Raw genomic sequence first — 112,448 nt, 5'->3', positions numbered from 1 at the left:
AATCTTCCGACTCACAATGAAAAAACACATGTTCCAAACTTTCAATTTCACTTTCACAAAATACAGTTATTCACATCAAAGTGAAACCTCAGTCTTAAGAATTCGATCGTTGGGTAAATCTCATTTAGGATTTTGAAGTTCACCTCTTTCACCTTAGGAGGGAGAGGGAATGAAATATATCTCCTCCGTATTATTTTAACCTCTTCAGCTTCAAATTCAATGAAAACATAATTTTTCTTAACTGGGTTATAGGGAAGTATTCTTTTGACAGAATATTCCTAACAACTTTGTTGGTAATCTTGCTGTCACACAAATCAATTCCTACTATACAGAGCTGTCTTAGAGGAGATATTTCAATACAAGAAGTCTTCTTTCACCATTGATCTAAGGGCTCGCCTGGAAAGCAGCAGCAGCAGGCGGTGACTAACAGCTGCAGTCAAGTCTGACAGTTTCCAGCATGGTTTCCAGCCAAGCCCCCAGGAAGAGCACTGGTCATTGATCCCAACTTTCGTAGTGGCCAAACGGCGGTACTGCAACGTCCGTGTCAGTCACGTGATGCATTGGGCCCAAAAATACTTTTTCCCAATAGACTTACATATGGAAAGAGATGTCTGTAACTCAGCGGATAATTTTTTTTTAGGTCAACTTCCCAATATGAACCCTCTAATAGCCCTTATTTAAAAAAATATGTTTTTAAAGTTGTAAAATGCACTAATAGTCGAACCCAGAGTTATTTCCCTTCCTCCGTCTATGTGAATGAGACCCAGACCGAGGCTGGAGCACCAAGCCGTGATGACGGCGTGACGTTGGGACCCCGTGACCGAATCACGTGACCGAGCGGACGCTACTCCGCATGTTCCACGTGCCCAAGATCCGGGTCCTTTTCCAGACGGAAGTCGAGCCATTTAGGCTACATGCTCCACTGAGCAACTCTCATAGGAATGAACGGAGCCCCGCCTCCAACGCTGTATCCAGTTCTCTTAATACATCCATGTTTCCCGCAGCCTTCAAAGAATTTACAGTAAGTCACAGGAAAAGTTACATCCTGTTAGATCCGATTTGTAGGCTACTTGTAGTTTACAGACCACGTTCAGATTTATTTATATTTGTTTGTAAATATATGTGGAAATGTGTGTGTATCTGGCATTGTACTGTATTCCATCCTTTATTAATTTTATGTCCGCTTTGTAAAGCACATCAATAAATAGTTCAAATTAAAAAGGGATTTACAAAAAAAAGCTAAAGCTAAATGGGGAAGCTGAATGATTTAGCTAATCAAATAGCTAAATCATTTAGTAAAAGCAGAAGGGGAAATGCTAATGCAAATGGGAAAAGAAGTTGCCCTTTTAAATGCCTGATTAAAGCCTGCATTTTTAATTCAATTTGTGAGTGCAGTCATTCATTTCTCATTTTAAACTGCATTTTCAAATAGAATTTTAAATTCCATTATCTATTTATGAATTCATTAATGTATTTTTAAATGATGTACATATTGACTGTTTCATGGTGTTTTTGTAAATACCTTTTTTAATTTAAACTATTTATTTTCGGATTAATATTTAATTTATAAATTATTTTTTATAATTCTTCTTTTTATTGCCCATTAAAATGTCAAACAATGAATTACGTTGTAATTTAGCACATTTATTCATAGATTCATAAATCAATTCGTAAACAAATTCATTAATGGGTATTTTTTTGTACAATTAGTTATTAATCAATTAAATTCTTTATTACCATTTACGTGACTCTTGTGGTCCTCCCTATTTGAGAGGGCAAAGATGAAAAGACCTCTCACTCCGTCCTCATTTTCAGCAAACAGCAAACATCACACAAGAGCACTTTTTTTTCTGACAGCAAAACCTGTTTATCCACTGAAGTTGCATCAGTTATGTTACATCAGCTGTAAATCGACTTGCAAATGATCTCAAGCAGTGATCCAGTAGCTATTCAACACACTATGGAGTATGGGTATTTGAGTGTCACTGCAAACACAAAAAAAAAACAAGTAGGCTATTATAATACTACAGACGTTGGATAACAAAACTACAAGACTGGATGTCAGAAGCTCTCCTCAAAATCATAGTGGCTTGGTTTGGCAATTAACACTGATAGAGAATGTGTGAATCAGAATATCATATACAGCACTTTAATTGCAAAATGTCAAAAACATATAGAGATTATACATTGTGGTATGGCATACGGATGACAGTGTTCTAGTGGAATAGCAATTCTTTTCTTTTTTTTTAATGCCGTTATCTTAAGATCACAAGTTAATTATGTGGTTATCTCGAGGAAACAAACGTTGTTATCCCATTATCAGGAGAAAACAAAAAGTTGTTTTCTTTTATTACTTATAATGTTTGTGTCAAATCAGCCGAGGGTAAAGCTATGCAAACGGCCCAGATCAAGCTGACAGCCCTATCAAGCCTGTCAGTGATGGACTTGGTGAAGTTAGCGGAAGGATACATATCTGACTACATACGTTTTTTTAAATAAGGTGTTAACAATATGGAGATAAGATTAAATAGATTATATTCACAAGTAGTATAAAACATGTTAAACAACTTAAAAGAAAATACCACGAAATTGTGAGGCAAATGTCTTTTATTCTTTGATTTTTGGTTGCTGGAAAAAAAAACCATACAGAAATACAGACATCAGAAAATCCTCCTGCTAACTTCACCAAGTCCATCAGTATCAGCATGTATACACCCATGCTGTCAGCTACATCCGGGCCGTTTGAATGCATTTTGGCTGATTTGACATTATAAGAAATAAAAGAAAATCTGTTTTCTCGCGATAACAACTTAGTTATCTTGTTATCTCGAGATAACATAGCTAATTTTCTCGAATTAACGACATAATTAACTCATGAACTCGAGATAACCGTATTAAGAAAATGGTTGAATCGTGTCTGTTGAGGTCTTCCGTACATACTATCATTACAAACGATGTCAAATGTCAATCATTACAAATCATTTTGATAAACAATTGTCTTTACAATCAATAATGGCTTCAGTTTTAAATATGTTCCCTTCAGTGATTTGTAGGATTTCTAAAATGTGTACACTATTAAGACGTTGACTTATAGGCCCAGAACATGGTAATTACATGAATCATACATTAATTACAGGATTAGATAATCATCACTAGTCATCAAGGCATTGACATGTCTAATTCAAGATTAAAAAATGTCAGGATATTAGTGAGTTATAAGTTGTAGTTCAGCATCTGTATATTGGACTGTATATAGGAGACATGTCATTGGCAGTAGAAGGTGAGGACGTTTTCCTGGTTCCCTCTAACCAACAGGACTGGAGGTCTGAGATCATGTGACAAGAAGTCCAGCCACGCCAGGTAGAGAGTATTGGGACACGCTCCTCTCCTCCCCACCGGCATGGTGCTGCCAGGAGACACACAGAGTCACAGCAAAGAAGGCTTGTTAATAAGGTCAACAGTTTGTGTTTGACTGCTAATAAGGAGGTCAAAGCATCCACAAGTGATAATGTTTAAAGGCAAAGTGACTGGACTTGTGTCTGTGTTGTGCAAGCCAAGAATCAAGAGCAGTCGGCATACCACGTAATTACACAGCCGCTCCTTTTACTCTAATAAAGAAGCACTCCCATGACCTAGAAAGAGTTACTGTACTCACATAACAATCAGGGCAGCGTCTCTGGAGTAATCCTGCACAACCTCGTTGAGACGAATCTGACGGAGAGACTGAATCACACAGACAAAGTTTCAATGGATTATTTCTTCCTCCTAAATTCTATATGTGCTGTATCCAAATGTGTGTGATTCAGGTTGCGTCAGTATGTGTGTTTCTGTATGTGTGTGTCAGACCTTGGCCTTGTTCCTCTCTAAGTCCTGGTCAGTGATCATCCACGGCTCTTCTTGCTGTCTCGGTGGCCCAGAATCAGAGTCCTGTTTGGGATTTGTATCCAGCCTGAAGTGACTCATCATGTTCTCAAACTGATGAACACTGAAGCATACAGAGACAAACAGGGATCATGGGGAATTAAAGGGACTGTTTGTAAGAGTCAGAAATGTCTTGTTAACAGCGACACCTGTGGCCGTTAAGTCAACGAAAGTCAGCGTCCTGTTGCTCGCGCTTGTGCTCGCTCTACATAGACATGAACGAGCATCGCTCAAAACAGTGAGGCGACACACGTCAGCTAAAAGCACAATATCACTCTATATTTCAGCTGCTTGGCAGTAATGTTAGCTGACCAGACGAAGGTCTCTCCATGAATCAATGCTGATCCTAGTGTTGGCTTAAAATACAGCACAGCAACATGTTTAAGTGATGGCAATGACTTCCATGGATGTCACGGTCACTACAAGAGGATTATTCGACATCATGGGACGCTCAGTCCGTTTTTTTTATCCTCAAAACAAAGCACTCTAAATGCATTAAGTGCAAATCAAGTGTAAACATGCGTGGCCCAACTGGGCCCTGGGACACAAATGAGCTACTGGGCCCCTATTAACCCCTTCTTTCCTCTTTGCATATCCCCCATTCATTTAGGAATATGCATTATATAGATATATAAATACATAGATAATAGAGACAGATTAAAGTGCGAAAGTGCTTGTGTATTTTTTGCATTTTCAGCACAAAACTGACATAATTAGGGTTTAAACAAGACCTGACGAACCAACCTTTTCATGACAGGGCCTCAAGATCAGCTAATAAAGCAGAACACTTACAGTATAATGTCAGTTGATATTGTGCTTTAGTGGTGCTTATTCCCAGACATATTTTCAATTAAAGTAGCACAGAACAGTCAACACACAGTGAACCTGGATCCGTGCCGGTCCCTGGCATTCTGGTGCTTTTGCCCAGTTGGTAAACCCAGCTCAACTTGGATCACATGTGGAATTGCACGATCATGTTCCCCGTTGTTTGCCCGTTGTTTCATTCTCATAGGCAAGTTTTGGCAGCCTTACTTTCCAGGCTGGGGGTTCTGGTAGATGTCAGGAAGCACTTCAACATCATGGAAACCAAGACGGAACTTCTTGATCAGTGCCAACACCCTGGAAAAAGAATATAAATCTGTAATTTAAAAAAAATTCACATAATCTCATACCACAACAATAGTCTTTTAACCAAGAGGCAAAACTCTGGTGCTTTTTTGACAACATTCTCTTATACATCCATGGTCTGTGGTCTATTGGACATCGATTTTGGATCCTTCACATGAAAAAGTTTGCTCTCAGAATCTGTGTGCTGCATTTTTCTAACTTCTATTTATGTCCATCGCTCACTTTATGCTTCTCTGTGAAGCAGCCGGGTAAAAAAGTTTGATAAATGAATAAGTAAGTAAGTAAATAGTTATAATAGTATGCATATTTATAATCTTTTTATTGTTCAACACCGGCCATTTCGGTAGAGACATTATATATGACAATAGAATAGAAATAATTTAGTTTTACTTTTGTACGGCACTTTGTAGGCGGACGTTTTACTGATGTCCGGTAGTCGCTTTCAGTCCAAAATGGCTGAGGAGTAGCTCTGCTGCTGGACGCTGACGTTGCAACGGAACGACCAATTGACTTTCACTTCTTAGCGATATACGTTCTTTGTTTTAATCATGAGTGACATTTTGACTTGTCTTAGCAGGAAAAGCCTACAGTATGTTAGCCTATCAACTGTTTCAGTGTTGTTTTTACAGCTTGTTTCTGTCACCCCCACAGTGGCCACAAAATCAGTTATTACAGGTTTAAAGAACCTGCAGCCATTGTTAATGTCTTTAGTTCCACCTCTTGTTTTCTCTTTATGTCCTGCTACGCTAGTCAAAGTGATTGCTGAATTGTTGATAATTCCGTAGTTCATTGATCTCCATAAGAAATTCTACATTTCCTTTTATTACCTCCGCCAAGGTCGAAGGCCTAGGAAGGAGGTTATGTTTTCACCGGCGTTGGTTTGTTGGTTTGTTGGTTTGTTGGTTTGTTGGTTTGTTTGTTGGTTTGTTTGTCTGTTAGCAGGATTACTCCAAAAGTTTGTGATGGATTTGATTGAAATTTTGGAGGGGTGGGGTGTGGCACAATGAACAATCCATTAGATTTTGGTGGCGATCAAGGATCCCGATCAGCTTGAGCGTTGAAACCACATGGTATAACACATGCGCAGTGTAGCTGATGACGTGTTGATGACGTGTTGATGACGTGTTGATGAGACGTGACTCTCCTTCCTTCTAAGAGCAGAGAGATACGTGTGTGGATGTGTGTGCGGAAGCTGCTGGCCGTCCGCGGTGAGAAAGAAAAAAGCGGCAGATGACGGGATGAGAGACAACGTAGTGTAACGTTATACAGATTAACAAGGCTGCTGAATGAGAGAGGCATCCGCCGATACGTTACACGGAAACACACCGTGTTAGTAATCGGAATGATATGGAACTAATCCAAGTGCTTACTCCTCTCTCTGCTCTTCCTTCTTGTCTGTTTCTCCCCCCACAAACACTCGGACCTTACATCTGGCCCAGCGCTTCCTCCGAGTCAGCAGGTAGGGCAGCAGCAGGGTCAGGCCTGGTAGCACACAACACACACACACACAATGATTAGGAAACCTCTGCTAATATTCTTGACAGAAGAAACGAAAGTGATAGATGGATGGAGAGATGATCAGACCTCCGTCATCAGACAGCCAGTACACATCGATGGTCTTTTTTCCTTGTTTTTTCTGGAACACCGTACCAGGCTGAGGCTCTGGTTCAATGGAGACAGAAGCTGCAAACAATTTTGTACACACAACAAATAGTTATTGTTTTACACATTTTAATGACGTCAATTTATCAGATTTCTGGGTATTTAAGGTGAAAATTGTTAAACATTTATCATGCAGTGCCATTTACAGCTTATTTTTTTCCAGATTCAAGGTGTGACGGAGCAGCACACACGCGCACGCACGCACGCACGCACGCACGCACGCACGCACGCACGCACGCACGCACGCACGCACACACACACACACACACACACACACATTCCCCGCTCCCTTCCAGTAGTAGTTATGATAGTTTGGGTGTTTTGAAGTGGGGTTGTATCAGCTAGTTATCCATAGTCAGTGTGTTACCTACAGCAGATGACAGTCGGCATGCCCCCAGTTTGGAGAAACAGACAGGAGTACCAAAACTACTGCTGTGGACGGGACCGTCAGCATAACATATTTTAAAAATCAATATCAGTATAAGTGTACGCTATATTTAGAATATTTTCACCTCTTTACCTTGCTGTCAGACAGCCCTTTCTGATGAAAGTTATCTATGCTCTCTTCAGACCATGCCAGACTCCATTGACAAAAACAGTATTTATTAAGTTATAGATAGGTACCTCATACAACAACCCAAACTATCGCTTTAATAAACCTCACTATTATCCTTCACCGTTTCAGGGATGCACCCTCGGTAGTTCTATTTTCATTTATGTACACATTCACGCAAGCATTATACTCTTTTACATGTGTTTAAGTGTGTTGCATATTCCCCCGCTGTCTCCCCATCAATGACTTTGGGTGGCATTTTCCCATGTTTAAAGGTACTGTTTGTAACTTCTTACACTTACACTTTTATAAATCATTGCGGGTTGGTGTCCCATGCGCGCTCGCGTGTGGCTACGCTGTTCCAACACAAACTATACAGAAGCACCAAAACCACCAAAAAGTTCTATCTAGTGAAGCCCGTCTGTTAAACAGTGTCAACTCTTCCCGCTCCAGCCCCCCCGACCGCGGTCAGAAGACACAGGGGAGACCGTAGCTTTGGTCTCCAGGGCCGGAGTCTCCGCTGTACTCTGCTCCTCTGCCTGCTTGCCTTCACTCACACACCGCGCTCGCTCTCACTCGCTCCACCTTCTCACACGCATGCGCGCACACTACACACACTGCAGAAGACGGGAGTCTGAAGCAGGACAACACAGTATCAGCATTGATTCATGGAGAGACCTTCGTCTGGTCAGCTAACATTACTGCCAAGCAGCTGAAATATAGAGTGATATTGTGGTTTTAGCTGACGTGTGTCGCCTCACTGTTTTGAGCGATGCTCGTTCATGTCTATGTAGAGCAAGCACAACAGGACGCTGACTTTCGTTGACTTAACGGCCACATGTGTCGCTGTTAACAAGCAATTTCTGATTCTTACATAGAGTCCCTTTCTCACACGCTTTCATGATCACATTAATTTATTTATTTGGGAATTTAATTATTGTTGTTTGTAATAATTTCTGTTGCAAATAACGTCTTTTGGTTGAAAGAAAATGGCAACTCAGGCCGTGTTTACTCAAGATTTTTTACGATTACCATGATACATATAAGAAATTAATTCAAATGATATGTTCATGGTTATACGTACATGCAGTTGTTTGAATGCAGGAAGGGGCAGAGATGGTGTTTATACTCTCAGGTCCTCCATCAAAGCCTGGATTAACTGAAATAAAAACAGAGGAATTTGCTATGTATATAAATTAATTTATAGTCAAATGATGATGGATGAATGTGGACACCATGCCCCCTTGTTAACACTAGTGAAGCTGCAGCAGCAGTCAGAGTTCTTTGATGGTGCGAAATGAATTTACTCTGTGTGCTCCGCTCTAATTTGAAAAAAAAGGCCCTCACCGTGTGATTGAGATGGATGAGAGACATCCAGTCCCTCCTTCATTCTCAGAATGCACACGCCGTACTGCAGGTCAAATGCATCACTGAAACACACAAACAGCTTTATTGCAAAAAATATGATCATCAGTGCTTATAAAATGGTTCAAAAGTGTATACACACACACACAGGATGAAGTTTATTAATCCCCATCTGTACTCACTGTAGTATTCCTATATAGTTGTGTGCAGCCTGAGGCGTGTCGTTGCAGCAATCTTTCTTGAAACCCATCAGCAGAACATTTGGCTTAATACGACCCAAACCTGCTCCCTGGTGGACGGTCGACAACATGAGAAGAAGAAGAAGAAGAAGAGATGAATCAGGCCTGTCTCACAAACGCAAGTTCAACTTCCTCAGGCTCACTTTGAGGCATCTGGCTTCACTGAACCTAACACTGACAATCCTAGATCTCGCATAGCTGGTTACCAACTGGCATTATTAAAGGTGCAGTGTGTAGGATAGGATATGGGGCTATCTATCGGTGAGGTTGCAGATTGCAACCAACTGAAGCCTCTCCCGTGTGCCAAGTGTGTATGGTGATCTGCGGTGGCCGACGCAAAAACGTGAATAGCCCTGTCTAGAGCCAGTTGTTGGTCATTTGGAGTAGAGCCAGTGAGTGTCTGCGTGGGAAGGGAGTGGTGAAGCAAGAGAGAGAGAGCGGCGGCGACAGCAGCGTTATCGACTCAAGCAGGAAAAGTAACCAGAGTTTGGTTTGTCCGTTCTGAGCTACTGTAGAAACATGGCGGACTCTGGACAGTACCGGCTCCTTGTGTAGACATAAACGGCTCATTCTAAGGTAACGAAAACACAACCATTGTTATTTTCAGGAGATTATACACAAAAAAACAAACATTTCTGCCAATAGATTCCCCTAAATGTTACACATTGGTCCTTTAACTCTCACTTTGATCCAGCTGTGAATGTGTGCACACGAGAGAGGCCACTGCCACATGTTAAAGGTAGGGTCGACGATGTTGGAAAGCTAGCATAATTTGAAAGTAGCATGGCCTTAGGAGCTCCGTCTAATTTTCTTTTTTTCTAATTTCCCATTTTCTTTTCACAAAGTCAACTCATAACATTCACTACTTCAAACTATCCACCTGCAGTAGAGGTCATGTGTTGATCATAGCAGGACACTGATTAGACTGTACACCTACATTGTGTTTCCAGTGTGCCCGAGACACACCAGGAACGTCAGGAGCGCGTGGCGGCTGCGTTACCTGTACAGAGTTTTAACTGTCGTTTATTACAATTATTTACAAATTACCACACCTTTCTTTACATTTCTCTGTCTAAAATAAATATAAATGATATTTATAATGAAATGAAATGGCCATTAAAAGGCAAACTATATGTAGAAAGAAAGGGCTGACAGTAACAGCTGCAGCAGAAACGCAACTGAAACGTAGCTGGTGTGAACACCCGACGCGTGAATCACGCCGCCACCACGCCACCCAGCCGCCATGCGCTCCTGACGTTCCCTGTGTGTAACACATTGCCATGCAAAGCAAAGTCTCTCTACTGGTTTGTAACGATGCTGCTCTTCTCTGTTGTAGTTGCCACTTTAGTGTCGTGCAGCATTTTGTCCATTCCAACATCCTTTGGGAACGGTGACCTTTCTCACGTCTGCTGATTGGTCAGGAGATGGTTCTTTCATATGTTTTGGTCTGTCAGGAGTTTGGTCTAGTTACCATGGCAACTGAAGTCAGCGTGAGCAATCTTTCTGAGAGTGAACATCCAGTGTAACCCCAAAGTTAGCTGGCTTTGTGAGACAGTTGATGAGGTGTAATTCTGACCTGTAGCAGCATGTTAACTCCTGATCGTAGCTCTGCAGCCACCACACCTCTGTAGAATGACTTGACCTTCCGTTGGTTCAACCAGGTAACGTGACTGTCGCCGCTCGCCTTTTCCACTGCTGATGGGGAGGGACCATCCTGACAGATACAGGGACAAATGGACAATGATTTCAGTCTTCAACTCAACGCCGTGACCGCTGAAACACGGCAGTTCCAAATATTTAAAAAATATGTTTGTTCTTGTGTTTTTTACTGAATCAAAAGTGTAATCTTTAATCACCGGGTGGTGTGTATGTCTGTGCACATCGGGGTTGGACTCACAGTGACTATATTGCCACACATCATGAGACTGAGATCCTTTGTGAAACAGTTGACGAGATCCACCAGAGCTGGCCGACTGCTGGGAGGACCTGTCAGCACCAAACACTGGGGTCTGAAAGGTGGAGATGTTGAGCAGTTTAGTGCAGAGCTCCTGCAGACACCTGCACCTTTAAGGAATGATATTGTTTCTGAGACCCATTCATTGTTTTTACTGTTGACATGAATGAGTGACAGAACTTGGGACATGATCTTGACTTCATGTGAACATGAAAGGAATAGTTTTACCATGTGGGAAACATTCTTATTTGCTTCCTTGCCAAAAGCTATAGGAAGATCGTTACCACTCATGTCTGTACAACAAATATGAAGCTTCCGCTAGCAGACGGTTATCATAGCTTAGCATAAAGAGTGGAAACAGCAGAATAAAACAGCTAGCCTGGCTCTGTCCAAAAATAACAACATCCACCTGCAAGCACCTCTAAAACTCACTAACACCATAGTCTGGCACATGACCCCCCTGTAATACAGTAATGTGTTTTCACACTTTTTGTTTTTGTGTTTTTGTAGGGGTTAAACAAGTAGGTTTATTTAAATAGCAGACAGATGAGGAAGTAACAGGGTGATGATATTTCTGAGCAGAACAAAAGGACAGCTTAAAGATGACCTCTCACAGCCCCCTGCAAACCCGGGCTTTCAATGTTTTATTGCAGCTGCAAAATATAGGTGAAACCATGAGTGGTCAGATACCAGACCGAGAGGGGTCAATGCAGAGGAACGAGGATCATAGCCCTAACGGAGATGGGAAGGGATCGACCAAGAACTGCTAATGGCCCGAATGACATGTTTGAAGGAAGCTCGGATCCCTCGTAGCGGGGGGGTTATAGCCTGGTGAGAACGATGTCTCACCCCCAAGACTGTCTTCTACTCTGCAATATAGAAACATGTGACATTCTTTAAGGTAAGATTAAAAGGAAGAAGAGTGTCCAACTTCACTATTAGATGAACAGAACCAAGGATGGAGATGCCAGGTTGAAATGGGTGTCTGAACACATGACTGCAAATCCACTCACTCCATCCTGAATGCTGCCACCGGACAATCAATATATAAAACACTTATTTGATACTTGTTCGACATCAATAAATGGTTTTCACTGCCCACCCATATTTGTGAACATGAATCCCAATTAGTATATGACTATGAAAATATTATCCAGGATGGGCATATTGTTTGTTTTCATGAACAGCAGAATGGTGCGTCGCTTTAAAAGTCGCGGCCGCAAGGAATTGTGGGACGGCATTATCTCCTTTCCTTTGGTAAAGGATGCTCCGGTGTATCCTATGCTAAAGGAGATGATAAAGGAAGCATTGAAGCTCCTTTCCTTAACATTTTGAGATTTTGAACAGCTCTTATCACGGCTGCTACTGAGATACTTCCGGGTCATTTCCCTCCGTTAGGAACCTTCCTAAGAGAAAAAGACTTTTCGACCTCAGACCAAGACTGAGCAAGAGAGTCTGAGGGGCTTCTGGTGGATATAGTTAGAGGATGGCCTGGAGGAAGTGAGCATCAACTGGAGACGGGCACAGAGACTAGAAAGTCCTCGTGACTCTCGCTATAGCTGTTTCCCCCTGTTTACGGTCTTTATGCTAAGCTAAGCTAACCGTCTGCTGTATGTAGCTTCATATTTAACTGATATGGGTAAGTGATCGCAGATATGAATATTGATCTTCTCATTGTGAACTCTCGACAACATTGCAGATAAGCAACTATTCCTTTTAGAAGTGAGAACACCACCTGCACCAACTACAGGAAGTGATCCTTAAAATGCAAGTCTGCATGAGGACAATGCTGGATGTTCTCGGTCTGGGTCTCACTCACATGAACGGAGGAAGGGAAATAACTTTGGATTTGGCTATTCGTGCGTTTTACAACTTTAAAAACTAAATTTTTTAAGTAAGGACTATTAGAGTATTCGTACTGGGAAGTTGATTCACCTCAAAAAAAATTATCCGCTGAGTTACAGACGTCTCTTTCCCAATGTAAGTCTATGGGAAAAAGTATTTTTGGGCCCAATGCATCACGTGACGGACACGGAAGTTGCAGTGCCGCCGTTTGGCCACTACGAAAGTCACGATCGCCGACCGGCGCACTTCGGGGCTTGGCTCAAGCGGGCCGGAGAGATCAGAGCCAACTTCCTGTATCCTGCAATGCAAACTCCGCCTCTTAAGGTGGGCTATTAAGGTAAACCAGCTTTTCTCCTTAAAGAGACGAGCCGCTCAGCTTTTTAATTAATCATAAATATTTCTTTTAACTGTTTTAACCGATAGCGTTAATCGGTTAAAATGCTTAATGTCGGTTAACGGCTAAACGGTTAATTATGAACATCCCTAGTTTCTACCCTACCTCACTTCCAAATGCAAAATAAACATTCTCCTTTTACATTCAGATCACAGAAGACAAACTACAGGTTGTGTGATTCTGTCTCTGACCTGTAGTTCTTGACGTGGTCCGCCACATGGTTGAGGCCTACACACTGGTTCAGAGCCATGTTGTAGGAGCTCGCCTGCACCGAGGAGCCCCAGTTCACAGCTGAGCACAGAGAAGAGCAGCAGAGTTGGAGAATGGAGTAGAAGATGACAGCTGTTTGGTGTGCAGGCTAACTGCAGGCTGTGAGTGTGTGTGTGTGTGTGTGTGTGTGTGTGTGTGTGTGTGTGTGTGTGTGTGGTGTTTACCAGGCTTCTTGTAGAGTGTGTATCCCAAAAGGAAGAAGACGACGCCAAAGGCAATGAGGGCTGCCCACCAAGTCAGCAGGAACATGATAACCAAACAACACACAGAGCCCAGCAACGACAGCCACTTATTGTAGAACCTGAAGGACGGACGCCAACCTGTAGACACACACACACACACAAGCAATTCGGCTATGTTTCATTGCTAAATGCTAAATACACTAGCTAAATGCTTTTCTGTGTTAAAGCTTCAGTAGGCAGTATATTTTTGGCATCATTGGGCAAAAATCCCATAATAACATTTCAGCATATTGTAATTCAAGTGTTCTGAGAGAAAACTAGACTTCTGCTCCTCCTCATGGCTCTGTTTTCAGGCTTTAGAACATCTAGCCTATGACGGGAGACTTTGACCAATCACAGGTCATTTCATTGAGAGAGCGTTCCTATTGGTTGTGCTCCAGTCATGTGACTGGAACTTGGCATTCCTTCACCAGATTTCACAATGGCTGCTGCGCACAAACTTTCTAATTTTACAGCTAAACCGTGCACTACAAGATGATTCTGAAAACATTTGAGGAGAGAAATAGGCATTACAGTAACAGAATATTGATTCATATTTGATCAGCGCTGCCTAGTTTGACCGTTTGGTCGGAGTTCGTGAGTGATTGACAGCCAGCTCTCATAGACAGCAGATGGACACCAGACCTCCGATCAGCTCTTACTGCTTGTTTTTCTCCGGTCTGTGAAATCTTGCAGATGCCGTTAGGAGCACCGGAGGACACAGAGGAACATGATTTTTTTCAGGTTACCTGTTTCATGTACTATATAGCGACTGTTTTATAAAAAAAAATGTTTATTCATATTTACTCCAATCTCGCCTCCTTCAGTTTTAAAGCACAATGTGCAGCTTCTGAGTTTCCAACCTGGTGAGTTGGTGATGGAGGCATGGAAGCAGCTGAAGTTGATCAAACAGTAGGAGCAAAGGAAGAAGTTGGAGATGATGGGAGCGATGGTGTTTAACTCAGCTGGTGGAGAGAAAAGACAGAAGGGACAAGACAGAATTTATGAGAAGCATGTTTAAAAGATTTTCATGAAATCAAACCCATTGTCTGCGTTTTTTATCCAATAGCAGTTCAATGTATCTACATGCTGTAATTACATCTTTATACTGCAGTTTTCATTCTTAACGGTGGAGTCCACCATTTCCATGCTGGATACAAATTTGCCTACCTACACTTGAGGGATTGACAGGAGACAATGCAGCATGTAATCCAGGATTACTGTAATTTTATCTGATAGATATGAGCCTCACTTTTTACTGTGTCGGAGCCGGATTGAGTTAATGTTAATGCAAACCCAACATTATAACGCAAATAAAGCACAATGTATGTCACCGAGGTAAGCGCTAACAGTGATCGTTCTTCACAAAAGAGACTACAAAACGAGACGTGGCGACTTTGGACATTTTTGTCAGCTGATCATTTTTCATTTCTGCAAGGGGGAAGAAGCAGCAACAGTAAGCTGTTGGATGAAGAGCTGCACACCTCCACCTCCGCCTCCTCAGCATACTGCTGTTATTGCTGTCTTGTAGACATTTTTCCCATTTCAAGTTCTAGTTTACAAAACTCATTTTCCAGCCATCATTCTCAAAGCCTCACCAATGAGAATGAAGCAGGCAGCGATGATGTACGTCAGTAGGTAGGCTCTGAGCGGTTCGTCGTTCTTGCCGTAACCTTTGCCAAAGAAGCCGATGAGAGGGTAGAGTTTGTCCATACACAGACACTGCCAGAAAAAAAAAATATATATAATATAATATATATAATAAAGAGAAAATAAGAAATGAAAGCATGTGTTTAAACAGGCACGGGGAGATGGAAAAGGTTGCCCTGAAATATGAAAAGAAATAACATTCACAAAATAAAGTGTATCTGGTGTGTGTGTGTGTGTGTGTGTGTGTGTGTGTGTGTGTGTGTGTGTGTACCTGGAAGACTTTGGGAGCAGACACCAGACAGGCCAAAGCAGAAGACAGTGTAGCTCCAAATATACCAGCAGTGATGAGAGGGGCGAAGGCTGACACCAAGCTCATCGACTACAGACAGAAAGGTACGGCTTACTTATCAGTCTCATCTCTCTCACCAGAGGTTCTTTACTACTGTTAATGTAACTGATTATTACAGAGGGAGACTGAGTCATTTTATGCAGAATAACATTTTTTGTTTGGCTTGTTGCTGTCGTTGTTGCCATTATGTATTTTCTTGCTTCTTCTCGCATGGAAAGAAAAGTCACATAAATGTCTTTAAATGGACAGCAGACACGGCCGCTTTATGTTTTGGTGACTCCAGAGGTCGGTGCTACGAAGCGAGTTCAACATACCCAGGGTATCTTCTCGTTACCTGGCTTAACTAACCAACTAACAAACGAGATCCCGCTAAGCGGTCCTACGACGCTGGTTATCAACTCGGTAAATCAACTCAGGGTTTCTCAATCTGGATATGAGCGCGTTCACATGAACGGGGCGGGGTTTGCAGCATCTGACCAATCACAGACATGGACAAGTCTACTGACTTGCAGACAGACAGGCAGAGCGGCACATTTTACAAAGGAAGAGCAAACTATAATATTAGACAAATACGAAGAAGTTAAACACATAATCAGACTTAAAGTAACACAGTTGAAGCTGCCAAATGCAGGAAGGACAGCTGTCAAAAGAAAAAACTCCCGATGCGTGAATGTGTAAATTAACAGAATTATTAATTTAACGGAACACTCAAAAGTCCGGAATAGTCGTCTAGATGGGGCAGTGATGTATAGCCTAAATACATTTCAGAAGTATAATGGATGAATGGATTACACATCATTATGCCCTTTAACACTGATGTGGCGTGCGTGACTATTTCAACCTTCTTTCAGCTGCGTCCCCGTCTCAGGCGGTGTGAAACGGACTCGAGAGCAAGTAAAACAATAAATATAAAAACATAATTCAAAGCAGTAATCACCCACGGCATCCAGCCAGCTGTCCTTCCTGCATTTGTCAGTTTAAACTGTGTTGTTTTTATTCTGGATTATGACTTAAACTTCTTCGTATTTGTTTAATATTATCATACGATCCGCGCACTGACCTCTGATTGGTCAGTAGGCGGTGCTTTTATCCGAGTTATCTGGAACATAACCTACTCTGGAGCAGGTTAGGTGTTCAGCATCAGTTACCATGGCGATCTACACCGGTAAGAAGTGACCAACTGTCGTAGGACGGAAAACCTTCAAGGGAGTTACCTCGCTAACCGCAAATCCTGCTTCGTAGTACAGGCCTCAGGTAGCAACAGGAGGTAAATGTTTTTGGTGTTTGAAATTCTAAAGGACTTCATTACCCAGAAACCATGTAAAGAGTTGGCTTGTGCTTTGCAGACTTGTGATTTAGACTGAAAAAAAATGTGGGTAATTTTACATGAACACAACGTGTAACAAGGCTTCACGCTGAGAAACAGAGAGCAGAATCATGTGTGTGTCTCGTGAGTGAGCTCGTGCTGACCTGATAGTAGTTACTGATGCCATAGGTGCATGTGTTATTGTTGATACACTCTGTGAAGTCCCATCCATACTGACAAGCTAAACCAACACAATCCTCGCCAGATGAGGACGCTGACAGGGTGTCGTTTAACAGGCCGGACGCGTCCCGCACCGCACAGGATCCTGGGAGGAAACAAACACACAAGCTTGTATGAAAAATATGCATATGCATACACATTATTCAAACTCAAAATCCCAAAAAACTAATAAAGAAATATAAAATAATGATAAATAAAATTGTAAATCCTGAACATAAATTCATGTATATTGTATTATTGGCACTTGTTTATGGTAGAAATAAAATCTAAAATGTCCAAACAAACTTTTGGGGGTTGAGTTTCTAGAATGCCTACTATACTCTATGTCTGCATGCTATTGCACTGCTATTGTGGCAGCATATCTATATCCAAGTTCTATTTAAATGTGTCAGTTAAACTTTTGTCATTATACTTGCATACGATGAAACATTGTCTTGTCAAGGTAGTGCAACCTGCTAATAATATTTAAAAATATACAATAAGTAACTGTAAAAGTTCTGAGCAAAAGTCTGCAAGGTAATTTATAATACTAATAATGTATGCTGTTTTATACACTGTAAACAAGCAAAAATATGTCACTGTACAGTACTTCAGGACTGTGCACAAGGTGTGGCTATAGTGGCTAGCACAGTTAAACTGGCGGGCAGAGTTCCGATGGGTTACATTGGTTTTGGAACATCAGGTCTTTGATGGATCTTGAGTACCTTTACTCTTGGATTTGTTGAACTTATTACTACTGTAAATCAATATATATTTTTTTACATATTTAATCTGAATTTACCTGAATTAATCATGAATCATTTTATGCCACATGATTACATTAAATGCATTTGGTAAGAAGCCATGAATAAAGTTGAGAAAAGTTCATAGTGGTAGACATTATTGCAAAAGAAAATCAACAGTGTGATTCAAAGACCAACTGACTATATGGGTAAACGGTAAATGGACTTGCATTTATACAGCACTTTTCTAGTCTTCCGACCACTCAACGCTCTTTACACTACATGTCAGCATTCACCCATACACACACACATTCATACACTGACGGCAGAGGCTGCCATGCAAGGCGCCAACTTTACCCATCAGGATCTTAATACTCATTCACACACCGATGGCTCAGCCTTCGGGAACAATTTGGGGTTAAGTGTCTTGCTCAAGGACACATCGATATGTTACTGGAGGAGCCGGGGATCAAACTACCGACCTTCTGATTGGTGGATGACCTGCTCTACCCTCTGAGCCACAATCAAAGGTAGTCTAAACACAGATTTAGTAGGCAATTGGGCCACACAGTACCGATGGTTGCAGAGATGATGAGGTAGGAGATGGTGGTCCAGAATATTGCCGTCAGTGTTCCTCTGGGGATGGCCACTGTTGGATCCTGGGAAGGAGAGAACAAAAGACACGGACGTACAGCTTTTTAAAGTACAACTGAGTTACCAGTCAACAGGATGATGTGTGAGGGAAGCTTTATATACCACTGAGAACAATGCGTGATGTTTTCTGAATCAGGATTTTACAAGAAAAGAAATAGGCAGAGAGAAAGAAACAATACTAATGTACCTTCAGATCTCCAGAGATGTTAGCGCCTGCCAGGATGCCTGTGGCTGAGGGGAAGAAAATGGAGAACATGCCAAAGAAGCTGCCCTCTGGTCCCCACCAATTGGGCACAAAATTGGTGGTAAAGATATCCGCTGTTGAAGGTGGAATAGTGAGTTTACTGAAGAGCTCTGGCAGCCACCACACCCATTAAATCGCTCTATATTTGAAAAAGGAAACTTTGCATTGGCACTCAAGAATATGATACTCTGAGCAAGTGACTGAACAGTCACCTTTGTAGCTAAAGAAACCCTTGGCTTGTTTCTGTGGCGAAGCGGGGATGATCGTTCCAACAATGTAACTGGCAAATGACACCATGATGACCAGGAAGAACAGAACCTGGGCCTGTGGAAGGCAGAATATCTGGTAAACATATTGATGCAGACAGATATTTACATGCAAGAACAGGCTAATGCAGCGGTCAGCAACCTTTACTATCAAAAGAGCCATTTTAGGCAAAAAATAAATGAATACAAATCTGTCTGGAGCCGCAAAACATTTGAGCACTGGGATGAAAGTAACACAGTTTATAGTCTAAGTATATAGTATATAAGTCTAATGCAGAGAGGGCCAAAGTGCAAATGTACTACGGAGTATTAGGGCCACATTGAGGGAAAAACATCTGAGATTTCCAGAATAAAGTCATAATATTACGAAAATAAAGTCATAACTTTACGAGAAAAAAAGTCCTAACATTACGAGAATAAAGTCATAACTTTACCAGAAAAAAAGTTGTAATATTAAGATAAGAAAGTTATAACTTGATGAGAAAAGAAGTTGTAATATTACGAGAATAAAGTCATAATTTTACGAGAAAAAAAAAATAACATGTAAAATTATTACTTTATAATATTATGACTTTATTCTCATAATATTACGACTTTTGTCTCGTAAACATATGACTTTATTCTCATAATATTAAGACTTTATTCTTGAAATCTCAGATTTATTATTTTTCCCTCAATGTGGCCCTAATACTCCGTACTGATGTCGGACTCTGGCGGACCATTTTTGTGTCAAATTATTGATTTCTTCAGTAAGTAGCCGTGTAATAAGCGGGATAATGTACAGCTAGCGGGTCATTGTTATGAAATAAACCCCTTCTGCGCGTTGGGGTCCACCCCTCCGCTCTGAGTCGGGTTGCGGCATCGCCCTGTCGGGGTTTATTTCACAACAATGACCAGCTCGCTGTACATTATCCCTTACATATATAGCCTAGGTATAGAAATGAGAGTGGTATCATTCTTCTCATCTAACTTTTGGCAAGAAATAGAAGAATAGAAGTATTTCTCAAAATGAATTAACATTTTAAAATCCCAACCATTTGTTGTTAATCACGATGGCAGTTCACCATGGTCTCATATATTTGGTCGAGCTAACCTTTGACTCCCATGCCATGCCAGCCATAGAGATACCTAGTAGACACGTGACTGTAATGACGCCAATGATGCGGATGTCATTGGTTCGGTCCACCATGACAGCTCCATTTTCCTGAGGATAGAAAGTTCTGAGAAATTTCAGGTGTATTTAAACAGAATGAAAAACTGTGTTTACTTTCTAGCATTTAAGTTGCTCCACGCACACACAGCACATCCTACTTACACGCATGAGGTCCGCCACAGTCTCGGCAAAGCCCACAGTGTGCATGGCCACAGCTACAGCATTGGCAAAGGCAAATATCAGACCTATGGACCCACCCAGCTCTGGACCGAGGCTGCGACTGATCAGGAAGTAGGTACCGCCTTGAAGACAAGAGGGGGAGGGGGAGCAGCGGGAATCATGTATTGTGGGAAATGTGGTCATGATGTTAGGAATCACTGGCAATAAAATGTAACAATGTCAGATACAGCCCTTATTAGTTTTTTCTGATATTATTCCTTTCGTTTACATAACACATTTATTAAAGGGACTGTTTGTAACTTCTTACATGTATAAATCATTGCAGGTCAATGTTCCATGCGCGATCGCGTGTGGCTACGCTGTTCAGACTCAGACTCCAATACAAACTACACGGAAGCACCAAAACCTCTTGGTTGTATCTAGTGAAGCCCGTCTGTTAAACAGTGTTGGCCGCGGTCGGAGGACGCGGGGGAGACCGTAGCTTTGGTCTCCAGGACCGGAGTCTCTGCTCCTCTGCTTGCCTTCACTCACACACCGCGCTCGTTCTCACTCTTTCGCTCCACCCCTCACGTGCATGCGCGCACACTACACACTACAGAAGAGTTAGTTTAGCTCTGAGAATATCTAGTGAATGTACAGTGGACGTTTGTGCAGAAATAACTGCTGCAGCTCCTCCAGACCAACAGAGGTTTCCCGTGTCTTGTGAAGTGACGGGGCTCCGCAGAGAGAAACGTTATCGTCTCCGACTAAAACTCCGGCGTCTCCCCTGTTCCCTCCGACTGCGGTCGGGAGGCTGAGGCAGGAAAAGCCAACACTAGGATCAGCATTGATTCATGGAGAGACCTTCGTCTGGTCAGCTAACATTACTGCCAAGCAGGTGAAATATAGAGTGATATTGTGCTTTTAGCTAACGTGTGTCGCCTCACTGATTTGAGCGATGCTCGTTCATGTCTATGTAGAGCGAGCACAAGCGCGACCCTGAGCAACAGGACGTTGACTTCCGTTGACTTAACGGCCACAGGTGTCGCTGTTAACAAGCAATTTCTGATTCTTACAAACAGTCCCTTTAAGTAGGTTGTTGCAGGTGTCACTGAGCAAACGGACCTCCTTTGACCTTGCCGTTGGTAGCGATGGCCGAGGTCGAGAGTCCAGTGATCCCAGTTATACAAGAGGACAGCAGGATAATCACCCAGGTAAGACCTGTCATAAAGACACACAGAGAAAGAGCCAGACAGAATGACGGTGAGCTTTCATAGACTGACGTATTCAAGACATATTTTAAACTGGGTGCACTGCATCTACAATTGACCAAGCATATAAACAGGTTTTGTTGATGTACCTATGCCAGCTTGAGCAGTGATCCAAGGCAACCTCAAGAACAAGATCACCCCCCAGATGTTTAACATGCAACGGATCTGCAAAAAAGACAGAGGAGTTACTGACAGAATTACCTAATATTGTGTAGTGTAGTGTATACCAAATACAAAAAAAACAGCAAGCATTCGAAGTTCAACACCAACACTAGTAAAGTAAGTGTTTTCAACAGGAAAATAATCTTTCCTGCCTCTATAAGGCTGAGTGTCCATATAGTGTTTTTTTTTCTCTGGCAGGAAAGCACTGGCAGAGCGTCAGGGATACCCGGCCTTTCTGAAAGTTCAGAGATTTGAAACTAGAAGCACTTGGAGTGACTGCACAAAAAAGTAGGTGCGCGTCGAAAAAAGACCCAGCGCTTTTTTTCTAAGCGGCCGTATACATTAGCGCTATATAGACACTCAGCCAGCCTAACTGAACTACATGGTTCTACAGCCTGAGCTCTACACACTATGAGTGCTGTAGAGTAGCCTAGTGGCTGGTATTGTGTTTTTATTCAAAATTGTCCAGTTGTCCACGATTGAGCTTCCTCAATCTAACTGAAACAAAGTTTAACTTAATTCTCTCCAGCTTGCAATTGTTCTTTCAAGGTTTTTTTAGGGCTGTTTAGGGCAAAAAAATGCAATAAGTCTGACTAATGCAAACTAATGTAAAGCATACTGACGTTGTATTGAAATTACTTATAATTACTGACCAAAATCAAAGCACAATTAAGAGGTTTCTTTCATAATTGTATCGTAATGAATAGTTCTTTCTTAATAAAGCCCAAACAGGCAGATAAGGGATAAGACAGGCAGGCAGCTTATTCAGTAGAAGCTAGAGCAAGGTAGAGACTTCTCTGGTCGGTAGCGTGCTCCAGTCCTTCTGGTTTGTGGGTAATCAGCGGGCTACAAATTCTCTTTGAATAATATTCTTTAACCAACGACAATACGGCAAGACAGTGTTCACCCGACTTTTCTCTCTCACAGCACATTACCCCGAGTCTGTTACCCTCACACCTGTCCCCCGCAAAACAAGATAGGAATCAAATTACTCATAGGCTAAAGGTGCATGAAATAGCAACTTAAATGTTACACATGTGAATATATACATAAAATAATAGGGTTTATTGAAATAGCTAGTCGGTGTATAGGCTTGTGTGATATGTCAGAGTGAAGTGTGATGCATAGATGTGAGCATAGATTTTAATACACAGTATGTTGGTAATGTCTGATAGGAATTTAAATTCAAAGTTTCTTTTGTGAGAAAGCAGTAATAAAAAAGCAAAGGCAAATTTTCACTACACAGATAATACTGTGTGTAATTAATACATTTTATATTATATATAGCATTTTCAACTTAACGTTTGAAGACTGGTATTGAGCAGCTACAACTACAGATATCCAACAAAACCCATCACTGGTCTAACCCTAACCTACCATGACTCCCTGCACCCAGCCAAAGCGAGTAGGTTCAGGTGGCGGCTCCTTCTGCTCCTCCTCCTCATCTTCCTCTGAGCTGTCTTCTCCTTCCATCTGTCCACCTGTTGTCTCCTCATACATGGGAGGACTGGAGTCAACCTAGTCAGGTAAAGTCAAGTAAATTTCGTTTATAAAACCCCAAATCACCAAACACAAATTTACCCTTCAACAGGGAGGAAAAGGAAGAAAGGAATTCCTTGTGAAATGAGCTCAATTCTGCCGTGAGATTTTGCTGATATGCTGACATAATAAACAGAGAGAGTAGACTTTGTAACAGAAATGATGAGTGATATAAATCAGTTTAACATCTAGAGTTATTACAAATTTTTAGTTAACATTTCATTTAGTATTCCATGGTGATTGAAGAAAACTGTCTGGTGTTATCGTCAGACAATAATCAAAGTTCATAAAACTGGTTCAACACAAAAATGTCCATGCAAAGTTAAAATTATTATATAGACAAACAAAAAAGTACTCACTCTAAGAAAAGTCCCTAAAATTACGGGCTAATGTACAGTGTTAATACGAAGGAAGGAAGGAATTGATTTTTCACAGGAGTTTTACCCGTATCTTTAAATACGCATTGCATTGTGGGAACAAGAACCTCCGCTAGCGCGGAAGTTGGAAAAGGCAGAGACCATCACACACGGCAAAGTTTTTGTTCAAATTTCGGATTTGGAGATTTGGAGAAACCTTTCTTTCACTTCTGTTGTAAAAAAAATCAACAATTAATGTCTAACCAGAGTGTTTCATGTTAAAGACTTTGCGTTAGCTAAGTGTCGTTTTAGCTGGAAAGCTGTTTTGTTGTTTAGTTCAGCTGTTGTCGACCGTTACCGTTACCAGATATGCCAGGAATATTTTGCTGACTCATTTTGAGCTCGGTTGGTATTGTAATTTACGTTTTACCAAAGCTTATATTTTAAACTTCAGTGGACGTCAGGTAGAGTTAGCCCCAGTTTTAGCCTCAGGTGGTCCGCAAAGACCGATAGGTAGCGTACAAATGCTAGCGTTAGCGTCTGTTTTCCCTCCAGAATGTAAAGGTTAGGCCTGCTATTTGGCTACAGGTACGGAGGATATACTGTAAATTTACAGAAGTTTCCATTTTAGGATTAACAGAAGTGTCCGTGACATCCTGTATATCAACAGAAATTTAAGTTTTAGGGTTGACGAAAATGTCCGTAAACATAACGGAAAATGTCCTGGTTATTTTGCTGCCAGGACATTATCTGTTTTTCTACGGATTTCTATCTTAGGACTACAGTGACACCTTTCCTACGTTTATCTCACACAAGATAGATTTCTGAATAAAAAAAACGTGATCTTCTAGATCATTTCTTGTAGCCAGTTGTAGCAGGTTTTACAACATAATCTTGGGGCTAAAAAATATACTTGAACAAGGACATATAGATGACCTGAATCCTAACTGATGTATCATGATCAGGATTTGTTTCAGACCATTTGAAGCATATTCAGAGGAAAACAGACGCTACAATTATGAACTATTCGACCTGCGCTCTGTTATTCTTTTTCTTAATTTCGGTCACTTGAGAAGTAGAAAAAAGCAGATTCCTCACCTCAGTGTTTGCATGCAGCTGGTATAGAGATGGTCTGAAGCGTCTCCGTCGGCCCCACACCCCTGTGTTGGCGTAGAAGTCATAGTTTGGCGGGGCGTCCAGAGTCTCGTAGCCAGTTAGAGCATCAGATCCAAGGGATGCTACACTGCTCCCATCACCGTAACACTGATAGAAACCAGACTCATGAAACCCTCCAGGTGTCGTCTTCACATTGACTACTGACGGAGGAAGTCTGGGTTTGTATGCAGCCAGTTGAACACCGCCGCTGGCCGCTGGTAACTCCATTCAGAATGGAGGATTGTCTTTTCTGTATTTAACTGGGTTGTAACTGCAAAAACAGCAAAGACAGTCAGTTTTTGTGCAAAATCTTTTTTCTTCAACAGCTGTCAAGGTGATAGAGCCATTCTGTAATTTAAGTGTGTGTGTGAAGGAGGCTTTCTTTCTGGCTGGTTTTATACCGTATTTGACCTTAACCAAGCAGGAAGAGCCTGAGGCTATATGTAAAGAAGGCTGGTTCAGTGAACAGTCAAACAAGACTCATTATATGAGCTATTAAGCATGGCATGGAAAATTACACATTACAGGATCAAACAAATGATCATTCTGGACTGAGCCCAGGAAACACACCGTTCCACTTAATGAAGAAGTATTTATAAAATGTCTCTGTACAGATTCAACATTTCCTTTCCCAAAAGCTAAAACAGTACATAATTAACAGAACTGAGGTATCATAGCCGAAGTATTAATTTCTTATCTCCACTTTTTTTTATTATGTTTGGCTTGTGTCTTTGTTGTTGTGTGTATTTCTGTTGAGTTCATATCAGCTTGCATGAAGCTGCATTTTGTTTCTGGTTATATAATCAGAATTATTAATCATTAAATCTCCAGAGGAGATCATTACACGCACAGACCGACCTGTGAAATGACCTTGACTGAGACAATACAATGACAACAATGTTGGAAAGAGGTTTAAAGGATACTCTACGCTTTCAACTGAATTTAAATTTCATTTCATTGTCATTATAATCATCATATAGTCAATTATATTTAGGAGCTTTCCCACGACAGTGTATTGAATGTGGAGTAAAATGTCAGTTTCACCTATATATATATATATATATATATATATATATATATATATATATAAATCTCCCTCTCACCCTCATGGGGTGGTATCTGTGTCTACCTCAAGCTCGGGTCCTCTACCAGAGGCCTGGGAATTTGAGGGTTCTGCGCAGTATCTCAGCTGTTCCCTAGGTCTGCGCTCTTCTGGACTGAAGCTTCAGATGTCGTTCCTGGAACCTGCTGGAGCCACTCTCCCAGTTTGGGGGTCACAGCCCCGAGTGCTCCTACTACCACGTGGACCACGTCGGCTTTGCCCTTCCACATCTGTTCCAGCTGTTCTTTCAACCCTTGATACTTCTCAACCTTTTCATGTTCCTTCTTCCTGATGTTGCTGTCAGCTGGTATCGCCACATCTATCACCACTGCCGTCTTCTGCTGTTTGTCAACCACCACGATGTCCGGTTGGTTAGCCAGCAGCTGCTTGTCAGTCTGGAATCTGAAGTCCCAGAGGCCTTTAGCCCTGTTGTCCTCAACCACCTTTGGTGGTATGCCCCTTTGGGATTTGGGTACTTCTAGTCCGTACTGGGTACAGATGTTCCTGTACACTATCGCAGCCACTTGGTTGTGCCTCTCCATGTACGCTGATCCAGCTTGCATCTTACTCCCTACTACTATGTGCTGGACCGTCTCAGGGGCATCTTTGCACAGCCTGCCCCTTGGGTCTGATCTACTATGGTAGATCCTGGTCTGATCTACTGTGGTAGATCCTGGCCTCTATGGCCCTTGTGCTTAGGGCCTGTTCTCGTGCTACCATGATTAGTTCTTCTGTGCTGTCTGTCAGTCCAGCGTTTTCCAGCCATTGGTAGGTCTTCTTGATATCATATATATATATATATATATATATATATATATATACAGTATATATATATATATATATATACTGTATATATAGTTTATAACCGCCACCAGCCGCTCGCTCATCATCAGAAAAGAGCTGAGGCGAGGCGTGACAACGCGACAGTGAGGAAAAAGAGAGCGTTGACAGCACGGAGCGTAGCCCGGGCAGCCTCCCTTTCCAGGCTTCCTCGACAGAGGTAGGGAGGTACCAGATGTGCTCGGCCTGGCGGATCGGCTCGGGGTCCTTCAATTCTAATTGGCTGAATGTGTGAGATACTAAACTGATTCGCTCGGCGCACGTACAATTAGCTTTACCATTCTAGGCGTTGCTAAACGCTAACAGTGTTAGCCTAGCTCTGATGCTAACCAGCCCAGGAGGAGTGATTTTGTTCCCGTAGCCCCAACGTAGGCTACCCGGTACGAACAACAGTACCTTTTTTTTTGCAATTTTCGTTTCGAGCGTGTTGGAGAATCAGAGGGAGTGTGGGAGGTCTGCAGGGTCCGTGCCCATGGTGTGACGCTTTGAATAACATATTGACTGGCTAGCTGGTGGTGTGCGTTCACAGACCTCACAGCCGACTCGGCTTTTTCCATTACTCCCGTGGCCGCCGTTATTGTGTTACAGTATCACAAACTGGTGCGCACAAATTGCCTCCCGGCTAGGGATGTTATCGTTAGGATTTTATCGATACTACTACTCATAGCAATAGTCCTTATCGGTTCGGTTCTTTATTGATACTCTTTTTCATAACTAAATATTGCTTTTGGACATACTATTTAAAAAAAAGAATAAATGCAGAACAGGATGAGAACTTATTCATATTTTAAATATAACTAAGTGTTTTAGAGCAGCAACAGTAATGTTTACAAAAGCAAAGGGACTATATGAACTCAATAATCTCACTGGAAACTAATCTAGAATGTCATTAAAATCAATCATATTCCTGAGTGAAGTTTATAAAGAATGAAGAACACAGACATTAGTCAGTATCAGTCCTTCCTCCTGTCCTCTGTCCTCTGTCCTCCTGTCCTCTATCCTCTCTCTGCTGATGTGATTCACTGCCTGCAGGTACCGCTGGTAGAGAGGACGAGCTGCTTTGTCTTAACCAGCTGATAAGTTCACAAAAATTTCAAGATACATGGCAAACTAAGCTAAACAATTAGACTACATACAGACTGCTTTTGTTTTAGCTTGTTTGCAACAATTCGCTACTAGCCAAGCTAGCGCGCTGTGCTTGTGTAAACATAGCGGCGGTGGATGAGAGGCTGCGTACAGAGCAGATTGAAATATCTCTTTACTACATTTTTACACGTTTATGCTTGTTGAACAGGTGTATTGATAAAGTATTATCTTTTTATTCACTAAGGTTTTATAGGCAGGAAGAGACCCTCCCACTGTGGTCTGCATACAATCTACACACAGTGTGGCAGTGTCGGCGGCCTTGTTTGGTTGGGTGAATGTCAAGGACATATGTAAGTCAGCGTCATCTGTCTCTTGTCCCAGCAGTGTTTCCTGCAACAGGTGTTGCGGGGACCCCCAGTATTGCATGTCGTCCGCAACAAAATACGTTTCCCTCCGAGCATAATTGAGAATGCAGTTTAGTTGTATGGGAACGTATTTTCAGGAGACAGCACACACACACACACACACACACACACACACACACACACACACGGTGCTACAATGTGCATTTATCTCAATATTATATGGTGGTGAAGAAAATGTAGAAATGCATTGGCATTCATTTTGATTTGGCATGTTATGGGGACTGGAATGGGGTCCAAAGGCGCTGCTCCACCACTGCAAATGTGTGATCAGTCCTGTATCCTTCTCATGTTCAGCTAAATTGTAATGAGGGCTCAAACTTTGCTTAAAGCAATACAAGCTGCTTAATTGTCCAAGACCTTAGTGAACACAGTCATTTAAAACAATGTTTAACTAACACACGCGCATTTTGCATTTCATTACAGCACAGAGGACAAAGCCACCGCTTCCAGGTAAGGGTGTGCACATACCCAAGCACCCATGTAGACACACACACTCACACACTAATATGAACGCAAGAGTGTGTACAGGGAGAGGCCAAGGTCACTATTCATCTAGTTACTGCAGCAGCACGCACTTAAACAGATCCTTGAGCCTTTCTTTTAGGTGGCTAAAATTTGGTTTTGCTGACGTCCCCGTCCTCAGCAATACATTGCTCTGCTCCCGTGCCGTTACTCTTGTCTGCTTCTCCAAACTGGGGGCACCCCAACTGTCGTCTACTGTAAGTAATACACCGACAATAGATAAGTACATCATACAACCCCACTTCAAAACACCCAAACTATCCCTTTAACCCTCTGAGACCCACTATAGACCTGTTTTTGTCTTTCTTAGGGGGGGACAGGGGGTTTTAGGGGGAGATAGCAGGTCAACAGTAGATGTCATATAGAAGTGGTGTACATCATCTGAAAGCTGGGAACCTGAAGATTAATTTGAGATGCATAAACATTAATTAATTAATTAATTAATTAAAATGAATTGTAAAAGTGTATAAGGGTTTAGAACATTATGATAGAAGTATATCATGGTCATCCCCATGCTTTATTATGTCTCATACTGTAAGTTGTTGCAGCAATTTTTGGGTTGATACCATTTGTTGCTCAGATTTGGTGCTAAACATTTAACCATTTTGTACCACTCGAGAATTGATCAAAATGATCAATAATTCCTCAAGAATACCACATGAAGACACCAAGACCTTGAGGAACACCATAGAAAAAGCCATGCTGTGATTTGGTATCAAAAACTTTTGACATTTGGAGATTTCTGCTAGAATTGCATTTTTCCGGCGATAGGATGGCGAGCACTTCTGTTGTGTAAACTGCTCAGAAACCCCCTTATTGTCAATCTAGCTTGGAAAGCCATCCATCCACTGAATGCTCTAGGTCTCTAGTTTGTGGCTGTAAAGTTTCATGAGGCTGTGATTATCCTAGAGGTCACTACAGGTCATTTTATACAGTGAGGTCAAATTTCAAAAAATGATCTCACTACAATGAAATGTCTCCTATGGGGACTAACATCATCACACATGAATACAGTTGGGCTCATTGGATCCACAAGAGTCTCAGCTTTACAGTGATACCCAATTTATGTAATTGAAGACTGTTTCTGGACCCTAGTATGCAGCAATATTCAAACACATCATAAAACCCATTTTCATTCACATATCGTAAGGTCAGAGGTCAAAACACCTTCTTTGAAAATGGCCATGGCAGTTTTCCTCGCAAAAATTTAGCCAAAGTTTGGACCATTATTTAGCTTCTTTCCCGACAAGCTAGTATGACATGGTTGGTACCAATGGATTCATCAGGTTTTTTAGTTTCATATCATATCTATACAATTCTAGAACTGAACCTGCTACAGCCTCTGAAAGTCAGTAAAGTTGGTCGGGATTCCCGGGTCTCAGAGGGTTGAAGCACATATTTAAGGTGTGGGGATAGACAAGACCAAGCAGGCCCATCTGCGAGCAAGAGTGGAGAGCTGTAGGACAGCAGTGTTCTTATGAACCTTTCCTCAAGAGCTCCTTGAGAGCCCTGAGCCTCCTCTGCTGCTCCCTCTCCCTCCTCCAACTAGTTCAGCACGAGCCAAGTTGAGCTCCAGGCCGGCAAGTCCTTCACATTGTTGAAAATAAGAAAAAATCGTAGATATGAACAAAAATAAGATACCATTTTTTTTCATGTATCGCTTCCTGCATGAGACCCAGTGAGTCATGATTTTGCCATGCAATTTGCAACTTTACCGTGATTTACCATGAGTATTTTTATTTTATCATGTCTAAATTTGTATGTATTTGTTTTTTCTTTTCTTGGCGGAAATAGGCTTCCATATAAAGATATAAGATATGTATGGGTGTAACATAGATTTAGAAATGGAGAGATGACACCATGATCACATCCAGCTGTCAGAGACCAAGTGAAGGTTTCAAGAAGTCTCCACTTTAAAGCTGCAGCATTGTGTGAGTGAACCCAATGCGGCCGAGTCTAAAGCCCATTTGTTTATCTCACCATCAGCATTACTGATGCTCAACGGTCATTTGTTTGGCCTTCACTCTACCTATACTGTATGTATTCCCCTCTCCTCCTCCTGATTGATTCCTCTGTGCTTTGTGCCATCCTGATGTGGATGAATGATGTTTGCCTCTTTGACGACAAGTCAATACCTCATTTTGTTTCATTTTCAGGTGCGTCATGCCGTGTGGGATTGTGGGTTTTTACATATTTCTGAGAAAACACTCATTGACTTCCTCATTGCTAATTGCTCCATTGATTAGGACCTTATCCTCACACTCTCTGTGTGTACTCTGTGCTTACGTGCGCTCCAGTATAGTCGTGCCTTTATGTCTGTGCAGAGTCGTCACAAGCTGCAGCACAGCACAGTGAGCAGGACTGAGTGGGTGTTACGCTGGAATAATGATGACAAAGAACCACCTGTCAGAGCTCAGGCTCTTTCAGAAGGCCATTTCACACTGAATGGTTAATCAGGTCGGCGGGGTGGAAGGCTGCAGAATTAAGGGCTTTTCAAGTTTTTTTTTTTTTAATGTCAAATATCCTTTCGTAAAAGCAGGGGAAATAATATGGTATGGGACACCTCCCTGAGAGAGGGAGACTTTAGAATTATTAGATTTCAAAGAGGTGTGTGTTGTAGAATAATGAGAAAGGAAACAACAGGGGGACCAGAGAGACAGTTTCTGCATGTAATCTGTGTCGGATGCTGTAATGGCACCAGTACGGTGACCAGACGTCCTGGTTTTGTCCGGGACTGTCCCGTTTTCAAGCTGACGTGTCCCAAGTCCCGACAAATATCTGTAAAACACTCAAATGTCCCGGTATTCAACAGTCACTAACAAATTGGCCCGGTTTTCACTACAATTAAAATAATATCATTCTTACTACATAGACGTTTATCATGTTCCACTCATTAATGAAATTGAGCGCATGAGATAAGTATACAGAGAGCCAGCACAACGCACCACTGCAGTCTCTATAGAGAGTGATGTTGCGCGCAGTCAAGCCACAATTACGCATGGATACAACAGATATTCGCTGGTTACATTTAGTGCAGTTTTGAACCACGGAACCCTCTGTGCTTATGTGCACATCAAACGTGTCGTTTTGATTAATTATTCTACACCAGGGGTGCCCAATACGTCGATCGCGATCTACCGGTCGATCGCGAAGGTAGTGTGGGTAGATCGCATGGCATTTAAAAAAAAAAAAAAAAAAAAACATTTTTTTTTTTTTTTTTTTTTAAATAGACGTCAGCCAACAAATTGCAACACTGTTTCACCTGAACTCATCTGGAATGGAGGATGAGATTTTGACACTACAAGCTGACATTCAGTCCAGGGCTCATGGACAGTTCTGGAACTTACTCACAGAGGAAAAGTACCTCAACATGAGGAAATGTGCTACCTCCTTGACTGCATTATTCGGCTCCACTTATTTATGCGAGTCAGCCTTTTCCCACATGAAGATTATTAAGTCCAAATACCATTCCACCTTGACTGATGATCATTTGGAAGTGTGCTTGAGGCTGGCTATCAGCAGCTACTGTCCGGACTATGCATCCCTGGCTGATTCCATTCAGTGCAAGTCATCAGAGTAAGGTAATGACAAAAAATGTACAGTTATATTGTACAATATGGGTTCATGCAGTTATGCAAGGTACACCAACATATATTGTACATATAAAGAATACTCAATATATTTATAAATAAATATATGTTTTGCATTTTTATAGTAGGTAGATCATTTTGACTTGGTCATTTTATAAGTAGCTCGCATGCTGAAAAAGTGTGTGCACCCCTGTTCTACACAGTTCCTTCTGCGCATCAACAGGCATTTCGCTCCTCTTATAACTCCCTTAGGACCGTCAGTTCCTGTCAGTCACGATTTTAATTTTAATAGCCTGAGACAAAACAAGTTGAAAAAAAATCTACGTAGTCCCAGAAAACAATACGTTTCCTCTGAGGGAAACTCTCTACAGGACTCCCAAACTGTCAGTGCATCATGGCGGGGATAGTCCTGTGATTAAAGGGGGTTGAAGTAGTGAATGTGATAAGTCATAACTGTCACTCACAGCCTCTAAAGTCTCAGACACACCAGGAACGTCAGGAGCGCGGGGCGGCTGTGTGGCGTGGTGGCTGTGTGATTCACGCGTCGAGCGTTCACACCATCTGCATTTCAGCTGCGTATCTGCTGCGTTTTTGCTGCTGCAGCTGCTGCTGTCAGACATTTCTTTCTAAATATAGTTTGCCTTTAAATGGCCATTTCATTTTGTTATAAATATCATTTATATTATTTTAGACCGAAAAAAGTTAAGAAACGTGTGGTTATTTGTAAATAATAGTAATAATCCACAATTAAAACTCCGTAGTATATTCATTCATGGAGCTCTCCAAGTCACTGCATGTTCTAGAACACTGTCCATCACATGTTTCAGAATAAAAGCCTTGTGTTAACAAATTAAGGAATTCTGTCCACAGAAAAAAACCGCTTGAGGGCTTTTATTTTGAAATGAAAGCAGGAAGTGTTGATTTAAACCTCATACTTTATCAATTGCATTTTCCACAGCACTGACTGCTCATATTTCAGAATAAAAGCCTTGTGTTAACAAATGAAGGAATTCTGTCCACAGAAAAAACGCTTGAGGGCTTTTATTTTCAAATGAAAGCAGGAAGTGTTGATTTAAAAATAAGTCTATACTTTGTTTTCATCTCCATAACATATTCTACAGATAGACATCGAAATTGTAGTAATCTTATGTTACGATGTCAATATACAGTCAATAGATCACCTTCACTGTCCGTGACATATTCTACAGATGTCTAGACATCGAACTGTTTTGAGCGATGCTCGTTCATGTCCATTTAGAGCGAGCAACCGCGAGCCCGACGCTGACTTTCGTTGACTTAACGGCTTACAGGTGTCGCTGTTAACAAGCATTTCTGAAAGTTACAAACAGTCCCTTTAAGTGTCCCGGTTTGGGGGTTTGAAAATATGATCACCCTTGGCACCAGGTCAGAAAAGACGATGGTTAGTTGCATGCACAACCTTGTGTGTGTGAAATATACCGTAACTAACACACTGACATAGCCCAGTAACCTGACTACAAAGAGATCAAAACTATAAAGCTCAGTGAATAGCATTGAACCAAATCATGTCGTCCTGCGCTCACTTAGCTTAGCTGGTGAGACCATCGGTTTTGGATGAGCCAAGCGGTGAAGAGTTGCACTGTAATGTTGAGTGTCTTTGCTATGCTTAGCTCTGTGACTTGAGTTTAAAGGTAAGACATGAGGCAAAAACTGTAGCTACTGGAACTGTAACGTATACTAGAATATACTCCTGCACTTATAGCAACATGTGAACATGCAGTTTTCTCTCCCTGCTGAGGAACACTGTCAACTTGTATTTCAGTCAGGACCACTTTAGTCAAAGACACTATTACATTGCAGTAATATATACATTATATTTGGCGGTATGGCTCTGCTCTGGGACCTCCCTGCCCATCCACGCGCATACGTGGATCCACGAGCCTACGTGGTAGCATGAGGCAAGGAGAGCACTCCTCCTTGCCCTTCCATGTGCACACATGGAAAGCCAAAGGCAGGGAGAGCAGCAGCAAAGACCCCCCTGGGTGCAGAACAGAGCCGGAATCAATGACAACAGAATTGACATTGATTAAGTCATAAACAGTTAGGGGTGGGCGACACATCGAATATAGTCGATGTATCGCGGCTTGTCCCCCGCGCAGTACAGAAAACGACTACATCGCGAACATCGAACACAAATTGTCATGTAATGTTTCCAAGCCAACCCTTTTTGTATGAAAGATTAAAATTGTTCCAAAGAACCACTAATGAATATCAACAGAGATTTTAATGCAGACATATACTGCAGGGACTACAAGATCATAATATTGGTGTGATTGTATGCATCAAAGGGTTAAATTGAGCATTTATGAAGTGCTTAGAGGATATTTGAAAATATTGCGATATAGCCTAAAATATCGCGATATTATCCTAGGCCATACCGCCCAGCCCTAGAAACAGTATTAAAAGGAGGTGGTGGGGTGGAGGTGGGTTGCGAGCGGCTTGTAGAGGAAGCAGCAACGGTAGGCCGGCTGAAGCAGCTTAAATAAGGTGCCCTGTATGAAATTGACCAATGAATGCATAGAGAGGAATCAGCTGATCTGTCAGCTGATGCATCAGCTGATTGGGCTGGCTTAAGATCAGCTGTTATCAGCTGATGCCATTTTATGAGCAGAGCTTGACATCATGGCCTGCATGAACTAACGCTACGCTCGATTTATTGTATGAGATGTTAAAGAAGTTCTGTCATAGACAGTTGTTTAATACTAATATGACAACATACCTGCAGTCTCATCTTTACTACAATGATGAGTTCACTGTCCAGTGCCGTAACAGATATGTGTTCATCTTAAAATGTGGACAGAAAACCACAGAAACATTTTTAAGTTTAAAAAAAATGCTTTATATAAAATTATTTACTTATTTTAAAATTAGTTAACTCAAAATACTTAAACATTGATGAAATAAATAAGCTTGTTTTCTATTCGAAAAGAAAAAAACAAGAATTACCGCCTCACGGTTTACTGCCTCCACCAACCAGTCAAGTTACAGTTTACATCCATGTCTGTCGAAGATGTCATCACTTCATAATTTTATCATAATAAACATCTGTGTGAAATTGTCATAATTAGCATATGAATTCTTGAGTTATGGCCAAAAATGGGTTTTGTGAGGTCACAGTGACCTTTGACCACCAAACTCTAATCAGTTCATACTTGAGTCCAAGTGGGCGTTTGTGCAACTTGTGTGCTGAGTTTAATTTCAAATCCAGTTTCCATCATTTTAAATCAAGTTTAACTACATCATGATGACACTTAATTTTTACAAAACAAAGTCACTCAGAAAGAAAGCATTCACATCATCAGTTCAGTGTTCACTGCATCCATTCAGATAAACCTCCTTTGTGGTAAAACAGAGGGAAAGGGACATCTGCTGGCAGAAAGCAGCTCCAGCAGGAACAACAGAACATGAACGGTGGTGAGAACGACTGCTTCAACACTGATTTCTAAGGGGAAAGAGCTCCACGGGGGACTTTACACATAAAACACAAGTCACACATAAAACTGGAATTTTCCTATATGTACATGATTAGTGAATATAAAATCTAGAGTATGCATGTTAATCAATTCTCAAACATTATATAAAAATGAAAGTGCTGATTTTACACCAAAATCCAGACATAATCAGTTTGTAGTCAGTTGAGAAATGCAAGTGAAGCCTCGAATGAATTCAGATTTTATCTAACTCTTTCTGTTTGTTACAAGCAAATATTTATCTTCTATAATATGAGAAATGGCTGGTATTGGTTTTAATCATGGATATGTAAAGAGAACTGGATACAGCGTCGGAGACTCCCGTTCATTCCTATGAGTGTCTCAGTGGAGCATGAAGTCGAAATGGATCGACCGCCGAGCGATAAAGTACGCGGATCATCTGGTGATCTTCCTCATCCATTGGGCCCATAGAGCAGGAGCAGTAGTGTTTCCTTTAACATATTTTCTTTTGTATTAACAGTAAAGCACTGTTTTTAGCAATAACAGGTTAATACTGTTGAAATTCTGCTGTAAATTAACAGCAATTGTTTACAGTGTGGAGTGCCCAGAAGTACAAGGTGTTCAGTGCTCAGAGATGTGGCCAAGGTAAGGAAGGCTGAAACCCGACCACCACTGAACAAGACACATAAGTTGAAACGTCAAGACTGGGCCAAGAAATATCTGAAGACAGATTTTTCAAAGGTTGTATGGACTGATGAGATGAGAGTGACTCTTGACGGACCAGATCGATGGGCCCGTGGCTTGATCAGTAACGGGCACAGAGCTCCACTTCGAATCAGAAGCCAGCAAGGTGGAGGTGGGGTACTGGTATGGGCTGGTATTATTAAAGATGAGCTAGTTGGACCTTTTCGGGTTGAAGATTGACTCAAAATCAACTCCCAAACCTACTGCCAGTTTTTAGAAGACACTTTCTTCAAGCAGTGGTACAGGAAAAAGTCTGCATCTTTCAAGAAGACCATGATTTTTAGGCAGGACAATCTCCATCGCATGCATCGAAGTACTCCACTGCATGGCTAGCCAGTAAAGGCCTTAAAGATGAAAGAATAATGACATGGCCCCCTTCCTCACCTGACCTAAACCCTATTGAGAACCCCCAGAAGGTGGTACCCTAGGCACCCGCCTATAAGGCCTATATGCCTTAAATCAGCCGTGCCCCGAGGTGCACGGACCGTGGTGGAGGCCTTGCTGTTGCCTACAGCAACCATTTAACTGTAAACAAATCACTATTGACAACTTTCAGAGTTTTGAGATCAAAACGTTGTCCGCTGTATCTCAATTTACAGCCCCCCCGAAACCAAACACCTTTTTATCTGAATTTTCTGAATTTCTTTCTTCCATTGTCCTCAATCATGATATCGTTTTTATTATAGGGGATTCTAATATCCATGTTGATGACCCGTCAAACCATTATGCCACTGAATTACTAAACATTACTGATTCTTTCAACCTGGTGCAGCACGTCTCTGGTTCAACTCATAACCGAGGCCACGCCCTTTACCTCGTATTTACTCTGGGCCTGAATATAAACTCCCTCTCATTGATAGACCTTGTCTCTGACCATAAATGTAATCTATTGGACTCCTGTATCCAGGCATAACCAGTCTGTCCATGACCTTTTATGGCGTACTATACTATGACTTTTCCATGACATTTGTTATGACATACTATGCTACTACATATTATGACTATGAGTTTTTCATGACATACTACACTTTGACTTTTTTGACATATATTTATTTAACTCAAAATGCATTTAGAAAAAAACAGATTCTCTGTGGGCTAAAGAAAAGAGGAATTAATTGGGTTTAAATTGAATTCAAGTTTATTTTCATGGCTCAGTATTAAATATCACATTAAATAACGGCTAATTGGAATATGAGCAGAACCTGCCCAGCCCAAGCTCTCTAAGAAGGCAAGGAAAAACTCCTCCAATATCCTGAGGCCAGATGGAAAATGGGAAGAAACCTCGGGAAAGGCAATTCAAAGAGAGATCCCCTCTCCTTGAACGGCTGGGGTTGCTACAGGATCTGCAAAAAAAAGGGCAAACAATGAATATTATACATCCATCATCTGTAACCGCTTATCCTATCACAGGGGGGGGGCTGGAGCCAATCCCTGCTGACATAGGGCAAATGCGGGGCACACACGCTGGTGACCTGTTCAGGGTCGCCAGGCCATCACAGGGTGGTGACCGGGTCGCCAGGCCATCACAGGCTGGCAACCGGGTCGCCAGGCCATCACAGAGTAGTGCCCGGGTCGCCAGGCCATCACAGGCTGGCAACCGGGTCGCCAGGCCATCACAGGGTAGCGACCTGGTCGCCAGGCCATCACAGGGTGGCGACCGGGTCGCCAGGCCATCACAGGGTAGCGACCGGGTCGCCAGGCCATCACAGGCTGACGACCGGGTCGCCAGGCCATCACAGGGTAGCGACCGGGTCGCCAAGCCATCACAGGCTGACGACCGGGTCGCCAGGTCATCACAGGGTAGTGACCGGGTCGCCAGGCCATCACAGGCTGGCAACCGGGTCGCCAGGCCATCACAGGGTAGCGACCGGGTCGCCAGGCCATCACAGGGTGGTGACCGGGTCGCCAGGCCATCACAGGCTGGCGACTGGGTCGCCAGGCCATCACAGGGTAGCGACCGGGTCGCCAGGCCATCACAGGGTAGCGACCGGGTCGCCAGGCCATCACAGGGTGGTGACCGGGTCGCCAGGCCATCACAGGCTGGCGACCGGGTCGCCAGGCCATCACAGGCTGGCGACCTCGCCAGCCTATCACAGGTTGGTCGCCTCGGTTCATCACATTCTTCTTCCGCCAGCCTATCACAAGCTGGCCACCCCGGTTCCTCAAGTTTTTCCTGTCAAAGAGAGAAAGAAAGAGCGTAAAGAGAGAGCAGCATTAGTACTTGGATGACTTCAGTATATAGTGTCTGTTGACATGTTTGTGTATGTTTTTGTTACTTTTGGACAGCCTCTTGTTGAACGTGGCCCCGTTTTCGAGGAACGCGATGGTCTCAAAACATGCGTCCCTGTGGAGCGTTTGAAACAGGACCACTCCCATCTGGCGGGGCACACACGCTGGTGACCTGTCCAGGGTCGCCAGGCCATCAAAGGCTGGTGACCGGGTCGCCAGGTCATCGTCGTGCAAACAGGACCACTCCCATCTACCATGCTGTGATGAGGCCGGCCCTGTAGCGCCAGCCTATCACAGGCCAGTGACCTCGCCAGCCTATCACAGACCGGTGACCTCACCAGCCTATCACAGGCCGGTGACCTCGCCAGCCTATCACGGGCCGGTGACCTCGCCAGCCTATCACGGGCTGGCCGCCCCGGTTCCACACGTTCTTCCTGTCAAATATAGAGCAACATTAATACTTGGAAGACTTGAGTATAGTTTGGCGAGGACATGTGTGTTTCCGGGTTGATTTATCTGAGCCATGGGTGATGCTTGAGCTGCTCCAGGGTCAGGCGCTGTTTGGGGTCTTCAGTCAGACACTTTTGCAAGAAATCCTTGCAATCTGGAGCGAAAGAAGGAGAAGAAAGATGAAGGTGATGACTACAGAGATCCATCAGAACGTGAACTGAAATGAACAGATTAGTGTCTGTTGACATGTTTGTGTATGTTTTTGTTACCTTTGGACAGCGTCTTCCTGATTCTCAGACTGTTTTGGAGGAACGCGAGGGTCTCAAAAGATGTGTTCTTGTGGAGCGCTTCAAACAGGACCACTCCCATCTGCCACGCTGTGGTGGGGCCGGCCCTGTAGCGTTGATTAATGTACAACTCCGGAGGGATGTGATTAGCGGTACCTAGAATATACAGACATAATGATAAGACGGTGAGGAGGAGGAGGAGCTTTCTTTAAACGTAAAAGTCACAGATGAGTAAGTTAGTGAAGAGCAGGAGTAGAAGCTAGACATCTTACCGTAGAAGTGTTGGTAAGTGGAGCAGCTCTTGACGAAGCAGCTCAGACCAAAGTCAATGAGGCGAACTCGCGGGACGTCCGAGCCAGTCTCGATCAAGATATTTTGCACCTTGATGTCCCGGTGAAAGATGCTCTTATCCTGAAGCTCAATTGCTGCATCAAGCAGCTGTTTCAGGATGATCTGACAAACAATAAGAGAGAGATGAGGGATCGGAGAGGAGGGTGCTTTGACATTTCTTCATGGCTGTTACTCAGTGGGCTACCTCCGGGTCTGAGAAGTGACGCCAACGTGGAAGTGTAATTACTTTGGTGAGTACAATGTAAAATAATGAATAGAAATGATGGTCAAAATAAGCCCTAAATTGCAAAAAATAATAGCCTCCAGTAGCTCACCTTGGCCTCTTCATCTTTTAAGGAGCCTCCCTTTGAGCAGATGTACGTGGCCAAGTCCACGCAGGGGACTGGTCTCTCCAGCACCAGGATCAGCTCCTGTTCCAGATCATACCAGTCCAGTAGGGACACAGGTGCCGAGGAGGCCGCTGAGCCACTTGTATTGGCGGCGAGTTTCAACATGGCGGCGACCTCCACGGAGACCGTATTCCCGTTCTTGTACTGAAACATCACAACAAAGTGGAGGATGAGTGAGAGAAGCTCCAAAGAAGAGAAGCAGGATTCATCCATAATACATCCAATAAGAGAGTGCCGTGTTGAATACAGCAGATCTTAACTCACCACGTGTTTGATGAACTGAGTCTCGCTTGGAACGTGTTTGATGGCAACCTACGAGACACAAACTTTGTTAGCACTTCCTGTCCGTACTGTGTGTGTATATGCGTGTGTGTGTGTATGCATGTGTGTGTGCAAAAATGTGTGTGTAATACTTACAGGCAAATTATCTGCTTTGCGATAGCCAGCAAACACAGATCCACACCCTCCTTCGCCGAGCTTCTTCTGTTGTTTGTATTTGGCCTCGAATGCAGCTAAAAAGACAAACAACATTTAGATTTAATACAGTTGTGAGGAGCACTAATTACATTTTACTTAAGCTCTGGGGTGGATTAATGCACAGACTGGCCTATAGGCTGCGGCCTATTTTCAGGGGCCCCATATTGGCCAGATTATCTTTAATTACTTAAATGTACTTCAGAGGGAAAAAAAAAAACGTTACCCCTGTTGGCCCACAAGAAACATAAAAAAAAATGAAGAGGGACACATCTACCCAATCAGCTGACCTTATGAGCCTGGCCCGATGATGTGACCAGGTTCATGAGGTCAATTTTTTTTTCAAGTAACACGTCACTACTGGACAGAATAGTGGCAAAATGTCAAAAAGAAAATATGATCACGGAGCCACAAAAACGAACAGCACAACGTCTGAAAGAACACCGTGACCCGGATCTACTAAAGAAAACCCCTGAATTGACTAGATATCTCAAGGTTTAGATTAAAGGCTGTCTCAATGTGTTTGTAAACGTAAGTGTTCCCCGACTGTGTACGTGTAATATTCCTAGAACGCTTTTATGCATGACACTAAATGACTTTTTTTTGGTAAGTTTAAAGCATGATGAGTAAGGTTGCGGGGGCCCATACAAAGAGTAGCCAAAGGGCCCCTGACCACTTTAATCCGCCAATGCTTAAGCTCTGATATGAATTTTACACTTAACATAAAGCCAAACCCGACATGTATCACTATCTACTGACCTCTTCGCATGTGGACGGGCAACTTTTGTGCAGAGTAGAGTTTGATCCTGTCCTTGGTCTCCGTCAGGTTTTCTACAGATGAGAAGAAAAAAAAAGAGGAACATCAGCTTTTTGACAGTCACAGGCACTAACGTGGACGATAAGTCCTCCAAACTAAATGACAACACAGACCGTCACTCTGTGACTTCCAAAATGACACATATGAGTCTTTTCTGCTGCTCCAATTTCGCCTATGCTGCCTCTCAGTTAAAGGAATAACTCATCATTTATTTTCACACTTTGCTATTGTATATAGTAAAATATTGTTTTTCTATGTTCATATTTAATATTTTCTAAGCTAGTTGTAGTAGTGTAGCATATTTGTAGTGTATTCCAACATATTCTTTATATCTATCTATCCATCCATCCATTTATCTATCTTTCCATCTGTCTGTATATCTATCTGTATATCTGTATCAATCACTAAAGGGAAGTGAGGATTTGTTTTTCTTTGTAACTGAAGTCTATTTAGATCAATATACCAAAAACACAATTGATGGGTATTTCTGTGAAAGATCTGAGTACAACTTCCACCTCTGTCTGAACCTGGTGTTCAGTAAATGATGATGGTAAACACTCCCAACAGCAGTTTCACATGATCAGCTTACCTCTGTGAACGTCCAATGAAGAGGACGGTCCTTCTTCGTCTTCTCTGGTTTTCCTCTTCAACAGTCTCACACGGAGCTCCTCTTCAGAGGTGTCTGGGTGTTCACCTTCGGAGACCATTGTCCTGTGCTGCAAGACGGTCTTTGTGCAAGGACAGGTCCTCCTTTGAAGCCTCCTAGTCGACCTAGTCCTATCCATTGTAGGCGCTGAACTTAGTTCTGACGTGCTAGGGAGCTCTAAGAATTAGAAAAACACAGTGGAACAAATTTGAATTGTAATTTTGTTTTATTTATTTCAAGGTATTAACTCTGAATTAGTGCTTACACTTAACATAAAGCCAAACCCGACATGTATCACTATCTACTGACCTCTTTGAACGTGTGCGGGCAAATTTTGTGGGGTGCACAGTTTGTCGTCCTTGGTCTCGGTCAGGTCCAGGTCTGGCCTCCTCTTCTTCTCTCTCTTACCGCCTCTCTTGCTCTCATCCTCCGCAGATAAGATGAGGTTTTCTACAGATGAGAAAAAAAACAGAGATACATCAGCTTGTTGACAGTCACAGGACCTAATGTGGAAAATAAGTCCTCCAAACTAAATGACAACACAGACCGTCATTCGGAGTCTTCCAAAATGACACAAGTCTTTTCTGCTCTGCTGCCTCTTAGTTAAAGGTCCCATATTGTAAAAAGTGTGATTTTCATTTCTTTTATATTATAAAGTAGGTTTAAGTATTATATAAAATACTGTTAAACTATCAAAACGCTCAATATACGGAAAAATACACACAGCCCGTATTCAGAAATTGTGTGTTTGAAACAAGCCGTTAGGATTTCTGTCCATTTGTGATGTCACAAATATACAATATTTAGACCATTTCACGGTTTTAAAAGTAACCATTCTAAATGTGTCCCAGTTAATTTACTGTTACAGTGTATGTGAATGACATCAGCTGGCAGGAAGTACACATGGACCCAAGCTGTTGACTAGCAACGCAATTCTGTTGCAATTCTGTTGAAAAGCACTAAAACGGAGCGTTTCAGACAGAGGGTAAATACAGGCATATTCAGGCCGACAGTATGAGGAAAATAAAGGGTGTTTTGAACATTACAGCATGTAAACATGTTCTAGTAGAAACACAAAAGTATGAACGTGAAAATGAGCACGATATGGGACCTTTAAAGGAATAGCTCGTCATTTATTTTCACACTTTGCTATTGTATATAGTATGATATTGTTATTCTATGTTTGTATTTAATTTTTTCTAAGCTAGTTGTAGTAGTCTGGCATATTTATAGTGTATTCTAACATATTCTATCTATCTATCTATCTATCTATCTATCTATCAACTTCCACCTCTGTCTGAACCTGGTGTTCAGTAGATGATGATGGTATACACTCCCAGCAGCAGTTTCACATGATCAACTTACCTCTGTGAACGTCCACTGAAGAGGACAGTGCTGCTTCGTCTTCTCTGGCTCTCCTCTTCAATAGCCTCACACGGATATCGTCCTGAGAGGTGTAAGGACAGGTCCTCCTTTGAAGCCTCCTAGTCGACCTAGTCCTATCCATTGTAGGCGCTGAACTTAGTTCTGACGTGCTGCTATGGAGCTCTACAAATTAGAAAAACACTGTGGAGCAAATTGAAATTGTGATTTTTTAAAATGTATTTCCAGGTATTAACTCTGAATTATTGCTTGCTCCTAAATAAGTCATATTAACATGAGTGACTGGATTTTTCACGTACCTCAACTTGTTCCAAGAGCTGGAGAAGAGAGAGAGTTAGTGTCCTCTGCAGTCTTTGTCAATGATAATATTATAAGAAGTTTCTAACACCACTTTCAGAGCAACGAGATGTTGAGTCTGATTGTAATTGATTGAATCTTAATGTGACCGAATGTGAACACTGTGTGTGTGTTCTAAACTTCTGAGGTTTGGTGGTATGATGTCATCATGATGTCATAAGGGCATCACAGCCAAGTTCTTTCCAGAATATGCAAATGAGTGTGTTTAGAATAAATTGTGTATGTGTATATATTTGAATGTATATATAACATTCTAAATGTGTCCCAGTTAATTTACTGTTACAGTGTATGTGAATGACATCAGCTGACAGGAAGTACACATGGACCCAAACTGTTGCCAGGCAACGCAATTCTGTTGCAATTCCATTGAAATGCACTAAAACGGAGCGTTTCAGGCAGAGGGTAAGTACAGGTATATTCAAGCAGACAGTATTACAGCATGTAGCTTTTTTGTTATTGTTTTTTTTTCTCCTGGGGTTGGGGGGGGAGGTCCTTTGTATAAGCATGTGGCTTCTTGACCTCTCCTGATACATTTCTTGTGTTTTTTTCATTGATTGGATTTTGTGTAGTTTTATATATGTGCAAATAAATACAAATTAAAAACTTTTTTTTAGTAGAAACACAAAATACTACTATGAACCTGAAAATGAGCATGGTATGGGACCTTTAAAGTCAAGTTTTTAAAAAAAATGCCTGTTTAACCCTTTTAGATCACATCCCCAGTCATAGTGTGCACCTATTTAACAATATATGCAAAAGAATTTATTTTCCCAAATGTACAGATTACAGTCCTTTTGCTGGAAGGAGGGCCTGGACAGCAGCTGGAGCAGGGACAACACCAGTTCCCTGTGTAGCAGTTGTGTACTCTCTCTTTGCGTTGTGTTATTAATGATGTCCACACACCGTCACTTTTGGCTCCAACTCGCCATTTATTCTGATAATACAGAGATGATGTTAGATCTCCCACAGTCAGTCTCACAGCGACAAAGCTTCTCAAAGATGCTAAAACAAAATGATATCAGTTGAAGTTGCTGTTGATTAGCCAGTTAGCTTTAACTAAGCTAGCAAAGTCACCGACAACGTGGCGTGTTCAACAAAGTGCTCCACACAATCAAAGAGGCAACTAATATCAACATTCAGCATTTTCTCTAGTACTTTGTAAGCTTAGATCGACATACAATTTACAGAAACACAATTTTACCCATAAAAACAAGGCTTATGCTCTTTATATTTACGGAGCTAATTCAAAGTCAACCTACCACGGAGACGGCACATGCAGACTGTTGACGAGATGCGGGGTAAACCTGTCAAGTCTGCAGGGGCGCAGTAAAATGAATAATAATTAAATAATAAAGTAAATAATAAAGTAAATAACACGATATTGAAACAGATGACATATAATACATTCATTCAGTGTACATACATATAAACATATTAAGACAGAGTTAGTAATGGCAAGTGTAATCATTAACTCCGCTACACCTGCAGCAGCAGCCCCCTCTTTCTGACGCTGAGAGAACCTGGAAGACAAACGCAGGCTGTTTTTAGGCTCTTGAGCTTTCATCAAAAGATAAATCACAGTACAGATTACAACACATCGGCACAGCTTCATGTTAAACTCTTCCCACTGGGACAGGGTCCTCTGATTTAGCTCAAAGAGCTCTCTGATTTCCATGTAGTCCGAGGGGATGAGTCCTTGTGATCCCCCCGGAACCATGCGGCTGCAGGGATGGAGACGGCAGCTGAGGAGGTGTTGGCGTCAGACTGCTGCTGCTCCCGTTCCTCGTGACCACATACTGCTTCAGCAGTGCGAATCAGGAGCCAGAGTTCTTCACAGCCAGCCGAGTTCCTGTAGCTGAGAGATTGTCTTGATATCACAGTTTAGTCTATACACTGAAAAACCAACATCATACATTGCTTTACCTGCTGATCTGCCCATCCATTGAATCTGTCCACAGACAGAAATATGAACACTAAAGGTGAAAACAAATACGTAAAAAAATAAGATCAAAATAAACGCACACACACAGACTCACAAGGTGAAAACAATGCCAGCGTCGCTGTTGCGGCTCGTAATAAAACTAGAAAGCTAACCTCGGCCTTGGAACAACTACACACACTACAAATACTCAAGCTTACAAATGTACACCAAGAAGATATCGCAGACTACATATAATCAAACAAGTCTTAAAAGCATGATTACATTGTTGAAAATATTAAATTAAAAGATACAAATATACCTCATGTTGTATAGGTATCCACATTATTTAATAGGCACCAAGACTTTATTCACTTCTTCCTTCTCTACTGACCTGTATTTTGGATCAGCCTTTATTTAAACATACTTGCAGTTTCAAAATATCCATAATGACCAAAATGCTAATCATCCTCCTGACAAAATCACATTGGCTATGTCTGCACAACACCGTTTGGTATGCATATCATATTCCTGCTTGCATTTTTGTTGTGTTCTGAATGTTTTTTTTTAATGAAATGTGTCATCTTTAAACACTGGTCTCAATGGAATAAGGTTACTTTTAAACATTGATAAGCTTATTATGGTCATGACTGCTAAATTCAAACCAAATACTTCTTGATTTTATAGCTAACAACAAATGTTCTTAATGCATACTCATCACACACTCAAAAATTCAACTTGAACTAGCAAAATGTGTGTAGGTGCTCATAAACGTGGTCCATGGATTACATTTCTAACAAAATTAAAGCCAACATGACACATCTGACTGTTGTACCAAACTGACAGAGTGACTGTTGTATTAACTCAAGATACATGGAGGCAAAAATACATGATGTGGTCACAATTTCTGACTGCTTGTATGCTGTGTTTTCTGTGCAACTGTCTGACTCTTGCAGCCAAAAGCACTAGGCTACTGTATATTTGCTGAAATTTCTGAAGATGTACAAAAACAATCTCATGTTTGAGGTTTGAGGAGTTCTGGACATATGATGCTGGCTTTGGGAAGAAATCAATCTCTTATTTACAATATTTTAACTGTGCAAAAACTATCATTTTCCCTCCCTTAAAGCTGAAGTAGACGAGATTGGAGCAAATATGATTAAAAAAAGTTGTTTTTATAAAACGGTCGCTATATGGTGACAGTAGTACATGAAACAGGTAACCTGAAAAAAATCATGTGCCTCTGTGTCCTCCGGTGCTCCTAACGGCATCTGCAAGATTTTACAGACCGGAGGAATACAAGCAGTAAGAGGATCAAACGCTGATCAAATATGAATCAATATTCTGTTACGTTAATGCCTATTTCTCTCCTCAAATGTTTTCAGAATCATCTTGTAGTGCACGGTTTAGCTGTAAAAATGAGAAAGTTTGTGACGCCGCTGCCATTGTGAAATCTGGTGAAGGAATGCCAAGTTCTGGTCACATGACCGGAGCACAGCCAATAGGAACACACTCTCTCAATGAAATGACCTGTGATTGGTCAAAGTCTCCCGTCATAGGCTAGATTTTCTAAAGCCTGAAAACAGAGCCATGAGGAGGAGCAGAAGTCTAGTTCTCTCTCAGAACACTTGAATTACAATATGCTGAAAGGTTAAAATGAAATATTTGCCCAATGATGCCAAAAATATACTGCCTACTGCCACTTTAACTTCCCAAATATACACACACTCAAAATGAACCACCACCAGACAACCAACAACCACATAAAATGCCTACAAATTGAAAACTTTTATTTCATGCAAATACAGCATATTTACATACAGTAATTACCTATGGACACAAATGCCTAATATATAGGCCTTTGCTACTTAGTTACATAAATAAACACCAGCCACACAAAACCACTATAAATGCCATCACCATTTCACCCACACTGCTAGCCTGTAGACATAAAACTTCAAGGCCAATGCCTATTTTAACCTTCTCGCTTCACTAATAAGTAGGTCTGGTAATTTCGACAATTCTGATGAGTCCATGAAGGCACCGTCCGTTGGTCCGTCTGTCCTTCACCGCTGGCAAGCAGCGCGAGACAAGACCAGTGACGTGCACACAGGTCAGTTAGCTGGTTAGCTAGTGAAACGTTAATGTTTTAGTTTATTAGACTTCTGAAAGGACTTCTCACTGCTACGTCCTCTTATTTTACATGTGAACCAAAGCGAGCGCGGCATAACTGAAAAAGGTGAAACCGCAGTTATTGTTAACCGGTTATTAGAACGTCTCATCTGTTAGCTACCGTTATATCAACTAACGTTAGCTACCGTTAACGGTTACTGCTGGTGACGTAATGAGACCGTCTCTTAGTTACAGGTAATACGTTTGAATTGATTCAGTAATTCATCAATGAGCCAGTCTGTGTCAGCTGAGACATGTGACTCACGTTAATACTTTAGTTTACGTTAGCTAACCTAAATGTGAACTTAATTACACTAGTTAACTAGATAGTCGGCTAATAGCGAAATGCTAGCTAGTTAGTTAGCTGATATAGTTAGCGGCCACTTCAAGAGAAAAATCACAATATGTGTTAGAGAAAATAAAGATGTAGGATTGTGGCTTTAATTATGCTTAACATTAGTTAAACAATGAGGGATTTGGAGGATCTGAAATTACAGTATAATTTATTAGATTCAAGATTGAAGATGTTTATTGTCACGCCAGTTATACAGGTACAATCCTGTGAAATACTTTTTGCTGGGAAGCTCCATTAAAATAATAAGTTATGTTACATTTACACTACAATTATAAAGGTAATACTTTGTACAAGGGCATATTAAGAACATATACATTAAGAACATATATATTAAGAACATATACAGTAGATACAGTATAAGATATATCTGTGTGAGAAGGTGTCGTATGAATTATCTATTTAAAAGTGTGATGGCCTGTTCCTCAGTCTGCTGGAGAGAGTCCTCCTGGGGGTCCTGTATCTCCTACCAGAGGACAGGAGGGACAACAGGCTGTTGTGGTAACTTTACATACTGTATGATTTCATTACACTGTGTGCACAATTATTAGGCAAGTGAGTATTTTGACCCTATCATAATTTTTATGCATATTTTCCAACTCCAAGCTGTATTAACTTGAATGCTTATTGGATTCAAGCATATCAGGTGATGTGTATTTGTGTAATGAGGGAGGGTGTGGCCTAAGGAGATCAACACCCTATATCAAGGTGTGCATATTTATTAGGCAGCTTCTTTTCCTCAGGCAAAATGGGCCAAAAAAGAGATTTAACTGACTCTGAAAAGTCAAAGATTGTAAAAAGTCTTTTAGAGGGATGCAGCAATCTTGAAATTGCTAAGATATTGGGGCGTGATCACAGAACCATCAAACGTTTTGTTGCAAATAGTCAACAGGGTCACAAGAAACATGTTGAGAAAAAAAGACGCAAATTAACTGCCAAAGATTTGAGAAGAATCAAACGTGAAGCTACCAGGAACCCATTATCCTCCAGTGCTGTCATATTCCAGGACTGCAACCTACCTGCACTGTTAAGAATTTCCCAGTAAAATAACAGTAAAGAGCTGGAAGCAGGGTTGCCATTATTCTACTGTAAAATTAACATTATTATACTGTCGCTGAAATTTACAGCTTTGTACTGTTAATGAAAAATACAGTATATACAGTTTTTTTGATTAATTTCACAGTATTTTATAGTTAATTTACTGTTTAAAGATACATTATATAGCTGTTTTTCCCCTTTCTTTTACATTATCTTACTGATTTGTTTTAATGCACTATTTAGGTTGTATTTTTTACATACATTTTAATAAACATTATTTTTTGCCTATATGAATAGACTTAGCAGGTTACAGACAAAGGAATAGTCACACTAAATACAATTAAAGGCACTTGTTAAGAAAAAGGCTATAATTAAGGCTATGTTGCCCAAAATGTCTGTCTATATGGCTACAAGCACAGAATGCAAACCATAACAACATGTGAGTGAAGAACAGAGCTAATTCACTGCTTTTACACTCATGTACAATGTGTGAGAAAAGAAAATCTACAGCTTATCTTATTGCACTTTACTTTTTATTTTCATATGAAGTTCAACACAGCGCCAACAAAAACCTGACACAGATAACAAACCAAATTTCAGAAGAAATAGCATTTCTGAAGACATCTGTCAATCTTACTAACCTTACTTTGTGGAACAGTTACAGAGAGTTGAGCTATATCATAGAGTTAAAACAAAACTCTCAAATAATATTTTGCCTTATATCATAATGAGCACCAACACCACCAGACATGTGACATCATGTCCAAGTATGAATATTCAGTCTCTAACAAGGCACATGGATAAGTGTGGAAGTCCAAGTATTGGGCGATGGTCGGGGAGTGAGTTAGTGAATGACTTATGGCCCACTCAAAGACACCAGTTCTCTCAATCCAGCCTTGGTAGCCCGCTGACTGTGTGAGAGAGAGATATATGAGTTCCAACACAACTTTCATTGTAACTTCTCACATACAAAATCAGCGTGTGTACCCCTCATTTCCTCTTATCATGTATGTAATGTAAACTCACCATTTTAAATGAAGTCCCACTTAAGTCCATGAGTCCCATCAGCAGAGTGGATATATGTGGATATACGGTTGTAGTCTTGTCTTGTAGCTCGTGAATTTGCCAGTTTTCTTTGAGAAGACTTTGCCCTGTCCATCCTTGGTGCCTCTCTCAGGGTTTATTCCTACGGTGCACCTGAAAAATGATAGTGTTTCTTCAGGTACTGTGTAAAAATCAAGTTGTGTGAATCACTTAGATTAATGCCACAATAAAAATACAGGTTTTACTGAAAGTATCTAACCTTGAGATTAATTTGAGCGTGCAGGTGTAGAAGGTGGAAAATAATGCAGCAAGTCCCATCAAGAAGGTGGGCTGGATCCCCTCACATATGAAGTGGCCCTCAAGGCTGACCATCCAGCGCCAATAGCTTCCTGCTGTTTCACCTGAAACTTAGAAAGAATTTTCCTCAGTCAACTTCATGGATTTTTAGTCAATGTTTGAAATGAATTGTGTTGAGTGGTGTGCATTACTGGTTGAGAAACTGTTTTTTGATCAATTATGAATATTCTGACCATCTGATCTATACAACATGTGGTTTTCAGATATCATTCAAAAACACTAGTTAGCTAGTAAATAACCTTCCCTTCAATTTTGTATCTGCTCTGCTGAATTACCACCCAATAACCAACATGCACTGAAGTCTTAATGTTACTTTAAATGTTGAAGGGACTTCCATAGACTGTAAAATGTATACACCGTCGTTATGCATGAATTCACTGGCAAAATACATGTGTCAGCACATTAACTTAGATATTAACTTGAATACATAGATATTAAAATGAGCTCCTTGTGTTGTCCGATTAATATGCAATCATCTGTGAAATTCTAGCTAGCTGTTGAATCCCTCTATCATGACATGCACATATTCAGTAATGCAAACTAACTGGAAACATCACTGATAACCTTTGCACAGATTTATTAATTAAATAAAATTACTACTTACCAAATAATCAGTAAGATGGGAATGGATGAAGAAAAGAACGGATCCAGCCTCACATGTGCAGATCAGGTGAAATTGCTCTTCCCAGAATTCAAAAAATACTGCATCAAACTGTTATTCATGATACTTTAGACAGTTGATCAGCAGTAAAGTGCTGTTTTTTAAGAATACATTATAGTTCAGTTAAAAAACGGCCTATGAGCATAATTTAACTCCTCCTCCCAGCCCTCGCTCCAGCCTCGGTCTGAGTCTCATTCACATGAACGAAGGAAGGGAAATAACTCTGGATTCAGCTATTAGTGTGTTTTAAAACTTTTAGGACCTAATGATTTAAATAAGGACTATTAGAGTGTTCATACTGGGGAGTTGATTCATCTAAAAAAAATTGTCCGCTGAGTTACAGACATCTTTCCCAATGTAAGTCAATGGGAAAAAATATTTTTGGGCCCGATGTCATCACGTGACGGACACGGAAGTTGTAGTACCGCAACTATGAAAATGGGCATCAAAGCCCGGCGTTTTTCCTGAGCGCTTGGTTTTAATAGGGTAACTTTAATAACTATGTAGAAATATGTGGAAATAAACAGCAAAACTCCATTGTTCCACAGAGTGGAGCTGCAACACAAAGCAAAGTAGAAAGATCTATTTAAATGTGTTAATCTACAGTAATGTTGCCATAAACTGAACTATTCTGCAGAGGCATTTTGGGTTCAGAATATATGAATGAATAAAAAATAAGACAAAATAAGATCCAGGGCCAGGTGGTGAACCTCTGCTGATCATCAGGACACAGCTGATCCTCTCAGCACATCCACTTTTCTGATCACTCACTCTGACAGAGATCACTCCTTCCATCTGATGTGAGAAGAAGAGAACAGAAGTCATGGATCAGTGTTTACAGAGACTCCCTTCATCAGCTGTCAGTCACTGATGCAGCACACAGTTCATTTATAAAACTCATTGGCAGAACCAACCTCAATATCTCTGCTCACTACTCAATATCTCCAACATTAACCGCAATTTATGCTCTAGTAAATTCATTAGTATGGTCGTTCCTATGGTCTTCACCTCCTCTGGTCGTCACTCATTCCAGTTTACTGGTCCTAGTGACTGGAACGAGTTACAAAAGACACTTAAACTCCACACCCTCATCCCGTTACCCTCCTTTAATAACTCTTTGCGCAGACCACATCATGGTTACTAAATGTAACCATGGTTCTATCAAATAAGAGCCAGTGATTTGAGGCTTCAGTCAGACTGATCTCAGAACTGTGACAGAGATAAACTGATCAATGAGAGAACAAAGACTTTCTGATCAGGTTTGATGGTACGACAGTTTGATGGATGAGGACCACTGTCTCTATACATGTTGTGATGCTGTCAGCTGTAATCCAGCTTTATTTCCTGGAGACATGAACACAACAACAACATCTTCTTCACATCAACTCTAACACATGATCATAACAAGCTTCTGGCTGATCTGATTGGCTGACTGTTCTCTCTCTCTCTTTCTGTTTGTCACCGTTCTCCTCTCACAGCTTAACTGAGGAAACACATCACAACAATACTGCTGAAACCAGCATGGACCGACTCCGACCCTCTACTGACCTCAGAGTCTCTAGTCTACAGTTTGGACTCTCCTCAAGATCAGACAGTAGCTTCACATCTGAATCCTTCAGGTTGTTGAGGCTCAGATCTAGCTCGCTCAGATGGGAGGGGTTGGACTTCAGAGCTGAGGCCAGAGAAGCACAGCTGATCTCTGACAAACTGCAGCACCTCAATCTGAATAAAGAATAAATGATGAAGATAAGAATCACTTTATAATCCAATCAGATGTGTTCAGGATTTAAATGTGTAGCTCAACATTACTATGTCCTAATCAATGAGCTTTTCCCTAATATGAGTAAAGTGACTTTGTTATTGTGTTATTGTGGATCATCATAATGCCAGCCTTCTACAGACATCATCCAAATGTCACCACAACATTTATACACCTATTCATGTCAATACACATCAATATCATGCTGCTGATCTCTGTGTTGATCTATGTGTGTGTGTGTGTGTGTGTGTGTGTGTGCGCTGAATGATCAATTTCAATGATCAGACATTATTTGTGGAATATGTTGAAATTAACCGAAACCAAAAAAAATATTTCTACTTCATGAAGTAAACTTCATCAATTTTAAACCAATATTAGTTCAGAGGATCTTCTGTATCCAGATGTGACCATTTACCAACAATGATAAACATTAATTTACTTTAACAACTAACAGTGGACATTTTCTACACTTTCTTTAAGAAACACAAGTCTTTTGTGACTGCAGACTAAATTTAGTTAAAGAAACATGAAAATATGAAAAAAAGAAAATTAACAACTTTATGGATGTAAGTTATGTTTGTACATACATTATGTTCAATTGTTAATTAAAGATATAAGATCTATAATAGTAACAGAGAGTCAGTGAACTGACCTCAGAGTCTCCAGTCTACAGTGTGGACTCCAGAAAACCATACAGGAGCTTCACTCCTGAATCCTGCTGCCCGTAGTTGTAACTCATATCCAGTTCTCTCAGATGGGAGGGGTTGGACTTCAGAGCTGAGGTCAGAGAAGCACAGCTGATCTCTGACAAACTGCAGTCCCTCAATCTGAATAAAGAATAAATTATGTAAATTTAGAAGACAACGTTCCTGCTTGAAATCATTCAATGTTGAATAATCTGTTCAGAGCTGAAGAAAGTTTAGAACGTAGAAGTTTAGAAAATGTAAACTCCAGACACCTGAAGCCAACAGGATGCAGGTTAAAAACGGTAAATACAAAAAGTGAAACAGAGCTCTACAGGTCAATGAAAGCCCGCACCTCCAGACACGCGAACAGTTTCTTTCCCTGGGCCATACGGACACTGAACAAACAATAAATCTGTGCAATATTAATATACTGAATGTGAATACATTTATCTGTGCAATATATCCCTGATGCAATATACACCTCAAGTGCAACTTTGTTTACATTTTATTTATTACATCTACCCTACCTATTTTACAAGTGCAATTACCTCTGTTTACATTACATCTATTTTAATATTTTATAAATGTAACACTTCTGTTTATACTTATTTATTACATCTACTTTACCTGTTTTATTTGCTTTATACCTGTGTGTTTTACCTGTTATATGTTTTATCTGCCTAGTTTAGTCTTGTCAAGTATTTGTTTTAAAGCACTGACCAGAAGTGGCAACTGTGAATCTCGTTGTATTTAATACAATGACAATAAAGCTTTCTATTCTATTTTATTCATTAATATTAATGACAACGTGCTGCTACTTCAATAAAGACGTAGTGACTTCACCTCTTAAACTCTGACAGCTCCACTAGTCGATGCATCTATACAAACTCATGATGATTAGCCAAACACAAATAAAAATCCACAGAAATTGATTCAAGATTCAACTTGAGATCTCAAAGTTTCCAAAGATGCCAAATATGTCAGGATGGATTTGGGGGGAAATGTGAACAAAAGATATATAAGATAAGACATCTATAGTATATATTTTAGAAATAGTGGAGTTATAAAATCAAAGCATCTTCAGTTTAAAATATTCAGTCAGTATAAGCATCATATAGCTTCATACAAGTTATAGAAAAAACAACTACTGCATATATTTATTATTGTCTGTTAGTTGAAATAGATATTATTTATTTGTTCTTTATATTTATGTATTTTTTTAATGATTTATTTTAACATGATGGAAGTCAAGTGTTGTGATATATTAAGGTTTTAAATGTGTAGCTCAACATTGCTGTGCCACAGTCAATGGACTAAACCACTGAAGAAGAAAATGTACTTTAGCATTAAGATACTCCGTGTGGATCAGTATAATATCAGCCTTATGTCTACAGTTTAGTGTCACCACAACTTTCAAATCATATTAATCTCAGTACAGAAGTGAAAAATGGTGTCTGACCTCAGAGTCTCCAGTCTACTGTGTTGACTCTCCAGAAAACCACAGAGAAGCTTCACTCCTGAAGCCTGCAGCTTGTTTTCATTCAGCTCCAGTTCTCTCAGATGGGAAGGGTTGGACTTCAGAGCTGAGGCCAGAGAAGCACAGCTAATCTCTGACAAACTGCAGAAACTCAATCTGAATAAAGAATAAATTATGTAAGTTTAGAAGACAAAGTTCCTGCTTGAAATCATTCAATGTTTAATAATGTGTTCAGAGCTGAAGAAGGTTCAGAACGTAGAAGTTTAGAAAATGTAAACTCCAAACACCTGAAGCCAACAGGATGCAGGTTAAAAACGGTAAATACAAAAAGTGAAACAGAGCTCTCATTAATGTTAATGACAACTTGCTGCTACTTCAATAAAGATGTAGTGACTTCACCTCTTAAACTCTGACAGCTCCAGTTGTTCATCCATCTATACAATCTCATGTTGTGCAGCCTAACACAAATAAAACCCCACAAATTGATCCAAGATTCGACTCAAGATCTCAAAGTTTCCAAAGATGCAAAATATGTCGGAATGGATTTTGGGGGAAAGGGAAGAAAATCAGGCAACAAAAAAATCAGGAAAAGTACATTTGCTACTTACACAACGTGGGCGCTGGGCATGACAATGACAAATGCGTCAGTGCTGTGCACCGCTTTGCGCTGGGTGTAAGATAGGGCCCTCAGTGTGGATCAGTATAATATCAGTTATGTTTGCAGTTTAGTGTCACCACAACTTTCACATCATATTAATATCAGTACAGAAGTAAAAAATGGTGTCTGACCCCAGAGTCTCCAGTCTACAGTGTGGACTCTCCAGAAAACCACACAGGAGCTTCACTCCTGAATCCTGCAGATTGTTGATTCTCAGATCCAGCTCTCTCAGATGGGAGGGGTTGGACTTCAGAGCTGAGGCCAGAGAAGCACAGCTGATGTCTGACAAACTGCAGCTCCACAATCTGAATAAAGAATAAATGATGTAACTTTAGAAGACAATGTTCCTGCTTGAAATCCTTCAATGATTAATAATGTGTTCAGAGCTGAAGAAGGTTCAGAACGTAGAAGTTTAGAAAATGTAAACTCCAAACACCTGATGCCAACAGGATGCAGGTTAAAAATTGTAAAATACAAAAAGTGAAACAGAGCTCTCATTAATATTAATGACAACGTGCTGCTACTTCAATAAAGACGTAGTGACTTCACCTCTTAAACTCTGACAGCTTCACCAGTGGATCCATGTATACACACTCATGTTGTGCAGCCAAACACAAATAACAAGTGGTCCCTTCATAACACAACTACACTGTAAGAAATTACTTCATAAGTTCAACTGAAACTAATATGAAGATTCAGCCATGTGAGTCTGACAAATCAAGTGGGTGTTTCGTAGGGCTGGGACGATTCAACGATATGTATTGTGATTTTTAAGTATTGCGATTCTTCAAGTGATTTGATTTTTCGATTTATTGTGATTTTTGTTAACGTTTTTTACACTAGACCATGGGAAAAAGTTTAATCATACACTTCTAGGGACTTTTACTTTGGAAAATATTTAAATTAGAACAGTAAGAATGTATGATTTTCAGCATGTCTGTAGTCAGAGATGTCCTGAAGTCAAATATATCAGTCATTGTCAGGAATTATGTATCGTTTTTTTTCCAGCAACCCAAAAATATAAAGAATACAGACATTTCCCTCACAAATTAGTGGGACATGCAATGATTTATACTTGATTTATACTATAATCAATCAATCTTATTTCCATATATGTATCTTGTATATACAGTTCCCTTTGTTAACACCTTATTTTGAAAACCGGACGTAGTGACACGTGTATACTTCCTCTAACTTCTCCAAGGTCATCGCTAGCTCTCCCATCAGCTCCGTTCTCTTTATACATCCATGGTCAGCTCGATTGGGGCCGTTTGAATTCATTTAACATAAATGTCAGTATATGGGTGCTCTACAGTCATATCGTCGGCCCATTTGACCACGGAAATGAGAGTGACGGCTGGCTCGACTGCACGTTACCTTAATACAATAACGTTTCCTGTCCATGACAGAGTTAGCATGCAGCTTTGGCCATGATGTCTAGCCCGGCTTTTCCTGGCAATGTGTGAAACCCAAAGTGTTTCCATACTTTACTGGATGTGTAGTGTTTACCACCAACGTTTTCTACATTCTCGTTTCGGCTCGCTGCGGTTTGTTTTGGTTGGAACGGATTCAATTAAATTCAATTCAATTTATTTTTGTATAGCGTCAAATCACAACAGAAGTTATTTCAAAACGCTTTATATATAGAGCAGGTCTTAGACCATACACCATAGTTTAGAGACCCAACAAGATCCACCAAGCGCGCTGTGGCCAGGAAAAACTCCCCGATTACTGGGAAGAAACCTGGAGCAGAACCGGGCTCAGGGTGGGCGGCCATCTACCGGGATAGATATATATATATATATATAAACTGGAAAAACAAAGTTCGGAAACTTGTGTTTGGTGGATTATTTCTCTGTTGTTAAAATGCTAATTGGCATTGTATTTTACATCGTTGGAAAGCCTGTTTATTTACCTTCGCAATGATGTCCAACTTGTAAGGACCATGCATTTGTAGGATGAGCAGCACAGCTGATTATGTGGGTAGCGCCCAAGAAAAATTTGCCAAAATGCTCCGTCAATGGTAAATATTGTCATATTGTCACAATGGTATTGTGACCATATGGTCACAATAGTATTGTGACCATATGGTCACAATATCGATATTGAAGTATTTTTTCAAAAATATTGTGATATTTGATTTTCTCCAAGTCACCCAGCCCTAATACATCTAACTCAGACTGCTGAAGCCTCTGATTAGTTTAAAATCAACTTTACAGGTCATTTTACATAGAAGAAGACTGTGGATTTAGTCCTCATCTCGTAACACTCAGGTTATACAGGGATTGCTTCACAGACAGAAGGAATGATGACAGACATCAATAACTCTTTGAATGTACATATGAACATGTGAGTATTGTATGGAGATAGAATTGAAAAAAATATGAACCTGCAAAGATGTTTCTGATGCAGAATATTTATTTTGCTTTTGATGGAATCGAAATGTCTGCGGCTTCAAATAATTAGACAATGCTGACATGGAAACAGAGCACAGTTAGATCTGCTGTCAAAAAGAACGTGGGAATAACTTAGAACCCTAAAAACCTCTAATTAGATGGTGTCGTTCATAATCATCACTTATGTGCCTTTAAGTTGGTGCAATGTGTGTTTGTGAGAGTGCGGCACCTTTAGACATGTTCAAATAGAGTGCTACAGGAATGAGTCCTAAAACCCAGAAATGAGTTAGCATTTTAGTACTTCCTGTTCCCTCGTCTGGAAGTCAATGGGTTGTTTGAATGGGTTTTTAGTTAGAAGCCTGAAATAAAGTCTGTGGTTAAAGGTTCAGTGTGTAGGATCTGGCGGTATCTAGCGGTGACGTAAGGAGATTGCAACCAAATAAAGCCTCTCCCGTGTGCCAAGCGTGTTGTAGAGCTACGGTGGCTGACCCAAAAACGTGAAAGTCCCTCTCTAGAGCCATCTGGAGCAGAGCCAGTGCATAGAGAGTGTGTGTACAAACTACATAAGCTACAGTCAGTGAACTGACCTCAGAGTCTCCAGTCTACAGTTTGGACTCTCAAGTCCAGCAAACAGCTTCACTCCTGAATCTTGCAGGTACCTCAGGTCCAGCTCTCTGAGATGAGAGGGGTTGGACTTCAGAGCTGAGGCCATAACTTCCCAGTGAGTATCTGAGAGTTCACATTCAGAAAGTCTGTCATGACACAAAAATGACAAAATATGTTATGAAAGAGGACAGTTTATATTTACTTGATGGATTTGATGACTAAACAGTTTGATATATACTTCTTTGATTAACATTTACTCTTCACATCAGTGGTTCAGCTCATTTTATCATCACTGTTTGACATAAAACAATAATTCTCATCACTCTCTCTCAAACCTGCAGACTTTTAATCTTTGTTTTTCTTTAATCTTGCAGATGAAGCTCAGTGAATAAGTAATAATAATACAGTTGAGAAAGTTGACCTCTCTTTGCTAGCTACCTGCTGCTGTCAGGTTCACGTCCACAAATGGCAAAATCAGTGATTGCTGCCAAACGGTAGAGAAATCCAACAAATTGCGTAATAATATTAGACCTGTGCATAATTAAACATTCAAATAACTAGATATTTTGAAGACTCAATGGCGTTTTGTCAATAACTCTCTTTTCTGAGCATCAAATATATTCAGCTCACAAACACAATTAACGAACCAATAAGGTTGCATTATTTTCAACATAATGTCATCAAAAAGATGTTTTCAGTGTGTCTGCATTAAAAACATAAAATTGATCTTCAGTGTGTATAAGATATCTTGAAAAGTCTGAATTCTACCATTCTGCTGTTATATACTGGGAAAAAAAGTTCGGAAACTTGTGTTTGGTGGATTATTTCTCGGTTGTTACAATGCTAATTGGCATTGTATTTTACATCGTTGGAAAGCCTGTTTATTTACCTTCACAATGATGTCCAACTTGTAAGAATCATGCATTTGTGGGATGAGCAGCACAGCTGATTATGTGGGTAGTGCCCAAGAAAAATTTGCCAAAATGCTCTGCCAATGGTAAACAGTTTATTCTCATAGGGCTACCAGGAAGCCTGCAATGACTGCCCTTCACCGTCAGGCCCGTTTGCGCTGGTGTGGACAACACAGACAATGGAACCTGAATATGTGGGGGAATGTCATGTTCAGTGATAAGTCCAGGTTCTGTCTGCGGAAGTTGGATGGCAGGGTCAAAGTATGGAGACGACGCGGAGAACGCTATGCTGATTGTTGCACCGGTGGAGTAACAGCTTTAGGTGGGGGCAGTGTCATGGTGTGGGGCGGCATCTCCCTTACTGGCAAAACAAGGCTTCTCATCATTGAAGGCCATCTCAATGCAGTGAGATATCGGGATGAAATTCTGCAGCCAGTGGCGATCCCATATCTCCACAATCACGGACCTAACTTCATCCTCCAAGATGACAACGCTCGACCCCACAGAGCCAGGGTTATCACAGACTACCTCCACAATGTGGGAGTAGAGAGAATGGAACGGCCTGCCAAGAGTCCAGACCTTAACCCAATTTAACACTTGTGGGATCAGCTTGGGCGTGCTGTACGTGTTAGAATGACCAACACAACCATGCTTGCTGACATGCAACGAATCCTGGTTGAGGAATGGAACGCCATCCCGCAGCAACTTGTGACCACGTTGGTGACCAGCATGAGGAGGAGGTGCCAGGCTGTTGTGGCTGAGTATGGATCTTCCAACCGCTACTGAGGCTCCTGACGGTGTTAAATAGCCAATATGTCTTGTTGTTCCTTCTAACTGATAGAGAGTTCAATCATCCAAACCACCAAACAACTCAAAACAAGAGTCAACACCAACAGGAGAATAAACTGTTTACCATTGGCAGAGCATTTTGGCAAATTTTTCTTGGGCGCTTCCCACATAATCAGCTGTGCTGCTCATCCCACAAATGCATGATCCTAACAAGTTGGACATCATTGTGAAGGTAAATAAACAGGCTTTCCAACGATGTAAAATACAATGCCAATTAGCATTGTAACAACAGAGAAATAATCCACCAAACACAAGTTTCCGCATTTTTTTTTCCAAGTTTAGATTCATCAGACCACTGTGATTGGTGGAAGCTGTGTATTTCCATCTTTTCTAAATCTGTCCAAGCATCTCCTGAAATTCACCAAACACATAATCCACTGAAGAGCTCGTGTTTAGGTATTATTTTACCGTGTGTCTCTGTAACGTGTTAAAGTCTTATTTTACCGTGTGTCTCTGTAATGCCTTAAAGTATTAATTTACCATGTGTCTCCTTAACGTATTAAAGTATTATTTTACCGTGTGTCTCTGTAACGTATTAAAGTCTTATTTTACCGTGTATCTCTGTAAGGCCTTAAAGTATTATTTTACCGTGTGTCTCTGTAACGTGTTATATGACGAGAGGAAAAGCAGTCCGGTGAGAGTGACTCTTCTCTCTCTTCACACCACTTCAACAAAATACAGCTCTTTCTACAGTTACTATGGTGTCTTCCTGATTTTAGCAGCTTTCCTTTCATCAACTTCTCACAGAACTTCATCTGAATTTATTATCGTTTTCTAGGTTTTTGTTTTGGAAGCCCCTCGTCATCTTCCGTGCTGCTATAACACTCTCCGCCTGAACTGTTACTAAGCACCGACGGGGGCGCTGTTTAAAAAAAAGAAAAGAAGAGGGGGTACTGGCGGGACGCTGACTGATGGGGCCAGGCACGGTGAAACCGAAACTCTGACGAGCGCCATGACGCCTGCCACAAGACTCTACGACAAACGGTTCACAAGTTATGGAAGGGGGCGTGGCTAATGTGTAGGGGGCGGGGATAACCTTCATCATACTAAGTGATATGACACGTCCCACAAGACTCTGCGACAAACGGTTCATAAGTAATGAAAGGGGGCGTGGCTAATGTGTAGGGGGCGGGGATAACCTTCACCAATGAAACAGGAACTCTCTGCTGAGTGATATGATACCTCCCACAAGCCTCTACGACAAATGGTTCATGAGTTATGAAAGGGGGCGTGGCTGACGTATTGGGGCGGGGCTTTGAGTATATTTTTGTATGTACATGTCCTCAGGACTGGACCCTTATCATAACTGAGAAATTTGGGGCAGATCGGACTATTTACAGTTGAGTTACAACAACTTCCTGTTTCATGGCGAATGGCTCAAAATGGCCGCCACGCCACGGTCAGGTCGTTCGGTGAAAACTCACGATTTTGATAACTTTCCATCCTCAAGGTCTTAAGATGGTCCTGACCAAATTCAAGTCGATCTAATTAAATCTGTAGGAGGAGTTCGTTAAAGTACACACCCTATAAAACGCAAAAAATGGGCGAAAATCGCATATTAAATTCAAGATGGCTGACTTCCTGTTGAGTTTTGGCCATACCTCCCAGAGGCTTTTTTATGTGTCTCCACATGTTACATCTGTCTGCAAAATTTCATACATGTAAGTGAAACCGGAGCGAGGATCTCAATTTTTCCAATTTTCTAGAGGGCGCTAGCGAGTCATTTTGCAACGACTAAGCCAGAGACCCTTAAAATATCAAATTTTTCACCGCGTCTGATAAGTGTGCCAAGTTTAACAACTTTTGGGGCATGTTAAGGTCGTCAAAAAGGCGATTCATTTGAGAGAAAAAGAAAAAGAAAAAAGAAGAAACGCTACAGTTTCAAAAAGGCCTTCGCTGGTCCGACGTTGTCGGTGCTCGGGCCCTAATAATAAACATTACAGTTTCAATAGGGCCTTCGCTGGTCCGACGTTGTCCGTGCTCGGGCCCTAATTAAAGCTGCGAGCAGTGATGAACGGGCCCTCGCCCCTCCTCGTGCATCGTGGGGGAACGGCGGGACGGCGACTGACGCGACCAGGCATGGTGAAACTGAAACTCTGACAAGCGCCATGACGCCTGCCACAAGACTCTACGACAATCTGTTCACGAGTTATGAAAGGGGGCGTGGCTAATGTGTAGGGGGCGGGGATAACAATACCAACTTAACAGGCACTCTCTGCTGAGTGATATGACACCTCCCACAAGACTCTACGACAAATGGTTCATGAGTTAAGAAAAGGGGGCGTGGCTTAATGTTGGGGGCGGCGATAACATTCACCAATGAAACAGGAACTCTCTGCTGAGTGATATGACACCTCCCACAAGAGTCTACGACAAACGGTTCATGAGTTATGAAAGGGGGCGGGGCTAATGTGTATGGGGCGGGGATAACCTTCACCAATGATACAGGAACTCTATGCTGAGTGATATGACACCTCCCACAAGACTCTATGACAAACGGTTCATGAGTTATGAAAGGGGGCGGGGCTAACGTATTGGGGCGGGGCCATGACTCTATATTGACATGAAAATGACCTCAGGCCTGGACCACCATCATGGCTGAGAAATTTGGGGCAGATCGGACTAAGTACAGTTGAGTTACAACAACTTCCTGTTTCATGGCGAATGGCTCAAAATGGCCGCCACGCCATGGTCAGGTCGTTCAGTGAAAACTCACGATTTTGATAATTTTTCTTCCTCAAGGTCTAAATATGGTCCTGACCAAATTTAAAGTTGTTCTGATTAAATCTGTAGGAGGAGTTCGTTAAAGTACACGGCCTATAAAACTCCAAAAATGTGCGAAAATCGCATATTGAATTAAAAACGGCTGACTTCCTGTTGAGTTTTGGGAATACCTCCAAGAGGCTTTTTTGTGCGTCTCCACATGTTACATCTGTCTGCCAAATTTTATACATGTAGGTGAAACAGGAGCGAGGGGCTCAATTTTTCCAACAATCTAGGGGGCGCTAGCGAGCCATTTTACAACACTCAAGGCCGAGACCCTTAAAATATCAAATTTGTCACTGCGTCTGATAAGTGTGCCAAGTTTAACAACTTTTGGGCCATGTTAAGGTTGTCAAAAAGGCGATTCATTTTTGTGAAAAAAGAATAAACACTACAGTTTCAATAGAGCCTTCGCTGGCCCGACGTTGTCGGTGCTCGGGCCCTAATTAAAGCTGCGAGCAGCGATGAACGGGCCCTCGCACCTCCCCGCGCGTCGGGGGTACTGGCGGGATGCCGACTGATGCAGCCAGGCACAGTGAAACCAGAACTCTGATGAGCGTAATGACGCCTGCCACAAGACTCTACGACAAACGGTTCACGAGTTATGAAAGGGGGTGTGGCTAACATCTTGGGGCGGGGCTAGAGTATTTTTTGTCCTCAGACCTACTGTTGAGTTTTGGGCATACCTCCCAGAGGCTTTTTTGTTTGTCTTCACATGTTACATCTGTCTGCCAAATTTCATACATGTATGTGAAACCGGAGCGAGGGGCTCAATTTTTCCAATTTTCTAGGCGGGCGCTAGAGAGCCATTTTGCAACACTCGAGCCCGAGACCCTTAAAATATAAAAATTTTCACCGCGTCTGATAAGTGTGCCAAGTTTAACAACTTTTTGGGCATGTTAAGGTCGTCAAAAAGGCGATTCATTTTAAGAAAAAGAATAATAAGAAACACTACAGTTTCAATAGGGCCTTCGCTGGCCCGACGTTGTCGGTGCTTGGGCCCTAAAATGAAGAAGAAGAAACGCTACAGTTTCAATGCTACAGTTTCAATAGGGCCTTCGCTGGCCCTATTGAAACTCGCTAGCATTTGAAACAGCTCAAGAACATCTGTGACAAAATACAACTGATATATTTATGTAATAAACACGTGAAACACAATATTATATTTTAAGAATAATTTATAGTGTGTATATTTGAAGAACTAAACTACGAATCTACACTGATCTATAGAGTTAATCACATCTGGACTTACAGAGCTTTTCTGCAGTTCCTCACAGCTGGAATCAGTCTCAGTCGTCCCGCGTCTGTTGTGTTGTACTTCTCCAGGTCAAACTCATCCAGAACCTCCTCTGACATCTGCAGCATGTAAGCCAGAGCTGAGCAGTGGAACTCTGAGAGTTCCTTCTCTGATCTGTTCTCTGACTTCAGGAACTCTTGGATCTCCTGAAGTACCGAGTGGTCGTTCATCTCCGTCAGACAGTGGAAGATGTTGATACTTTTGTCATGATAGGGATTATACATGTTCATCATCTTCAGGTTGATGATGATTCTCTGGATGATTTCTTGACTGTTGTCTGTCTGACCCAGCAGACCTCCTAAGAGTTTCTGGTTGGACTCCAGAGCGAGGCCATGAAGGAAGCGAACAAACAGGTCCAGGTGGCCATTTTTACTCATCAGGGATTTCTCCATGGCTCTCCTCAGAAAGACATACAGGGTTGAATGAACACATTTTTTCCCCAGGAAGGCCTCCAGTACCTCTGTGTTCCTGTTTGTGTAACAGTGGAACATGTAGACTGCAGCCAGAAACTCCTGAATGCTCAGATGAACAAAACAATAGACTGTTTTCTGGAAGATCACACACTCTCTTTTGAAGATCTCTGTAAAAACTCCTGAGTACACCGAGGCCTCTGTGACATCCAGACCACACCGCTCCAGGTCTTCTTGGTAGAACATGATGTTTCCTTTCTCCAGATGTTCAAACACCAGCCTCCCCAGCTTCAGAAGAACTTCCCTCTCAGCGTCTGTCAGCTCCTGTGGACTCGTCTCACGTCCCTCACCGTACTTCTGCTTCTTCCTCTTTGTCTGAACCAACAGGAAGTGTGAGTACAGGTCAGTCAGGGTCTTGGGCAGCTCTCCTCTCTGGTCTGTAGTCAACATGTGGTCCAGAACTGAAGCAGTGATCCAGCAGAAGACTGGGATTAGACACATGATGTGGAGGCTCCTGGATGTCTTGATGTGTGAGATGATTCTGCTGGACAGCTCTTCATCACTGACTCTCCTCCTGAAGTACTCCTCCTTCTGGGCGTCAGTGAAGCCTCGTACTTCTGTTACCCTGTCAACACATGCAGGAGGGATCTGATCTGATTGGCCGCTGCAGGTCGGGAAGTTATCCAGACGAGAGCTGAGGGAAGCAGATTCCCCTGGATGAGGTTTGTCAACAGCACGTTGACTGATTAGTCCATGAGCCAGGGGGTTGGTCGTGCCACTTTGGAGGGACCAAGTCTCATGGTGATTTTTTTTAAAGGTCTATGTCCCTAGTGTTGGGAAATGCATGATAGCATTGCAGCAATGGTAGCTTTCTATGTGCTATCACTCCTTTTTTCATCCCTCCATCATTCAAATTTTCCCATCTTTTTTTGTCATTTTACACATAGATCCAGTATAAAAGAGGGAAACCAACACACAATGCCATGAAGTCATATATCATTGTAAAGCTTAGACTATAATCTGTCCATTGGTTACATTGTCATGACACTGAGGTCAAGAGAATTTGACCTTTGACCTCTAATGCTGTAACAGGGCAAATTCTGAATGCCACTGCAAATGCCCTTATAACTAACTTCATATTGATCTGATGTGCTAATGGATAGGTCCAGCATAAAGAGTACAAAAAGAGCTTTAAAATTATATATTACATGAATAACAACAATAACAACATTTCTTATCAGAATAAACGTAACTTTGTGCAGTTTGTATCTGATAGAATGTTCAGAACTTTGCATTGGATTCTGTTAGTGGGGCCGTTTGTAAATGGCTTTCTTAGCAGCAGAAACACAAAATAATACAAAAACTCTAAAAACTTTCCTAAGAAATGTATTCTCTACCAGGTTTATCAATTATTTTATGTGTTCCCACTCTTACCCCGTTGTCAATATAAACATGTTACCACTGATGAGGCCCCGATTCAGTAGCAGTGGGTTATAATCCAGGTGATATGTGAAAATGATGTTCACTTTTTCACAACCACATGAAACTTGGTACACTTGAACAGTTTGGGGCCCTGAACATTTTCAGATATGGAACCATCGCAAAAAACGCCTCGTGGCAGCCATGGCGGCCATTTTACTTTCCACCATAACCAAATGATGTATTTTGCATCATATCTCCTGAACCCAACACGATAACACAGAAAAGATGATTTCTACCCTGATGTTTTGATGGCCAACATTTACAATGATATCATACACAATATCATAAACTGTTCAGGTGAATAGTTAATGGTGAATTCAGTGATTTTGTATGAAGCAAATCACAGTATCTGAGAACCTAGGCTAGACGTTACTATATTATATCTGTTGCATGTAAAAGCTTGATCCTTTTGTTCATTAACAATGACAATACAGTGACTGTGAAGAGTTTAACAATATTCAATATGACCTTAACAACTTAGCTTAAAAAGAATTTATGAAACACAAATATTTATGAGCTTCTCTATGCCTTGGAGTATCCACCTGCTGATCAGGATAGATGTTGTAGTGACAGCCAGGTCGTCCACGAATGCTCTTATTGGGGGCTGTCACACTCCAGAATTGGACAAAGAGTCCCTGCCCTTTACTTAAAAATTGTTATTTTAGAAACACATTTGCTGTAGCATTTGTTGTAGAACCTATTCTTCACTGTCTCCTTCACAGTCTCCTCCACATTGACACAGAGCTGTGCACTTAAAGGTGGCTTTTTTGCATTTGCAATGCTCTAGCTTTTCTTGCAGCCACATGTGTCATAGCTGGACACTGAGGAGCTGTGGGTAACATTTGGGACTGGTAAGAACTTCATATACATACCTGCTCATTAGAGGTATAACGATGATTTTACAACGATACTATACGTAACACTTTCCGTGGTTCCGATACAATTCAAGAATGATAGTTGGCTCATCTAGAGCGATATAATACAATTCATCCATCCATCCATCCATCATCCCGTTAGGGATCGCGACGGTGTGGGGGGCTGGAGCTGATCCCAGCTGACATTACACCTTTTATTTGAAAATAATAAAAAGTTCAACTTCAGAACCCGATGCTTCAGTTCTCAAGATACAAGGCAGTGCAACATTTAACAAAAACTGAAGTAAACCAACTTCTATTCAAGTTAAATGAACAGTGGTTTAATCTGCTGCTTCCGTTCTCATTTTCAAAGCAAAAGGTATGCCATGAATGATTTCAGAAAGAAATAATGTTTGCAGTAATGTTAATTTGGGTAATGATGGTTTATATTTTTTGGTATTGGTATTTTCTAGTGTTTGTGATATTGTCATTTAATTATTATTATGTGATGTTGATGATTTGGGAGATTTGGGTATATGGGTGGCACACACAGTTAATATAATCAGCTGTTCACCCGAGGGAAGAGAGGGTGAGTGGGTCGCCGTATTTTTTGATGACTGCTATTTTCTTTTGATCGCTGTTATCATGATTTTGTGCATGTTATAATAACTTGATCATTTTCATTTTGTTCAACGTATTTTTGGATCTCAGTGACTTACTTTGGTAGCATATCGGAGAAGCAAACCGGGCCCAACCTCAGTCTCTCAGCAGCTATTAGTTTGTTTCCTGAAGTCGCTACAGGTAATAATAGTAGTAACAATATTTAACAAAAAATAAAGTGCAGCCAACTTCTCTTCAGGTCGAATGAACAATGGTTTAACGACCTGCTTCTGTTCTCATTTTCAATATTAACGGCAGAGCAATAATATTTAGGGATGCACCGATACCAATACCAGTATCAGGTATCGGGTCCGATAGTGTGCTCATGTACTCATACTAGCAAAACGGTTCCGATACAATGGCACTGATACCACTTTACGGCAGCGTGACGTTAACCTCTTGTCAAATGAGCAGGTAACGTTAGGTGGGGGAGCAGCCATGTCAGCAGTTTGGAGATATTTTACGGTAAACGATAAAGAAAAAAGCCTGTAGTGAGTAGTCTGCAAACTATGCTTTGCTAAACTGTCAAGAAGAGGAGTGAAAAGCAGCGCATTTAGCACAAGCATTTTGATAAAACATCTTAAGAACCAACACAATGCAGCGTTCAAGGAGTTTGCTAATGCTAGCACTTGGAAACAGCAACAACCAACTTTGCAGCAAACGCTGGAGAAGTGAGCGAAAATGTCCGAAGACAACCCACGGGCGGTAAAATTAACAGAAGCTCTTACCCAGTACATCGCTCTTGATGACCAGTCGCTGTCAGTTGTTGATAATACGGGATTTTGCCGTCTTGTCAGTGTACTGGAGCCGAAGTATGAGATTCCCAGCCGTCGCCACATCACAGAAACCGCATTACCAAAGCTGCATGACTTTGTGAAAAAGCACATCAACTGCCTGTTGCAGGACATTTCGGCCTTCAGTTTCACCACATATATCTGGACTAGCAGTTTCAGCCCAATGTCTCTCATCAGTTTAACTGCGCAGTGGGTTTGCACATTGGCCAAACCATAGCAGGTGCACTTGATGATATGCTACAGACGTGGGGCATTCCAGAAAGTTCTGTTCACGGTGTGCTCCGGGACAATGCCAAAAACATGATAAAGGCCATGAGTGATGCAGGACGCCCCGGCCTGCCGTGTGTCACTTACACCCTCCAGCTGGCTGTTAACGAGGGTCTCGGCACAGAGAAGTATTCGTATCGGTACTCAGTATTGGCGAGTACCCAGATGTAAGTACTTGTACTTGTACTCGAAAATAAGTGGTATCGGGGCATCAGCTGCATGCAGTGGGGCACCAGCACGCAGAAATATTTCTGGCATATAGGGCAACCTATATGGTACTACCTCATGTTTTCTCAATTTTACGGCCACCATAAAGGGTGCTAGTAAAGAGCTCAAGGCCTGGCTCCCAAAGGTGGACGAAATAAGGCCTGCCAGGGAGGTTTGAGGCCTGGATACACCGGCACTCCATACGACCCCAGATCTTGTGGCTTCTGCTGGTGTATGCAGTGCCCATAACGACAGTCAAGTCCCTGGAGAGGAAGATCAGCAGCTACTTGCGAAGATGGCTAGGCCTACCCTGCAGTATGAGCAGTGCTGCCTTGTATGTCACCAGTAACATCCTGCAGCTCCCGAACAGTGGCCTCGCTGAAGATTTCATGGTGTCACTGAGAAGGGAAGCTCTCTAGTACGGAGAGTCCTTGGATCCAAAAGAGGCATCTGCCGGCATCCAAATCTGAACAGGCAGGAGCGTCGACAAAGCACTGGAGGTGGCTGAGTCATGGCTGAGGCCAAGGTGGGGTCCGTAGCAATGGGGTGTGCAGACATAGGCTTCTTCCCGGTGACCAGGGTCGACAATGTCCAGGGCAAAGAGTCAGCTGGATGGTAGGGATGGGACTGCAAGGAGCATGGACTAGATGGGAAAGTGCACTGCAACGAAAGATCACCTGGTCAAATATCTGGCAAGCAGACTTCCACCAAATCAGGTTCTTAATCCAGGCTGTTGACGATGTTCTACCAGGTCCAGCAAACCTTAACGCTATCGCTGCCGCCATGACCAAGTGCTTAACACAGTCAATGAGAGTGTAGCCACAGCCATCAACACCAGGCAAAGACCATCACGTTCCTCAGAGCCGGAGAAAAGCCCCACCTACAACCAAGAGCAAAGTCTGGTCTCCTCACCACTGCCACTGACTGGCAACTGGAAGTGGACTTGGGCAAGCAGCTGAAGTTCCCAGCCTGGATAACATCAACACGGCTTCAACCAGACATGATCCTCATTTCAGAGTCTACCAAGCAACTGATCATGCTGGAATTCACAGTGCCTTGGGAAGAGCGTATTGATGAGGCCAATGAGAGGAAGCGAGACCAAGTAACAGGAACTTGTGGAAGAGTGTAGAAGGCAAGGCTGACGAACTCGCTGTGAGCGTGTGGAGGTGGGCTGCCAAGGATTTTCAGGACATTCACTCTGCAAAATATTTGGGCACTGGGCAATAGGCATCACCGGGGAGGCCATAGAGAAAGGCAGTCAGATCCTTTACGGAACCTGCAGAGAAAGCCACTAGACTGGCTTTGGATCAAGAGGCTAGATACGTGGGCGACTGCTGCTGGGATGCAAACTGGGGTCTGATCAACCCTGGCTGGGTCGCCTGGGCGAGAGTGTCTGATGTTGAAAGACCCAAAACACCCAATGACCCCAGGTTCCATCACTGATTATGCGTCCCAGCGCATCTGCAGGATGTATCTTTCATCTTTGTGTTTGACACATTAATTTAAAGCTTTAACTTGTTACGGTCGTATTGAATATTGCTCTCCTCTTTACAGTCACTGTATTGTCAGGGTTAATGAAAAAAAGGATTAAGCTTTTCAAACTCTAAACAACATACATGCACATAACAGACATGATATTATAGTCTAGTTAAGTTGTAGTAGTTAAGTCTAGCCTAGGTTCTCAGATACTGTGATTTGCTTCATACAAAATCACTGAATTCACCATTAACTATTCACCTGAACAGTTTATGATATTGTGTATGGTATCATTGTAAATGTTGGCCATCAAAACATCAGGGTAGAAATCACCTTTTCTGTGTTATCATGTTGGGTTCAGGAGATATGATGCAAAATACATCATTTGGTTATGGTGGAAAGTAAAATGGCCGCCATGGCTGCCACGAGGCGTTTTTTGCGATGGTTCCATATCTGAAAATGTTCAGGGCCCCAAACTGTTCAAGTGTACCAAGTTTCATGTGGTTGTGAAAAAGTGAACATCATTTTCACATATCACCTGGATTATAACCCACTGCTACTGAATCGGGGCCTCATCAGTGGTAACATGTTTATATTGACAACGGGGTAAGAGTGGGAACACATAAAATAATTGATAAACCTGGTAGAGAATACATTTCTTAGGAAAGTTTTTAGAGTTTTTGTATTATTTTGTGTTTCTGCTGCTTATAAAGCCATTTACAAACGGCCCCACTAACAGAATCCAATGCAAAGTTCTGAACATTCTATCAGATACAAACTGCACAAAGTAACTTTTATTCTGATAAGAAATGTTGTTATTGTTGTTATTCATGTAATATATAATTTTAAAGCTCTTTTTGTACTCTTTATGCTGGAACTATCCATTAGCACATCAGATCAATATGAAGTTATTTGCAGTGGCATTCAGAATTTGCCCTATTACAGCATTAGAGGTCAAAGGTAAAATTCTCTTGACCTCAGTGTCATGACAATGTGACCGATGGACAGATTATAGTCTAAGCTTTACAATGATATATGACTTCATGGCATTGTGTGTAGGTTTCCCTCTTTTATACTGGATCTATGTGTAAAATGGCGAAAAAAGATGGGAAAATTTGAATGATGGAGGGATGAAAAAAGGAATGATAGCACATAGAAAGCTACCATTGCTGCAATGCTATCATGCATTTCCCAACACTAGGGACATAGACCTTTAAAAAAATCACCATGAGACTTGGTCCCTCCAAAGTGGCACGGCGTCCACATTTTGGGGGTCTGGCTCATGGACTAGATGACTTCTGGGTGACATCAGACACAACCTCGTTGTTGTGGAAATCCAGTGAAAGTCTGCTTTCATCCAGGCCGTCAAAGATGAACAGAACTTTACAGACAGCGAGCTTCTCTGCTGTGACCTTCTGTAATGTTGGATGGAAAACATGGAGCAGCATGAGAAGACTGTACTGCTCATCTCTGATCAAGTTCAGCTCCCTGAATGAAAGCAGAATCACCAGACTGACATCTTGGTTTTCCAAGCCCCCTGCCCAGTCCAGAGTGAACTTCTGCACTGAGAAGGTTTTTCCAACGCCAGCGACGCCGTTCGTCAGAACGACTCTGATGTGTCCCTGTTGGCCAGGTAAGGCTTTACTTGATTGGACCGTCATGGAGGGTCTTCATCTTGGAAGCTGTCTCAGGCTGCCTCACCTCATGTTGGATATTAACCTCTTCACTCTGTCCCTCTGTGATGTAGAGCTCAGTGTAGATCCTGTTGAGGAGAGTTCCACTTCCTGTTGCATCAGTTCCTTCAGTCACACATTCACATCTCTTCTTCAGACTGATCTTATGTTCATCTACAACCTCCTGCTGAACCCTCTCTGCTGAAAGAGAGAGACAAGTTTAAGACAAAACAAAGAAACGTATTATTTCCAATGCTAACATGAAAATAATCAATATAACAACATATAAAGAAGTAAAGGTTATAAAGTCATCATCTCTTCTTGAAGTCAAAACTAAAGTCAAGGTGATTTTTATATTTATTGTTAATAGCTTTTATTTTTAAAGAGAAGCCCCAGAAATGCTTTTTTTCTCTCAGCCTCTTACATGTGTTGGTGTACATGTACACCAACACACACATGTAAATGTTTGATTGACAGCAGAGGAGGCGGAGCCTCAGCTGCTCGCCAGCAGCTGCTTGCCAGCTCGCCAGCAGCTCTTCATCTAAACAGCTCACTGTGGCTGTTCCTACCTCCCTGTAACATTTAAAACTGATCAAATAACGCGGAATATGTTCATGTCTTGTTATGTAGACCTGTATTTACTGAATAGCACCTCTAACAAAGAACCATAAATGTCGTTGACAAGTACACTGCGTTTCCTATAGCTGCTTCAATAGCCGGCCCCCCCCCCCGCTGGTGGAGGACTACTAGGTGAAGCAGAAGGAAATAATGAGTTTTCAGCAGTAAATAAATAAACCTCTGACGTGACTACAGCTCAGCTCAGTTTTTCCTGCAGTGGAAATGCATGTATTCATGGCTTGGTACAACGCAGAACAGAAAACAGAAAAAGGACCGCAGAGGGCCAGCCCTACAAATGCAAAAGTCTTTCACTGAATGAGTGAGTGGGTGACTGACTGACTGACTGACTGACTGACTGAGTGATGAAGTTACAGGATTGGTCTACCGACTGTTGGAGTTTCCTCATTGGTCGTTGTTCTTTCAAAATGAAAAGGCGGAGAACAGTTCTGTGTTTATGTTTTCTGGGGAGTGTGTCAGCGGTTCAATGTATTATGACATAGTGCTGTTGTTGTGCATGTGCTATTGTTTAAATGTTCGTTTAAGTTACGTTACGTTGTGCTTCGTATTGTGTTACCGTGCATTCACACCAAGCGCGAAGCAAATTTTCACCTCACTTTCCTCTATTTCCTCCATCAGCCATGGAAGAAATAACCACTATTACTGCTTTGTGCAGGTTGAGGAAGTCCCAGATATGTCAGAAAACCAAACGCCGTCGCGTTTGGGTTCATAACATCACCTAACATCATCGAGCTGTATTCACATAAAGCGCCATTGAACTGACTATCTAGCAATTCACACGTCGCTACTGCGGTATGAACCCAAAATAAACAGACTGCGCTGTGATTTAATTTCAATAAACGGATCAAAATGATGCCGAAATAACGACAGTATGATGTTGATTTGTAAAAAGACTGAATTCATGTTTTGTCAAGTCTGTCCGTAATACAACAAGCAAACAACTTTTAAAATGTTTGTTTTCTGAACGGAGATCGGATCAGTCAGTGCCAGGCTATGCAGCTGCTCCATTAACACTCAACATAACGTCATCTAGGCATAAATACGGCAGCAATGTTGTTATAAACGGATCAAAAGTGTGCCAAAATAACTACATAATAATGCTGATGAGTAAAATAAAAACCGAATTCATGCTTTGTCGGGTCTGTCCGCAAGACGACAAGCAAACAACTTTTAAAATGCTTGTTTTCTGAATGGAGTTCGGATCAATCAGTGCCAGGCTATGCTAACATTGTAGCTGCTCCATTAACGCTCCATCTAGGAATAAATACGGCAGCAACAACGCCAGTGATGACAGCGGGAGAATCTCAACGCTGATAAACTTTTGGGAAGTATGTATATATTGTTACACACCACTTATATGATGAATGCCTTTGATACACATGCTTTAATAAAAAACTGAAATACGTTTAACCTTGCAGACTGTATGTCATGCTAATACCTTTTCACCTTGTATAAAATGTATAATATACTGACTAGTAAATGTTATCATTTACTATTACTGAATGTCATTTGCTTCATTATAAGTTGACTTTCAATCAAACATTAAGATATAAGTGGAAAAAAACTGTTCACAAAAGATTATAGACATGACCACTGACTATTTGTGTAACAATGTAGCCACAAATTCACATACTGACCATATACGGTCCAGTAATATACTCGGTTTGACCGAGTCTTGTTAGCAGAGGAACTGAAGTGACAGGACCCTGTTAAACATCTAAACTAACCAATGTTGATATTAGATATTATATCATAACACTTTTTAAGATGTTTAATGTGCTGCAACTGACTAGCTAATTAGCACTCTACTGTAGCACGAAAATTTATGTTAGCAGTGCACCTTTCCTCAGTGGGTGTTTGTTTGGTCGCTTGTTCAATGTGTCGCTCTGCAGACGTGTGTTTGTAAGTTAGAGAAGGAGACTTTAGCAGGAAAGCTAATGTGGGCTGTTGTTCAAAGTCTGTGGCTCTTGTTGTGTCTCAGGCTGCTGTCTGGCTGTTAGTCAGTGTGACTGTCTGTCTGTGATAGAACAGTGATGTTGTTGCTTCACACAGAGGTTAATAGTTCAAACAAACAGCATTCTAATTGGTTAATGCAAAGACGGAGTGCTATCATAAAAACAAAACATACAAATACAATTTATTTCCTTTGGGTTCAGATTTTCTCTCAAAGCAGAACAAAGTACAAGTGATGCAGAGCAGATATGTATGATAGAGAAGATCTTAAACAGTTGTCACAACAATAGTCAGTGTATTAAAACAACAAGTCCTGTTTTCAGACAAGAAGACATCAGCAGATCGATCTACAGTCTTACTTTGTACAGTGCTGGTCTGACTGGCTGTCTGCAGTCCAGGTCTTGTTCTGGATCTGGACATCAGCTCCTCCACTGAAGCAGGACTCATCTTCTCTCTGTGGAGACATTACTTTAGAAATAAAATCACTTGTTGATTGTTGGTGAAAAACGTCAAGACTTGGCCGACACTGAAGCTCAGATGATCACAGAGAAGAGTTAAAGTGTTGGTACTTTTCTGTTTGAATTCAGCATTCAGTCTGTAATAAAAATGTTTCTTTATTTTAACTCTCCTGCTTTAATAAACACGAATTAGCTGTTTTTCCTATCTGACTGTCTTATTAAACATTTAGTGATCTGCGTGAAGTTTGTTTATTAAAGGTGAACAATGTCCATTTAAAAAAAATGAATATAAAATTTTTAAAGCTAAAAAACTATATAAGCTATATAACTATATAAACAAACTGCAACTTGCTCATGTACGCACATATTGCGAGGGCGCCCGGGAAACCACAAAGTGGCAGCGTCATCACCGTAAACATGCCTGTCAGTGGTGATATGAATCACCACATAGAATTTCAACATTTGCAATATAAATAAACATGCTGTCACTTCCTGCATCTATTCTTTGTCTTATCTACTTATAAGACAAGGTCTTTTACCTTTCTGACTTCTTTAGTTTTCCAGTGGTTATAGTTAATTTAAGTGTTGTCCATTGAAACGGAGAAATCCTGACAGGATTTGGGCAGCAGCTAGCTTGTAGTTTCTACAGTGATGAATGGTAAATGGACTTGCATTTATATAGCGCTTTTCTAGTCTTCTGACCACTCAAAGCGCTTTACACTACATATCAGCATTCACACATTCATACACTGATGGCAGAGGCTGCTAAGGTGCCAACTTTGCCCATCAGGATCTTATCTAAATACTCAATCACAAGTGTCTTGCTCAAGGACACATCGACACGTGACCCGGAGCAGCTGGGGATCGAACCACCGACCTTCCGATTGGTGGACGACCTGCTCTACCCTCTGAGCCACAGCACATTCGGATTATTTCCATCTGTGCTCTATCTGGTCAAAAAAAGTCTAGGACTGTATTTATGGAATTAGTTATGGCTAATGTTATTTTACTGTCTAAATAGTTATAGCTACCAATATGCCGTGCCTGTTGCTAGCATGGTCACTAGGATGACCGTCACAACATGCACTGAAATCCTGTCATGGATTTCTCCGTTTCAGTGGACAGCACTTGCATAAACTACAACTACTGCAGGCGAAGAAGAAGTCAGAAAGGTCTGACACAGTTTCCCTGTTTTATAAGTCTTTATTGTTAACACAAAAAATTTATTCAGAAAGTAACAGTATGTTTATTTATATTGCAAATGTTGTTGAAATTCTATACTCCATTCATATCACCACTGAGGTGATTGAACTGAGGTTAGAAGTGGTCTAAATATTGAGGTAGATCAGCGGTCTAAGACACAGCATGTAACACTGGTGTCCTTGGTGTTCCTTTCTTTAATGTCAGTATGTTTTCTGCCACTTTCTACTGTCAACTATCAAATGAAGGCATGAATTCAAATATTCTAAAAAACAGAAGTGGTACAAATCTACATTTGACTGTTTCATGCTATTTTTTTTTTATCAGCAGATACTTTTACATCAGGGATGTTTGTTTTTCACCTTCAGAAACAAGATGTGGTGCAGAAAGTCTAAGCTCAAAGGTCCACATAATAATGATCCAAAGCTTTCAACTGAAAGCTCTGAATCATGAGTAAGTGGAACTTTGAGCAGATTTTTCCTTCACCATATTTTACATATGTAGTGAAAGAACAAACTCAAACCATCAACACATAGAATCAAGGTGAGCAAATATTTTCTACAGATGCTTTTTCACCATATGTTGCACAGTTATGATGTGCACCGATTCAAGATGACACCCAGTAGGTCATAACAGCTGATTTTAGGAGAAGTCAAACCAACAAAATATTTTGAGGACAAATATGAAAAACTGAATTACACATTTGAAGCACATTCTTCCAGATTTTGAATAGTCGCAGATCTTTAGACCATTTCACAGCTGTTAACTTAAACATTCCAGATGTGTCCCAGTTTATTTCCTGTTGCAGTGGATCTGAATGAAAAAAATATTTTAAATTGATGATAAATTGTGAAATGGAGGTTTTCAGGTGTTTTGTTTGAAATACCATCAGTAGTCTGTGTGTTTGAGTGTGATCCATCATAGGTTGAAAGAGTATCTGCACTAATAGTTCTGAATCAGGAATATAAATCTTTTAGTCTCAATGCATCATCGTCCACCAGAGGTGCTTCTCATTTCATCATTTTTCGCCTCCTCGACTCCTCGCTCCTCGCTCCTCGATCCTCCGGTTGTGACCCGGAAATCGATCTCAGTCCTCCATCTTGAAGGACGTCCCAATTCATAAAATGCGCATCGAGGAGCGAGGATCGAGGAGCGAGGAGGCTTGCTGGAGGAGCTGTGAGCGAGGATACACCAGTGCATCCTCTAGTGTTTCCTCCACGGAAGTGTATCACCGACCGACACGCCCCCTTATTGGATATCAGTTATTGATTGGACGCTGCGCCGATCAGACTGATCTGATACATCAACATCACTAGAGTTTTATACCGGAGTGAAGACAGATCACAGATTAAAAGATTTATAGTTTAGTTGTCTTCTGATTCACCATCTAGTTATAATCTGTGTTAATTGTAGGTGTGAACAACAAAAGGACCATAATGATGGTGAAGTGTTCCAGCAGCAGAAGGACCTGCAGCATCTCTGCTTCACACACCGTCACTGAAGGAGTCTGACAAGGAGAGGGGTTTATACTACCTGACAACGAACAGACTTCAATTATTAGAAAGAGTTTTCTTTTGATGATCTGTTATTTCACTCATTCATTTTTATTAAGTATCCAGTTAAAGTCAGAGAGAGAAGGAGGGTTTGTCTTTTACACCTTTTACGTCATTTATCCTCATTTCCATTCAGTCACAAGTGAGGCTGATAATTCCTGAGCGTCAGGTTTGATATGAGTTATATCATTTCACTTTTCCCTCAAACATTCAGACTAATACATAACTTCTACTATCAGGATATCAATAACTGCAGACGCTAATAATGAATAAATAATATAAAGATATTGTGCCTGTAGAGATGGTTCCTGGTCCTAAGCAGGACTCAGTCCACAGTAGAAATACAGACTGCAGGTGTTATTCATGTGCAGGTGTTTGTTAAACAGGTAACAGGCTACAGAGAGAAAACACTGCTGCTCTGATAACTCCATGTCTTTATTAGTATTAGTACAGTTCAGACATAAACAGCTGCTGCTGTCATCAGAAACAGACGTCGCTTCGCGTGACGCTTCAGAGGAAACGACGTCTCATGTCTCTAAAAACATATTTCCTCGTTTCCTCCCTCCTCGAGTCTTTTCCTCGCCTCCTCCGCTCGCATCTGCCGTGGGCGGGACTAAGACGTGAGGAAAGGAGTCGAAGAGAGGAATCAAGCCGTATAAAAGCACAAATGGGAAAGACCCCAGGTCAGCTTACAGTAAAAACAGTCTCTTACTTTGTGTCTGAGGGTCCAGGTTCATTACTGAAGTCACAAACACCAAGATGATTTCATTCATATTGCTTGAATCCTTGATAAATTCTCTTTTTTAGGTCATTAAGGTCGCTCTAAACACACAAACTACTGCTACTGTCATCAATAACGAGGGTTAAAGGTTTGTAGCCATTCTGTTATTACGTCTTTTCTAGGTGACTGACAGCTGTCACAGATACTAAGAGGAAGAGTTTATTCGATGAAGTTAGTTAAATTTTAGTTGGCAAATACATTTCTGTAGAAATTTGAATATACGAACAAAAAATCAACAGAAAACATGGTATTGTCAGAGGAAACTAGAAAGGAGTCATATAAATTAGTTAGCAGCAGTTCTCTTACTTTGTGTCTGAGAGTCCAGGTTCATTACTGAAGTTCAGAATATCATCTTTAGACTGATCACTCTTCATAGACAGGCAGCCAGAGACTAGAGACTCTGCTCTGTCCTCCTCTTCCTCCACACCATCACTCATCTTCTGATCTGAAATCAGTCTGAGAGGTGAAACAGGATTACTGACTGTGAGCTCAGCACATTTAACGAAAACAAGTTTGTGCAAGAGTCACAGGCAAGACCGAGAGAACAGGAAGTATCTCACACACACACACACACACACACAGTATACACGTATAATAAAATCATCCAGCATGCACCTAGTCAATTCTCTTTAAATCTCTGCTTGTTTTCTTGGCTTACAGCAGGTTTAATGAGTATTATTCCTTATGTAGGAATGGAGAGATCTCAGCTTTATGTTTAAATTATGTTAATAAATCTATTTAGTATAGAACGTAAGTATTTTTTTCTGTTTGGTTTTCTTTTACAGACTTATAAAAATAAAATTATTCTGAATATCTGGATGAAAAATTATTCTGTCTACTGCACAATAAAAAATAATTTCAGCCATTTTCCTGAGTGGCAACTGTGCAACTCTTTTTCATAATCCAAACACAGATGGTAGCCAGAAATGACACATCTTTATTGCTCAATCAGTACAATGTGAAGCACAATTTTAAAATGTATTATATTACCATGTGAGTTACATTTGTTTGTATTGATGTTTCTTCAAATATACAATTCCAATATCATACAAAAGGTGTGAACGTTTTGCTTGTGTTTTACAAAAAAAGAGCAAGGATGTGCCATTTCCAGCAACCTGGATATGAAAATACAATCACAACTTGGTAAGCTGATTAAAATGTGTTTTTATTTTGCAACAAACAGCTCAAAGTGTTGCTGACCAAGGACTTTATGGATTTTTCAAAGATAGTCAGAAAATTGTCTGCTTAGCTCTGTGACTTGAGTTTAAAGGTAAGACATGAGAGGCATAAAACTGTAGCTACTGGGACTGTAAAGTATACTAAAATATACTCCTGCACTTATTGCAACATGTGAACATGCAGTTTTTTCCTTCTGTTGAGGAACACTGTGAACTTGAATTTATTGTTTGAGATGTTAAAGAGGTTCTGTCAAAGACAGTTGTTGAATACTAATATGACAAAATACCTGCAGTCTCATCTTTACTACAATGATAAGTTCACTGTCCAGTGCAGTAACAGATATTTGTTCATCTTAAAATGTGGACAGAAAACCACAGAAACACGTTTACGTTTTTAAAAAATGCTTTCTTTAAAATGATTTACTTATTTTAAAATTAGTTAACTCAAAATACTTAAACATTGATGAAATAAAAAAAAACTTGTTTTCTCTTCGAAAAGAAAAAACAAGAATTACCGCCTCACGGTTGTCTGCCTCCACCAACCTATCAAGTTGCAGTTTACATCCATGTCTGTCGAAGATATCATCACTTCATCATTTTATCATAATAAACATCTGTGTGAAATATTCATAATTAGCATATGAATTCTTGAGTTATGGCCAAAAATGTGTTATGTGAGGTCAAAGTGACCTTTGACCACCAAACTCTAATCAGTTCAAGTCCAAGTGGGCGTTTGTGCAACTTGTGTGCCGAGTTCAATTTCAAATCCAGTTTACATCATTTTAAATCAAGTCTAACTACATCATGATGACACTTAATTTTTTACAAACCAAGTCAGTCAGAAAGAAAGCATTCACATCATCAGTTCAGTGTTCACTGCATCCATTCAGATAAACCACCTGTGTGGTAAAAAAGAGGGAACGGTGACATCTGCTGGCAGAAAGCAGCTCCAGCAGGAACAACAGAACATGAACGGTGGTGATAACGACCGCTTCAATACCGATTTCTGAGGGGAAAAAGCTGCACGGGTGACTTTATGTGTCTGTGTTCAGTCATGTAATGTGAAAACTAGCAGAGTCACACATACAACTGGAATTTTCCTGTATATACATAATTAGTGAATATAAAATTTAGAGTATATTATATGAAATATTAAGGTGCTGACTTTACACCAAAATCCAGACATAATCAGTTTGTATTCAGTTGAGAAACGTAAGTGAAGCCTCGACTGAATTCAGATTTTATCTAATTATTTCTGTTTGTTAAAAGCAAATATTTATCTTCTATAATATGAGAAATGGCTGGTATTGGTTTTAATCATGGATGTATAAAGAGAACTGGATACAGCGTCGGAGGCTCCCGTTCATTTCTATGAGAGTGTCTCACTGGAGCGTGAAGCCAAAATCGATCAACTGAGTGATAAAGTACCCGGATCATCCGGAGATCTTCCTCATCCATTGGGCCCATAGAGCAGGAGCAGCAGTGTTTCCTTTAACTCCTCCTCCCAGCCCTCGCTCCAGCCTCGGTCTGGGTCTCATTCACATGAACGGAGGAAGGAGAATAACTCTGGATTCAGCTATTAGTGCATTTTACAACTTTTAGGACCTAATGATTTAAATAAGGACTATTAAGAGTGTTCATACTGGGGAGTTGATTCACTTAAAAAAAATTATCTGCTGATTTACAGACGTCTTTTTCCTAATGTCAGTCTAAAAAAGTCTTTTCTGGGCCCGATGGCATAAGGTGACGGACACGGAAGTTGTAGTACCGCCGTTTGGCCACTATGAAAATGGGCATCAAAGCCCGACGCTCTTCCTGAGGGCTTGGTTTTAATAGGGTAACTTTATTAACTTCCACTGTTATTTAGAAATATGTGGAAATAAACACCCAAACTCCATCTTTCCACAGGGTGGAGCTGCAACACAAAGCAAAGCAGATAGATCTATGTGTTGTTGTCATAAACTGAACTATTCTGCAGAGGCATTTTGGGTTCAGAATATATGAATGAATAAAAAAAAAAAAGACAAAATAAGATGCAGGTTCAGGTGGTGAACCTCTGTGGATCATGAGGACACGGCTGATCCTCTCAACACATCCACTTTTCTGATCACTCACTCTGACAGTGACCACTTCCAGCTGATGAGAGAAGAAGAGAACAAAAGTTATGAATCAGTGTTTACAGAGACTCCCTTCATCAGCTGTCAGTCAGTGATGCAGCACACAGATCATTTATAAAACTATCATTGGCAAAACCAACCTCCATATCTCCACTCACTACTCAATATCTCCAACAGTAACCACAATTTATGCTCTAGTAAAATCATTAGTATGGTCATTCCTAAAGTCTGCACCTCCTTTGGTCGTCACTCATTCCAGTTTGCTGCTCCTAGTGACTGGAACGAGTTACAAAAGACGCTAAAACTCCACACCCTCATCCTGTTACCCTCCTTTAAGAACTCTTTGGGCAGACCACATCATGGTTACTAAATGTAACCATGGTTCTATGAAATAAGAGCCAGCGATTTGAGGCTCCAGTCAGACTGATCTCAGAGCTGTGACAGAGATGAACTGATCAATGAGAGAACAGACTTTCTAATCAGATTTGATGGTACGAAAGTTTGATGGATGAGGACCACTGTCTCTATACATGTTGTGATGCTGTCAGCTGTAATCCAGCTTTATTTCCTGGAGCCATGAACACAACATTTCTAATTGTAACAGAGAGTCAGTGAACTGACCTCAGAGTCTCAAGTCTACAGTGTGGACTCTCCAGAAAACCACACAGCACCTTAACTCCTGAATCCTGCAGGTCATTATAGCTCAGATCCAGCTGTCTCAGATGGGAGGGGTTGGAGTTCAGAGCGGAGGCCAGAGAAGCACAGCTGATCTCTGACAACCTGCAGCTCCTGAATCTGAATAAAGAATAAATGATAAAAGTTTATAAGACAACGTTCCTGCTTGAAATCATTCAATGTTTAATAATCTGTTCAGAGCTGAAGAAGGTTTAGAACGTAGAAGTTTAGAAAATGTAAACTCCAAACACCTGAAGCCAACAGGATGCAGGTTAAAAACGGTAAATACAAAAAGTGAAACAGAGCTCTCATTAATATTAATGACAACGTGCTGCTACTTCAATAAAGACATAGTGACTTCACCTCTTAAACTGTGACAGCTCCACCAGTGGATCCATCTATACAAACTCATGTTGTGCAGCCAAACACAAATACAAACCACAGAAATTGATTCAAGATTTGACTCAACATCTCAAAGTTTCCGAAGATGCCAAATATGTCAGAATGGATTTTTGGGGAAAGGGAAGAAAATCAGGCAACAAAAAAATCAGGAAAAGTACATTTGCTACTTACACAAAATGGGGGCTGGGCATGATAATGACAAATGCGTCAGTGCTGTGCACCGCTTTGCGCTGGGTGTAAGATAGGGCCCTCAGTGTGGTTCATTATAATATCAGCCTTATGTCTGCAGTTTAGTGTCACCACAACTTTCAATTCATATTAATCTCAGTACAGAAGTAACAAATGGTGTCTGACCTCAGAGTCTCCAGTTTACAGTGTGGACTCTCCAGAAAACCACACAGGAGCTTTACTCCTGAATCCTGCAGCTTGTTGTTACTCAGATCCAGCTCTCTCAGATGGAAGGGGTTGGACTTCAGAGCTGAGACCAGAGAAGCACAGCTGATCTCTGACAAATTGCAGATACTCAATCTAAATAAAGAATAAATGATGAAGATCAAAATCACTTTAAAATCCAATCAGATGTCTTCAGGTTTTAAATGTGAAGCTCAAAATTACTATGTCCTAATCAATGAGCTTTTCCCTAAAATGAGTAGAGTGACTTTGTCATTGTGTTATTGTGGATCATCATAATGTCAGCCTTCTACAGACATCATCCAAATGTCACCACAACATTCATACCCCTATTCATGTCAACACACATCAATAACATGCTGCTGATCTCAGTCAAGTCTGGAATTAGAGGATCAATATCAAATCAGACTTGTTGGACTTCATTATTTCATTTATTACATGGCTTTCTTCTTACTGTATCTGGTATCTTAGTAGGTTTATGTCTTTTATAGGAAAGGTCCATATATGTTTAAGTGTGTCTTAAAACAACAGCCAACAAAGAGTTATTGGTAGCAGTAATCATTCCTCCTGTGAAGAAGTGCCTACATAACACTACTACACTTTAAGAAATGACTTCATAAGTTCAACTCAAACTAATATGAAGATTCAGCAGTCTGAGTCCGACAAATCAAGTGCGTGTTTACTAGGGCTGGGACGATTCAATATGTATTGTGATTTTTAAGTATTGCGATTCTACAAGTGATTTGATTTTTCAATTTATTGTGATGTTTGTTAACTTTTTTAATACTAGACCATGGGAAAAAGTTGAATCATACACTTCTAGGGACTTTTACTTTGGAAAATATCTAAATAAGAACTATAAAATGTTTGATTTTCAGCATGTATGTAGATATCAGTCATTGTCAGGAATTATTTATTACTTTTTTCCAGCAACTCAAAAATATAAAGAATAGACATTTCCTTCACAAATTAGTGGGACATGCAATAATTTACACTTCTGGGGAATATAATCAATCAATCTTATTTCCATATATGTATCTTGTATATACAGTTCCCTTTGTTAACACCTTATTTTGAAAACCGGACGTAGTCACACGTGTATACTTCCTCTAACATCTCCAAGGTCGTCGCTAGCTCTCCCGTCAGCACCGTTGTCTTTATACATCCAGGGTCAGCTCCATCGGGGCCATTTGAATGCATTTAGCATAAATGTCAGCATATGGGTGCTCTACAGTTGTAGCGTCAGCTGATTTGACCACGGAGATGAGAGCGACGGCCGGCTTGACCGCACGTTACCGCGATACGATAAAGTTTCCTGTCCGTGACAGAGTTAGCAGGCAGCTTTAGCCATGATGTCTAGCTCTGCTTTTCCTGTCAATGAATGAAACCCAAAGTGTTTCAATACTTTACTGGATGTGTAGTGTTTACCACCGCCGTTTTCTACATTCTCGTTTCGGCTCGCTGCAGTTTTTTTTGGTTGGAACGGATATGACGTCACGTTACTCAGACTACAACAATAAAAGTGGTAACTTCCCTCTAACCCCACATAAACTCAAATGGAGCAAAAATAGAGATTCTGGCATTAAAAAATCAATTTCAAAATCGTAAAAAAAAAAATTGCGACACAGGTGAATAGATTTTTTTCCCCACCCGTAGTGTTTACCAAAGTTACAGACTGTATAGTACCAAATTCCCTCATTGTGTTACTAATCCTCCTGCAGCTCAACAAGGAAACTGTCAAACACAACATACTGACTGGATACATACTAAGGCTGGGCAATATATCGATATTATATCGATATTGTGATATGAGACGAGATATCATCTTAGATTTTGGATATTGTAATATTGGATATGGCATAAGTGTTGTCTTTTCCTGGTTTTAAAGGCTACATTTCAATAAAGTGATGTCATTTTCTGAACTTACCAGACTGTTCTAGCTGTTCTATTATTTGCCATTTACACTTAGTCATGAGATCCACATTACTGATGATTTATCAAAAATCTCATTGTGTAAATATTTTGTGAAAGCACCAATGGTGAATCCTACAATATTGTTGCAATATCGATATTGAAGATTTTGGTCAAAATATTGTGATATTTGATTTTCTCCAAGTCACCCAGCCCTAATACATCTAACTCAGACTGCTGAAGCCTCCGATTAGTTTAAGATCAACTTTACAGGTCATTTTACACAGAACAAGACTGTGGATTTAGTCCTCATCTCGTAACACTCAGGTTATATGGGGATTGCTTCACAGACAGAAGGAATGATGACAGACATCAATAACTCTTTGAATGTACATATGAACATGTGAGTATTGTATGGAGATAGACTTAAAAAAAATATGAACCTGCAAAGATGTTTCTGATGCAGAATATTTATTTGGTTTTTGATGCAATCGAAATGTCTGCGGCTTCAAATAATTAGACAATGCTGACATGGAAACAGAGCACAGTTAGATCTGCTGTCAAAAAGAATGTGGGAATAACTTAGAAACATAGAAACCTCTAATTTGATGATGTCGTTCATAATCATCATTTATGTGCCTTTAAGTTGGTGCAATATGTGTTTGTGAGAGTGCTGCACCTTTAGACATGTTCAAATAGAGCGCTACAGGAATGAGTCCTATAACCCAGAAATGAGTCAGCATTTTAGCCCTTCCTGTTCCCTCGTCTGGAAGTCAATGGGTTGTTTGAATTGGTTTTTAGTTAGATGCCTGATATCTCTGTGGTTAAAGGTTCAGTGTGTAGGATCTGGCGGTATCTAGCAGTGACGTAAGGAGATTGCAACCAACTGAAGCCTCTCCCCTGTGCCAAGCGTGTTGGAGAGCTACGGTGGCCGACGTGAAAATGCGAAAGTCCCTCTCTAGAGCCAGTTGGAGCAGAGCCAGTGTGTAGCGAGTGTGTGTACAAACTACATAAGCTACAGTCAGTGAACTGACCTCAGAGTTTCCAGTCTACAGTTTGGACTCTCCAGTCCAGCAGACAGAAGCTTCACTCCTGAATCCCACAGGTAGTTTTTACTCAGGTCCAGCTCTCTGAGATGGGACGGGTTGGACTTCAGAGCTGAGGCCACAACTTCACAGTGAGTATCTGAGAGTCCACAGTCAGAAAGTCTGTCATGACACAAAAATTACAAAATACGTTATTATGAAAGAGGACAATTTATATTTACTTCATGCATTTGATGACTAAACAGTTTGATACATATACTTCTTTGATTAACATTTACTCTTCACATCAGTGGTTCAGCTAATCTTATCTCACTGTTTGACATGAAACAATTCTCATCATTCTCTCTCAAACCTGCAGACTTTTAATATTTGTTTTTCTTTAATCTTGCAGATGAAGCTCAGTGAATAAGTAATAATAATACAGTTGAGAAAGTTGACCTCTCTTTGCTAGCTACCTGCTGCTGTCAGGTTCACGTCCATAAATGGCACAATTCAGTGACTGCTGCCAAACGGTAGAGAAATGAAACAAATCGCGTAATAATATTAGACCTGTACATAATTAAACATTCAAATAATTAGATATTTTGATGACTGAATGGCATTTTGTCAATAACACTCTTTTCTGAGCATCAAACATATTCAGTTCACAAACACAATTAATGAACCAATAAGGTTGCATTATTTTCAACATAATGTCATCAGAAAGATGTTATCAGCGTATGTGCATTAATAACACAACATTGATCTTTGGTGTGTATAAGATCTCTTAAAAATGTTGAATTCTACCATTCTGCGGTTATATATTCATCAGACCGCTGGAAGCTGTTTATTTCCAACTTTTCTGAATCTGTCCAAGCATCTCCTGAAATTCACCAAACACATAATCCACTAAAGAGCTCGTGTTAAAGTATTATTTTACCGTGTGTCTCTGTATCATGATGAGAGGAAAAGCAGTCCGGTCAGAGTGACTCTTCTCACTCTTCACACCACTAAAACCCAACACATTCCTTTCTACAGTTACTGTGGTGTCTTCCTGATTTTAGCAGCTTTTCTCTCATCAACTTCTCACAGAACTTCATCCGAATTTATTATCGTTTTCTAGATTAGTTTTTGGGAGCCCATCATCGTCTTCCGTGCTGCTATAACCAAACATATTAAATGCCGTTTAATAAACTATAACAAAATCAGAAATACCTTATTGATCCCTGGGGGAAATTACAGTTGTTCCATTTTAGAATAAGAATATATATAAAAAAACAGATCTGTCGTGTGGTGAGTTTACCAAGTTGACCCAATCGCAGGGTAACAGGCAGGACAGGTAGTTTTTAAATAAAAGCGAGCTTTAATAAAGCTGAAAAATCCAAAACCACAAAACAGGGAGGGGAACAAAGTACAAAGAAACCACAAAGTACAAATGAAAACACACCAAAAAACCAAACTGAGAACAAAAAGAAACTACAAACCAGAAGATACGAGAAACACGGGCAGGAGGAACACTAGGACCAGAGCAGGAGGAAACAAGGAACACGGAGGACAAGGTAGACGGGGCTGGGGAGACAAACGAACCGACCAGGGGTACGTTCCAAAGCTCTTAATTTTCGTTTCCTCGCTCCTCGCTCCTCGCTTGAACCGGAAGTTGTTCTGGTGCGCCATTTTGAAGACCGTTCCAAAGCCCTTGGCTGTTTTCGAAACCGCATACTGCATACTACTGAGGAGCGCAGTATGCAGTATACAGTACATACTGTATACTGCGTTCCTCAGTAGTATGCAGTATGTGACAGTTAAAGTGATGTATTTAGCAGTATGCTAGATGAGGCTTAAGCCTTCAAACCAGCTCTTAAAGCACAGGACAAAAAAACTAACTTGTACCACTATTACAATATTATCAAAAAATACAACTTTGATTTTGTTGTTTATGTTGTGCTTGTTTACTTTATAAGATACTGCAGGTTTAAACTATTTATTCTGACAGCTCATAAAGAAGTCCGACAAACAGGATCATCAACGAGGAGAGACGGGAAATATAAAACATTCATCCACAACGTTTACTTTACTCAAACTGCTTTTTCAGTTACAGCAAAAGGACTGATCTCCCTCCAGATATTAGAGAAATGTTAAAAAAGTGTCATGTTGTCTCATCAGGAACCTCTCTGCCCCGTCAGAAGCTGCTCTTTCCCTCTCCTCTTCTCTCTCCTCTCCTCTTCTCTCTCCTCTTCCTCTCCTCTCATCTTCCCTCGCCACTCTGCTGCTCTGCAGCCGCTCTGTGAGCGTCACTGGCCGGCTCTCCAGCGAGCTACGCCCGCGGGTGATTGTGGAGCTTTTTAACTCGAAAAAAGGCAAATAAACACAGGTTCCTGTTAATTTATAATGGACATCTGTGTTGTGATATTTAAACAAACTATCCGTCAACAAGGAAATCACAGCCTCTCGTCTACAGACCGGTCTCTAGAGAGCTCCAGCAGCTCATAGCGGTCTCTGAGCGTGACTACCCGGCTTGCTGGCAGCGACCCGGGCAGGCGCTCGCTGGCTGTCACGGTATTCTGTGGAGCTTCTAAACTCCGACAACGGTGGAACAAATGTTCGATTCGCCATCTAACTTCGTAAAACTGCCGATATTAATAATCTACACAGTTGATTTCTCGCCTCAAAAACGTTCAGAAGTGAATTTAGTGTTTAAATGGCTACAGAAAACGTAAAAAAAGAGCAGCTTTTGGCTGCTGTTTTTATACCCGTAGCCTGTGCTGTTCCGGCGCTTTGCATTGTGGGATACAGTAGGCGAGATAGACTGGTCCGATGCATACTGGAGAATTTTTCCAAATCAGTACGTCATCCAGGTATTTCTGGCATACTGGAGATTTTGCTTTTGTTCGCATACTGCATACTACATACTACATTTTGGCCAAATCAGTACGTACTACTAGTATAGTATGCGGTTACGAAAACAGCCCTTATTTGTGCATCGAGGATCGAGGATCGAGGATCGAGGAGGCTTGCCGGAGGAGCTATGAGCGAGGATACACCAGTGTATCCTGCACGGAAGTCTTTTGCCGACCGACACGCCCCCTTATTGGATATCAGTTACTGATTGGACGCTGCTGCCGATCAGACTGATCTGATAACTTTACCTCTCAGCATCACTGGAGTTTCATACCGGAGTGAAGACACATCACAGATTAAACGTTTTATAGTTTAGTTGTCTTCTGATTCACCATCTAGTTATAATCTGTGTTAACTGTAGCTCTGAGCAGCAGCAGAAGGACCTGCAGTAGCTCTGCTTCACACACCGTCCGTGAAGCAGCCTGAAACTGAGAGGGGTTTATAACACCTGACAAACTGACTTAAAATAACTTTCTGCATTTATTAGAATGATTTGTTTTTTCATGATCTGTTATTTCCCCCGTTAACTTTTATTAATGATACTATTAAAGTCAGGGAGAGAAGGAGAGTCTGTCTGTCAGCAACAAACACCTTTTACATCCTTTATCCTCATTTCCATTCAGTCACATGAGGCTGATGATTCCTGAACGTCGGTTTGATATGAGTTACATCATTTACATTTTCCCTTTAGCCTAATAAATAATGTCCAGTGTTTAAAAAAACACCGTAGTCATATTCTGGGTTATGAAATAATGAGCTCACAATCAGAATATCAATAACTACAGACGCTAATAATGAATAAATAATATAAAGTTATTGATCCAGTAGAGATGTTTCCTGAACCTCTAAGCAGTCCACAGTGGAAATACAGGCTGCAGCTTGCACTTGTCTTTATTAGTATTAGTACAGTTCAGACACAAACAGCTGTTAAAGTTTACTGACAGCTGATCCAGATGTGATCAGCTGCTGCTGTCATCAGAAACGGACGTCGCGTCACGTGACGCTTCAGAGGAAACGACCGTCCCATGTCGCTTAAATCGTATTTCCTCGTTTCCTCTCTCCTCGCATGGTTTCCTTGCGTCTCTCCATGCTTCCCTGGTGGGAGGGACTAAGACGCAAGGAAAAGATGCAAGTGAGGGAAACAGGGATGCAATTAAGCGCTTTGGCATGCACCCCAGGACAGAGGGGAACACACAGGCTTAAACACAAGACATGATTACACACAGGTGAAACAAATCAGGGCGGGGCAGACAATCAACAAAAGGCGGGAAAACAAACAAAGGAGGGAAGTAAAACCAGACAAGACACAGGAGGAGTGAACTACCAAAATAAAACAAGAAACTGGAATGAGGATATAAAAGAAACCAAACACAAACCAAAATCACATAAACATAACTAATAAAGACTGGCACAGCCAGAACATGACATAGCCTCCCCCTCAAGGGACGGATCCCAGACGTTCCACAAACAGAACCGGGTGGGTCCGGAGGAGGGACTCCAGGAACAGCGGCCACTGATGATCTCAGGCGGACAACCCGAGGGCAAAACCGGGACAGAGTCAGGGAACTCGGGCGGACGGCCCGGGGGCGGGGCAGAGACAGAGCCGGGAAACTCCGGTGGACGACCCGGGGGCAGAACCGGGACAGAGTCTGGGAACTCGGGCGGGCGGCCCGGGGGCAGGGCAGAGTTCGAGCCGGGAAACTCCGGTGGACGACCCGGGGGCAAGGCAGAGTCAGAGCCGGGAAACTCCGGTGGATGACCCGGGGGCAGAACCGGGACAGAGTCTGGGAACTTGGGCGGACGGCCCGGGGGCAGAACCGGGACAGAGTCTGGGAACTCGGGCGGACGGCCCAGGGGCAGGGCAGAGTCAGAGCCGGGGAACTCGGGCGGACGGCCCGGGGGCAGGGCAGAGTCAGAGCCGGGAAACTCGGGGTCTTGGAACTGTGGCCCAGCAGTCACAGGAACAAGGTTTTTGGGCTGAAACCCAGGCGAAACAGGAGGTGACGGTTGCGGCCCAACCGGCGAACCAGACGGAGCAGGAGGTGGCGGTTACGACCCAACCGGAACAGCAGGTGACGGTTGCGACCCAACCGGAACAGCAGGTGGCGGTTGCGGCCCAACCGGTAAAGCAGGTGGCGGTTGCGGCCCAACCGGAACAGCAGGTGGAGGTTGCGGCCCAACCGGAACAGCAGGTGGAGGTTGCGGCCCAACCGGAACAGCAGGTGGCGGTTGCGACCCAACCGGAACAGCAGGTGACGGCTGCGGCCCAACCGGAACAGCAGGTGACGACTGCAACCCAACCGGAAAAGCAGGTGGCGGTTGCGACCCAACCGGAACAGCAGGTGACGACTGCGACCCAACCGGAAAAGCAGGTGGCGGTTGCGGCCCAACCGGAACAGCAGGTGGCGGTTGCGGCCCAACCGGTAAAGCAGGTGGCGGTTGCGGCCCAACCGGTAAAGCAGGTGGCGGTTGCGGCCCAACCGGTACAGGAAGTGACGGTTGCGGCCCAACCGGCGAACCAGACGGAGCAGGAGGTGGCGGTTGCGACCCAACCGGAACAGCAGGTGACGGCTGCGGCCCAACCGGAACAGCAGGTGACGACTGCAACCCAACCGGAAAAGCAGGTGGCGGTTGCGGCCCAACCGGAACAGCAGGTGGCGGTTGCGGCCCAACCGGTAAAGCAGGTGGCGGTTGCGGCCCAACCGGTAAAGCAGGTGGCGGTTGCGGCCCAACCGGAACAGCAGGTGGCGGTTGCGACCCAACCGGAACAGCAGGTGGCGGTTGCGGCCCAACCGGAAAAACAGGTGACGGTTGCGGCCCAACCGGAACAGCAGGTGGCGGTTGTGGCCCAACCGGTAAAGCAGGTGGCGGTTGCGACCCAACCGGAACAGCAGGTGGAGGTTGCGGCCCAACCGGAACAGCAGGTGGAGGTTGCGGCCCAACCGGAAAAGCAGGTGGCGGTTGCGACCCAACCGGAACGGAGGTCGGCCAGACCCCCGACAGGACACCTGGAACAGGAATCGGCCGCACCGCCGACAGGACACTTGGAACAGGAGTCGGCCGGACCGCCGACAGGACACTTGGAACAGGAGTCGGCCGGACCGCCGACAGGACACTTGGAACAGGAGTCGGCCGGACCGCCGACAGGACACTTGGAACAGGAGTCGGCCGGACCGCCGACAGGACACTTGGAACAGGAGTCGGCCGGACCGCCGGCAGGAAACTTGGAACAGGAGTCGGCCGGACCGCCGACAGGACACGTGGAACAGGAGTCGGCCGGACCGCCGGCAGGACACTTGGAACAGGAGTCGGCCGGACCGCCGACAGGACATGTGGAACAGGAGTCGGCCGGACCGCCGACAGGACACGTGGAACAGGAGTCGGCCGGACCGCCGACAGGACACGTGGAACAGGAGTCGGCCGGACCGCCGGAAGGACACTTGGAACAGGAGTCGGCCGGACCACCGACAGGACACGTGGAACAGGAGTCGGCCGGACCGCCGACAGGACACGTGGAACAGAAGTTGTCTTGCACCCCGCCGCGTCCTCCGCCGGGAGGCTGCTTTGCCAGAAGTAGAGTGTGCGGCAGCTCCAGGAGACGTACCCCCAGTTAGCAGTTAGCTCAAATTCAGCCAGTGCAAACCCCAGCACCAGGGCTCTGTTCCCAGGACCGCCCCGACTCCCCGCCGGATCAGCAAACGCTCTGTTGCTGCCGTTACACCGGTTAGACCCAGCGCTCCACCAGCCAGCTGATCTTTTGTTTTTTTCATTTTTTTTTACCAGGTTCACATGTCGTCTCTATCACCCCAAAGAGATAAATAAGAAAAAACTGTAAAATGTAACAATTATTAGAAATAAACAGAATAAGTGTTCATTACTTGACAGCTAGAAACACAACCTACTGAAAATTTTTTTAACTCAGCGTTTGAAACAGCTCAAAAACATCTGTGACAAAATAAAACTGACATATTTATGTAATAAACATGTGGAACATTTATAAGAATATTATATTTTAAGAATCATTTATAGTGTGTATATTTGAAGAACTAAACTACTAATCTACACTGATCTATAAAGTTAATCACATCTGGACTTACAGAGCTTTTCTGCAGTTCCTCACAGCTGGAATCAGTCTCCGTCATCCGGCGTCTGTTGTGTTGTACTTCTTCAGGTCCAACTCATCCAGAACCTCCTCTGACATCTGCAGCATGTAGGTCACAGCTGAGCAGTGGATCTCTGAGAGTTCCTTCTCTGATCTGTTCTCTGACTTCAGGAACTCTTGGATCTCCTGATGTACCGAGTGGTCATTCATCTCCGTCAGACAGTGGAAGACGTTGATGCTTCTATCAGGAGAGATTTTGGTTTCATGCATGTTCATCTTCTTCAGGTTGATGATGATTCTCTGGATGATTTTTGGACTATCGTCTGTCTGACCCAGCAGACCTCCTAAGCGCTTCTGGTTGGACTCCAGAGAGAGGCAATGAAGGAAGCGAATAAACAGGTCCAGGTGGCCATTTTTACTTTCAAGGGATTTCTCCATGGCTCTCCTCAAGAAGACATCCAGGGTTGAACGAAAATATTTTTTTCCCATGAAGTCCTTCAGTGCCTGTGTGTTGCTGCTTGTGTAACAGTGTAACATGTAGACTGTAGCCAGAAACTCCTGAATGCTCAGATGAACAAAGCAGTAGACTGTTTTCTGGAAGATCACACACTCTCTTTTGAAGATCTCTGTACAAACTCCTGAGTACACCGAGGCCTCTGTGACATCCAGACCACACCGCTCCAGGTCTTCTTGGTAGAACATGATGTTTCCTTTCTCCAGCTGTTCAAACAGCCTCCGTCAGCTCCTGTGGACTCGTCTCATGTCCCTCACCATACTTCTGCTTCTTCCTCTTTGTCTGAACCAACAGGAAGTGTGAATACATGTCAGTCAGGGTCTTGGGCAGCTCTCCTCTCTGGTCTGTAGTCAACATGTGGTCCAGAACTGTAGCAGTGATCCAGCAGAAGACTGGGATTAGACACATGATGTGGAGACTCCTGGATGTCTTGATGTGTGAGATGATTCTGCTGGACAGCTCTTCATCACTGACTCTCCTCCTGAAGTACTCCTCCTTCTGGGCGTCAGTGAAGCCTCGTACTTCTGTTACCCTGTCAACACATGCAAGAGGGATCTGATTGGCCGCTGCAGGTCGGGAAGTTATCCAGACGAGAGCTGAGGGAAGCAGATTCCCCTGGATGAGGTTTGTCAACAGCACGTTGACATGACTTCTGGGTGACATCAGACACAACCTTCCTGTTCTTGAAATCCAGTGAAAGTCTGCTTTCATCCAGGCCGTCAAAGATGAACAGAACTTTACAGACAGCGAGCTTCTCTGCTGTGACCTTCTGTAATGTTGGATGGAAAACATGGAGCAGCATGAGAAGACTGTACTGCTCATCTCTGATCAAGTTCAGCTCCATGAACGAAAGCAGAACCACCAGACTGACATCTTGGTTTTCTAAGCCCTCTGCCCAGTCCAGAGTGAACTTCTGCACTGAGAAGGTTTTTCCAACGCCAGCGACACCGTTCGTCAGAACGACTCTGATGTGTCCCTGTTGGTCAGGTAAGGCTTTGAAGATGTCGTGGCACTTGATTGGAGCGTCATGGAGGGTCTTCATCTTGGAAGCTGTCTCAAGCTGCCTCACCTCATGTTGGGTATTAACCTCTTCACTCTGTCCCTCTGTGATGTAGAGCTCAGTGTAGATCCTGTTGAGGAGGGTTCCACTTCCTGTTTCATCAGTTCCTTCAGTCACACATTCACATCTCCTCCTCAGACTGATCTTATGTTCATCTACAACCTCCTGCTGAACCCTCTCTGCTGAAAGAGAGAGACAAGTTTGAGACAAAACAAAGAAACGTATTATTTCCGATGCCAATATGAAAATAATCAATATAACAACATATAAAGAAGTAAAGGTTATAAAGTCATCATCCCTTCTTGAAGTCAAAACTAACGTCAACGTGATTTTTATATTTATTTGTAATAGTTTTTCAATAAGTCGCTCTGCAGGACAAGACGTGTGTTTGTATGTCAGAGAAGGAGACTGTAGCAGGAAAGCTAATGTTGTTCAGTCTGTGGCTCCTGTTCAGTTCAGTTCAATTAAATTTATTTTTATATAGCCTCAAATTATAACAGAAGTTATCTTCAGACGCTTTTCATATAGAGCAGGTTTAGACCATACTCTATAATTTAGAGACCCAACAAGAGATCCCACATGAGCATGCCTTGTTATGTGACAATGGCAAGAAAAAAATCCCCTTTCATCAGTGTGATTGTCTGTCTATGATAGAACAGTGACGTTGTTGCTTTACAGAGAGTTTAATAGTTCTCCATCTGCATCTATGCATCTATGCAGATGGAGAACAAACATCCTTCTGATTGGTTAATGCAAAGACTGAGTGCCATCATAAAAACAAAACATACAAATATAAAATGATTTCTTTTGGGTTCAGATTTTCTCTCAAAGGAGAACAAAGTAGAAGTGATGCAGAGCAGATATGTATGGTGGAGAAGATCTTAAACAGTTTTCACAACAATAATCAGTGTATTAAAACAACAAGTCCTGTTTCCGGACATGAAGACATCAGCAGACCGATCTACAGTCTTACTTTGTACAGTGCTGGTCTGACTGGCTGTCTGCAGTCTAGGTCTTTTTATGGATGTGGACATCGGCTCCTCCACAGAAGCATGACTCCTCTTCTTCTCTCTGCGGAGACATTACTTTAGAATTAAAATGATTTGTTGATTGTTGGTGAAAAATATCAAGACCTGGCCGACACTGAAGCTCAGATGATCACAGAGAAGAGTTAAAGTGTTGTTACTATTCTGTTTGAATTCAGCATTCAGTCTGTAATAAAAATGTTCCTTTATTTTAACTCTCCTGCTTTAATAAACAAGAATTAGCTGCTTTTCCTATCTGACTGTCTTATTAAACATTTAGTGATCTGGCTGAAGTTTGTTTATTAAAGGGGAACAATGTCCATTTTTAAAACATTTATATTATTCTATTCTAACAAGGAACACCAGGTCACCAGTGTTACATGCTGTGTGTCTTAGACCGCTGGTCACCTCAATATTGAGACCACTTCTAACCTCAGTTCAAACCTTACTAACTCAAACTAAACTGCCCAAAGTGACTGTGAATCAGAAAAGGACATAATCAACTCTCTTTGATGGAGGACTTTTACTGTTAAGTAGCTGCAGAAAGTGTGTATTACAGGGGAACAACAGCCACTTTGAAAACATTGATGTTATTCTGGAGGCTATATACCATGATGGAAAAAAAACCCTGCAACTTGCACATGGACACGCATATTGCGAGGGCACGCCGGGAAACCACAAGATGGCAGCGGCGCATTTCTCTCCTCTACAGTCCACAGGGAGAAAACTGACTCAGACACTTTGGCAGTAAAGTAATAAAATGTTGGATTAACACTCACCCTGCCTCAGTCTGAGCTGACTGACTGAACACTTTCAAGGTTCCCTCTCTGTTCTCATTTACCTGGCTCACCTGGTCAGTGTAGCTCCTTCCCTCTCCATTTACAGGAAACCTTTGACCTCAGTGTTTATCTATGAGGGCGTGTGTGGGTGTGTGTGTGTGTATGTTGCCCACACAGATCAGCTTTTTAACACAGCATGCTTATGAGAATCTCTTTTGACTTGAAGAGGTTAAAATAAAATGAGTTTTGGTCAAATGATATATAATTTTTTTAAGTTAAAATCAATTTGGTTAAAAACTAATGTGCTTTTTCTAGAGTTTTTTTCAGTCTTATATGACAAAGATTTTTCTCAACATCTGAAAGACAAAACTATTGTCTGTTGCATAACAACAAATAATTTCAGCCATTTTCCTGAATTGCAACTCTTTTTCATAATCCAAACATAGATGGTAGCCAGAAATGACACATTTTCTTACTCAATTAGTACAACATGAAGCTGCATGTTGAGGAATATAAATCTTTTAGCAGAACATTTAGTCTTCATCCTCAATGCATCATCGTCCACCAGGTCAGCTAACAGTAAAAACAGTCTCTTACTTTGACTCTGAGGGTCCAGGTTCATTACTGAAGTCTGGAGGATAACCCATGGACCGGTCACTCTTCATAGACAGACAGCTGGGTACTGGAGACTCTGCTCTCGGTCTGTACTGAACTCTGCAAACAACAAGATGATTGAACTCATATCACATCAATCCTTGATAAATTCTCTGATGTTAAAGTCATCTAATTAGCTCTAAATACACAAACTACTGCTACTGTCAATAATTAGAAGGTTTAAAAGTTTGTAGCCGTCATATTTGATTACATTACATCTTTCTAGGTGACTGACAGCTGTCACAGATACTAGGAGCAAGAGTTTTATTGAAGTCTGTTAAAATTTGGTCTGTAAATACATTGAAATTTGAAAATAGCAGCTCTCTTACTTTGTGTCTGAGGGTGCAGGCTCATTACAGAAGTGTAGAGGAATATCTTTAGATATTGCTAAACCAAGACCCCAGGAAGAGCGCTGGGCTTTGAAGCAAATTTTTTTCGTAATGGATAAAAGGAGCGTTTCAGACAGAGGGTGAATACAAGTATAGTCAGGCAGACCGTATGAAAAATAACACGGGAACATGTCAGTCTTCATGTTTTACGTAGGTCTCGCGCTGAGAAGACACCAGTGTGTCCGTGTGTGGAGGAGTAAAGTAAAAAACAAAACACAAATAGTTAAAAAACATAGTTTTAAAATGTTTTTCCGTATGTTTTCATGTATGAAAAGACCCCAAATGAACACTGTAGGTGGACTATTTGATTACTATCAGCAGATTATTTAAACAGCGTTTGTATAGGAATGATTCTGTCCCAAGCTGTTTGATCACTATCAGCTGTTTGATCACTATCAGCGTTTGATCTCTGTATTATTGATCTACCGTTTATATTGAAAATGAGAACAGAAGCAGCAGGTTAAACCACTGTTCATTTAACTTGAATAGAAGTTGGTTTATTATATATTGGTTAAATATTGCATTGCCTTGTATCTTGAGAACTGAATCAGCAGGTCCTGAAGTTGCACTTTTTATTATTTTCTAATAAAAGGTGTATGTATTTGCCATTAATCATTGTTTACTTGTTTATATCCATAATTCATTTATCCCTGATTCCCTTACAAGAAAAACTTTGAGGAATCCTGACCTGCACTGTCCAGTATCCAGATATTTATTTCACAGTCACACTGATGGATTTTTTGGCAAAAAAAGTTACTGTATCGATTTCAAATCATTGAATCGTATCGTACCGCTCTAGATGAGCCAAATATCATCCTTGAATCGTATCGGAACCATGGAAATCATATTGTATTGTATCGTTGTAAAAACATATCGTTAGACCCCTAATAAATACTACTAATAAACATTATTAGTCTTATTAGACTGCAAGCTGGCCACATGTTATGATGAATAATAGTAGAGACAGGACTGTACAAAAGCCACTTTGCTAGCTTTCAGGTGACGTGAATACATAGTGCAAACGTCGGGGATACGTGCATGAGGCGTAGTACTGTGGGAACGCTGTCAGACACTTTTTAATGGAGTTCATGGACTGACAAAGTACACAGAGTCGGATACAAGCACAGCAGTTTTAACAGCTGACGTGCTTCTATACATGATCTTGAATACAGATCAATAAGATCACTTCCTGAACAGATCTCACCATCAGCAGATGGATTTATTAGTAGTTTAGCTTTTGAAATCATGCTAAAATCACATATCTGCTGGTGGTTGGTTCGCTCGCTTCCACACCAGAAACGAAACAACACCAGAGTTCACTCGGAAGCGGACCGAGACCAGACTTCTAATGTGGACCAGAGTTTGGTTGTTTGGTCTTCACTAGAGTTTGAATGAGCTTTCACAGCAGCCCAAACAAACTGTACTAACCCGGCAAACGGACCTGAGTTTGTTTTACCCAAACCAAACGGGTTATGAGTGAAAGCAACCTTAGCGACCTGTTTCGCTAGCAAGGGAGTAAATAGAGAGAGAGAAAATGCATAACAAACTGTAATCTTCTCACGGGAGCAATCGATGATGCTTATCTCCTTTAGTTGGTCATATATCATGGCTAGTCAGCAATACAACCCAAAGTTCTACCAAAGTTCAGTATCACTTTAACTGTGATTAGAAGTTACTGGTGTCCAGTGATATCTCTGTGAATTTTTACTGCTAATGAAAATATTCTGCAACATTTTGGAATATTATAAAAATGGCTGCCACGATCCCCAGGGGCCAAATTCGCAGTGCTCCGATATCTATATCTTTACGTAACATATAAACCTACATCTGTGCCAAATGTGTTGCTTCTATCGCAAAATGCACCATTGTTAGAAATATTTCAGCTCAGCTGCCCCACTACCACCTTGCCTCAGTCTACAGTCTTCATCCTTCTGCTCTGTTATTCATTTACAGGAAAACTTTGAACTCAGAGTTTATCTATGAGAGCGTGTGTGTTGCTCACACAAATCAGCTTTTTAACACGGTGTGTTTATGAGAATCTCTTTTGGCTTGAACAGGTTGAATTAAAATGAGTTTTGGTCAAATATTATCTCAGTTTTATGTTTAAATCAATTTGGGTAAAAACTAATGTGCTTTTTCTGTAATATTTCTGTTTGTTTGTTTCTTTTCAGACTTATATGACTGAGATTCTAAAAACATTGTCTCTTGCATAATAAAAAGTAATTCAAGCCATTTTCCAGAGTTGGAACTCTTTTTCATAATCCAAACATAGATGGTAGCCAGAAATGACACATTTTCTTGCTCAATTGGTACAACAGGAAGCTACATGTTGAAGAATATAAATCTTCTAGCAGAACATTTAGTCTTCATCCTCAATGCATCATCGTCCACCAGGTCAGCTAACAGTAAAAACAGTCTCTTACTTTGACTCTGAGAGTCCAGGTTCATTACTGAAGCCTGGAGGATGATCTTTGGACTCGTCACTCTTCAGACAGCCAGAGACTAGAGACTCTGCTCTGTCCTCCTCTTCCTCCACACAATCACTCATCTTCTGATCTGAAATCAGTCTGAGAGGTAAAACAGGAACACTGACTGTGAGCTCAGAACATTTAAAGGAAACAAGTTTGTGGGCTCACCACCTGCGGGAAGAACCGCTTGGGTCGGGTGCGCTGCCACACGGGTGGCAGTGAAGGCCAGGGACCTCGACGGACTGGACCCGGGCGGCAGAGGCTGGCTCTGGGGACGTGGAACGTCACCTCTCTGTGGGGGAAGGAGCCGGAGCTTGTGCGGGAGGTGGAGCGCTATCAGTTGGATCTGGTAGGGCTTACCTCTACGCACAGCCTCGGTTCTGGAACCGTACTCTTGGATAGGGGTTGGACTCTATTCTTCTCTGGAGTTGCCCATGGTGTGAGGCGCCGGGCGGGTGTGGGGATACTCACAAATCCCCGGCTGAGTGCCGCTACGTTGGAGTTTACCCCGGTGGACGAGAGGGTCGCCTCCCTACGCCTTCGGGTTATGGGGGGGAAAACTCTGACTGTTGTTTGTGCGTATGCACCAAACAGCAGTGCAGAGTATTCGGCCTTCTTGGAGACCCTGAATGGAGTCCTGTATGGGGCTCCAGTAGGGGACTCCATAGTTCTCCTGGAAGACTTCAACGCGCACGTGGGCAACGATGGAGACACCTGGAGTGGCGTGATTGGGAGGAACGGCCTCCCTGATCTAAACCCGAGTGGTCGTTTGTTGTTGGACTTCTGTGCTAGTCATGGATTGTCCATAACGAACACCATGTTCGAACATAAGGATGCTCATAAGTGTACGTGGTACCAGAGCACCCTAGGCCGAAGGTCGATGATCGATTTTGTAATCGTATCATCTGATCTGAGGCCGCATGTTTTGGACACTCGGGTGAAGAGAGGGGCGGAGCTGTCAACTGATCACCATCTGGTGGTGAGTTGGGTCAGAGGGTGGGGGAAGACTCTGGACAGACCTGGTAAGCCCAAACGCGTAGTGAGGGTGAACTGGGAACGTCTGGAGGAGGCCCCTGTCCGAGAGATCTTCAACTCACACCTCCGGCGGAGCTTTTCTGGCATCCCTGTGGAGGTTGGGGGCATTGAACCCGAGTGGACGATGTTCAAAGCTTCCATTGCTGAAGCTGCGGCGGTGAGCTGTGGTTTTAAGGTCTTAGGTGCCTCAAGGGGCGGCAACCCTCGAACACCGTGGTGGACACCGGTGGTCAGGGAAGCCGTCCGACTGAAGAAGGAGGCCTTCCGGGATATGTTATCTCGGAGGTCTCCGGAGGCAGTTGCAGGGTACCGACGGGCCCGAAGAGCAGCAGCCACTGCCGTGACGGAGGCAAAGCAGCGGGTGTGGGAGGAGTTCGGAGCAGCCATGGAGAAGGACTTTCGGTCGGCACCAAAGTGCTTCTGGAAAACCATCCGGCACCTTAGGAGGGGGAAACGGGGAACCATCCAAGCTGTGTACAGTAAGGATGGGACACTGTTGACCTCAACTGAGGAGGTAATCGGGCGGTGGAAGGAGCACTTTGAGGAACTTCTGAATCCGACCAATACGCCCTCTATGGTAGAGGCAGAGCTGGAAGCTGATGGGGGACCATCATCAATTACCCTGGTGGAAGTCACTGAGGTAGTCAAACAACTCCACAGTGGCAAAGCCCCGGGGGTTGATGAGATCCGCCCAGAAATGCTGAAGGCTCTGGGTGGGGAGGGGCTGTCTTGGATGACACGTCTCTTCAACACCGCGTGGAAGTCGGTGACAGTGCCTAAGGAGTGGTAGACCGGGGTGGTGGTTCCCCTTTTCAAAAAGGGGGACCAGAGAGTGTGTGCCAATTACAGGGGTATCACACTGCTCAGCCTCCCTGGTAAAGTCTACTCCAAGGTGCTGGAAAGGAGGGTTCGGCCGATAGTCGAACCTCAGATCGAAGAGGAACAATGCGGATTCCGTCCGGGCCGTGGAACAACGGACCAGCTTTTCACTCTCGCAAGGATCCTGGAGGGGGCCTGGGAGTATGCCCATCCAGTCTACATGTGTTTTGTGGACTTGGAGAAGGCATATGACCGGGTCCCCCGGGAGATACTGTGGGGGGTGCTGCGGGAGTATGGGGTGAGGGGGGCACTTCTCAGGGCCATCCAATCCCTGTACGCCCAAAGCGAGAGCTGTGTTCGGATCCTCGGCAATAAGTCGGACTCGTTTCCGGTGGGGGTTGGCCTCCGCCAGGGCTGCGCTTTGTCACCAATCCTGTTCGTGATATTCATGGACAGGATATCGAGGCGTAGTCGGGTGGAGGAGGGTTTGCAGATCGGTGTGCTGAGGATCTCATCGCTGCTTTTTGCAGATGATGTGGTCCTGTTGGCATCATCGGTCTGCGACCTCCAGCACTCACTGGATCGGTTCGCAGCCGAGTGTGACGCAGTCGGGATGAGAATCAGCACCTCTAAATCTGAGGCCATGGTTCTCAGCAGGAAACCGGTGGTTTGCCTACTCCGGGTAGGGAATGAGTCCTTACCCCAAGTGAAGGAGTTTAAGTATCTCGGGGTCTTGTTCGCGAGTGAGGGGACGATGGAACGTGAGATTGGTCGGAGAATCGGAGCAGCAGGGGCGGTATTGCATTCACTTTACCGCACCGTTGTGACGAAAAGAGAGCTGAGCTGGAAGGCAAAGCTCTCGATCTACCGTTCAATCTTCGTTCCTACTCTCACCTATGGTCATGAGGGTTGGGTCATGACCGAAAGAACGAGGTCGCGGGTGCAAGCGGCCGAAATGGGTTTCCTCAGGAGGGTGGCTGGCGTCTCCCTTAGAGATAGGGTAAGAAGCTCAGTCATCCGTGAGGGACTCGGAGTAGAGTCCTTGCTCCTTTGCGTCGAAAGGAGCCAGTTGAGGTGGTTCGGGCATCTAGCACGGATGCCTCCTGGGCGCCTCCCTTGGGAGGTGTTCCAGGCACGACCAGCTGGGAGGAGACCACGGGGAAGACCCAGGACTAGGTGGAGAGATTATATCTCTACTCTGGCCTGGGAACGCCTCGGGATCCCCCAGTCAGAGCTGGTTAATGTGGCCCGGGAAAGGGAAGTTTGGGGTCCCCTGCTGGAGCTGTTGCCCCCGCGACCCGACCCCGGATAAGCGGTTGAAGATGGATGGATGGAAGTTTGTTCAAGAGTCACAAGGCAAGACTGGGTTACAGCAGGTTTAATGAGTATTATTCAGCCAGTCATGACATTTTGTTCACAGATGAATCAAACCGTTGAGTTCTTTCTAACGTTTATCTCCTCTACAGTCCACAGGGAGGAAACTGACTCAGAGAGTTTAACAGTGAAATAATAAAATGTTGGATTAACACTCACCCTGCTTCAGCCTTCAGTCTTAATCCTTCTGCTCTGTTGACTCTAAATGGAGTCATTGAACACTTTAAGAGTCAAGGTTCCCTTCCTGTTCATGTACCTGGATCACCTGCTAAGTGTTGCTCCTCCCCTCTCCATTTACAGGTAGTCAGGTGAGTTTATCTGAGTGTGTGTTAATGTGTGTGTGTGTGTGTGTGTGTGTGTGTGTGTGTGTGTGTGTGTGTGTGTGTGTGTGTGTGTGTGCGTGCGTGCGTGCGTGCGTGCATGCGTGCGTGCGTGTGTGTGTATGTGTGTGTATGTGTGACAAATTATGATTGACCAGTCAAAAAAATAAAATAAATAAAGAATATATAAAATAAGAATATTATGAGGATGGATGGAATCAGGTTTGTAAAAATGAGAGATGACTAGATGGAATGGGTGTCTGTTGCTGTGTTTTTGACGGAGGTGGATAGATTTTCCATAGTGATGTAATTAATAAGGTTTTTCCAGTGTGCGATATGTATGGTGTTCCTTGATTTCCAGTTCATGAGGATAGTTTTCTTGGGGATAGTTAGGCCTACCAAGAGTAATCTGCTGTATGTTTTGTTGAGGTTGATTGTTGATGTGTCTCCTAGTAAGCACAGTGAGGGGGGATGATGGGATGTGGCAGCCCAATAAGGCGGAGAGTGACTTTCCAGAAGTGTTTAACGGGTGTGCAGTGCCAGGTGGCGTGAACATAACTATGTGGGCTTTTTTTGTGTGCAATGTGAACACATTTCTAATGAGAACCCCAAGCTAAGACTAGACAGTTGACAGAAACAGTACAAATAAGTTTTACTTTCAGTTTCAGGTCAGAAAATATACTAAATGCACTTAAACTGTATTGATTTTTTTAGGTTAGGCTTTCTTTTGGGTGTCTAAAACACGTTTTGCTGCCGGCCCCGTCCACAGCAGGAAATTGCTTTGGCTCCTGTGCCGATACTCATGTCTGTTTGGCGACCACCGTAGGATTACACTGACATGTGGATAATTACCTCATATAACCCCACTTCAAAACACCCAAACTACCCTTTTAAAGTATGTAGTCTGCATACTTCCTTGGTTCAAGTTCCTTGCTCTAGCCAAGATAACAGCAAGCAGTAAAACCAAATTCAAACATTAAAATATCCTGTTAGCAACCTGTGGTGACATCACAGAATTTTTCTACATTCTGTGGTCCTGGCCCTTGTAACAGTGTTTTCACACAGAAATACTGTAATAATGTTAAATAAATAGGTGTTAAAAATGCACGTTACATGTATAGTAGGATAGTTTCTTGCTATTTCCCTTGCTCCTGTTGTACTGTAGCTAACTGGCCAAATGTAGAAAATATGACACCATGGTGACCTGCAGTTTAGTTGCAGAAAATGTTTTAGTAAGTAGGCCTACCGCAGAATCAAAGAACAGATGTTTCCCTCTGAATCTGATATTTTGGACCAACATTTAAAGGGTAACTTTGGTGTTTTTCAACCTGGACTCTATTTTACTATGTTTTTGTGTCTAAGTGACTAATGGGGACAACAATTTCTGAAACTGGTCCAGTACTGAGGGAGAACGCTGTAGACAGCAGCTGCTCACGGGGTGCAATATGGTGCTGGTGGGGCAAGCTGGCACCGTCACTTACGTCCACTAAAAGAGCATGTTTTTTGTCATGACAGGCTCCGATTGTTAATATAAGTGTCTGACATTATGGAAAGAGTCTCACTCAAGGAGAAGTCTTGTTGTGAAATCTGGCGAGGACGTGACGTGTTGCCGGAAGAATAGTGAATACATTCATGGTGGAAACTCCAGTTTGTTGTGATGGAGTACAGAAAGCGTAGCTTAGTGTTATCTAAATTCATAACTGAATATAGATAATTTCAACAATATGGATAAGGTCTTTGAATTCGATGGCCGTCCGTATGTATTGGAGCCAGAGTATTCGGATATTCAGATTTCACAACAAGACTTCTCCTTGAGCGGGACTTGGACACAATAACAAACAGACCGGATGAAGTGAAAGGTAAGAAAAACATTTCATTTCTCTGTAGTGTCCTTTCCATAATGCTGTCAGACACTGATAATAACAATCTGAGCCTGTCAGTGGCAAAAACAAGCACTTTTAGTGGATGCAATGTTACATTGACGTTGCCCTCGCAGCTTGTTTTGCAGCTGCAGGTAACAGCGCTCTCCCTCAATACTGGACCAATTTCAAAAATGGTTGACCCCATTAGTCACTTAGACACAAAAACATGGGAAAATAGGGTTGAAAAACACCAAAGTTATCCTTTAACAATCGTACAGGGAGAAATTCATCACAGTAGAGAGAGATACCAGCCTCTACACCTACAGCAACCTCAGTATGTTGCATCTTTGTGGATCTGTTACCAGTAGCATGAGAAATAAAAAGGTCTTGACCTTTTTAGTAAATTGAACAATGGAGCAGAGCTCTCACATCCTCTGGACATGTTCCAGCACTAATACTATCACTAACATTCTCTCTAGTGTTTCTGTGGAGGTCAAAACTCACTTTCGGAACGAAGTAGATGATACACACTATGGTAAAAATAAATAATGGCCTACCATTAAAGATATATGATATCTAACAATATGAGACCCTGAACATGTGCATAATGGTTCTTGCAACTCAACGTTGTCAGATATCACTCTGCATGGTTGAGAGGAAATTAGTAAAAAATACTGGGCTGTTTGGAAAGCTGACTTTACACCATTTAAAATCATCCTCTTGAGTGTCTATGTCACAAAATTCTATATTTTCTGTCTTTGATGAGAAACCTGTTAGCTAAACCTCTGTCTTCTATGTGGTTGAAATCCTTGCATCGTAGTGGTAATGAATAGTTAAGGTGAAGCTGCCTATTGGTCTCATATTTTCAAAAGGCGAGTTTAGCTTTTATTTCTTTACTTGTGCAGTATTACATTTAAACCAAGTTGCTTCAGTTGTCCTGAGCAGTGAAGTCAAACCCTGCATCTAAATGCTTTTAAGATTTATGAAGCTGTATGTGAGTCAGAGAGCAACAAGGATGCAGTAATTAGCTCGGTAATTTTTTATTGAAACCGATGAGAGAACATGTTGAAATTTGTCAGTTCTTAAACAGAATCTCTCCTTTTTACCTTTATTTGCTCTCTTGAATTGCTTTGTATCCACTACCTGACCTGCTGTTTCTCATAGTAGCCACTAGGAGGCAGCAGCTTTACACTGCTGAACCTTGTTCGTCAGCTGAGTGCAGGAGGGCCAACAGTTTTAAGATTTTCTCTCCAGCTGAAACCAAAGCAGCAGATTTCACTGACTAGTCCCCCCCCCCCACACCCTACTTGAGTATTTGATTTTAACTGTATTGTTTGTTGGGCCGTGCACTGCTGCATACTCATAACTGGCAGATTTTTCATACTGGCTGGCTACTCCATATCCTTGTGAAGTTTCAAATTTATTTAGGCATATAGCACAGGCCTTCATCACGTGATCATTTGATATTATGATGTCACATTGTTTTTTTACTAGCTCTCTCTTTTATCACCATGTGTTTGCATCCCTGGCAACAGCTCTAACATTCTCACTTTTTCTATTAGACACCTCCCCGACTCCTCTACTTCAAAATATGGAGCCATTACCAAAGACCTTGTATCATGACAATGGCTGTGTTGTAATGGCAAGAAAATGTTCATTTAAGATGTGAATCACTGAACAGCAGGCGACAGTAATTAAGTCATCTATTTTGGTGACATGTTTCCCACACAAGGGCAACACTTCTCACAAGAGCTATGGGATTTACAGTAAGTGACTCTTTCTAAAAAACAAAACAAAGGAAAGAATATTGCTGTTAAAATATTTGTTCAATTCTCTCTCTCACTCTTTATACTTTTAATGATATCTTAAAATTATAGCATGTGTTTCTCCTACAACATATCCTCATACTTAAATGACAGTTTGACTTTGCCGTAAAAGCAACTGGTACCGTATGATGTGTAACCCGCCTGGGGGTGTTGATACAGGTGGACCCACATATAATTTATAAACATCACAAAGAAATGAAAACAAATCAGATAAAAGAAAAGTAACTTTTTGTAGATATGCTGGCAAATATCTAGTGAAATTTCATATTGACTGTAGAGCTACGTGCAATTACCTCCTCCTGAACCCTGACACAGCATATAGTCAAAAAGTGCTGTTGAGCTATTAAAGTGACTGTCTTTAAGAATCAGAAATGTCTTGTTAACAGCGACACCTGTGGCCGTTTAGTCAACGAAAGTCAGCGTCCTGTTGCTCGCGCTTGTGCTCACTCTACATAGACATGAACGGGCATCGCTCAAAACAGTGAGGCGACATACGTCAACTAAAACCACAATATCACTCTATATTTCAGCTGCTTGGCAGTAATGTTAGCTGACCAGACGAAGGTCTCTCCATGAATCAATGCTGATCCTAGTGTTGGCTTTTCCTGCCTCAGCCTCCTGACCGCGGTCAGAGGGAACAGGGGAGACACCGGAGTTTTGGTCGGAGACAATAACGTTTCTCTCTGCGGAGCCCCGTCACTTCACAAGACACGGGAAACCTCTGTTGGTCTGGAGGAGCTGCAGCAGTTATTTCTGCACAAACGTCCACTGAACATTCACTAGATATTCTCAGAGCTAAATTAACTCTTCTGCAGTGTGGAGTGTGCGTGCATGCATGTGAGAGTGGAGCGAAAGCGCGAGAACGAGCGCGGTGTGTGAGTGAAGGCAGGCAGAGGAGCAGAGGAGCAGAGTACAGCAGAGACTCCGGTCCTGGAGACCAAAGCTACGGTCTCCCCCGCGTCCTCCGACCGCAGCCAACACTGTTTAACAGACGGGCTTCACTAGATACAACTTTGCGGTTTTGGTGCTTCCGTGTAGTTTGTGTTGGAGTCTGAGTCTGAACAGCATAGCCACACATGAGCGCGCATGGGACACCGACCCGCAATGATTTATACGTGTAAGAAGTTACAAACAGTCCCTTTAAGGCAAGGTGCACTCAGTTGTCAAAAGGAGGTCAAAGCAAGAAACCCAAAGAACCAGAAACTGTACCTGCAACGTCAGTGGTGGACCAAAGCTGGTAAGCAAATGGAGCCATGATGCTGATTAAAGTAAGAAAATAAAAGGCACAGACATGGTTGTGAAGAGAGACCAAGCGTGCGCACATTCAGGCAAAGATACTCGGCTGTGAGAAAAAAAATACTTAACTGCAGGGCACAAAGGAAGTCTGCACACTGTTAAGCCCCAAATAAACAGTTTATTTTTATTTTTCTCTGATGTGTTCACATGACTAAAGGAAAACTGGGATTGAAGATGCTGATCAACAGTGCTGCCGAGAAAACTTATGGAAAATTAAAGACCAAGGATTTATCATGTGGGTCTGATGCCTCCCACTTTCTAATCCTCTCTGACCTGTCAAAAGCCAAGTGCTACAATCTGTGATGTCAAATATTGTTTCTGGCATGTTAAATTAGCAGTGAAATCAATCCATCTAATAACCTTCTCCGCGCCGTCTGGCAGATTATTGAGGCTTGTGATGCCTTTTGGCGATCAGCTTAGCACCTGAGATTTCTCAAAGGAAGTTGACTCAAGCGCCTTATATGTAATTGCAGGTGATATGTTGATTCCAGACGAGGGTAGAAGATTGAAGTAGTCAAACAGGGATGATGAGAAACACTTCCTGAACACATGCAGGGAAGAAACATTCAACTGAAAGCTGCAGAGTTCACGTTGTGTCGGCAGAAAGTGCCTCGCCTCGGACACCTGCTGACAGCACAGTGGCTGAGAATCGACTCCAGAAAGATAAGTGCTGTCAACGGGCTGCCAAGACCAGTGGATGTGAAAGGAATGCGGAGAGCTGTTTGTCAAATTTGTCAAAGTTTTATGATTACGTCACATCAGACATCTTGACAGCAGGACACTGAGAAGGCACACACACACAAACAGAATACAGTATGTTGGACTGAATGGAGATGTAAGAGACTGTATCTCTTTGGCTGAAAGACAACATAGAAAAACCTCTGGTACTGCAGTACAGCAGAATATCAACTGATACATCATTAATTTTATTTCTAGGATGCACCGACACCACCTTTTTTCAGACTGAGTACAAGTACAAGTACTTACATTTGGGTACTCGGCGATACCGAGTACCGATACGAGTACTTCTCTGTGCCAAAAGACCCTCGTTAACAGCCAGCTGGAGGGTGAGCGACACACGGCAGCACAATGGTGTTGAATGCGGAACTAAAGTCTATGAACAGCATTCTCACGTATGTGGTCCTCTGGTCCAGGTGGGAGAGGGCAGTGTGGAGGGCTAGGGGTGATGGCGTTGTCCATCCAGCTGTTTGGTCTGTGAGCAAATTGAAGTAGGTCCAGTGAGTCCAACATGTTCTTATCCCAATTCGTCACATACTGCCGCTTTGTCACTGCCCTTGGCGTATGCCCCTTAGCGTCACTTTATTTTCACCATCAAAACAACTTCCCACAGGGATGTGTGCTCTCCCCTCTGCTCTTCTCCTTCTACAATGAACACAGTGATGAACATGTATGAATAGAAACAAATCAAATGTGACCAGGTCAATGCAGTGACTGATATCTCTCAATTAAATTTGCTGTTTGAGGTTCAGGCCTATCAATTCAATTTTATTTTTAGGTATTAATGTTAGGGGAAATTTACTGTAGGTCTCAAGCTAATTGATGGATTTCTTAATTATTCTTCTCTTGAATATTAACTATCAATTTCTTAAACTAACTTTATTTATTAAATGACTCTAAATTTGTTTAGTAGCCTAATCATCAAACTTTCACATCTGAGAATGTCACATCTGTTATATCACCTGACATTTCCTGATGGGTAGGTGGGAGGTCGTGCTGGTTACCAGGAGAGGTAAAAAGGTTCTGTCTGGACCTCGGCACTACAAGATGTTTCTGAAAACATTTGAGGAGAGAAATAGGCATTAACGTAATAGAATATTGATTCATATTTGATCAGCGCTCAGTTTGATTGTTTGATTGGAATTCGCAAGTGTTTGAGAGCTGCCTCCGTTGAATGAACAGCCAATAGGAACGCTCTCTCTCTGAAATGACCTGTGATTGGCCAAAGTCTCCCGTCACAGGTTAGATTTTCTAAAGCCTGAAAACAGAGCCATGACGAGGTGCCGAAGTCTAGTTATCTCTCAGAACACTTGAATTACAATATGCTGAAAGGTTATTATGGAATTTGTGCCCAATGATGCCAAAAATAGTCTGCCTACTGCAGCTTTAAGGTTTTGCGCTACAGTGTATGATTATTTATTTATTAGCATGAGTATTTGAGTTATCTAAATTGAAAATGACTGAACTAGTTAAATTGAACTAAAGTTAAACTAAGATGTGAATTTAAAAATAATACAAAGAGAGAGGAGAGGGCTTGAAGCAGGGTTGTCGTCATGGGAGGAAGGGAAGGCCAATCTAAGGGCGTTTTCACATTAGGTACGATTGATCCGTACCGTGCCCGAGTACGATTGCCCCCCCCTCTCCGCTCAGCTTTCACATTAGTAAAGTTGTTCAGTACCCGAATACACTTGTGTCATCATCCAGGTGTATTTGTTTATGTTGAGATCAGCTGTTCTAGTGGAGGAGCATCTTAAAACACTTACACAATAAAACTCACCAATACTATCTTCGTTAGTCTTTCCAACAATCACTAGCTCTGGTTTGGCCGAATTAAACACAGAGTTTGATGTGAAAGTAGGACGACTCTACACGTTGTCTCCCCCCCACACCACGTCTCTCTGTCTCCGCCTGCTGAGCAGCTGAGCGTCTCTCGTTCTTCGCAGACAGACCATTAAATCAGCTAAATAAAATAACAAACATCACTCAACCCCATCGCCTACTGTTTATATTTTAAGGAACCTCTCGTCTGCCTTCCTGCTGTATCATTCACGGCCGTGCAGCTCAGAGGATGAGATCGGCGAATGCTGCGCGCAGATACAGACATACTGTAGATATGAAACAGTTTTATGTATACAGATTTCAGAGCAGACCGGCGGCGTTGAAAAAAGCCTGCACTTTCAAAACTACTCCCTAACTGCTAACGTTACTCGCGTTGAATAGCGGTCCACTTCCGTGTTTCGGTACGGTTGGCTTTCACACCTGATGCGAACCGTACCAGAGTA

The 112,448-nt window shown here is 42.1% G+C and overlaps 4 protein-coding genes and 1 long non-coding RNA gene across 8 annotated transcripts; all 5 read right to left on the bottom strand.

Annotated features, from left to right (window-relative positions):
- Nucleotides 1–2,134: 2,134 nt before the first annotated feature.
- On the bottom strand, nucleotides 2,135–25,144 carry slc12a3 (solute carrier family 12 member 3). Its single transcript, XM_074631502.1, has 26 exons — nucleotides 24,722–25,144; nucleotides 23,106–23,246; nucleotides 21,656–21,731; nucleotides 21,421–21,516; nucleotides 20,299–20,438; nucleotides 20,077–20,187; nucleotides 18,930–19,041; nucleotides 18,661–18,791; nucleotides 18,394–18,478; nucleotides 17,022–17,182; nucleotides 15,474–15,581; nucleotides 15,151–15,274; nucleotides 14,416–14,517; nucleotides 13,496–13,651; nucleotides 13,253–13,352; nucleotides 10,766–10,877; nucleotides 10,445–10,582; nucleotides 8,812–8,918; nucleotides 8,612–8,694; nucleotides 8,349–8,423; nucleotides 6,634–6,732; nucleotides 6,420–6,531; nucleotides 4,954–5,040; nucleotides 3,847–3,985; nucleotides 3,656–3,723; nucleotides 2,135–3,406 (listed from the first exon to the last, which is right to left on the bottom strand). The coding sequence occupies exons 1-26, from the start codon at nucleotides 25,004–25,006 to the stop codon at nucleotides 3,265–3,267; spliced, it is 3,090 nt and encodes a 1,029-aa protein (XP_074487603.1). The 5' UTR covers nucleotides 25,007–25,144; the 3' UTR covers nucleotides 2,135–3,264.
- Nucleotides 25,145–37,664: 12,520 nt separating this feature from the next.
- Nucleotides 37,665–44,123, bottom strand: LOC141765499 (serine/threonine-protein kinase pim-1-like). Of its 3 annotated transcripts, none has more exons than XR_012593518.1 (12): nucleotides 43,883–44,123; nucleotides 43,566–43,766; nucleotides 42,510–42,650; nucleotides 42,144–42,377; nucleotides 41,497–41,568; nucleotides 40,681–40,775; nucleotides 40,528–40,575; nucleotides 40,189–40,407; nucleotides 39,796–39,976; nucleotides 39,506–39,679; nucleotides 38,995–39,390; nucleotides 37,665–38,185 (listed from the first exon to the last, which is right to left on the bottom strand). XR_012593518.1 is itself a non-coding variant. In XM_074631501.1 (11 exons), exons 2-11 carry the CDS (start codon nucleotides 43,705–43,707, stop codon nucleotides 39,299–39,301), a joined length of 1,398 nt encoding a protein of 465 aa, XP_074487602.1. In that variant the 5' UTR covers nucleotides 43,708–43,766; nucleotides 43,883–44,123; the 3' UTR covers nucleotides 38,809–39,298. The 3 variants fall into 3 exon arrangements, 1 of the variants encoding a protein (XP_074487602.1); XR_012593519.1 differs by lacking the exon at nucleotides 37,665–38,185 and adding an exon at nucleotides 38,338–38,635; XM_074631501.1 differs by lacking the exon at nucleotides 37,665–38,185 and having other exon boundaries at nucleotides 38,809–39,390.
- A 6,355-nt stretch (nucleotides 44,124–50,478) lies between these two features.
- Nucleotides 50,479–51,505, bottom strand: LOC141765527 (uncharacterized). The gene is made up of 3 exons (XR_012593522.1): nucleotides 51,426–51,505; nucleotides 50,724–50,871; nucleotides 50,479–50,617 (listed from the first exon to the last, which is right to left on the bottom strand). It is a non-coding gene; the product is annotated as an uncharacterized LOC141765527 (long non-coding RNA).
- A 130-nt stretch (nucleotides 51,506–51,635) lies between these two features.
- On the bottom strand, nucleotides 51,636–70,343 carry LOC141766869 (protein NLRC3-like). Its single transcript, XM_074634044.1, has 8 exons — nucleotides 70,307–70,343; nucleotides 70,031–70,166; nucleotides 64,840–66,072; nucleotides 59,046–59,210; nucleotides 56,194–56,367; nucleotides 55,387–55,560; nucleotides 53,031–53,204; nucleotides 51,636–52,277 (listed from the first exon to the last, which is right to left on the bottom strand). The coding sequence occupies exons 1-8, from the start codon at nucleotides 70,341–70,343 to the stop codon at nucleotides 52,265–52,267; spliced, it is 2,106 nt and encodes a 701-aa protein (XP_074490145.1). The 3' UTR covers nucleotides 51,636–52,264.
- LOC141765520 (uncharacterized) lies at nucleotides 65,944–100,989 on the bottom strand. 2 transcript variants are annotated; one of them, XM_074631557.1, is made up of 6 exons: nucleotides 100,852–100,983; nucleotides 97,983–98,099; nucleotides 79,595–79,744; nucleotides 75,656–75,750; nucleotides 72,323–72,908; nucleotides 65,944–66,036 (listed from the first exon to the last, which is right to left on the bottom strand). In XM_074631557.1, the coding sequence occupies exons 1-5, from the start codon at nucleotides 100,974–100,976 to the stop codon at nucleotides 72,676–72,678; spliced, it is 720 nt and encodes a 239-aa protein (XP_074487658.1). In that variant the 5' UTR covers nucleotides 100,977–100,983; the 3' UTR covers nucleotides 65,944–66,036; nucleotides 72,323–72,675. The 2 variants fall into 2 exon arrangements, with proteins under 2 accessions (XP_074487658.1, XP_074487657.1); XM_074631556.1 differs by lacking the exons at nucleotides 65,944–66,036; nucleotides 72,323–72,908; nucleotides 75,656–75,750; nucleotides 79,595–79,744 and adding exons at nucleotides 94,731–95,763; nucleotides 96,555–96,652 and having other exon boundaries at nucleotides 100,852–100,989.
- Nucleotides 100,990–112,448: the final 11,459 nt, after the last annotated feature.

This window comes from Sebastes fasciatus, chromosome 4 (genome assembly GCF_043250625.1).
Source record: "Sebastes fasciatus isolate fSebFas1 chromosome 4, fSebFas1.pri, whole genome shotgun sequence".
Taxonomy (NCBI): Eukaryota; Metazoa; Chordata; class Actinopteri; order Perciformes; family Sebastidae; genus Sebastes; species Sebastes fasciatus.
This window is presented reverse-complemented; position numbering and strand designations above follow the sequence as displayed.

Coding starts and splice junctions, on each gene's coding strand:
- slc12a3 (XM_074631502.1), bottom strand. CDS start 25,006: ATGGAGTTACCAGCGGCCAGCGGCGGTGTTCAACTGGCTGCATACAAA. Junction 19,042..20,076: donor GCATGGCATGGGAGTCAAAG/GTTAGCTCGACC, acceptor TGCCTTCCACAG/GCCCAGGTTCTGTTCTTCCT. Junction 3,724..3,846: donor TAGAGAGGAACAAGGCCAAG/GTCTGACACACA, acceptor TGTGTGATTCAG/TCTCTCCGTCAGATTCGTCT.
- LOC141765499 (XM_074631501.1), bottom strand. CDS start 43,707: ATGGATAGGACTAGGTCGACTAGGAGGCTTCAAAGGAGGACCTGTCCT. Junction 42,651..43,565: donor TTCAGTGGACGTTCACAGAG/GTAAGTTGATCA, acceptor TCTCATCTGTAG/AAAACCTCATCTTATCTGCG. Junction 39,680..39,795: donor CACTTACCAACACTTCTACG/GTAAGATGTCTA, acceptor TGTATATTCTAG/GTACCGCTAATCACATCCCT.
- LOC141766869 (XM_074634044.1), bottom strand. CDS start 70,343: ATGGCGGCAGCGATAGCGTTAAGGTTTGCTGGACCTG. Junction 56,368..59,045: donor TGTAGACTGGAGACTCTGAG/GTCAGTTCACTG, acceptor TTCTTTATTCAG/ATTGTGGAGCTGCAGTTTGT. Junction 53,205..55,386: donor AGTAGACTGGAGACTCTGAG/GTCAGACACCAT, acceptor TTCTTTATTCAG/ATTGAGGTGCTGCAGTTTGT.
- LOC141765520 (XM_074631556.1), bottom strand. CDS start 100,976: ATGAGTGATTGTGTGGAGGAAGAGGAGGACAGAGCAGAGTCTCTAGTC. Junction 96,653..97,982: donor CCTGGACCCTCAGAGTCAAA/GTAAGAGACTGT, acceptor ATGTCTCCGCAG/AGAGAAGAAGAGGAGTCATG. Junction 95,764..96,554: donor TCAGACCAGCACTGTACAAA/GTAAGACTGTAG, acceptor TCTCTCTTTCAG/CAGAGAGGGTTCAGCAGGAG.